We start from the raw sequence: 144,179 nt of genomic DNA, 5'->3' as shown, positions 1-144,179 counted from the left end.
GGAACGTAACTCTGATGCATATCGGTTTCCAATAGCTCTTTGGTTCATGACACCACCTTGATGTTGGAAACCAGTGCTAAGGGTTATGGAACAGAAAGATCTAGGTCCCTCATCACCTTGAGGCATTCCTATCAGCCTTGGTCTACCTACTTCTAGATTTATTTTACATCATAAATAAATCTCTATCTTGTTTAAGCCACTTCTTTTTGTTGTTGTTGTTGTTAAATGTGGCTGAGCCTAACCCTAAATAATAGAGAATCATATTATATATATCTTCCAAATTGAACATTTTGCTTAACATTATATTTTTGTTGCTCAGCATTCTGTCTGTTTTACAAGGCAGGTGTAATGTTTAAAGCACCAGTTTCTGGAGCCAGACTGAGTGGTTTACAGCCCAACTCTGCCACTGACAGCTTTGAGACCTTCGGATAACTACTTAAATTTCTCTGTACCTTACTTTCCTCACCTATAAAATGCAGATGCTAATAGTACCCACATCACAGGGTTGTCATGAGAATTATACAAGTTAATATTCACATGTAAACTGCTTATAGTAGTACCATCGGCAAAATAATAACAAACTCAATACGACTATATTAAGTACTATTTTGCAGTTTATTCATGAGATATAGTTCAATTTTAATTGCCATATTGTATTAGTCCATTTCTGTTGCTTATAACAAAATACCTGGAACTGGGTAATTTATAAAGAAAAATGAAATTTCTTGCTTACAGTTTGAGGCTGAAAAGTCCAAAGTCCATCTGGTGGTGGTGACAGTGACCCAGGGGTCTCGCATTGTGAGATGGTGGAAGGAGAGAGAGCTTTTCATTCACTCTCTTTTTAAAGCCCTCAGAACCACACCCCTGACCAACATTTTTAATCCTTCCTAAAAGCATGATCCTACAATCTAATCATCTCTTTGAGACTCCAGCTTTTGATTACTGTAATAGGATTTCCCACCCTCTTAACAGTCACAGTGGGGACCAAATTTCTAATACATAAAACTTGGGGGACACAATTAAAGCTTCAGTGAGTTTTGAGGGGACATAATTCAATCCACTGCACATAAATATTCCATTTTATAAATAAGCTACAATTTTTTTTATTCTACTATTTGATGCACATCTAAGTTGTTTCCATTTTTAACTTTTACTAAATGATGATGCAATGAACGTTTCTGAATATGTCTCTGTGCACACATGTGTAAGTTTCTTCAGGGTACCTACCTAGAATTGGAAATCCTGGGTCTAAGGTCATATACACTTTCAGCCTGACTTAATAAAGCTGAATTGTTTTCCAAAGGGGGTCACATGAAAGCACCCGTTGCATCTCATCTCTGCCAAATCTCAACTTAGACTTCTAATTTTTTGCCAATCTGATCGTGTAACAAAGTACCACTTCATTATCGTTTTAGTCTGCATGTCCCTAATTTCTAGTGAGGCTGGAAATAATTTTGCATGATTTAGAGCTATTTGGCTTTCCTCTTCTGTGAACAGCCTGTCCATTTCTTATTTTTCTATTGGGATGTTTATCTTTTTCTTTTTGAATTTGTACATGTAATAATGTTACAGACATCTTTCCCAGTCTGTGATTTGCCTTTCCATGTTGTTTAGGACACAGAAATTTTAGTGTCATCAAATTTATCAATTTTCAATTATTGCTGCCTATACATTAAGAGTTCCTTCCCTACCTCAAGATCATAGGAATATTATTTTATATTTGATTTTAAATCCCCCCTCTCCATAAGGGGGGGATTTAATGAACCTGAAATTTATTTTGTGCATTTGAAGTAAAAACTAGTTGTTGCTTTTGTTATATGGGTTATCAATGAACTCAGCACTATTTTTTGAGTAGTCCATCTGTCTGTACTAATTTGTAAGGCCATATCTACCACGTATCAAATCCTCATATGTACACAGATCTGTTGCCTGGCTGTCTAGTGAGTATCATTTCTAATTTTTAAATCAGACAGCAGAACCCCCACAACACCCTAAAAACATTTAAATGGCTGCAAACCCCCTGTGGCACTGGGAAATGTCAGTGTGTCTGCCTCAGAAGCCTCAATCAGAGTTCATTCAGACAGGAACATAAAAGCAATGCCCAGTGGTTGTTCTAAACGTCCATGATCTCTCGCCAACGACTGAGGTTTAATGAAGAGGGTAGTATTAGGCCTGAGAGACTAAGTCTTCAGAAGGGTTGTCCTTCCTGGAGTCATGTACAGCCCCAACCCCCACCGAGCAGCCGGCCAGGGAACATCACTCCAGCATTCTTCAAGCTGGTGGCTTGATTGATTTATCACTCTGCTGCTTCTGCATGTCTCCAAGGGCCTTTGCCATTTAAGCCAGAAAAGTATGTAAGTGGTGAAAACAGGCTTTCTGCTTTCTTCCTCTCTCTTTTTTTGTCTCTTTTCTTTCTTCTCTCCCATCTCTGGATTTGTGGGTTTGTGGTCTCCTCATAGGAAATTCTTACTCATCTTCTCCTTTACTATCCTATAGATCTTCTTCTACTCATCTGATATTAACAAACTTTTCTTTACTGTAGAAAATAAGCAGATCAACAAATGTGGTCTATTATTCTTCACAAAGTTGTACTTGGATCTGTGCACCTTATCTGGAAAATAAAATGTGCATATTGCAATAAAGGAAAGAGAGCGTGTGGTGTTGTCACATGCCAATGGAAAGTCTCTGTTCAGAAATTTGCCTGCTAGCAGTTTAATGAGTCTTATCACAATCAGAGAGCCCTTTCAGAGTCTCAAGTGAGTCAAGAAAATTGTGATTGGCTGTCATTGAGAGCCCAGGGCTCCTGCCCCAAAGAGCCAGGTCCCTTCCCAACCATACCAGCTCAGGGGTCCTAGATTCAAGGGCCCTACCATAGTGGAAGAGCTAGAAGTAGCATGGGTCACATCACAGTCACTTAGTATTGTTTCAGATAGGAATAAAGGAATATTAAAGTAAACCAATAGTCTACAAATCTTTGATCAATTGAGTCTCACGGAACCCTGAACCTGTCACTGTGACACTAGGGTCAGATGCTGCACTTTTCCTAATTTGATATGCTTTATAATTTAAGAAATTAAAAAATCACCCAGATGAAGTCCCAATAAAATATGTAGTTCAGTTCATTGTACTGTAGCAATGTTAATTTCTTAGTTTTGACAATTGAATCCTGATTATGGAAGATTAGGAGAATCCCAGGTGATGGCATTATCTTTGCAACTTTTCTGTAAAGGTAAAATTATTCAGAGTAAAAAGTTATTTTTAAACCAATAAAGCAGGGCGATCACAGATGTGTCAAGCTATAGAGGTAAACACAAGGGGAATTCTGGCTCACACTGAGGTAGAAAAACCAAGAGCCAAAGTATCCAGGCCGTGCAGTAGGGAACTGATTTTAACTCTTCTACTGCCTATCTTTGTGATCTCAAGTAAGCCACCTACCCTCTCTTCATTTTTATTGTTTATTATCAAAGTTATATGTATATTGTTATATTATATGTTAATTATTTTTTAGTCTATAATTATACTTTACATTTATTATTCCAGAAGAAAGGGCAATCAGATTTACCTGTAAAATATGAAAATTTGGAATTAACCACAGTCATACCCTCCAAGCAACAATGTCACCACATATGAAATCCCAGTATAAGCAAACTTACTTCTGTGGATCTTCTAGTTGATCCAGATGATTTCACTTGCAGTATATGTGAATATTAAGTTATTTATAAGAAAAGAGGGAACTAAAGGGTTAGAAATAGATAATGATGGCATATAGGAAATAAGGATTTGCATAAAATAATATTGAAAAATAAGGAATATTGAAAGCTGGTGAATTGTGATCTTAGAAGTGTGCCCTGGGTCTGTTGGGAAACTCTTCGCTGAGAGGTAAGAGACCATCCTGTTGCAAGTACTTTGGCCAGAAATCCTCCTGAGCAGAGTTAAGGACTCGTAATCCTGGGTAATGGGAAGGGAGGCACTGGGGAGTAGAGGGGTGACTGTTCCCAGGAGGCATTAGGGTAGAAGGTGACTGCTCCCAAGAAGCACTGGAGTAGAAGGGTGACTGACCTGTAGAAGCCCTCGATCCAGACGAGTACATAGGCTCAATATACAGAACTAAGTGCTAAAATAGAATAAAGACAGAATACTATGAAGCTCATGAGAAGCCCCTCGATCATGTTTCAGGGGTCAGGGGAGGCATTCCGGGGGAGATAACAACTAAGTCTTAAAGAATGAACAGAAATTAGCAGGACACTTGGGTAATAAGGAGTGGGGTACATAGTGCTAGTGGTGATAGTATAAGGATGAGAGAGAAAGATGGACACGAAAGAAAATAAAATAATTTCCTTATGACTGCCGTGTGAAAGAGAGATTAACAAAAGACGGGGTTGGAAAGAAAGGCTGCGTCTTGTTCATGGAGAGAAGGAATCATCAACTCTGTTGAAGTTTTGCTCCTTATCCCCTCTGAGGGAAATTGAAAGCCAGAGAGCATTTTAAGTAAGGTGATGGCACTAGTGGATTTACAGTTTGATAACGTCTTTTTTATTTCACTGTGGAAAAGAGATTGAAGGGGAGAAAAATTGGAAGCACGGGGACAAATTATGAAACTGTTCGAGCAATCAAGGCAAGAGATGAAAGTGGCCTGCACCAATGTGGCGGCAGTGGGCCCAGAGAAGAGTGGACAGACCCGACAGGTATTTATGGGTTAGAATCAACAGGACTGGTAATTGCTTGGACACATAAAATGAGAGAGGAATCAAAGGCTTGGTGACTGAAAGGGTAGCATTGCCATTCCATGTGATAGGAAATGGGGGCAACAGCAGAAGTAGAGGAAAAGATAATGAGTCTATTTGGAGGCAAACTGAGGTTGACGTTCTCAAGAGACATCCAAGTAGCTATGCCCAATAGAGAGCTGGCTCTTAAAATTCCTCCCTACTTTGGCACTAGAAGTTTGAAACATATGTAGGCTTTTTGAGAACCTTGTTATTATTATATTAATCTAATAAAAATAAGGGGAAATCATAGAAATGAGAGGGTTCATTTATTTCTTTGAAAGTGTGAGAATGTCCAACCCAAAGCACACATATGAGAAAGTAACTCAACCAAAACAGATGAATGAAAAAGTCTCCATTTCTGAAAAAAGAAAGAATCAATCACTTAGCAATTATGTTCTGTGAGATCACTTACCTTTTATGGAGAGTCAAGGCTGTCATCTGGGGAGGAAATAATCTGCCCTCTGAAAAGGTCTCTCTTTCCCTAGTCTTTACACATCAGGGTGAGAATTAAACCTGAGGTGGAAGTGTTAGAGACATATATGAGCCTTAACGATTACCTGTCCCAATTCCCTCATCTTACAAAGGAAGGAACCAGGGCCCAGAGAGAATAATGACTTGCCCATGCCCCCATAGCTGGTTAGTGAGATGTATAAGACAGACATCCTGGCTTGACTTACCCTGACCATTAAGAGCTAGATGAAATCAACTTGATCCCCCATCCCGTATCCAAAGGAAAACCCAATGCCACTTCCCACACACTTCCATGATTTCTATGGGACTTAAGTTTCTCCCAGTCTTCTCTAGTTCTGATTTCCAGCACTTGCTACATTTCTTATTCTTCACTCTTTCTTGTGGCTTTTCTTTTATCTCCCCCTTGGCATTGAGCCAAATATAGGGACAGCCCCTTCTTCTTGACTTCTAGACCCCTACCCCCAAGTGACACTTTTCATAGTCAGCAACTTTATGTTGTAAAGTTTTACTAACAATTTTAAAGTATCATGGAAGGACATTATGTCATATTACAATATTATATGTATTTTAAATGAATATTTAACCTTTTTTGAGGAAAAAAAAGTCCCTCTGCCCTTTTCTGCCAACACAGGCACCAGCATTCTACCATCTTAATCTCAATTTCTCATGCTTTTGCCAACTAGTTATTTCTTCCTTTTCCTTTTCCCCTTAATTCTTGTACCTTTGCCTTTCACCCCAAGTGCTGATCAGAGTACCATATATTTCTTCCCTGGGGAAACTGGAGGCAGCTCTCCTGATATCAGAGTGTTTTTTTGCTTTTTTTGTTTTTGTTTTTGTTTTTGTAGTTGTTGCTTATCCCACTTCACAGATCCGGTCCCACACTCTGCATTAAGCCCGGCATCTAGTCCCTTTGACCTTGAGAAAGCTCCTCCCAAATTTCCCAGGTCCTATTCCCTGCCTGCCCCACCTGTCTTTTCTGGGTGCATTAATGAGCCCGTGGCTCATGTACCATGTATGTTTGCTTGAAGTGAATTGAGCCAATCAGTGTGCACTCCTGTCTTTTAATTGTTTTCAGCCTTACGGACTTTGAACAACATTTTTCACCCTTCAGCTCAGCACTGATTTATTCAGCTTCTGTGGGCAATTTTTTCATTTTTAATTAGACCCAACTTAATTATCTTGTTGGTAAAACAAACCAAAAGAATCTATAAAACAACTTTTAAGTGAAATCACTTTTTCTGCCTGGAGGGATATTAAAAATGAAATTATGCATCTCGTTTTACCTGTCTCATATGAAGAAAAGATTGCCTGCTTTGTCTTTTTATTTCCCAAGATCTCTTGCCTTTCATTAGGAAGATACCTTAGAACCCAGGCTTGGAATAGAAGGGGAAAAGGGAGAAAAGGTAGCTCCAGTTTTCAATGGAGAAGACATGTGGGTGTATAAGGCACTGTTTCTCCAAGTTTGCTATTTGGCAACCCCTACTTTAGAATGACCTGAGAGCTGGTTAAGTGTATAGGTTTCCCACCCCCATCCTCAGAGCTTCTGATTCAGAGGGTCTGAGGTGGGGGTGAGAAGTGGAGCTTCTCACTTGCCTATTCTTGCACTTTTTGGACTCATGCCTTCTTCTGACTACCCAACTCTCTGATTCACTAATGACCACTTCTGTTTCTCTAAGAAGCTTGCCTTGTTCTTCTCAGTCATCCATATCTGCTTCCTGACAACTTCTAGTGTTTGCTGTCTGCCATCTATTCAGTTTCCCATTGATAGCGCATGCCATTACCTTTTCATGTTTATATGTCTCATCTCTCCAAACATTTTATTAGGTCAGGAGCTCTGTGTTACTGATCTGCCTCTCTGCACTTCACCTACTACCCTGATTTCAGTTCTGGGCTGCCTCTACTACACCAGAGTTTCCAGCCTTTCAGAGTCTAAAGATCCCTTTTGTTACCAAAGAATTCGCAACTGCTACCTGAGAGTCACTATAATTTTCGTATTCATGGATTGGGACAATATATATAATAGCAAATCCTACCATGAAATCAGAAATGCCTTTAAATTAATTTTTATACATCAATTGCAACAAACTTGCTACACTTAAAATAGCAGCTCACATAAGTATGAACCCTGTAATGTGTTCCATCTACAGATTATAGCAGACGCACATATGAATTCTCCATCTTGCCATCAGCAGCCTAGCTCAGGACAGTGTGTAGGGGCCAGAGTTTAGGGTCAACTCTCTTGCCATCAGATTTAGAGTATGACACCAAACAGAAGGGTGTCAGCATGTTTAGAAATTCTAGAATACCTTTCATCAGCTAACAAGGCAATACTGACAGGTCTGACCATATCCTGTTGCCATGCTGCCACCTGACTTCGGTAGACCTCACTGGATTGATCCTATACCCAATTCTCTGAAGAAATGTCATTTAATCTGAGACCTGGCAGAGATAGTCAGTGTTCCCTAAAGATTCTATGTCCTTCCAACATAACCCAGCCTCCTTTGAAGTCAAAATGAAGCCATGAGACTGGTTCTGGTCAATAGACTATGAGCAAATTGGTGTAGTTCACTTCTGGGTCCCTATTATGACTATATTTAAAGCCACATGTTGAGAAGGCAGGAGCCAGGGGCAGCCCCCACCACCAAGCAGAAAGCAGGAGCATGCCCAGGGTCCTAGACAGGAGCCATGGGCAGCAACCCTGCTGCCCAGCAAAAGCAGGAGCATGCTGAAAACACCACTTTCATGTGGGTGGTTGGTCCACCAAAGCTACTGCCACTGCAAAGGCAGCTCACCACCACAGTAGCAGCCACAGCCACTCGACAGGTAGCCTGCCATCCACTCAACTACATTGACACAAGAAGAGTCACCAGCAGAGACTAGAAAAAGAAGAGAAAGTCTCTCTCCTCAAAGCCCACTACAGAGTAATCAAAGAAGCAACTGCTATACCACATGACTAGACATCAACATAGAGATAGAAGAAATATGAGAAAAAAGAAAAAAAGAAGAAAAGGAAATATGATGACACCAAAGGAATACAGTCATTCTCAAGTACCAGACCCCATAGAGCAGGAAATCCTTGAAATGACTAAAAAGGAATTCCTAGCAATGATCTTAAGGAAACTCACTGAGATATGAGAAGACTGTCATATGATAGATGACAGAATGACATGAGGGGAAAAATCCAGGATATGAAGGAAGAAACTTACAAAGAGATTAATACCTTAAAAAGGAATGTAGCAGAACTTGTGGAACTGAAAGATTCATTCAATGAAATAAAAAAACACAAATTAGAGCTTAAGCACCAGGTTAGAGCAAGCAGAAGAAAGAATTTCTGATCTCAAAGATAGTCTTTTTGAAATAAACCAGCTGGACAAAAAAAGAAGAAAAGAATTTTTTAAAATAAAGGAAATCTGAGAGCTAGCAGAAAACTTTAAGTGCACAACATCCAAATAATAGTTGTTTCAGAACAGGAGGAGAAAGGAAAAGGCATTGAAAACCTATTCAACAAAATAGTGACAGAAAACTTCCCAGGTATATGGAAAGACTCAGACCTTCATATCCAGTATGTTTGAAGATCCCTAAACAGATTCAGATCCTCTCTGAGTTTGCCACCAAATTACCAGCTCTGCAAGAAATCCTCAAGCGGGTCCTGCATTTGGAATCTGAAAAACGATAATCACTACCACAAATACACAAGAAAAAACAGAACCCACTGTTAGAACAAAAGAACAAATGAAAAAGAGAAAGAAACTACATCTCTTTTTTTTTTTGCCTCTTTGAAAATATTAATAAAAATGAAAAAACCTAGCAAGATTAATCAAGGAAAAAACACATAAAACACAAATTACAAATATCACAAATGGCAAAGGAGATATCACCACAATTCTTATAAATATTAAAAGGGCAATGTGAATTTTTTTTATTATACTTGCTTTCATTTTATTGATTTATTTTGTAATTGAAACATAATTAATTGTACATATTTATGGGATACAGAGTTGACTATCAATATCTGTATATAATATGTGATGAACAAACCAATAATATTAGTACATTCATTATTACAAATCATAATTATTCTTTGTGTCCCTTACCCAATTTCTCCCTGGCCCCTCTCCCCAACCCCTTTCCCACACCTAGCAACCATAGGACTGCTCTCTCCTTCTGAAAGTTTAATGTATTATTGTGGCCTTTCTCCCTCCCCCCCCCTTCCTTCCTTCCTTCCTTCCTTCCTTCCTTCCTTTCTCCAACTTATGAGTGAGGACATTTGGTATTTCTCTTTCTGTGCCTGGTTATTTCACTTAACATAATTTTCTCCAAGCTCTTCCATGTTGCGGCATATGACAGAATTTCATTCTTTTTTATGGCTGAAGGTATTCCATTGTGTATATATACCACATTTTCCTTATCTAGTCATCCATCAGTGGACATTTAGGTTTGTTCCATGTCTTGGTTATTGTAAATAGAGCTGTGATGAACATGGAAGTGCATGTGCCCCTTCAACATGATAATTTCCATTCCTTTGGGTATATACCTAGAAGTGAGATTGCTGGATCATATGGTAGATCTATCTGTAGTTGTTTGAAAAACTTCCATAATGTTTCCCATAATAGGTATACTAATTTGCAGTCCCACCAACAGTGCAGGAGTGTTTCCCTTTCTCCACATCTTCACCAGAACTTGTTATCCTCAGTCTTTTTAATAATAGCCAGTCTAACTGGGGTAAGATTAGATCTCAATGTGTTTTTGTTTTGCATTTCCCTGATGCTGAGTGATGTTGGCATTTTTCATGTACCTGTTTGCCAGTTGTATGTCTTCCATTGAAAAATGTCTATTCAGCTCTTGTGCTCAGTTTTTAATTGGATTTTTTTTTTACTGTTAAGTTGTTTGAATTTCTTACATATTCTGGATACTAATCCCTTGTCAGATGCACAGTTTGCAAATATTTTTTTCCCATTCTATACATTGTCTTTCCACTCTGATGATTGTTTCTATTGCTGTGCAGAAGCTTTGTAGTTTTACATAATCAAATTTGTTAATTTCTTCTTTTGTTGTCTGTGCTTTTGGGGTCTTATTCATAAAATCTTTGCCCAGTCCCACTTCCTGAAGTGTTTCCCCTATGATTTATTTCAGGAGTTTTATAGTTTAAGGTCTTATATTTAAGTCTTTAATCCATTTTGAGTTGATTTTCGTACCAGTATGTATGTGGGCTGTATGTATGATTTTGGTACTGTATGTATGTGGGCTGATTTCTGAGTTCTCTAGTCTGTTCCATGGGTCTGTCTTTTTTTTTCTTTTCTTTCTTTCTTTTTTTTTTTTTTTTTTTTTTTTTTTGGTGACTGGCTGGTACAGGGATCCAAACCTGTGACGCTGATGTTATAAAGCTGTACTCTACCCAACTGAGCTAACCAGCCAGCCCATTTTATGACAGTACCATGCTGTTTTGGTCCCCACTCAAAAGACACAGACTGATTGGTTGGATTAAAAAACTAGACCAGTTGAAAGACAGCATATAAGACCACTATATAATGATAATGGGATCTATCCAGCAAGAAAACATAACAATCATAAATATATATGCACCCAACACCAGAGCACCCAGATATATAGAGCAAACATGATTAGGCCTAAAGAAATAAACAGACCCTAATATGATAATAGTGGGGGACTTGAACACCCCTCTCTCAGAACTGGACAGATCATTTAGGCAACAAGTCAACAGAGAAACATAGGATTTAAATTACACTTTAGGCCAATTGGACCTGATATACGTATACAGAACATTTCATCCAACAACTACAGAATATACATTCCTCTCATCAGCACATGGAACATTCTTCAGGATAGACCACATATGAGGTCACAAATCAAATCTCAACAAATTTTAAAAGACAAATAATTTCAAATATCTTTTCATACTACAACAGATTAAAACTAGATATCAAAATAAGCAAAACTATGGAAATTACACAAATACTTGGAAATTAAACAACATGCTCTTGAATGACTATGGGTCCGAGAAAAAATTTAACATGAAATAAAAATATTTCTTGAAGCTAATGAAAATAAAGATACATCATACTAAAACCTGTGGAATGCTGCAAAAGCAGTACTAAGAGGGATGTTTATTGCAATAAAGGCTTACATCAAAAGAATAGAAAGATTTCAAATAAACAATGCAATTATACCTTAAAGAACTATAAAAAACAACAGTCCAGACAGAAAGAAATAATTAAGATCAGAGCAAAACTAAATGATTCAGAGCCTCAGAAAATGATACAAAACTTCAATGAAACAAAGAGCTGTTTTTCTATAAGATAAACAAAATAGACAAACCACTAGCAAAGCTAACTAAAAAAAGAAAAGAGAAGACCCAAATAACAAAAATCAGAAGAGAAAAAGGAAACTCTACAGCCTATACCACAGAAATACAAAGAATTATTAGAGACTATTATAGACTACTATATGCCAACAAATTTGAAAACTGGGAGGAAACGGATAAATTTATGGATTCATACAAACTGCCAAGACTGAACCAAGAGACACAGAAAACCTGAAGAGACCAACAAGATTGAAGCAGTAATCTGCAGGTTCCCAACAAAGAAAAGCCCAGGACCAGGTGACTTTACTGCTGAATTCTACCAAACATTTAAAGAGGAATTAATATAAATTCTCTTCAAACTATTCCAAAAAACTGAAACAGAGGCCACTCTCCCAAACTCATTCTATGAGACCAACATCACCCTGATACCAAAACCAAACAAAGATACAACAACAAAAAAGAAAACTATAGGCCAATATCTTTGATGAAAATTGTTGCAAAATCCACAATAAAATATTATCAAATAGAATACAGCAACACATCAAAAAAATTATACACTATCAAGTGGGATTCATCCTAGGGATACAAGGATGGTTCAATATATAAGTCAACAAATTTGATACATTGCATCAACAAAATCAAGGCCAAAAACCATATGATTATCTCAATGGATGCAGAAAAAGCATTTGACAAAATTCAATATCACTTCATGATAAAGACTCTCAGCAAATTAGGTATAGAAGGAAAATAGCTCAACACAATAAAAGCCAAATACAACAAACCCACTACCAATATCATCCTGAATGGAACAAGGAACAGGAACAAAACAAGGATGCCTATTTTTACCACTCCTACTTAACCTAGTATGAAAAGTACTAGGCAGAAAATCAGGCAAGAGAAAGAAATAAAGGGTATCCATATTGGAAAAGACAAAGTGAAACTGTCACTGTTTGCAGATGATATGATTCTACATGTAGAAAAACGTAAAGTATATACCAAAAAACTCCTAAAGCTGATAAGTGATTTCAGTAAAAATCAACATGCAAAAATCAGTAATATTTTTATATTCCAATAATGAACTAGCAGAAAAAGAAATCAAGAAAGTAAGCCCATTTACAATAATCACACACACACAAAACTAGGAATCAATTTAACCAAGGAGGTGAAAGATCTCTATAATGAGAACTACAAATCACTGCTGAAAGAAATTAAAGAGGACACAAAAAGATTTTGTGACATTCATGCTCTTGGATTGGAAGAATTAACACCGTGAAAATGTTCATACTACCCAAAGCAATCTACATATTCAATGCAATCCCCATCAAAATACCAATGACATTCTTTACAGAAATAGAAAAATTAATCCTAACATTCATTGGTATAACAAAAGACCCCAAATAGCCAAAGCAATCCTGAGCAAAAAATAAGTAAATAAAGCTAGATGCATTACACTTCCTGACTTCAAGTTATATTACAAAGCTGTAGTAACCAAAACAGTATGGTAATGGCATAAAAACAGATACTCAGACCAAGAAAACAGCATCTAGAACACAGAAATCACTCCACATACTTACAGCCAAGTGATCTTTGACAAGGGCAACAGGAATATACATTGAGGAAGAGACTGCCTCTTCCTAGTGGTGCTGGGAAAACTGGATATCCATATGTAGAGGAATGAAACTACATGATGATCTGTACTTCTCACCATATACCAAAATCAAGTCAAAATGGATTAAAGACTTATATGAAACCTGAAACTATAAAACTACTTAAAGGAAACACAGGGGGAAAACTTCAGGAAGTAGGACTGGACAAAGACTTATGAATAAGACTCCAAAAGCAGAGGCAACAAAAGAAAAAATAAACAAACAGGATTATATCAAACTAAAAAGCTTCTGCACAGCAAAGGAAACAGTTAACAAAGCAAAAAGACAACCTACAGAATGGGAGAAAATATTCACAATCTATGCATCTGACAAGGGACTGACATCCAGAATATACAAAGATGTAGACAACTTAGTAAAAAACAAGTAACCTGATTAAAAAAAATAGGCAAAAGAGCTGAATAGGCATTTCTCAAAGGAAGACATACAAATGGCCAACAGACACATGAAAAAATGCTCAACATCACTAAGCATCAGGGAAATGCAAATCAAAACCACATTGAGATATCATCTGCCCGGTTAGACTGATCATTATCAAAAAGACAGAGAATAAAAAATGCTGGTGAGGATGCAGAGAAAAGGAAACCCTCCTACACTGTTGGTGGGAGTGTAAATTAGTGCAGCCCCTATGGAAAAATGTATGGAGTTTCCTCAAACAACTACAGATAGAACTGCCATATGATCCAGCAATCCCACTGCTGAGTGGATACCCAAAGGAATAGAAATCATCATGTTAAAGGGATGCATGCACTCCCATGTTTATTGTAGCTCTATTTACAGTAGCTAAGAGTTGGAACCAAATTGTCTATCAATGGACAACTGGATAAGGAAAATTTGGTATATATACAGAATGGAATACTAGTGTGCTATAAAAAGGAATGAAATTCTGCCATTCACAGCAACATGAATAAACTTAGAGAAAATTATGTTAAGTGAACTAAGCCAGGCACAGAAAGAGAAGTACCACATGTCCTCACTCATAAGTGGGAGCTAAATAAAATAAACGAATACACAAAAAAGGAAGAAAGAAAGATACAACAAACACAATAATTTATCAAACTTCAAAAAGAGAGAACAGAACTGAGGCCACCAGAGGTGGGAAAGGGGGAGGGTGGAGAGGAGTAGTGAGAAACTTGTAAAGGACCACAAAAATGATTACATTGTCTAATGATAAATGTCCTAATAAAAAATAAATAAATAAATAAAGCCACATGTTGAGATCACGAGGTGGAGAAAGCCTGAATCTCTTGAGTCACTGGGTGGAGGAGAGTCAACTGAACCTACATAGTTTTCATAGGTTGTTCTAAGCAACTGATATTTGGGTCTTTATTTGTTTCACAACCTAACCAAGCCTTGCTTAATGGATATGCTAAGCAAAGAGTGAAGAGCTTTCAAGAGAGAGGAACTATGAAATGCTTAGACACACACACACACACACACACACACACACACACACACACACACACACACACACACACACACACACACACACACACACACATGAGAGATAGACAGAGAGGCAGACAGAGAGACAGCAAGCAAGCTTGGAGCATTTGAGAATCTGGAGAATATTAACCAAAAGGAAAGAGGTAGGCAGGGGCTAGATCATATGGAGTAATGCAGGCCACAGTGAGAAGTCTGGACTTTATACAAAGGCAATGATAATCATGAAGAGCTTTAAGAAGAGGACTGACGTGGTCTGTTTTCCCCTTTAAAAAACTAAATCTGGCTGCTGTGTGAAGACTAAGTTGAAAAGGGAGAGAATGAGAATGCAGGAACCAGTCAGAAGTCTACTGCAACAGTGCAGGCAAGAGATAATAGTGCTTTTATTAGATTGGAAGCAGTAGAAACATTGAGAAGCAGATGAATTTGAAAAATATTTAGAAGGCAAAAATGGATGGAACTTACAAGTTGATTACAAGTTGATAAATGAGGGATAAGTCAAAGATAACTGTTAAGTCATTCAGGTAAATTGAGATGCTATTCATAGAAATGAGGACTACTGGAACTGAAGTGAATTTTGGAGTCCAAGAGTTTCAGAAATGTTAACGTTGCAATACGTAGAAAACAAGTAGAGTTGGCAAACAAGCAGTGGGATACTCTGATCTAAAGCTTATGAGAAAGGTCTGAGCTTGAAATATACCAAATGGGAGATCAGCTTGCCAGGTAACGGGTGACACCCTAAACGCTACTGAACTTGGGGGGTGATGAAGTGTAACGTGGCAAACTAGAAATATCTTCTTGTCTGTTTAAAAAATATTTGTCATTGAAAATCTGTTGGAGTAAGTCTGTTGGTGATGGAGGCTGAGCGGGGTCGGTTGATGATGCTTGAGTTATGGAAAGGTCTCTCCTTTGATCATTCCATCCCACAAAGGCCCATTCCATAGGATTTTATTAGTCGTTTATTTTAATTATTTCCTGCAGAATGGTATCCTTTGATTAATTTTATTTTAAATGGTTGCTATTTTTTTCTCACTCTCCCCTCCCCTTTCCCACTAGTTCTCACTCTCACCAACCAAAGACAGCAATCTCCATCCCACCCTGCACACATTTCTTATTCAATATTTTTTCCTCTCTAGAGGAAGTTGGCATCTGGCATCCTAATTAATGGACACGTTTTGTAGTCTTCGAATGAGGTACAGTCACAGTTCTTGCTCTTCCCATTGGGAAGGACAGAGCCCTTTCTGGTGCTTATAAAAACTGATTACATACAAGCAGCTATATGTAGACTCCTGTAGCTGAGAACAATGCAAATGAGGATTCGGAAGTTCAGCCTTCCCCTAGGCTTCTAGCCTATCCAACTCCACTGTAGAATAAGTTCCCCCTTTTGACTATTCCTTTCCCACTAAGGCCTTCCTGAACTTTCCTGGGCAGATCCCAGAACTAGGAAACTTACTGAAGGTCTTTCAAATGGTGCTTTCTGTTTTCTGGCTTATGTTTCTACAGCTAAGCATATTTTCTTGAATCTAAAATGCCACCGATTTAACAACACCTTGTGAGTGTAAAAAAATTAAATAAGCAAATAAACACAACCATATTAATAGTGGTACATAACCTAGGTTGAAAATATTAAAATGTGAAAAAGAGTAAATCTTGAAAAAAAAAGAGTAAATCTTGGATTGCAGTAAATACGTATAGCTTTTCCTGAAAAAAGTAGGAAAAAAATGATAGGTTCTAGAGGGAAATTACCCTATTTCTTTTACTTTCGTTTCTTCATCTGTAAATGGGTATGGGTAAAGTAGGTAAAAGGCGACATGAAAATTTTGGCCATTTCCTCAAGCAAAATCCAATCAAAATAAGTGGAAATTATAAAATAAATAAGAAATTGGTAATAAGATTGTTTTATTGCAAATCCTTTCTTGATCTACTAGAATGTTGGTGGAATAGATAGAAATTTGATTCACTGAATTTTTTATTTAATTCAGGGTTGATGAAAAGCCTGTTGTTGTTTTGACCCTTGGGGGGTGCAGGGAGAAAGAAACTTGTAAAGCACGTTAGCGGCCTTTCCTGCATCAGTAGGTAAACCTCAAATAATAAAAATGACTGATACTTTCTGAGTGATTGTTGGTGTTTCTGAACCTGGTGTCCGGAACAGCAAATAGAGATAGATATATAAAGTGTAATGTTGTAATAACAGTTTTTATTTTAGTAGAAGTAATTCATGTTAGTGCCTATTAAAAAAAATAACGAGTGTCAAATCCCTTAATTTCTAATATCAATGCTTTAGTACAAAGCCGAAGTCAATATTTAAGCTTTTAAGAAATGAGTTGACTTAAAGTGAAACATATTGCATTTAATAAAACAAATGATATCTGGGTGTGGTAAAAGTTGGGGAGGTGATTCAAGAATGATTGCAATTTGGGGAATATTGATATAATTGATTGATTTGAGCAGATGCTAACTACAGACCATTTCTTCTAAGATAGTTATTGTTTAGTAATGAGGTGTCTAATAGGAAATTTTTTTGTGAGATTTACACATTTTATCTCCAGAGTAGAGTGTTTTTAAAAAAGCTTCTGCACAGCAAAAGAAACAATTAACAGAGTTAAAAGACAACCAACAGAGTGGGAGAAAATATTTGCAAAATATACATCTGACAAAGGATTAATATCCAGAATATATAAGGAACTCAAACAACTTTACAAGAAAAAAACAAGCAACCCAATGAAAAAATGGGCAAAAGAGCTAAGTAGGCATTTCTCTAAGAAAGATATACAAATGGCCAACAGATATATGAAAAAATGCTCCACATCACTCAGCATCCGGGAAATGCAAATCAAAACCACACTGAGATACCATCTAACCCCAGTTAGGATGGCTAAAATCCAAAAGACTCTGAACGATAAATGCTGGCGAGGTTGTGGAGAAAAAGGAACTCTCATACATTGTTGGTAGGACTGCAAAATGGTGCAGCCTCTATGGAAAATGGTATGGAGGTTCCTCAAACAATTGAAGATAGATCTACCATACGACCCAGCTATCCCACTGTTGGGAATATACCCAGAGGAATGGAAATCATCAAGTCGAAGGTATACCTGTTCCCCAATGTTCATCGCAGCACTCTGTACAATAGCCAAGAGTTGGAACCAGCCCAAATGCCCATCATCAGATGAGTGGATACGGAAAATGTGGTACATCTACACAATGGAATACTACTCAGTTATAAAAACGAATGAAATACTGCCATTTGCAACAACATGGATGGACCTTGAGAGAATTATATTAAGTGAAACAAGTCAGGCACAGAAAGAAAAATACCACATGTTCTCACTTATTGGTGGGAGCTAAAAATTAATATATAATTCACACACACACACACACACACACACACACACAAAAAAAACCGAGGGGGGGGTGAGAAGATATAACAACCACAATTACTTGAAGTTGATACGACAAGCAAACAGAGGGTACATTGTTGGGGGGGAGGGTGGAGGGAGGAGGGAGGGAGGTTTTGGTGATGGGGAGCAATAATCAGCCACAATGTATATCGACAAAATAAAATAAAAAATAAAAAATAAAAATAAACTCATGTGGCTAACTGAAGGCCAAACTTTCTTAGATTCTAATTAATTCTAATATCAGGGTAATATACTACATTGGGGCCAAGGGAAATTTTCCCCTTTACCTTCTGAAGGTTCACTGAAAATCAGCTGACAAAAGGCAGATTAATAGGAGAAAAGGTACACAAAGTTTATTTTGATGTGCATAGCATGAGGAATCCACGTGAAAATGATTACTCAATCACCCAGTGGGGAACAGAAAATTACATACCCTTCTTCATAAGGGAGGGTGGAGATGGGGAATGCAGACAATTCTTCTGAGAAATATTAAATGATTATTAGGGAGAATGAACAAACCCAGGAGTCAGAAATTAACTCGTTAATGATTCACTTTGTAATGTGAATATTCTCTTGGGAAAGTCTGTCCACGTATGGTAACCTCCCAGTCTCTTCTTTTCTTCTGCTAATCTTTCCTCATTATTTGATGAGATTTTAGGGAGAGCATCTTGAGATTAATTACATTTCTTTTGGAAAGAAGCTTTCTTAGTCAGATGAGGAAATTCCAGAAAGACCCTGTTCCCTGCACTTTGAGGGAGGAGAAGGAACAAGACAACGTTGAAGGAATAATGATTCTGGGCTTATTTTTGAGGTTTTTCAATTTCCAAAGCACTCAGCATGCCAAAGCATCATATTTTAGGGAATCATTTTCTGTGCCCAACAATTCTTTATCAAGATTCTAAGTGTTGATTAAACTTAATTTTATGGAGTATTTCCCCCCCATGTTCCTGACCACCTGACCTACTTTTTAGAGAATTGTGCCTGAAGGGAAAACAACTCTCTAGTAGACACTTTTTCCTGCTTTCTAAGCTACTTGGGTCTTTCTTTTATTCTTTTTTATTTTTCACTCAGAAATTCTTTATTTTTTAAATTTATTAATTATTACTATTATTATTTTTTACATTCTAAGATGTTGCAGAGCAGTTGAGGTGAAGGGAGAAAGAGGAAACAGGAGGGGGCCAGGGTGGGAGGATTAGAAAGCAGGGAGGGCGTGTGGTTGAGGGCCCTGGCACCTCCTTCATTTCAGCACAGGAGCCCAGGGGGCTGGATGTGGATGTCAGGGGGATGTGGCTGAGGCCCTCATCTTTCCCACCCCAGCTCGAGAGCCCAGGGCACTTCCAGCAGCAGCCTGGTGATCGTGGCTGGGCTGTGTACATATGTCATGGGGGTATGGATGAGGCCCTCGGCCCCCCATCGCCCCAACTAGGGAGCCTGAGGCACTTCCAGCAGTGGCCTAGTGGTCATCACTGGGCTGGATGTAGACATTGGGAGGTATGGCTGAGACTCTCAGCTCCACCACCTTTCAGCTCTGGAGCCCAAGGAACTTCCGGCAGAGGCTTAGTGGTCATCACTGGGCTGCATGAAGATGTTGGGGGGCGTGGCTGAGGCCCTTGGCCCCCAACCACCCCCACTCAGGAGCCCAGGTAGCTTCTGGCAGCAGCCTGGTGGTTGTTGCTGGGCTGGATGTGTTTGTCAGGATGGAGTGGCTGAGTCCCTCAGCCCCCCAGACCCCAGTTTGGGAGCTCAGGGGACTTTGGTGGGGCCTTGATCATCACTGGGCTGGATGCAGACATCAGGGGGGTGTGGCTGAGGCCCTCGACCCTCTTCCCACCGAGTTTGGGAGTCCGGGGGGCTTCCAGTCCTTCTGGGTTTCATAGGTGTTCTTTGATGAAGTGAGACCTTTACTGGTTAATATTAAAATTTTGTCTCTGGTCTCTGGGTTTTTGTTTTTTCCTTCAGTTCTGTGTTGGATTATTTGCTGTTTCTACCACTTAAACTCTGCACTGGAACTAGTTTTTTGTCCTTTGCTTACTTCTAAAATGGGGGAACTTCCTGTGGAGACCAGCACTTTATCCCTGTGGTTAAGCTAAATTGCTGCTTTGCTGCTGATTCTCTGGGGAAGGTTTTTTGGGCAGCTCAAGTTTTAATTGTTGACCTTGTTAGCACTTCCAGGTCTTGTGAGTCTGGTACATCTTGGTTGTATGGAAACTGAGGTCTGGGCTTAAGTTCTTTCAGCAAACTGCACCCCTTGCAGTTCTATACTCTTGACTAGTCTGCATTGAGTGATCCTGCACTGACTGGAGACCAAATCAGCTGTCCATGCTGTGCCCCAATGTTCCCCTGGTGGGCCATCTCCCCCATCCCCACCCCCACTGCAAACACTTGCCATGGGATGAGCCATGCACCAGTCCCTTGCAATGATTCACCAGCTTCTGAGTGGCTCCTTTTTCCAGTTGTCTGTAGCCCCTTGCTTCTATGTGGGTCTAAAGGAATCCTGTTAGTGGTCTAGCTGGCCTGGGGGCCACCAAGGTCCTCCTCTCCCCTGCAGCCTCCAAACAACTTCATACAAAGGGCACAGCTGTGGCTTTTACCAGCTCTTGCTCTGTGTGCTCACCAGGGCCAACCTTGAAGTGGCTGGGGCTCAAAATGGTGGGAGCGATTCTTTCTTTCTCTCATTGCAGCTTCTTCCTCCTTCATGAACTCCACAGGTCTCTCCTCCTCTTCCTCTGAGCTCATAGAAGTCCCACTACTCAACACGTCAGTCCTGTTAGCCTCCAGAGTGTCCATTACCTGAGTCCACCACAGCCTCATGGAAGGAAACCGCAAACATATACTCCAAGCCCTCTTCATCACAATCTCCCTGGGCATTTACTTCACACCTCTCCAAGCCTCAGAATACTTTGAAACATCCTTCACCATTTCTGACAGTGTATACAGATCGACATTCTTCATGGCAACAAGCTTCCATGGCCTACACGTAATTATCAGTTCCACCTTTCTCACTATCTGCCTTCTACACCAACTAAAATTTCACTTCACATCCAAACACCACTTTGGCTTTGAAGCCGCAGCCTGATATTGACACTTTGTAGATGTAGTCTGACTATTCTTATGCATCTCCATCTATTAATGAGGGTCCTGTTCTTTCAGTATCAGCTAGTACAGTTGACTTCCAATCAATCAGATGTGGTCACAACCCAGAAAAGAGTAATTAAACTAATATTAACTCTCTTAACCAACATAACACTAGCACCCCTAGTCGCTATCGCCTTTTGACTCTCCCAACTGAACATCTATGCAGAAAAATCAAGTCCATATGAGAGTGGGTTTGACCCAGTAGGATCCGCCCGCCTACCATTCTCTATAAAATTCTTCTTGGTAGCCATCACATTCCTACTATTTGAACTAGAAATTACCCTACTGCTGCCTCTCCCACGAGCCACCCAAACAAATAACCTCAAACTAATACTTACCATGGCACTCATCCTAATCCTCATCCTAGCACTGGGCCTAGATTATGAATGAGCCCAAAAAGGCCTAGAATGAGCTGAATGTAGTAGTTAGTTTAACTAAAACGACTGGTTTCGACCCATTAAATTACGGTACTTCATAACTACTAAAATGCCCTCAATTTACATCAACATTATCCTAGCATATATCACATCCCTCGTAGGACTACTAATATATCGATCCCACCTCATGTCTTCTCTACTGTGCCTGGAAGGCTTAAGACTATCCCTGTTCGTCCTAACCTAAACCCACACTTCACCCTATCCCACGCTCTCCCCATCACCCTCCTGGTCTTTGCAGCCTGTGAAACTGCCGTAGGCTTGGCACTCCTAGCAGTGATCTCTAACACTTATGGCCTGGACCACGTACAAAACCTCAACCTCCTACAACGCTAAAACTCATTATCCCCACAATTATACTCATCCGCACTACATGATGCTCCAACCACAGCATAATCTGAATCAACTCAACAACCCACAGCCTGTTGATTAGTCTCATCACCCTTGTCTTCCTCAATTACAATAACGAAAACAGCATGACCACATCATCAAGCTTCTCAAACCCCCTCTCAACCCCCCTTTTGATACTAACGACCTGACTCCTTCCCCTAATAATCATGGCAAGCCAACACTGCCTCTCCAAAGAAACATTCACACGAAAAAAACTATGTATCCTTATACTAACCTCACTACAGATTTTCCTAATCATGACATTTACTGCCACAGAACTAATCATATTCTACATCCTATTCGAAGCAACACTAATCCCAACCCTGATTATTATCACCCGATGAGGCAGCCAACCAGAACGATTAAATGCTCTACTCTACTTCCTATTCTACACCCTTAGAAGCTCAGCTTGGCTATCATTGCTTTTTAATAGTTGTAAATTGGTTGATTGTGGGAGAGTGTCATGCTGGGGACCATCTATTCTGCCATATTGACCAGAAGTCCTTCTTTTTATTCAAGTCAACATGTTTTCTCTAACTATAGGAGGCTTGAGAATGTAACATCTTCTTTCTAGCATGCTCACTTATTTACACACACACACACACACACACACACACACACACACACACTACTCCATTCAGCTACCTCTCACTCATTTTCTAATCTCAGTTCAAGCCCCATCTCTTCAGGGACAAGGTCACATCCCTCTGTGATATGGTTTCACTGTCCCCTACTCTCCTTTGTGGCTCATCCCAGTTGGTGGATACACAATCTTTCTATGAAGTGCATGTTTAACATCTTTCAGCCACATCGCCTCTCAGCCTTTTGGCTAAGATCAAGTGTAGTATCTGTTCTTATCAGTTTAATATCTGATACATCCTCTATCCAAGGACAATATATTAAATGGATTTTTGGAGCAGGGACGTAGAACGGGAGCTTGCTCCATCCAGTCCATGCATCAGCCTGGTATTGCAGTGCCACTAGGCATGGTGCACCCCCTCGGGGACATTAAAAAAAAAAACCTTTCAGCCATATTAATGTAAGCTCAGGAGGGGAGGGTGTATGTGTAGGTTTTACTCACCTGGTACAAAACAAGGGTTCAATAAGTATTTGTTGATGCAATGAATGACTAGATAGTTGACCCTCTAACTATGCAAATGAAATTTGCCAAAAATGGAGCTTATTGGAGTTCATTAAAATGAAAAAGAAAGGAACTGGAGTCAATTGGAAATGTGAGCCAGACAGGATGGAGAAAGTTTAGTACGGAAAACCAGGATTCCTCAGAAAACTCTAGTAAACCCATTACATTGGGCTGTCTGCAACATAGGAATGTTTTCCTACCCTCTAGAGGACATTCTGCCCAGAGGAAAATAACGTTGGTGCTTGAGAAGATTACACTTCAAATCGGAGGTGATCTGGGTGTTATTGGGAAAATAGAATGGTTTAATCAGGCCCCCTCGCCTCAGGTCCAGTTGGGTGTGGTGCAGCACATTCTTTGTAAACAAATTGTGTGTGTGTGGATGGAATTAGTGTGCATGTGCACCAAAGTATCTTTTTAGTTTTATTGCTATTCTGGTGTGTTCTAGAGTTGTGTGGAGCAGCAGCCCTGAAATGCTGGTTGGCAGAGCACTCGCATCTAAAAATAGAGCTTGTTTACTTTGCCAGGCAACTGTTCAGCTTTTCTTTGGACTTTGCCAGTAGCAGTTGAGTTTTGAGTTTCTCTTTGGATGGCCTAGCTCCTAGATGTGTGTATGCAGAAATAAAGACTACTCTTTCTTCAACCAAGTCTCCAAGGACCTTTTCTCTGGTTACCTAGTTCATAGACCTGCAGGTAAAGGGTTGGTGACCCAGTCTGGACAACAGGATTGAGCTCCAGACCAAGTCCTAGCTCTACAAAACCCATTACCTTAGGCTGCCTGCCACATAGGAATGTTTTCCTACCATCTAGAGGACATTCTGCCCAGAGGAAAATAACGTTGGTGCTTGAGAAGATTACACTTCAAGCCAGAGGTGATCTGTGTGTGAATTAGCAAAACTGGATAATCCTCAAGTTTATTGGTAGTGGGAGGTGCCATTCAAAAAACTAGAATAAAAGACTTTACAACTGGAAGGACCTTGGGAATTGCTTCAGGCGTGCCCCTCCCTAAAATTTGTAAAAGCGGTAGTAAACCACACCTCAGATAAAAAAGATTACATACACAATCCCCCTTTGTTTCCTGTTCTACTGTTGGGCAAAAGCGCGGTATTTGGAGGAGAGAGGGGGCAGTGGGTTAGAGAGCTGCCTCTCTGCCCCCGGTCTTTGTCCCTCTAACCCATTCAAATGTGCTTGATCTGCCCCCAGTCTTTGTCCCTCTAACCCATTCAAATGTGCTTTGGCCAAAATAATGCTTGGAATCCACAGCTCACATCATGTCACTTCCCACCTAAAACTCTTCAGGATTCCCTTTTAACTCTCAGCATAATAGCCTTAACTAGCCATCTGACCCGGTCTATCTCTCCAGCCCCAATTTTTGTTTCTCTTTGTCCCCCAGTTCCATATAGGACACCCCTATGAACATCTTTCTGTTTCTGGCGCCAGGTCCTCCACCTGTAACACCACTCCCCCACCTCTCTACCTAGCTAACTCTTATATGTTTCTTTCGGTAACTGTTGAAATAAATGTTCCTTTTTCCAGGAAGCCTTCCCTGACTCTGCTACTGTGTACGTGTGTGTGTGTTTGTATACATATATACATATACACACATATATGCAAACATATACATTTTTTTCTGAACTATTGAGATATCTTGACCTTTTCCCTAAATACTTCAGGATGGATTTCCTAAGAATTAGAATTTCTATATATATGTAACCACCATATTATTATCAAAACCAGGAAACTTAACATTATTAAAATACCATTATCTAATCTGCAGTTCATATTCAAATTCCTCCTGCTGTCAAACAATGTCATACCTATTTTATCTTGCCCTTGTCCAGGATCCAAACCAGCATCACACACTACATTTAGTCTTTATATTTTTTTAGTTTTTTTTAATTGTAAACAGTTCCTTTGCCTTTCTTTGGCCTTTTGCACTTGAAAAACAGTCAATTATTTTGTAGAATAACTACCAATTTGAGGTTTCTTAATGTTTCTATACCAGAAGTGATGCCATATTCTCCTCAGTACATCATATCAGGAAGCACAGATGTCATCTTATCCCAATATTGGTTATACTTGCTTTGATCTCTTGGGTAAGGTGGTGCCTACCAAATTTCTCCACTAAAAAGTGATTCTTTTTGTCATTGTAATTAACAATACTGGGAGAGGATACTTTGAAAGTATGGAAATATCCAGTTTCTTATCAAACTTTCATGCACTAATTTGGCATCCATTTTCCATCTGCTTTATTTTTAAGGAAGTTTATTTTACATTGTTAAAAAATAAAAATAAAGAATATGATTATGATAAATGTACTTTTAAACTACCCCACCTAAAATACCTGCATCTCCTGTGTCAATCCAATCTCTTTATTTAAGATCTCACTATCTAAAAGTGAGAGGAGTCTCATATGTATGGCATTAGCCAAGGCAAGATTTCTCATTTGCATTTTTAACTCTATTCATGAATTATTTTTTCAATATCTTTTCCTTTGCAATAAAAAGAGAACCCATAAATGGGGCATATCTTTCATAATGAGAAAGAAGATATATAATATTATTTCTGGCCTGACAGATGTCATGAGACTAGTTTTGGTCACATTATGATAGGCATCCATAATTGCATTTATTTTTTTTCATGCTTGCTACAAGGGCTTACTGAGTCTCTGAAGCACATCCCACAGTTGGGGTCCATGGATTAAAAATCATTTCAATTGATTAAAGCCATGAGGAGAGTTATGATGAGTGTCAGATCACATCGGCATCAGAAAGGTAAAATATTACCATTTAAACCAGAAATGGAACTTTTTTCTTAGGTGATATTTTCAATGACAGGCTGGGATGTTCATTGTAAGATTATAATATCTGACATTCACTCATCCTCTTATTCAAAAGACAATCATCTGATGAGCCTACTAAGTAGAAAGGACCATTACATACAACTTCTTTTTTTTTTTTTTTAATTTTATTTTGTCGATATACATTGTAGCTGATTATTGCTCCCCATCACCAAGACCTCCCTCCCTTCTCCCTCCCCCCCTCCCCCCCAACAATGTCCTTTCTGTTTGCTTGTCGTATCAACTTCAAATAATTGTGGTTTTTATATCTTCTCCCCCCCCCCGGTTTTTGTGTGTGTGTGTGTGTGTGTGTGTGTGTGTGTGTGTGTGTGTGTGTGTGTGTGTGTGTGTGAATTTATATATTAATTTTTAGCTCCCACCAATAAGTAAGAACATGTGGTATTTCTCTTTCTGTGCCTGACTTGTTTCACTTAATATAATTCTCTCAAGGTCCATCCATGTTGTTGCAAATGGCAGTATTTCATTCGTTTTTATAGCTGAGTAGTATTCCATTGTGTAGATGTACCACATTTTCCGTATCCACTCATCTGATGATGGGCATTTGGGCTGGTTCCAACTCTTGGCTATTGTAAAGAGTGGTGCGATGAACATTGGGGAACAGGTATACCTTCGACTTGATGATTTCCATTCCTCTGGGTATATTCCCAACAGTGGGATAGCTGGGTCGTATGGTAGATCTATCTGCAATTGTTTGAGGAACCTCCATACCATTTTCCATAGAGGCTGCACCATTTTGCAGTCCCACCAACAATGTATGAGAGTTCCTTTTTCTCCGCAGCCTCACCAGCATTTATCGTTCAGAGTCTTTTGGATTTTAGCCATCCTAACTGGGGTTAGATGGTATCTCAATGTGGTTTTGATTTGCATTTCCCGGATGCTGAGTGATGTGGAGCATTTTTTCATATGTCTGTTGGCCATTTGTATATCTTCCTTAGAGAAATGCCTGCTTAGCTCTTTTGCCCATTTTTTCATTGGGTTGCTTGTTTTCTTCTTGTAAAGTTGTTTGAGTTCCTTATATATTCTGCATATTAATCCTTTGTCAGATGTATATTTTGCAAATATTTTCTCCCACTCTGTTGGTTGTCTTTTAACTCTTTTAATTGTTTCTTTTGCTGTGCAGAAGCTTTTTAGTTTGATATAATCCCATTTGTTTATTTTTCCTTTGGTTGCCCGTGCTTTTGGGGTCGTATTCATGAAGTCTGTGCCCAGTCCTATTTCCTGAAGTGTTTCTCCTATGTTTTCTTTAAGAAGTTTTATTGTTTCAGGGTGTATATTTAAATCCTTAATCCATTTTGAGTTGATTTTAGTATACGGTGAGAGGTATGGATCTAGTTTCATTCTCCTGCATATGGATATCCAGTTATCCCAGCACCATTTGCTGAAGAGGCAGTCCCTTCCCCAGTGAATAGGCTTGGTGCCTTTGTCAAAGATCAGATGGCAGTAAGTGTGTGGGTTGATTTCTGGATTCTCTATTCTATTCCATTGGTCAGTGTGTCTGTTTTTATGCCAGTACCATACTGTTTTGGTTATTATAGCTTTGTAGTATAGCTTAAAATCAGGTAGTGTTATGCCTCCAGCTTTATTTTTTTGCTCAGCATTGCTTTGGCTATGTGTGGTCTTTTATTGTTCCATATAAATGTCTGAATAGTTTTTTCCATTTCTGAGAAAAATGTCTTTGGAATTTTCATGGGGATTGCATTGAATTTGTATATCACTTTGGGTAGTATGGACATTTTCACTATGTTGATTCTTCCAATCCAAGAGCATGGGATATCTTTCCATCTTCTTGTATCCTCTCTAATTTCTCTCAGCAGTGGTTTGTAGTTCTCATTGTAGAGATTTTTCACCTCCTTGGTTAACTCAATTCCTAAGTATTTTATTTTTTTGGTGGCTATTGTAAATGGGCAGGCTTTCTTGATTTCTCCTTCTGCATGTTCACTACTGGAGAAAAGAAATGCTACTGATTTTTGTGTGTTGATTTTGTATCCTGCTACTCTGCTGAAATCATTTATCAATTCCAAGAGTTTTTTTGTAGAGGTTTTAGGCTCTTCGATATATAGGATCATGTCATCTGCAAACAGGGACAGTTTGACTTCATCTTTTCCGATCTGGATGCCCTTTATTTCCTTCTCTTCTCTGATTGCTCTGGCTAGTACTTCCAACACTATGTTGAATAGGAGTGGTGAGAGTGGGCATCCTTGTCTAGTTCCTGTTCTTAAAGGAAAAGCTTTCAGCTTTTCCCCATTCAGGATGATATTGGCAGTGGGTTTGTCATATATGGCTTTAATTATGTTGAGATACTTTCCCTCTATACCTAACTTATAGAGGGTCTTTGTCATGAATGAGTGCTGAATTTTATCAAATGCTTTTTCAGCATCTATAGAGATGATCATATGGTCCTTGTGTTTGAGTTTATTAATATGGTGTATCACATTTATTGATTTGCATATGTTGAACCAACCTTGCATCCCTGGGATGAATCCCACTTGATCGTGATGAATAATTTTACGTATGTGTTGCTGTATTCTGTTTGCTAGTATTTTAGTGAGGATTTTTGCATCTATATTCATCAAGGATATCAGCTTGTAGTTTTCTTTTTTGGTTGTATCTTTACCTGGTTTTGGTATCAGGATGATGTTTGCTTCATAGAATGAGTTTGGGAGATTTGCGTCCGTTTCAATCTTTTGGAATAGTTTGTAAAGAATCGGTGTCAATTCCTCTTTGAATGTTTGGTAAAATTCTGCTGTGAATCCATCTGGTCCTGGGCTTTTCTTTGTTGGGAGCCTTCTGATAACAGCTTCAATCTCCTTTATTGTTATTGGTCTGTTCAAATTTTCTACGTCTTCACAGTTCAGTTTTGGGAGCTTGTGTGTGTCCAGAAATTTATCCATTTCCTCCAGATTTTCAAATTTGTTGGCGTATAGTTGTTTATAGTAGTCTCGAATGATTCCTTGTATTTCAGATGAATCAGTTGTAATATCACCTTTTTCATTTCTAATTTTTGTTATTTGAGTCTTCTCTCTTCTTTTTTTTTGTTAGCCATGCTAATGGTTTGTCAATTTTATTTATCTTTTCAAAAAACCAACTTTTTGATTCGTTGATCTTTTGAATTGTTTTTTGGTTTTCAATTTCATTCAGTTCTGCTCTGATCTTAATGATTTCTTTCTGTCTGCTAACTTTAGGTTTGGATTATTCTTGTTTTTCTAGTTCTTTAAGGCGAAGTGTTAGGTTGTTCACTTGCCATCTTTCCATTCTTCTGAAGTGAGTGTTTAATGAAATAAATTTCCCCCTCAATACTGCTTTTGCAGTATCCCACAGGTTTTGGTATGATGTATCATTGGTTTCATTAGTCTCAATAAATTTTTTGATTTCCTGCTTGATTTCTTCTTGGACCCATATGTCATTAAGTAGAATGCTGTTTAATTTCCATGTGTTTGTATAGTTTCCAGAGTTTCGTTTGTTATTAATTTCTAGTTTTAATCCATTGTGGTCTGAGAAGATACATGGGATAATTCCAATTTTTTTGAATTTATTGAGGCTTGATTTGTGACCTAATATGTGATCTATCCTGGAGAATGATCCATGTGCTGTTGAGAAGAATGAATATTCTGAGGTTGTTGGGTGGAATGTTCTGTAGATATCTGCCAATTCCAATTAGTCTAGAGGCTTGTTTAGATCTTGTGTTTCTCTACTGATTCTTTGCCTAGATGATCTGTCTAATATTGACAGTGGGGTGTTCAGGTCCCCTGCTATTACGGTATTAGTGTCTATTTCCTTCTTTAGGTCTAATAGAGTTTCTTTTATAAATCTGGCTGCTCCAACATTGGGTGCATACATATTTATGATTGTTATGTCTTCTTGATGGATCAGACCTTTTATCATTAAGTAGTGTCCCTCATTGTCTCTTCTTATGGTTTTTAGTTTAAAGTCTATTTTGTCAGATATAAGAATAGCCACTCCAGCTCGTTTTTCTTTTCTGTTTGCATGGTAAATCTTTTTCCATCCTTTCACTCTTAGTCTGTGTGAGTCTTTATGGGTGAGGTGGGTCTCTTGTAGGCAGCATATAGTTGGGTCTTGCTTTTTGATCCAGTCAGCCAGTCTGTGTCTTTTAATTGGGGAATTTAAGCCTTTTACATTAAGAGTTGTTATTGAAAGGTGTTGATTTATTCCTAGCATTTTATTGGATGTTTGGTTGTCTTAGGTTTCTTTTGTTCCTTGCTTTCTGATTTACTGTTTGCTTTCTTTGTTTGGTGGTTCCTTAGGTTGTAGATAGTGTTTTTGTTAGCTTGTTTTCTCTTCATGAATGCCATTTTTATTATACTAGTGGGTTTAGATTTTTCTTGGGTTTTTATGGCAGTGGTAGTTATTTTTCAGGAACCAAACCCAGTACTCCCTTGAGGATTTCTTGTCAGGGTGGTCGTGTGGTAGTGAACTCCCGCAGTTTTTGTTTGTCTGAGAAATATACTATTTGCCCCTCATTTCGGAAGGATAGCCTTGCAGGGTAGAGTATTCTTGGCTGGCAATCTTTGTCTTTTAGTATTTTGAAAATATCATCCCATTCCTTTCTAGCTTTTAGGGTTTGTGATGAAAAGTCTGATGTTAATCTGATTGGGGCTCCCTTATAGGTGATTTGACGCTTCTCTCTTGCAGCTTTTAAGATTCTCTCTTTGTCTCTGAGTTTTGCCAATTTGACTATGACATGTCTTGGAGAAAGCCTTTTTGGGTTGAATACGTTTGGAGATCGTTGAGCTTCCTGGATCTGAAGATCTGTGATTTTTCCTATACCTGGGAAGTTTTCTGCCACTATTTTGTTGAATATGTTTTCAATGGAATCTCCATTTTCCTCCCCTTCTGGAATACCCATGACTCGGATATTTGAGCGCTTGAGGTTGTCTGATATCTCTCTCAGATTTTCTTCCATGTCCTTGATTCTTTTTTCTTTCTTTTTGTCTGCTTGTGCTATTTCAAACAGCCCATCTTCAAGTTCAGAGGTTCTCTCTTCAACTTCGACAAGCCTGCTGGTTAAACTCTCCGTTGTGTTTTTTATTTTGCTGAATAACTTCTTCAGTTCAGCAAGTTCTGCTACATTTTTTTTCAAGACATTGATTTCCTTGTACATTTCCTCTTTCAGATCCTGTATACTTTTCCTCATTTCATCATGATGTCTGGCTGAGTTTTCTTGTATCTCATTCAGTTTCCTTAGAATTATCACTCGAAATTCCTTGTCAGTCATTTCAAGGGCTTCTTGTTCTATAGGATCTAGAGTATGAGATTTATTAACTTTTGGTGGTGTACTTTCTTGATTTTTTGTATTTCTGGTATCTTTTTTTTGGTGTTTATTCATTGTGGCAGGGGGTTGCACAGACCACCGGTTTGAGACTAATGACTAACTAGGATGTTGCTGTGGTTGCTAATTTGGTATGGCTCCCTCCGTGACTGCTCAGTTGGCCTCTAGTGCCTTGTGTGTGTGGTTGCCTCGGGTCTTGGGCTTCTCCGGGGAGCCACCTTTCTGGTCAGGTTGGACTCTGCTGGGCTGGTGGATCACGTACCACAGGGTGTGTGATCTCTGTTGAGCTTTCACTTCCTGTGCAGGACTTCTCCCCGTTCTGTGTGCTCTGGCCCAGGCTGTTAGATCATGCAGTGGCCACCCCACCGGGTGTGTGGTTTCTGTCGAGTCTCCGCCTCCCAGGCCGCACGTCTCCCCCCTCTGTGCGCACTGTGCTGGGCTGGGGCGTGTCTTCTGCACCCCTCGTCTATCAGCTGGGCCTTCAAGACCCTGCTCGGCACCGCCTCGCCCAGGAAGTCTACCAGGTTTCTGCTAGGCACAGACAACCGGTCGCTCTGGGTGCCTTTGTAGCACTGTGTAGATCTTTCTCGGGTCTTGTTCACCTTTGTATCCTCCCGGTATAAACCGAGCCTAGCGCCCGCCTGCAGCCTGCTCTCCAGCAGGTTCAAGCGGACCTGGGAACTCTCCTACCACACTATTCCCAACCAGTAATTCGTTAGGCTTTTTTCCAAACTGGTGGCCGCAGAGATGGTATCTGCCTCCTAGTAACAGGAAGCTTACCGGGGGCCGGAGTCCAGGGTGTGGTGGAGTGACAGTCGGCCCGCCCTACTTCCTTGCCCTCCCAACACTGGCCGGGTATGCCCAACGCCACCAGCCCCGCCAGAGAACCGCGGAGGGAGTGGGAGAGGAGGCCGGTCTGCAGGCTCCGGAAAGCAAGTGGGAGGGCTCAGTGATGGCCGAGCAGGGCGGAGCTGCCCGCACCTGGGAAAATGGAGGCAGCACCAGGGCGGTGAGTGGGCTGGTGGTGCAGGCGGGAGCCGCGTGGGCATCCGCCCCCCAAACAGAGCTGGACCAGGGGGTCACTCACAGTGCTGTGCCAGGTCGGGTGCTCGCTCTCTGTCTCTGGTTTGTCGCCTTCCGTGTTCTCGGCTGCTGCCGCCTCGGGCTGTTCAGTCACGGCACGGCTCGGGCGCTCCCAGGAATCTTCTTTAATGCCGGCCTGACACCTCGAATCCTGAATAGGGCCACTGGCCGCCTTCAGCGCGGCCCCGGCCTCCGGGATGCTGGCTGCATCCACAGCAGCCCTGGCGCCGTGTTCCCTGTTTCGAGACTCGCTTTTGCAGCTAAGAAACAGTTCTTTTCCTGCTCCACACTTCAAAGCTGTTGCCTGTAAATGAGGCAGCCTCTCCTGCCAGGGGCAAAGTGGCGGTCACCCCCCACGACCGGCCAGCAGCAGCGGTCCTCCCTTAAGAGATGGCAAGAGGAAGGACCACAAGTTTCCCGGCTGCCTGAGGCCTAGTGGCCGCCTTTTCCACCTCAGCTACTCCGCGCCAGCCGCCGCAGCCGGCGCCATCTTGAAAACCGACCATACAACTTCTAACTTTACAAAATGTATCTTTGAATAACAGCCTACTGAGTCTTTAACAAAATTTGGCTGAATAGAAACTTGAGGGTTTACTTGTAGGTTCCATTAAAAGAGCTCAGAAACGGTAAAATACTAGACAAAGCAGCATTCCTCTGTCATCTAGGAACAGCATCTGCTTGACCAAGTTCTCAATTTCAGAAACCACTAAATAAGTGGGAAGGAAGGAAGGAATCCTTCTCACCCCCACCTGCAGGGAACCAGATCAGAAAAGGCCAGCCGATGTTCACGGGACAACAGTCAGCACAGCCCAGTCACCTCATATCCAAACTTCATAGGAAAGAACTGTCTCCTCTCTTCCACTTACCATTCTCATTTGAGGTTCTGACCATAGATGGGTTTCTCCAAATGGCTTCAGTATCACAAAATTTTAGAGCCAACAAAAACCTAAAGAATCAATACCATTCCCTTTGTTTTAGGATATGTCCCAACATACTTTTATGTACTGTCCAATTTGTTCGTCACAAAAATCTTGTGAAAAAAGTATAGTAAGAATAGTTTTCCTCATTTTTACAGTGAGAAGACTGGAGACCAGCAAGGTTGTGTGTTAGGAATGAACCAGGGCTAGAATGCTAACCTCCATGGTTGTATCCCACCAGGCCATACTTATGTTCTTCTCTGATAGCCCCAACTAGGTCATCAACGCTTCCCACCCTCTTCAGTGCTTACATGGCCCTATCACAGTGTCACTTGTGTATTATTTATGTAATTATTTGTTTAATGTCTCTCACCCTAGAACATATGAATCGTAGGGACTGAACCTGTTTTTCTCACATTGTACCCCAGTGTCAACCTTGCATGGATGAGTGGATGAGTGAACAGGCTATGTCACATGTTTCTCCTAATCATAGTGACTTCATGTGTTGACATGAAACATTTCTCCTAATCACAGAGACTTCATCTATCTGTTTTCAGACCTCAGCCTGTTGCCAAAAATGGCCCTCTCAGTGGACTCATCTTGGCACCGGTGGCAGTGGCGAGTTAGAGATGGTGTTCCCTGGTCTCCGTCAGAAACCACACCACTACTCTCCCCAGATAAGAGAAGGCAGAGCTACAACCTAAAACACAACCTGACACAGCAGCGGGTTGTGTTCCCCAACAACAGCGCATTCCACCCAGATTGCGAGAAGGTCTCCAAGAGATACTCCAGCAACAGAATCTGCACAACCAAATACACCCTCTTCACCTTCCTCCCCCAGAATCTCTTTGAGCAGTTTCACAGGTACGCATCCACTTGTCCAAACAATATACATTTTAACTAAGTATTCGCCACTTAGATCAACTCAGAGATGCCACCTTTCTTTTAATATCCAGATGCGTGTACTTTAAGTTTTTGTCATTCATTCAATAAGTTATTTATCAGGTCTATTCTGTCTCAGGCCAGGTGCTGGATGCTACATGAGAAAATGGTACATGAGAGAAAAAGAGAGAGACTATTCTCACTGAATGCATTGTCTAGTGATAGAGAGAGACATTAATATTTTAACTATATCAATTATAACCGGAATAGGTACTTCCAAGAAGGGGTAGATGGTGCTATTAAAGTGAATAATAGAGAATTCTGGCCTAGTTAAAGAAGTTGGGGAAGACCTACCTAAGGAAGTAACAAATGAAATATAACCTAAAAGAAGAGAATGTGAGAGGGGCAGAGAGAAGTCAGAGAAGGGAGCCAGGCGAACGTTCCTGTGGACAGACCTGCATGTGCAAAGGCACCATGGCAAAAGGAAACAAGATAAACTTGGAAAACTTGACAACGTAAGCCACTCTTTTGAGGTCATACATGAGAAATTATTTTTAATTATAAATCAAAATACATACTTATACATCATTCTAAATTTTGCAATTATTATTATAAGCTGCCATTTATTGAGTAACCACTTTGCTCCAGAACCCTCTACTATGTACCTATCATATATTATACCATGTAATATTTATAATAACCTTTTAAAGTAGGTATTACTCTCTCCATTTTACACAAGAGGAAGCAGCTCAGGAAGGTCACTCAACTGGTAAACAATAGGAATGGAATTTAAATCTAGATCACTTTGGCTATAAAGCCTATTGTCCCTATTTCTCTCTGGTTCTCACTCACCCCTTGCTTGCTCCTTCTAGATGGGCTAACCTCTATTTCCTGTTTCTGGTGATTCTGAACTGGATGCCCTCCATGGAAGTCTTTCATAGGGAAATCACCATGTTACCATTGGCCATTGTGCTGTTTATCATCATGGTCAAGGACGGCATGGAGGACTTCAGGAGATACCGCTTTGATAGAGAGATAAACTTCTCCAGCATTCAAATATATGAAAGGTAAGGGAAATCATGCCTCTATGTTCTCCTGTGCTAGTAGGTTATGCACATTCATTGACATGTTCAAAGGGTGGTCTCTTTGCTTATATTACATTTTCTTAAATTACATTTAATTCAGTGATTCTCAACTGGGAGCAGTTTTGACCCCTAGTGGGCATTTAGTAAGATCTGAAGACATTTTTGGTTGTCACGGTGGGAAGGGGAGTGCTACTGGCATCTAGTGGGCAGAGGCCAAGGGTGCTGCTAAATATCCTACTATACACAGGATGGCATACCCAATGAAGAATTGTTATCCAGTCCAAAATATCAATATTGATCAGTGCTAAGGCTGAGAAATGCTGATTTAACTCACATAAACATTCGTATTATGAAGCACAAGAATGTTATTTTATTAAAGGTGGGTTGAAAGCTCAAGAATTAAACTCTAAATTTAACTGGATCATCTCAGGAAACAAAGTTCAGGAGAAATTCTTTGGAGGGTGTCAGGCAATATCTCCCAGACAAGAAAATGTATGCCATTTCTAAAGCCTCTGAGATTCTTGGCCAATTAACCAGGTAGGTTTTAGGACCCAGAGTTAGCGCACCTGTTCTTGACTGCAGGGGTGGAAAAGAAAGATACCTGCGGGTGACGTCTACATTCCAACAGGTGGAGTTTTCAACAAGCAGCAGGAAGTGGCCTGGAGTAGACACACCCATTCTCTGCAAGCTCTTTCCCCGTCATATTTCTCCCCTGGCGTTTGTACACTGGCCTTTCATTTTTAGTTTTGCTTTTGAAAGAAGAGAGAGAAATCTGTAGCAGAAAAAGCAAGTAAAAGATGAGAAGGAAGTTATGAGAATTAAAGAGACAGGGCTGAGCAGCGATGAGAACGGACGGGAGGAAAAGGCGGAAAAAGAAAGAAGACATCAAACGAGTGGTGGTCTCCAACCTGCCCTTTGAAGGGCAGTCCCAAAAAGAGAACCCCAACAGACACTGCCGTGGGAATCAAATTAAGACTAGCAAGTACACAGTGTTGTCCTTCATACCCAAGAACATCTTCGAGCAGCTACACCGGTTTGCCAATTCCTATTTTGTGGGCATTGCGATTCTGAATTTTATCCCCGTGGTCAATGCTTTCCAGCCTGAGGCAAGCATGATACCCATCTGTGTGATCCTGACAGTCACGGCCATCAAGGATGCTTGGGAAGACCTCCGGAGGTACAAATCCGATAAAGTCATCAATAACCGAGAGTGCCTCGTCTATAGCAGGTAAAGCAAACACCTCCTGGAAGTCTGGCTGGCCCAGCTCTCATTTTTCTGTGGCTGCCACCACCACAGCTACTGCTTATGGAAGGGATGGAGTAGGGAGATATTATTTTGTCCCAGTGAAACCGTTCAATTGTCTGCAGTATAGATTATAGTCTAAAATTTAAAAAAAAAAAAAAATAGAAGATTGAGTCAGTCACTTGAAATTAAGTCTTTGTTACACAGCATTTTCTTTGCTGTTTCAAATTTATCTAATATTTAAGAATTTTGCATAAGTTCTCATCCCTTCTTAGTCCAGTGTGGCCATGAACAACTTCAAGCATGGTTGGGGACCCTGGGAGGGAGGAGGCATCACGGTTTTTCAGGGACACAGTGGAGGGCTGGGTTAGAAGAACTGGGACAGGAGACACGCTGCCTGGGTTGAACATTGTCTCCAACACTTACTATGTGACCTCAAGCAAGTGACATAATCTCTCTGAGCCTCATTTTATCATTCATTAAATTGAAACAATTCTGGAGGTCATCGTAAGAATTACATGAGATGATTATTAGAAAATCCTTAGCTTTACACCTGACATAGAATAAATGCGTGGTAAGTGCAGACAGCAATTGCTTCATTGTTAGTATATAAAACTTGTATGAGCTCCATCGTTAAGGCTTCCTCTCTGTGTTGAGCTCGTTCTTGAGCTTCCTCTCTGTGTTGTCCCAACCAAAGCAAAGACGGCAGACATCCTGGCTCACCACATTATTTGACGCCATTTTGTATATTTTGTTGTTTTACAAAGCTATCATTGAACAGATGGTCAAAGTGGGTTGTTAAAAGGGATAGAACATGCTCTCATCTGGTAAGGATCAGACAGAGTTAGAGTGTCCCAACTTTGTGACAAGCCACAAAGCCCCAAAAGAAGCAAGGGAGTTGAGTCTGGGTTTATGGAGAGACTATACAGTGACAAAATGTTTACTGTGGTAGCAGATAGCAGCTTTAGATGATTGAAATGCTAAGCAGGTGAAGGCTTGATTTCTTGCCAAATAGGAAAACATCTATCTTGCTCAAGGAACACCATAGGCCTGTCTTATTCCCTCTGACTTTATCAACCCCAGTTCTGCAGAAGTTTCATTCTGGTCATTGTTGGAAGGAAAGGGGCTTGATTCAAAGTGTGCACAGCAATCAGTTAGGAACTGCTTACTTCTAAGGAGGGGTTCTCTTTCCCAGGAAAATAAAAGTTGACCTATTTGGAGCGGGCTGATGAAAGGGTTTATAAACCAAAGTCCACTTGGAAAGTTGTAGCCATGGGAAGCCTCCAGGGAGACTCACATAAGGACATACTTGTCTCCAAAGAACCCCTCAGAGAAACTCGGTGCTTGTCCCTCAGCAGCAAATGCTCCTGGCCTCTTTGCTTGGAGGACCACAATTGCATGTCTGGAAAAATTAATCTGAAGTGATTTTTTCTTTTTTTCCAACTAGATCTAATTGTCTTGAATGCTGTGAGCACTCTGGACACCTAGAATTGAGATTTAGTTGTTCCTCACCTTTGAGTAAGGAAATTATAAAGAGAGGACAACAACAACAACAAAAAATACTGGGGTGTGATGTCTTTCTAGGAAGAGGCAGTTTTTAAGAAAGCAAATTTTTTCTTTTGGCACTAATCTGTCGGTTTTTGTTTTCCACCTTTGTCCTTTCTTATGTTTTTCATAGAAGATGCACAGTGGTGACCAGGGAGCTGGTTCCTTGGGGAGGAATGTGTGTGGACCACAGCGAGCCTGGTCCTGTTCTCCCTGCTCTGCCAGAACGTCCCAGATTAATGCGCCTATTCTTGGGGATGAGCTCAGACTCACCTGTGCTAAGAGCTGGCCCAACCTAGGGCAGGCTGTTGTTTTGTTCTCAAAATAGCTTTCAGGGAATATCAGAAAATGGAGATGATAACAATCTAGAAAAAAGAGACATTAGTCTACCAGCTCACTGGCAGGGAGGGACATAAAGGGTTTTCACGGCAGTATTTCCCAAAGTGGATTCAGTGGAATAACAATGACAAAGAGATGGTCTCTGAAAAAAAGATATCTATGGCCAAAAACTGTATGCTGGTCCTACTGACCCATGGCTCATGAAGGACTAAGAAAAGATACACAGTAAAGAAACCTGTTCATCTTCAATTAACTCAGCGTTGCTCCAAACTTATTAGATCTTGGAAATATTTTTTAATACCTAACTTTGGGAAATTTTACTTTTTCAAGTATAGCAAAATAATTGGTGACAGGAACCAAGAGTTAATTAAATAAAATGGACTGGATCTAAAAAGAAAAGCAGTATTACTCTGTACTGATAAGTGGCAAGTGATCCTTGGCATCAGCATTAGGATGTGATAGGGAATGGTGGGGACGGTGGCAAACCGGGAAGGCCATGCCTTAATCCCAGGAGGCAGAGCTGGCCACTCAGTTCCTCGTGGTTGTTACCATGTGAAAGTAGAGGAATGTTGTTGCTAGACTGAGTTTTGTTAGGGGATCTAGAAAGTAAAATTTTTGTTTGAAATAACCTGATTTTTAAGTGTTGCCAACTGATATAATTTTTTTAAATACTTCAGATCTATTTTATTTCACCTAAAGTTTTATTTTGCCTGTGAGCCCCCTAATTTGCAAAGTTTGCTTTATAACATCCTAGGAATACAGTGCATCTGTGAAAGAGTAACTAGATCATTCTTTTGAGGTTCATCCTCTTAGACAGAGAGGGGGTATGACCTTGAGCTGAGAATGCAGACCTGAGAGGCAGAGACCTGTACTCTAGGCCCAGATCTGCAACTAACTATTAATAGCTTAAGAAAGTCATTTAAATCTCTGGATCTCAGTATCCACTTATGTAAAACTTGGGACTGAGACTAGATCTTGTCCTGTGACATGCGCTTTGAAAAAAAAGAACCCACAGCCAAATAAGTGTGGGAAACAGTATATGCATGATGCTTCTCTTGAGTCTAGCAATGCACATTAATATAGTGAGGTTCTTGGACAACCCACAGTAAATAACCTATTCAGTTTTGTTTAACTCAGCTGTATCAGTTGAGATGTTCACCACTGCAGGTAGCAAAACCTTCAACTCAAACAGGTTTAAACAATAAAAGGACTTTGTTGTCATAAGTCACTACAAATGTCCTGAGGTGGGCAGGTGACCAGCATGGTGATGTGATCAGCATTGTAGATTCAGCTATCATCAATCCTTTTCATTCAGCTCCCTTTCTGTATCACCATAACCCTCAGACAGATTTTCCTCATGGCAATTATGGCTGCAGAAGCTCCAGCCCTCACATCTACATGTGATAATCCACAACAGAAAAAGGAAAGACACTTCTGGTAGCCCTATTTGAAGCTCATGGAAGCTTACTCCCTAGACCCTCCTTACATCCTAGTGGCCCCCAGAGGGTCACATGCCCATCCCTAGGGGCAGGAGATGGGATTATGCTAATTAGGTTATACCTGAGACACAATCCCCTAGTATGAAGTCAGCTTCCTTGAAAGCACATGGGCTATTCAGGGAAGATATAAAACCCAAATGAAAAAAATGAGATGGTTTCCAAAAAAAGAAAAACAGATGTTGGAGAGGCCACTTCCAATGTCCTCAACACTATCATTTTAAAATTTGTTTGAAACTTGACTCTGTAAATTACTTTCCATGTATTAGCAGAACTGCACACACTTTGGAACATTCTGTACTATATGTCTGATGGAGTTTGGATGTGTTGTCCCCTCCAAAACTCATGTGGAAATTTGATCTCCAATGTGGCAGTGTTGGAAACCGATTGAGTCATGGGGGCGGATCCCTCACGAATGGATTAGTGCTCTCCCTGGGGGAGGGGGAATAATGAGTGAGTTCTTGCTCTATTAGTTCCTGTGAGAGCTCCTTGCTTAAAAAGACCTTGGCACTTTCTCTCTCTGTCTTGCTTCCTCTCTCTTGCTTCCTCTCGCCATGTGATCTGCTTGTACCCGCTGGCTGCCTGCCACTTTCCACCATGAGTAGAAGCAGCCTGAGGCCCATGCCAGATGCAGCTGTCCCAGAATCGTAAGCGAAATAAACCTCTTTTTCTTATAAATTACCCAGTCTCAGGTATTTCTGTTATAGCAACACAAAACGGACTAAAATAATGTCCCTAAGGTTCTTCTAACTCTGATGTGGATTGATTCTATGAAAGACCCCAGAATAGGAAGCTAGGAAATGCTAGATAAATGTTAGCTATTATCTTAACTGATGGATGCTAAAGGGAATATCCTTTTGTCAAATATCAATGACACATAAGGGCTGTCAGGAGAAGAATAGAAGATCTGAGAATTTTTTTTTTTCTGAGAAACAACATAAATGCGTATATCTTATACATGGGCTATATCCATTCTATCCATTTCAGATTTACACATTTGAGAAACTGATGCCCCTTTTTAATTTTATTTTTGTGTGATTGAATAGTAGGGCCCTTAGAATTTTGCTCACAACCTAATCACATGCATTATTCAGCCAAGACTTATATATATTGTGAAAAAAATGTCTTTTTGCAAATAGCAGAAGGCTTGTTAACAGTATTACAATCCTGTTAGAGCATTTTCTTTTAATATAGCAACTGTGCTTGTGGTCTAAAGGTGACCCATTAATCAGATTTATGGAATGACTTCAAGGAGAAATTAGCTTCAGAATTATATTAGCTTAGTTTCTCCCAGGTCTCAGTTTAATGAATCTAGAAGCTATACCCAGCAAGAGATTTGTATTTTTCCATCCAGCTTAGTGAATTTTTATTTGTATTCAGAAAACATGCAGTTTGAAAGGAGGAATGGGAACCAAGGGAATCCAGAGTAGTTTTGCCCTTACATTGTAATGAAACAAAGACTTTCCAGAATTTCAGCAGTCGCAGTCAGTCACTTATTTATCTGTTTAGCACATATGAATTCAGGACTCAGTGTGTGTGCACCACTGCAGGAGGTCCTGTGTGACTTCAGGGGGCTCTCAGTCCAGGGGCCACACACTTGTAAATAACTACAGTGACCGTGTGCTTTGGTATCCTATGGACAAAGGGACACAGTAGTGAAAAGGATGTGGTGACTCATCTGCATGCAAAGAAACATCAAAGCTGAGGGAAGCCTTCCTGAAGAGGTGACATTTTGGGAGGACTTTGAAGGAAAAGCAACATTGAGCCAGGCAGAGGGCACACATTTCAGCTCACAGTCTGCTCATGTGCCAACTAAAAGTTGTATGTGTGGCTGACACTGGTATCAGAAAGACCAGGACCAAGAAACGCCAGAAACTTAGGGGAAGAATTACATAGATTCGAATTTTTTAAAATCTGACTTTTTACAAAGACTTGGAGAGTCTCTCTTCTGTAGGTCAGATGGCTGTTATAACAAAAATAATTCTGTGTACTACAGAAGAATGGCCAGTCCTCCGATAGCACAGCACTGAGCATCCAGTCTGGCCTGCAACCTGTTTTTATTTGTCTGTCAGATGCTTTCATGCCTGTGTCCCCACTGGAAAATCTATGAAAGAGGAAACTAGAGGTTCTGATCCTGGTTATGTCATTAATTAACTGTATGACCTAAATGAAGCCACGTAAGCAGTCCGGGCCCCATTTGTCTCATTTCTAAATAGTGACCATGATCTCTCTAGGGTCTGTTTTGTGAAAAGATGTGCAGATGACATGTAAGAGGGCTGAACATGACACTACTGTAGAAACAAACTAGAGAATGCAGTGCCACAGGAGGGAAGGAAAGCAGTTTCAACAATGATCTTTCTGGATGATTCCAACAATGATCTTTCTGGATGCTTCCATCAAGGGTTTTGGCATCAAACCTGGGCTTGTCTCACAGCTGCCACTTACCAAATGTATGGACATAGACAGTTAGTTAATCACTTGAGCCTCCATTTCAACATCTGTACAATGGGGAAAGTACTAGCAAATGAGATAACCCTCATAAACCATGTAACCCAGAGCCTGCACCATACGTAGCACTAAGTAGTGTTTTTGTTTTTCATTTCTAATCACTTCAACTCTGATTTTTTCAGTGCTAGTCCCAGGCTCAGCCTTCAACTTCCTTATTATGTTCCCCACACAGAAAAGGGAGGAGTTTCTAATTTTGTTGGTAAAAGCTGAGGACACTCACTGAGTCACATTTACCAGTGGGCAGGGTTAAAATGTTTTAAAAGCAAAAATCTATGCTCTGCTTTCTCGTTTTTTCTCCTATCCTATGTGGAAGGATTTTAAAATATGAATTCAGGAAACCCCTCTGGAGTCTGATCCTCTTTCTCCCTTTCCTATCCATAGCATACCCAAGCACATCCATACCAAGATTTAGATTCAGGGAAGGGGTGTAGGTAGCCTCATCTAGCCAAGAGCCTAAGCCACTTGGTCCAACCCAACTTCTAACATAGAGTATGCATTAGAATATTGTATTTGTGCAGCTGTTAATAAAGCAATTATTTGGTCCCCATTCTACTATTATTTCCTCTGGATAACAGTTCTCTGGGAAACCCCCAAAAGAAGATAAGGTGATTGATAGTGCAGAATGTAAACTTTGTCAGGGCCATCCTACCATCAAAATAGTCATAAACCCACCTTCACCCTAAAACTACACACTGGGATTGCTGCAAGTATTAAAGGAGATACTGCATGTAAAATGCTCAACATAGTGCCTGGCATTCAGGAGCACTCAGAAAATAGCTGAGATATTGCTAAGGGGAGTTCTATACCCCAATAGCAAGAAGTCACCATGAGCTTGACCCAAGCAGAGTGAGAAAGACCATTGACTGAAGTCTGGAACTGCATGAGAGAAGACAAAAATTTTTCACCATAGAACTTGACTCCAAACGGGCCTTGGGGAAGACTGAAAAATGAGAAAAACAGAGCAACATCCAGTGTCATTTGAAGTATGACAAAGAAAAGAGACACTGGCTGAAGTGTACAGACCTACAGCCCGCTGCCTCCAGCCTCAGGTCTTTGCTGTGCATTTGGCACCAGCAAACCAAAGCACCAGTTTTGCAAGTGCCCACACTACTCCCACTGCCTCGCTCTGGGCTCACAGAGCCATAAACCACTGGGGCCAAGTCTGCTTGACATTTCAGGAGAGAAAACGTTAGGTCTTCTCCAAAATTCAATGGTGGGAGAGTCACAAAACAAGAATTCAGGTGTCCCTGAAGCTCTGCACTCTCGTCACCAGGCATGATTTGTATTTTGGTGGGTGGTGATTTATAGCTAAGGAGTTCAGAATTCCAAAAGGGAGGCTCCTGTTCTCAACCCAGCCTCTGCTGGGTTTATGTAACCTTCTCCTGAGATTTCATCTGCTTTGTACTTCATTCAAACAGAGCCACAAATTCCCATGGCTGTTACTCATGTGTCCTGGTAGACACATCTGGGTGACCTTATGCAAGTTAGATAAGCTTTCTGGGTCTCAGTTTCCTCATCTATGAAAGAGAGATAATAGTAATAATGAATGTGATTTCACTCTTAGGTGGCTAAATGGTAGTGTAGGTTAAGTGCTGGGTTTATTACAGGCACTCAATACGTGTAAGCTTATGATATATCATTATTATGGACTTCACTGGAGAGTCCATAACAATGATAATAATAAAAAAATAGATTGGATGTTAAAATGGCGAAAGGTTATCAAAAACTTCTACTGCCTCATGTTCAAGACAAACCTACAAAGAATCAATTAATAAATATTTACTCAACACTCCCCATGTGCTAGACACCTTTCCCGACCCTATGTAGGTAACAAAATCTAAGACTCGGGATCATCCCAGCTCTCAGCCAACTTATCACATAGTTAAAAACAGGAAATGCATGAAATGATTAGGAAAACAGGACCATAATATGCAAGGAAGTGTGGCAATAAGACGTGCACCAGTGGTGTTTAGTACCCAGGAGTGAAAAGAGAAAGGTAGTGTTTGGATCTGCAGAGGTTAGAAGAAGGGCATTGGGGTAGCATTCATGCCCTTGAATACTCCCAGCTGTGGTATTCATAACTGTGGCCGTGACATTGCCAGACAGCACCGGTGACTCCCCTCTCCTCTGAAGCACGGTGTTTCTGTGGCCATCACTCCATCACTGCTTGGTGACATTCTGTGCTCAGTTCTACTCTCTGTGTATAGGTTAGCCTCAGACCAGGGGATTCAACATCCAAAGAACTTTACGCTATACAAACATGACCCAAATGTGCCAGGCCTAACCAACCTTGGGGTGAGAATTAAGTCACATTAATAGAAATGCCCCAATTTCAGTCATCATCCCCAACCTGCTAATTTGGAACTTTAGTACTCATTCCTAATCCTCAAGCCTCCTCAGATAAATCTGGGCATTGTCAGGTATGGCGAATGTCACTCATGTCCTCCAATATTTTCAGGCAAGCCGGGGGTCCTGGTCTCTTAGTGCTCCTCTGGCCTGAGCTGTTCCTTTCTGGTGCTTTCCAAAGCCCTGCAAGTCTACCTCTGCCCATTGTGGTCTGTAGCAGACCGGCAGGTGCAGGGGCAAAGACCAGTGAGGTGAAGAGAACACAGTTGCCCTCACTGTGTCCAGGCCCCAGACTCAGGCTGCCTTTCATGTAACTCCCTCAGCTTCTGGTCCACATCCTGGGGCCAGGTCGGGGTCTGAGGCCTCATGCCCTTTCACCCTTTTCAATTTCTACTCCCTCTTGCTTGGCGCCTCCACTAGCCTGAAAGCACCACACCTCATTAATATTGGCTCGTGAAAATAGACAACTACAGCAGTCTCCAGTCTACTGTCTCCATAGCCATGATCCTGTCTGCTGCAAGCTAATCATAAGCATAATGATAATAATAGCAGCAGTAAATGCCATTTGCTACGAGGTTATTAGGCACTTTTTATATACTATCTTAACTTTCGCTACAACATGGGGAACAGGTTTGTCCCATTTGATAGATGAATAAACTGAAGGCCAGAAAGTTGAGTAGCAGGTTCAAGGCCACACTGCATGTAACAGGTGGTTCCAAGCTTGAAATCCAGGTCACCTGACTCCAAAGCTCTTAACCACTGTACAATACTGCCTCTGCCTCAACGTACAACTGCCTAAACAATTGGGCATTACCAGCATTTCTGAATTAGCCACAGAGTCCTTGGTTCTCCCCCTTGGAGCCATGGGAAGAGCAGAGGTTTCAGCCTGATCTTTGTCAATGTGCATCTTGGCCGGGTCACTCCCCTTCTTCCAGCCTGTTTCTTCATCCAAACAGTGGAGGTTGAATTGAAGATCTAGCAAATTCCCTCCAGCCCAGATTCTAAGAATAAAAATTTCTTGGAATTTGTCCTCATAGCTATGCTCCAAATCCCTAATCATTCAATCTGCTGAGCTTGGGTCCCTCTTTTCTGGGTTTGGGAGAAAGGTATGTTTGCAGGGTTTCGTGTGCTTGGGCCCAAGGCAGGAAATGTAATCATGAGCATAAAGTGGATGTCCAAATAGCATGAAGAAGAAAATGCAGGGGCCTGCAGAGGTGTGGTTAGCCCTCAGTATAACAATAACAATCATTGTCATCATCATCATCACCATTAACATCATCATAAAGGAAGCTGGTATTTATTGAGCTCTTACTAACTGAAAAGCCCTGAGCTCAGTCCCTCATGTGGGTCATGTCATCAATTCTTCCAACAGCCTTAGAGGCAAGAGCACATATTACCTCCAATTGACAGATGAAGAAACAGAGATGTTAAGCAACTTGCCCAAAGTCACACAGATCATAAGCAGTGAAGCTGGGATTCAACCCTGCTCTCAATCCCTACGCTGCACTCATTCCCCCTGGCATTCCCCTTTCACCCCACAGTAGCAACACCAAGCATTCTGGACTGGGCATTTAAGCTTCCTGAAAGACAGCCCATGTCTGCCCATCACGCTACTTTGAATAGGAAGTTCCACAAAACAACTAATTCTCGTGACAAATTCCCTCTACTCCAGTTCCCTGAAACTTTTTATAAAGCCTAGATACTTCAGAAATGAGCCTTAAGCATTTTCCCCTTTCTCCTGCTCCCCCATGGCATCCAGTTGGTTCCAAACCTCTTTTGCTGTTTAACTACCTCTTAATAAGCCCATTTAGTGTTGCACCACTTAATTTCTCCTTGAGGCAGAATCTGCCAGATGGAGTCTTTGTCCCAAGCCACGTTGACTTGTCTTATTTTAAAACAGCAATGAACATCATATGAAACTAAAATAGCAGTCAGTTCCCAGGTGTGGCCTTACTGAGCAGGGGGATGATCAAGAGTGTATGGACGCGTCCACCTGGGGCAACTGCTCCAAACAGGCTGGGTTAATGAGGGGATGACTTCCAACAGGCGGCTCCCAGCAGCTGCAGGTCACGTCCCAGTGTCACTCAGTGCAGGAGCACACAGCTTTTCTGCTTCAGCCGGATTCAGACATTCATCACCTCCCCTGTCTGGACCCCCTCGGGCTGTGCATCCCTGGCTTTTCCACAAACATGCTCCCAGCAAGTTGAGGAGACAAAGTAGACCCCAGGGAGTTGGGAGACCAGCACGAAGAGGCCCAGTGCAAGAAGGAAATGTCCCTGATGTTTCATTTTTTTATTCCTAGAATCCTATACAGTTTGCCTCTGGTTCCATAACATAACTATGTTTAAGTTACTATAAATGTAATTCTTCAAATTACGTACCAGGCAAATTACTAAACTATGCTCTCCCCCGCAAAATAAATATTTTTTAAAATAAACACCCTCAAATTATGTTGAACCCATAGCTTTAGGACTCCTGGACACCCAACAGGGTATCCTTGAGGTATGAATGCCTGTATCTGAGAAGCACAACCCCAGAGATGGACAATCTCTGTCTTGGAGAGGGAAGAATTTCAGCAATAACTGAAAACGTTTCATCACCATCGCATATCTGCGCATCGTCCTAAGGAAGAGAGGATTACATCTAAAGGAAAGACAGAGGCGATTATTACAGTTCAACAGTGACCGCCTTGGGATCCAAGGAGTAATATAAGGAAGACAGAGACTGGTCTGAACAACAGCTTGTGGGTGGCTCCATTGACCTTTTGATACCTACATCACAATGGGAATTGACAAGAGAACACTTCAGCCCAGATCACAGACCTCACTATTCATAAAAATGTATATGCAGTAAGCTCATCTGCATAGTTCACCATCTTCCATTACCTTAGTAACCCACATCCCATTCTAAGCAGTGGAGTCCTTTTTAAGAAAGGAGAAGAATGAGATTCCACATTCCTAAGTGGATGTGTGATGGCCTTGCCTTTGATACACCTCTGTATGCAGCAATCCCAAATAGCATTTGCCAAAACCTTTGGAACCTGTGTGCTCTGGAAGTGTTAGCAATCAAGATGTAGCTCAAAGTCAAAGGTGTTCTCCCTAAATCCAATCCCGAATACCAGGAGGAGTGCCGAGATTATAGCAGTCAACTGATATCCCACATCCCCAAAGGCACTGTCTATTAGGACACGGAAGCCAAAGAGGAATGCAGACAATCAGAGTGATAATCTTTTGTTCCTGGAGCAATTTTGCTGTAATATTTAACCCCCCCCCCTTTTTTTAAATCAATCTCTCAAAATGAAAAAAAAAAAAAATCAATAGAAAACCAGTTCCTCCTTCATGCTATGAAATTCCTTTTCTCATACGGAATACAACACATTCTAATGCCTTTAAGTAGCCTTATACTTGGGTATTTAACAGGTATTCCCAGAATGGCTTTGAGGAAAAAAAATATCATCCCCTGATTCAGCAGAAAGATCGCAAGTGTTTGACAGTTATGATGGTACTCTTGGCAGGAGAGTGCCCACCCTGACTGGATAAATAAACAAACAGGTTGTTAAATAAACAAATTCATTTCCAAAATGACACAGGGAAACAAGCATAAGGTTACTGCCCCTATCCTCCATAGGAAAAAAAGTGATATGGAGCAGAGCAGAAGCATAGAGGCTAAAGAAAAGTGCTCAGAAACCTTTCAGATGCTTTTGCAGGTGAGGAAGAATTATTACTAAAATGCTACATACACATTGCCCTTGAAATACTCAGAAGTGATCTCAATAGTCATTTGGATGATGCGTATGGCCAACAGATTGGTTGAACTGCTACAGAACTCCGTGGTTCTTTCGAGTTACAAGGCTGCTCCCCAATTCTAATGTCCCTCATGATTTTATAGACTCTGATCAGATCTTTCTTTGGCTTTCCAAATGAAAGCACCTTCATTTCAGGGGGTTGGGGGAGTCCTCTGGAAGGATCTTTTATGACCAGGAAGATGGGATCTTAGCAGGACTTGTCTGGGTTTTCCAGAGAGCCCCCCAAAAGAAAGGAAGACACCAAACCCCTCATCCTCCTCAGGGAGTTTTGTGAAGTCCAAGAAGAAAAGTGGATTCCATTTATGTCTTTTTCTCCATGGAAGAGTGTACCCGTCATGCCCAAGACAGCTCAGATTCCAACAGAAACAGAAGCAGTAACATGCCCAGAGGGGCTCAGGACCACAGCAAGAGCCAGCCTCTGCAGGCCTGGGCACCCAGCTCCAAGCCAGCAGGGCTCATTTCAAAAGACCCCATGGGGAATATTGGTTTGGTTCCAAATCTCCCATTTGAAGAGATTTCCAAACACAGCCTTAGAAGAACCCACACCTCCAGGACACCTCTAGAAACTTATGTTACACAAGGAATAATTGAGGACACTTGGAAAGTTAAACTTGACTTGACATGTCCAAAAGGCTTCATGAAACACCTGACGAGTGCTGTGAAATATTTAAAGAATGGTGAAAGATGAATACACCCCACTACCTGGAAGAGCAAAACCGGTTAAATATTTGGCTCGGCAGAAGGAAGTCTTTCAGAAATGAGAGCTCTTTGAAAATGGAATGTACTGCCTGGGGGAGCAGGAAGTTCTTTCACTGGAGGTGCAAAAGCCAAGGCTACACAGAGAGGGGAATGTTTTGGAGCAGGTAGTATATCTGAGCAGTGAAAACGGTGGGCTTTGGCATGTAGTTGGACTTAGACTCAAGTTCCAGCTCAGTTTTTGTAAGACTAAGACATTTTTCTTCGAACCTCACTCTCCTCATTTGTGAAATGGGTATGATAATATCTACTCCAGTGAGTTACAATGCAAGTAAATGAACTAGTAATTAACACCAGTGCCTGGCACATTAGAAATGCTAAATTTGCCATTATTACTGCCACTGTTATCTGAGCTTAACAAATTGGATAGGAAGGTAAAGTGCATAACTTTGTCAGATGTCCCATCCTATAGAAGTTCCTGGTGCCTTCTTCCTAATTTCCCAACTGCCCAGAGTTTTCCATTTCAGCACTGCTCCAGATCTTCCTAGACAATTTCTTCATCTTTCCTACCGCCACTCTCCTACTGATAATCAAGAACAGCCTTTTCTGTATCGTAGTGCCTTGAAACCCTGGTTTCTTGGTGATAACTGGCTATTCTCATAAAGAATGTATATTAAGAGTACCCCATTAAAACAACAGTATAGTTACCTTCTCCTTTAAATTTTTTTTCCCTCTGGGAAGCCAGGGCTGACCACAGTACCCCTGGTCAAGGCCCAGCAGTCAATCAAAATTCTAAATGATCATGAGGACAGATCTTTTACTAGAGGGATCCTATAGATCATGCCCAGCTGTTCTAGAGAGATTATGATGGTGGTCATTTGAGGAAAATTAGAATACAGAGTAATGTCATGACAGGCTGACTTGGGACAGACTTAAGTACAGGGGAAACCTTCCTCTATTCACCCATTAATTTTCTGAGGAAACTTAAAACTCACTCAGACCCCTTCTTTCTCCCACCCAAGAAAAGAGCAGAAATACGTGCAGAGGCGCTGGAAGGATGTGCATGTGGGAGACTTTATCCAAATGAAATGCAATGAGATCATCCCAGCAGACATACTCCTCCTCTTTTCCTCGAACCCCAGCGGGATCTGCCACCTGGAAACCGCCAACTTGGATGGAGAGACAAACCTCAAACAAAGGCGTGTTGTGAAGGGCTTCTCACAGCAGGTAGGGCTCTTCTCAGACCTTCGGTGGTAAGGACAGAGGGAGGAAGCAAGCCCACTCTACCGGGAAATCAAACAGCCTGGTGGGTGGGTGGAGGGGAAAGTAATGGATGCCTCCTTTTCATAAGCGCTTCAGATACACTTAATCCTCCCAACAACCTCTCAGACGGGTATAAGCCCCATATCACAGATGACTAAATTGAGGTTTAGAAAACTTAAATAGCTTGCTGAGGGCCTCAGAGTTACTAAATGGGGACCCACTCTCTCCAACTAAAGAAACTGCTGTCTGCTCAAACCCAAGGAATCTAACGTCTGTTCATTCACCCTTGGGACCAACCCACTCTTCTGTGCTCATCCAGTCCTCTCATTCTGCCCAGCTCAGCACCAGCAATCTTTCTCTTCATGAATCTTTTCTCACCTTCCTCTGACCCTCCTGAACTGCAGCAAGGAATTATTAACTATTTTTCCATTTGCATACACCTTACCTTCTTGGTAGTACTAAAACCTCTTTGAAGACAGGGAGCAATCACTGACACTTTTGTTGAATCCCCACATATGCATAAGTGGTACCTCGGGCATCATGGAGAAATGATTACTGTTTGCTGGTTAAGAGCTCAGGCTGTGGGGTCTGACAGAGCCGGGTTCAAGGCCCAAGTCCTACCACCTATTAGCCGTCTCACCTGAGGCAGGTTATTACCCTCTCACATCTTAGTTCCCTCACGTGGAAAATGAAGACAAAAATAGTATCCTCTCTATAAGGTAATTCTGAAGACTAAATGATAGGTACACGAATTACTTAGCATAGTAAATAATTAGTATTAAAATCGATAACTTTCAAACAATGTGTGTTAACTGACTGAAACTAGGTATGATATTCCTGATCTCCAATATGGTACCTTTCTCTATCTATAGAAAAAGAATAAAATTCTGATCTTTCCTTCACTCTGCCAGCCTTTGGCTGGGGAGAAACTGCATGAGTCAGGGGATTTAGGAGAAAGAACACAGATGCTTCACTCCTCAGAGAGCCTCATAAGCTGGAGTTCAGTTTTGTAGATGAAACTTCTGAAAAGGAGACAGCTCATCATACCTCACCTTGCCTCTCTCCAAGTACTTGATAAACAGTTCTTATAAAAGCCTTTGTGCATGATTGATTCAGTCCTCAGAAGTCTGCTTTCTCATCCTTACAATGGGAATAATAATAGCTATCCCATAGTTTTACTGTGAGATTCAAATGGGATAAGGAAAGTAAAGAATGAAATATCAGGTTTGGTACCTAGCAGATGCACAATAAATGGTAACTATTGCTGCTGCTGGGGCTGCAGTTGCCACCACTAGAAATGGAAACCACACTGCCATCAGCAGCCCACCCGCTGGTCTCCAGGCTCTGAGTCAATCACTAAATTGGGGCTTGGTCTCTGTGTTTTCTCTCCTTGGCTTGTCCCTGCCACATTCATGAATCAGCCCAGTGTTCACAAAAAGGCAAGGTGAGATCTGGTCTGCCATGGATTGAATGTCCTCCCCAGACTCACTGGAGCCTGATCCCCATTGTAACCATGTTAGGAGGGTGAGAAACCTGACTATGATATTTGAAAGGTGAGAACTTTAAGAGGAGATTGGATCGTGAGGACCATGCTCTCATGAGTGGATTAATCTAGTCATGGAGGAATAAGTTAATGGTTTAGTGGGTTGTCATAGGAAGAGCACTGATGGTTTTATAGGGAGAGCAAGTGAGCAAATTAGAGAGCTCTTGCCATCCTTGTCATGTGATTGCCTGCATCACCATGGGACCTTGTAGAGAGTTCCTACCCAGAAGAAGTCTCTCTCACCAGATGCGCCCCTGGACCATGGGCTTCCTGGTGTCCGAAACTTTGAGAAATAAATTTCATTTCTTTGCAAATTATCTAGTTTCAGATATTCTGTTATAAGCATCAGAAAACAAAGTAATACATGTCTATGTTCACAATGTCATTCTAAATAAGCAATAACAATCTATTTCTGGGCTCAGGGCCCTGTGACCTGCCCTCTTAACCAGAGGCTTTCCAACCTTTTTAACCATAACTCACAATAAGAAGTACATATTATGCACACACACATGCACATGCACATGTGAAGGTGTGTGTGTGTGTGTGTGCGCGACCTTAGCCTGACTACAAGCAAGGCACTCTGCGACTTTCTACTGTATTCCATTTCTTTCTTTCTTTCTTTTTTTCTTCTTTTTCTCTTTTTCTTTTCTTTTTGTATTTTTTAAAAATTCTGGGAGCTGTAAACTCATATTTGTTTACAAATCTCCCCTTTAGCTTCCTCGCTCCAACATCCTCTTCACAATTCTCAAGTTGTTTTACTCTCGCTTGGGCAGTCATTTCAGTGTTGTTGTGTTTCAACCAGTGATTTTTCTTTTTGTGTTTGGCAGCAGCTCCCAAACTGTTTGTTGCGTATTAATTAGTCAGATAGTTTAAGATTTAACTAGGTAGAAGAGTCAGGTGAAAGGGTCATTCACACTCTAGTGCTAAATTTAATAATGTCTCTCAAACTGTAACCCTGAATTCTAACAGGGTAATTGTGAGATGACTTACAAAAAAAAAAAAAAAAAAAAAAGAGGTAAATTCATATGTGAAAGGAAGGAGAGTTTTATGAGCTTGAAATTTTCCAGGGTTCTGCATTCTCTCTCTCACTTTGCTTGTGAGGTTTTTTTCACTTCAATAACAATAATAATAATAATAAACTTATCTTGAGCCCTTCCTAAGGGCTTTGCATGATTATCTCATCTATCCTCACAACAACCCAATGAGATAGGTACTATTATTGTCTCTGCTTTACACATAAGGAAACTGGGGCACAGAGAGGTCATGTAACCTGCCCAATGTCACTGAGCCAGGTTTAAAGCCAGGTTTGCCCAGAGCCTCGGCTCTTACAGTCTGCAGCAGCGCCTCTCCTGGTCCTTTGCCTGCCACCTTGAGTGTACCCAAAGGTGTGTACTTGAAAGCATGCATTTATCATGTCAATATTCTTTCCACATATAAGTAGCAGGTGGCAGGAAGAATAAAATAGGTTCAGCCCACTCCCTGGGGAAGAGGAATTTTGGCTGCTCTTTGCTACCTTGCTGCTCCCTGATATCTTCAGTGCAAAAGGCTTTCAGAATATGGATAGAACTCACTTCTAGCTAACTCTGTACTATTGTATTTCTCAAAAGTGTCGAAAAAAGATGTTGAGTTGCAAGAAAAACAAATGTTGCAAGGCCAAATAAGATCAGAAGTCAATAGGTTACAAGTTTTCAAATACCATGTACTACAGAAATTATCTGATACTTTCATAAGCCCCAAGCAGGAGAAGGGCCAGGTACTAGCCTGTAGCATTTCTAAACATTTAACGACAGAAAGCTTTTAATTCTGAGGAATATATCCCAGAACCACTGCAGGAGGGGTGGGATCTCCACTCAGGGATTTGCAGCAAATTACAGGTGTTCAGGATGTATCATAATCACCACAGAGGAAGCTTCTAAAAACACACATGCATCCTACCCTATTACTGCCACTAACTGACAATTCACCAGGACGAGTAGGGGCCTGAGGATACATATTTTGAAAATGTTCCCCCAGAAGATTTTGATATGAACCTACCACCATATACCTGAAAATCTGTAGAACAAAAAGAAGGCACCACCCACCTCAAGTACTTCCAAAAAATACCATCACGATAATGAGAACAAAACTGCCATCTATGTGCTTCTTACTATGTGCTGGTTCTTTGCGTGCATTGTTTCTTCTAGCACGTGCAACAACCCTGTTAGGTGGCCATTACTGTGCCCATTTTATAGATAAAAACTCTGAGGCTCAGAAAGGGCAAATCTCACCAATTATCTCAGAAAAGATTTTGAACACCTACAAATATGGTTTGTTTGGAATTTTAACATCTTTAATAATAAGTATTAACAGCTTTTGTTCGTTTTCCCTCTAGACCTCTATTGTCTGTGAGATCTTCACCTTGCCAAAAGTGTTTTTACTAATCACAGAGATTTCTAGAACCTCTCCACTCACACATATACCCACACCCATTTTCACCTTCTTGTGGATGATGAGAGATTACTATATTCTGTTAATTCAAAGCCAGTACGACATACTTTGTCCCAGCTCCCCTAGACAAGCATTTCCCAAGGCAGAATCTGCCAGACATTTATAGCAGGAGACAGTTCTTGAAAAACATGATCGGGCCGAGCCCGTGGCGCACTTGGTAGAGTGCTGCGCTGGCAGCGCGGCGACGCTCCCGCCGCAGGTTCGGATCCTATATAGGACTGACCGGTGCACTCACTGGCTGAGTGCCGGTCACGAAAAAACGACAAAAAAAAAAAAAAAAGAAAAAGAAAAACATGATCCATGGTCAAGTCAGACTGGGAAGCTTGTGTCCTTTTTACCCCTCTTGGAGTTCTAAGGTACGTTAGCATATTCCTGTCTCTGAGATGACCTGGAATCAACAGGCCTATTAAACTTCCTTTTAACCCTGAGCTCACCAAACTTATTTAACCTCAGAACCAGTTTTCAGCAAAAATACTTGTTAACATTTCTATGGAATTTTTGGAAAATATTAACCTGGATTGTGGTGCAGATATGATCACAACAGGTGAAGAGTGATAGCCAAGCTGACAACCCTCATAGCTTAGGCAAATCATTCTTCCCTTTCCTGTCTAAGGTCAAATTAGATTATAAATATGAAAGACCCTCTCCTCCCATGAAACTGCATTCTCAAGGTTGCTAAAGAGTTAGTTTCAAATTTTTTTCTCAGAATTCAACTTGCACCAAGCTGATTTTTTTTTTTCAGTTGGAAACATTATCATGATGGGCCATCTTTGAATTCACAAAAGTATTGACCTGTTTTTAAAATATTTATTCCCACTTCCATTGCTGGAAATAAAGGGGGAAAGAGAAGGAAGACAAAATTAACTATGCTAAGGTCTGCCCAGCAGGCAAGAGAACTCTATTAGAAAATTAAATCATTCATTTTTCTCTTTGACGACATTCTGATACCTGAAACCTCTTTTTTAAAAGGGTTTTAGCCTAGGAATTTAACACCTGAAAATGAACATGTGTTTCATTTGGTTAATGAAACAGTTACCAAAGCCAAAGAATTGAAAATAAATTCTTCCAATTAGTATTTCAGATTAAATATGTTTCTGGCTATCTATTACCCAAATCCTTGAAGCCTCAGTCCTACCGAAGCACGTGTCAGATCATTTCTCAGTGTCAACTGGGAACTTGCTACACCAAGTATGATCCATGGACTAGCTGCTTCAGCCTCCCCTGAGAGCTAGTCAGAGAAGCAAAATCTCAAGCCCCAACCCAGACTGAACCACTATCTGCATTTTAACAAAATCCCCAGGTGATTCATGTGCACATTAAAGTTTGAAAGGCACTGGCCTAGGACATCATTGATTAATGTAATCATCGTGCTTATTTGTTTATTGCTCAAGTTAAAAATTCTTCACTGAGTTTCACTTTTAACCAGCTTGCATTCCACCTACGGTTAGTGCTTTTAAGCCATTTGCTCAATTAGGAAAAAATGCTGTAGCTTGGATTCTCTGCAGTGAAAGTGTGCACTGATTTTAACATATTTAGATAGAGGATCATTTTGCTGACAAAGAGTGGAGGTCTGGTAGGGAGAAATTTATCACCATCCCAGTTCAGTGATTACAAACCTCGAGTGTAGTGAAAAGAAGCTGCCTTGCCTGCCCTGAGAACCAGAGAAAAGTCCTCTGTATTAGTCCATTTTTTGTTGCTTATGATAAAATACACGGGACTGGGTAATTTAAAAAGAAAAACGATGTTTATTGATTACAGTTTCTGAGGCTGGGAAGTCCAAAGTCCATCTGGCGGTGGCCACAGTGCCCCAGGGGTCTCACATTGCAAGATAGTGGAAGCAGAGAGAACAAGAGAGAGACAGACTCTCTTCTTTTAAAGCCCTCAGAACCATGCCCCAACCACCATTTTCAATCCATTTGCTACAGTATGGTCCTACAATCCAATCACCTCCTCAAGGCTCTACCTTACAATTACCATAATAGGATTTCCCACCCTCTAAACAGTCACAGTGGGGGCTAAGTGTCTAATATATAAAACTTGGGGGACACAGTGCAAGTTCCAGTGAGTTTGGGGAGGATATAATTCAATCCACTACATCCTCTTTCCTGGTGGATTTTGTAATAGGACCTGCTCCTGACAGATTGTTCCAAACTTCCTTTAAGAATGATACTTAGTGCTTTCTACCTGTGGATCACTGCTTAAATGTTGAGCACAGATCGCATTCACTAGGATTCTTTTAAAATGGTACTACATAACAATATATAATAACGACAAGTGATATCAATAAATAACTTGATTGAGCACACACTGTGTGCCATGGTCAGTTCTTCTGAGTGTTCTATACCTGTTATTTCTTTCTACTCCTCACAAATAACCCTATGAGATAGGTCCTTTTATCATCCCATTTGACAAATGAGACGAGCAGTGAAGTAACCCTGCTAGCAATTCACTGAGTTCAGATTTAAACTCAGGCAAAGTTTTGTTTTGTTTTGTTTTTTAACTTTTTATTATGGAAACTTTCAAGTATAAACAAAACTAGAGAAAATAATATGATACATTTTTACGTAATGATCACCTAATCTCATTAATCAAGTCATGACTAGTCTTGTTTTATCTATATTCCCACCCTCAACTCTGCAAATTATTTTGAAGCAGATCTTCAACATCACATTTCATCTGTAAACTTCAATATGTGTCGCTAAAGGATAGGATTTTGTAAATATATTACTATACTATTTATTGTACAAAAAAAATTAGCAATAATTCCGAGATAACAACTTTCAAATCGGGGGTCAATTTTTTCAGTTTGTTTGTTTGAATCAGGATCCAAATAAAGCCAAATATTGAGATTAATTTCTTCAATTCCTTTTTTTATGCATATTTAGTTTTTATTGCTTAATAAAACAGGTGGTTTGTCCTGCAAAATTTCCCATAGTTTGGATTTCCTTGACTGCATTGTCTCCCTGTGGTACTATTTTACATGTTTCCCTGTCCTCTATATTTTCTATAAAGTGGTAGTTGGATCTAGTGCCTAAATCAGATTCAGGTTAGATTTTGTGTTTGTGCATGTGTATGTCAATGTTACCTCATAGGAAATGCAATATGCTACCATCTTTAGGCACAAAAATATCTGGTTGTCTTTTTTTGATATTAATAGTCATTGATGACGGTTGCTTAGATCCATTAATTCAATAGAATTTGCAAAACGGTGATATTCTAATTAATTTATAAAGAAAAAATTCTTCTTGTCAGGTGTTTGGTTACTCTGAGGTGTTCTCTGTAGAGGAAATGCAGGATACATGTTTGAATCTTTCCTTTTGTTTTACCATTTTTCAAAATAATGAATCAGTTCCTTAGCATCCTCCGAAGTTATCCAATGAGTTTTTCTTTTTTTTAGCATCTATATGACCTCATGAATTTAGACATATGTGAGGTGTGTCAAATCGGTCAGTTGCTATCTTTACTGATTGACCCATCTTTAGCCATAGGAACTTCTTAAAATGAGGAAGTGGTCCCTGAGTTCTTCTGACATGATGTCAGTGGTCGTTGATAGACCTGGTTCCTTTCCATAGAAAACAGCATTTAGAAACCACAATAAGTACATGCTACAGGTGCTTATTGCTATTGGGTTGAATATTGTTTCTATGTCACTTAAATGGACAGAACTAGGACTTTTTAAAAGATTAAATACATCAGGATTCAAGCTGATACTTCAATTCAAATTCAGGACTAGAGGTTTTTACTCTACTTTATCAATATTAAATATGTAAATCCTTCCATGACAGGTGAAGTCTTTAACTACCGTGCTCCACCAGCCCCTTTTGATATTTGACAGTCACAGAAACCCTTTGAGGTAGAAAAGGAAAAAATTAGCAACATTTTAGAAATAAGAAAATTTAATTTCAAAGATTGTCAAAGATTACCCAGCTAATAAAGTGTTCATCCAGAACTAAAACTCAATTCTCATATACCTGATTATTCTTCCCATTGCTTAAGTAATTCTTAGATCCCTTCATATGTATTTTTTATTTCTCAGGTGAATATAACTTGCACATATAGAATAGATTGTAATTATTTACAACAATAATAATAAGTTTATGGTGACAGAACAACCCTATGAAAAACTGTCACTTTTATTTTTTACAGGCCTCTGGTCTTCTTTTGGTGACCTTCTCCAATCTTCTACTAGGGTGTGGGCACACACACGTCACACATGCACACAGACGTGGAGGTCCCCTCTTCCCAGTGTTCAGCATTATTTGTACACATCTATTAAAAAGTCTTTTTCCATTTTTATCTCTTCAGGGCCCTATGAGGAAGCTCTGCTAGGTTATGTGAAAGATGTAATCACACTGAGGTGCGAATGGATGATGCCTTGACGTTTCTCTCCTTCCCACTCCCTCCATATCCCAAGATAATATATTTACACTTTAATATTGGCCTTCTCTGCCCTAACCACTAAGGGTAATTGTGGGTGTTTAAGGTCAAGGTGGAAAATATCTGGTGTTTCATGTGCGAACCATACCAATCTAATACATGGATTAATCAAGACTCTTGGTTGTATGTGATAGAACCCTGTTTGAAAGTAGCTTGGACAAAAAGAGAACTTATTGGAAAATACAGAGTGAAGTGGGATCTTAGGGTCATGTGGAACCAGGAATTCAGAATCCATCAGTACAATCTTCATCTCTTGTCTATGTTTCTCTCTGTGTTTGGCTTCAATCTCTCAAACCAGCTTCCTCCATGTAGAAGGAAACTTGTGTTTACAGTTTCACTCCAGAGGGTGACTAGGAATCTTCCCTGATGTCTAGATTGGAAAGCATCCCAGGCAAGAGGCTGATTGTCCTGATCAACTAATTGTGGCCAGAGGAGAAGAATTCTGTGATTGACATTCTCCACTTGAACTTCATAGTTGAAACTGGTCTGTGGAGAGGGAGAGTTCTGAGCAGCACAGCAGTAATTATCCATTACATCTATTACACATCAGGGCTATATAAGCCTCACCTACATGTAGCCAACGTCATCCATTCTGAAAGAGAGGGGTTCAATATCCTCTGTCTCTCTCCTATAGCCCCGAGTGCTATTTTCTCTTCCCAAAAAGCCCTTCCCTGCCTGACCTTTCTCTGCCTAGGCAACATACTGTACAGTGTACCCAGTTAGTCATTCCCTGATCCATGCTCCCATAGACATTGCTCTTGCCATTGTCAACTACTGTAGTTCATTCAATAAATTCACTCACTCAACCACTATCTGAGGATACCCTCCTGCTGCCAGATACCGTGCTAGGATTTTTGTTGTCATTTATCAGCAGAGATGACACATTAAGATCATATCTTCTGTGAACAACTTAATATAGTTTTTCAAACTATAATTCATACTCTCTTCTTTGTGACCTCTTTTGCCAAATACTTTGGATCTCATTATTTTCTTGGCTCTCAATTATCCACAGTAAGAAAAAATTGCACAGAAAAGGTTTGTCTGTGCAGTACTCCCTTACGGTGCCCCTGCCCATCTGGTATCAGCTGTGCATATTTCAGGCTTCAGGCCATTCACTCATTCATTCACCAAATATTGACTGAAGGCCTTCTATGTGCCAGATGCTGTAGCGTGCTCTGGGGTCCCAGGAGTAAACCAGAGAGATACAGACAGTGACTTTATACTCTAACGGGGAATTACACAGACAATTGTTAACAAACAATTCCACCAACAATTAAGTCCTTTTTCCAGTATTTGCTTGGCATGCCAAACCCATGCCTTACGTGTTAGGGAAATGCCATCACTAGTACTCAAGATTACAGTTAGTCAGTCCCAAATTAGAAAAGAATATTTGTCCATTTGAAAAAATGGAATTCAGACAGCAAAGAATTCTTAAAATAGAGTCTTCCTTCCAGAACCCTCCAGCCCAATCTGTGTGCTTTTGTATGAGAACCACTGGGGCAGACTGGACGCCAGGGCAATTGACCATGCAGACCATTTCCTCATGGAGAGCCACAGGAAAGTACCTGCCAGTCACTCTGCTATGGGTTATCTTGAAAAGAGCTCCCATAGACCAAGAAGCAGAAAGGATATCAAGCGCTGAACTGTCATTAGTTTTCAGATAGGATTCCCAGAAATTAGGGAGTTGTCTAATTTGTATGCTGGGAAGAAAACCTCAGTCACCTAGCTGCTGGGGTGTGAAGAACATTTGCATTCACCATTTAGACAAACTAATAAACTAAACTAAACAAACAAACAAACAAACCTGTAATAAGTATCCTTCCTAGGTTGCAACATACCTCCCATGTAGCTGCCCTGGTTGGCATGGTTTGCCAGCCCTGGAACCCCATCTACTAGGTGCAGTCCACAAATGCGGGCGACTGCTGCTGCTCTGTCATCCCCAGCCCGGGTGGTGGTGTTTCTTTGTAGTCCTCTAGCCTCAGGATTATGTTGAAACAGACTCAGAGCTGCCCAGAAGCTTGGAAATCCCTGGTCCGATTTTTCTTTTTCACAAATGTTCTTGGCTCGTACTAAATACCCAACAAGTAAATGTATTCTGCGGTTTAAGGAGAGAATTTGGCAGGTTTCTGTTTCTTCAATCAACAAAATATTTCTCAAATGATATTTTCTCATGGCCATAGAGGGATATTAACGTGGTCTAGAACACACTTCCTGTCCTCTAAGAACTTATGACTATGGGTCCGTTGTTTTTTTTTAACATAAAGACCCTTTAATGACTATCAAAAAAGGAGTTGTCTGTCCTTTCAGTGTCCATTATTTAAGAAAACACATTAAAACAACAAGCTACTATGAATTCAGTGACCTTTTTTAATGAATTTGTAATTTATTAAGCTCAAGAATTCCTACAGAAATTTGAAAATCAGTGGTATACATATGCGTGAGACTTATTTTTACTCTGTCTACAGACAGCATTTTGGTGCATGTAGGGGATATGTGGACAAGCTGCAATAGCTTAATCTACCAATTGGGAACCACTGGCTTACAGAAACAGCTTGGTATTCAACAGTTAAAAGGGTAAGGCAACACAAGTTCTAAGTGGTATATACATTAAGAATTGTCAAAGTTCAGGGAAGAAGAGATTGCTATGATCTGTGGTGGACAGAAATGGGTCTTTAAGAGGCATAACCCTGGAGCTTGGAAACAATAGTTTAAGAGGGTTGCCAACATATAAAACTTGGAAAGAAAGCATGACAAAGGCCCAGAGGGTCAGCTCTGTGGGCCTACGGCACGAAATGCCTACACCAAGCAAAGAACAAGTGCAGGCTTTAGAATTAGACAAACCTGAGTTACTTCGTGTAATCTGCACTCAGTTTTCACTTCAATAAAATGGGCCTCACCTGTCCTGAACACTTCACAAGAGGGTTGGGAAAATCAAATAAGATAAAGTTAGTAAGGGGCTGCATTTTGTGAGCTGTAATTTTACCCAATAAACAAACAAAGTGTTTGATATGCCCATGGGACTGAGTAAGCCACTGTGTTGATTAGGATTTTATGTTTGCATGCAACAGAAATGATGCTGGCTAACTGAAGCAAAACAGAACTATTGCAAGAATGTAGTAGTGGAAATTAGGGAGGGGAGAAGCAAAAAATATGACTCACAGAATCAAAGGAAAGCTGAAGATTCAGGCTCAGAAACACAACTAGGCGTGGTGGAGGAGCGTTGGTAACAGGAATTATTTGACGGTCTTATTTTTTCTTTTCCTTCCTTAAGTCATTCCACTCAAGTCAAGGTCCCACAATGGGACAGTCTAATGGGCAGGGCATCTTGACTTACAGTTCCATCAAGATTATGAACCTGAGAGGAAAGGTAATTTCCCAGAAGGAAGTCAAACTGTTGTTATGCAAAAAGTGTGACACAGCAGGTGGGTAGCCAGAAAACAATGATCTACTTCAAATAATTTCAAAAGATCGTCCGTACATTTATTTAATCACATTTACTGATTAACTTGAAATTCAGTTGTGAAGAATCATGGAAAGTAAGTCCAGAAAACTAAAACTTGAGACTAGTGCAAGGGAAATGGCCTTATCTATCCATTGAAATATATTTTAGCAGGATTGCTTCACCTTGGCCTCCCCAGTAGCCATGGGGGTTGCAGTCTTGCTGTATCTGGGACTCGGGTCAGTGAGTGTACCTCAGCCCCAGACAGTTATCACACTGGACTTTGGCCCACCTTCCTTTGCTTTCCCTTACTGCCATTGACACACCTGAGCTAGACTGGGAAATGTGAGTTGTTTATGGCCGCAATAATTGATTTGTTTCAATAATCTCTTCCTTTCTTCTGATTCTCTCACTTTTCCTTTTGGCTCATATATCACGGTTATTCAACAAATGCTTGGATGCATGAATAAATGGATGGGAGACTCACCAGTCCCAAGGTGGGATCTAGGACTTTGACTACATTTTTTTATTAGCTGAGCCAAAGAATTCCAATAAAAGAAGTGATCCTATTGCTACTAATCAAAGTTATGATTGTATCTGGAGCTTTTCCTAATTGTGTGGGTCAGTCAGTCTTTACAGCAAGGTCTGCTTTGTATCTCCTCATTCATCACCTTCCAATATATACATTCCTAATATCACCCTCTCCAGTACCAACCTTGCCTTGACAAATATTTATGGTGTACCTGTTAAAACAAAGTCTCCTGGGAGATGCCCCAGAGGAAGCTGACAGTCTACTAGAAGATGCATAGGCGTAGACACATTAGTGTTAAACAGAGGCACAAGCAGTGGGAGGTGGAAACACACAAAAAGGAGCATTTAATTCTGATTGGCTGTGGTGAAGGGTCTGCAGGAATTAGACTGGGCTTCACAGAGGTGGTGGCAAAAAAAAAAAAATCTCTTAAATGCTAGAAAATAAAATAAAAACCCTCAAGAGACTATTCTCTAGGCTATTTAATGCCTTAACTTTTATCCTTACCCTTTGTAGTTACCTCACTTTAAAATGCAAATACACTCGGAAGAGGTAACACTTCACTTACTAGTTGTACTAATTTTTATGTATTTTCTACTACGTATTAGAGACTAAATGCACTTATTATATCAGGTGCTTCATTCATAGGAAGTGGGAAGTGAAAATAGAAAGAAAATGGGGCCCAGAGGACAGCTTAAACACTAATCTTTCCCCTGTGCACACAAATGACGCTGTAGTTAAGAGAGAACACTTACGGAGGCAGAGTCCTGAGGTTAAAGCCTGTCTTCCTGTTTTGCTAGCCATATGGCACTGGGGAAATTGTGGATTCTCCCTATGCCTTAGTAACTTCCTCTGTAACATAAGGGTAGTAATGGTACCTACCTGATAGAGTTATAAGAATTAAAGACGATGGCATGAATAAAATACTTAGTTGGTTCTCAGTGTATAATTAGCATTCAATAGTGCTGCAGAAACACTAATACCAACAGGAGGAGGAAGAGAAATAAAGGTGATGCTGGTGCCGACGGCGATGATAATGATGGTGGTAATGATGAGGATAGGGTGATGATGGCAGTGGTGGTGATGATGACGATAACAATGATGATGACTGGCTTTGGCTTCCGATAGTGTCAGTTGCAGTCCTGGCTCTGTTACTTACCAACCACGAGATAATTAGTTGCTTTACCTCATTCCCCATTTGCACATCTGTCCAAATCTCTTAAAGTTACTGTGAGAACTTAATGACAGGTGCCTGGCACATAGTAAGTGCCCAAGATAGGTGGGTCTGGCCTAAAAAACTGCAGAGACACATTTCCTTCTCTGGAAAGGGTTCACCTTTTCCTGTGCCTTGATGGCTCCCCAGGCATTTTTTTTAGTTAGTGGGACTTTTGTCAAAGGGCAGTGCCTTAGATAAAAGGCTGGGTCAAAAAGAAAAAGTGGGTTAGACTTTTCTATAAGGTAAGAAAAACTGTAGGGTGGTAAGGGGAGCCCTACCCCGTCTTAGAAGAGAATCAGAAATTCCCGGACAAGGTTAAAATAAGGACCCTGACAGATTTGGAACGTTTGGGTATCCCCCGCTGTCCTGGGGCTGTCCCAGCAACTTCCCCACATTGAGCTACAGCAAATCCTTGAAAGCAAGCAGGGCCTGAGTTGTTGTCATTGGAGAAATCAGCCCTTCTTAGGGAGGAAGAGAAGGAGCCCGGGGGACAGGCAGCTAGAGAAAGCAAGATCACCTCTCCATGAAGAGAGGAAAGCAGACAGAGGTCTCAAGGCCAATACCTGAAAGGCAAGAGGACACAGAGCCAGGGAAGGACACTTCAGCGGGGAGGTTGCTGGGAAGCCCCCACAGAGGAACAAGAGACTCAAATTTCACCATTGCTGGGGGGTCTGCTGAGGATGATTAAACAGATAACCGGGACTCAGTCACCGCAGAAGGATCATTAGCTGTCAGACCCCACTGCCACTCACATCTGAAATGAGTTTGGATTTAGAAACCCGGCAATGAGCTAAGTGCTATGGATCGGAGTAAAGTGCACGACTTAATCAGGGACATGGGAGCTGCTGACAAATTACAGTGTAATTTGTCATCATCTCAGAACTCGGCGAGTGTTTGTCCCTGAAAGAATCGATACCTGGAGGGAAAAGGGTTGTATTTTTAGAAACTCCGGGATGAGTAATTTATTTCAAGTGAGTAGAGAGTTTATTTATGTTGGCACCCCCACAGATTCGATGGACAGTATATTTACACGAAGTCAGAACACGCTATAATTTCTTCAAATCAATTTGCCCCTTTGAACAGCTGTACTTTGAAGCTTTCAGTGATAAATCCACTCACCATGCTAAAAGCAGGAAACCATTTCCAACCCCACCTTTAGCACTACTACCTTCTATTTGCATAGCAGGTTACACGTTTCAAAACTTTTCCACATAGAGTCTATCTCCTGAGGAACAAATGAGATGGGCAGGCAGGTGGAGTTAGCCCCATTCTACAGATGAAGAAACTGAGGCTCAGGAGTTGAACACAGAATTAGTCAATGTGAAGTAGAGTTAGAAAGCAAGAAGATCTCCCCACCACTAGCTGCGTTTTACCCCTGTTGGACTCTAAGAGCTTGTACAACTGAAATACCTTAAAAAAAAAAAAAAAAAAAAAAAGAATAAAGGATGTGTTTAAAATACTTAGCTACAAGATTGTTCACCAGGAGGCAATGTGCTGTGCAAGCAAGGAAGAGAGGGTTTGCAGATAGAATTGGATTCGAATCCCAGAACTGATGTGACCCTGGGAAGCCTGCTGTACCTTTCTTTTTGTTTGTTTGTTTTTGTTTTTGTTTTATCGGAGGCTGGCCTTTACAGGAATCTGAACCCTTGACCTTGGTATTATATCACCACACTCTAACCACTTGAGAAACCAGCCAGCCCTACTGTACCTTTCTGGGACACAGATTTGCTGTCTCTAAAGAGGGGATAATTAAAGCTCCTACTTCATAGAATAATTGTAAGCTTGAAAATGATTAATATGTGTAAACTTCTCATCGTAGTATGGTAGAAATAAGAGTCCAGTGAAAGCTATTTATTTTATTAGCTACTATTTTCACAGCATTTTTACAACAGCAAAACAAATTGAAACAATGTAAATATTCAGTAGTGATATGGTTAAAGGAAATACAGTGCTCTCATACAATAGATTTCTATGCAGGTATTAATAAAGATGTAGAAAAATTTAATAATATAAAAATGTTCAAGATACATGAACACTAAATTTCATTTTTGAAATGCATAAATGTCTATGTATACACTTACATAAATATATGTGTGTATGAATATATATTTTTAAAACTGGAAGTATTATACACACAAGCATGTTAGCTGTGGCTATCTCTAGGTGGTGTGATTAATAGGTTCTTCTTTTTTATAATCTGTTTATGTGCTGTCCAGTGTGGTAGCCACTAGCTGCATCTAGCTATTTAACTTTAAATTAAATTAGATTAAACTAAATTAAATTAAAAAACCAATTCCTTGGTCAAACTACCACACTTTAAGTGCTCAATAGCCACAAATGATTCATGGCTTCCATATTGGACAATACAGACTTGGAACATCCCCGTTACTGCAGAAGTTTCTATTGGACAGACCTGGGCTACAGACTGAATCCAAGGCCTGCAAGAGAAATGTGGTCAGGGCAGCAACCTCCCTCTGCCCTGCATCTAACTTTTCATTTGCATCTACTTTCTCCTCCTTAATGAGGATTAAACTCTTTTCTTCTGACACACTGCAACTGTCACAGGTGGACAAAGCAGGGATTACCTTATTTGCAATGGTTCTAACAGTGATTAGCTCTCCCGATGATCCTATTAAGACCAGATTCCTCTGACTTAATAACCTTATAGGAGTCCTCTCTCTCTCTCACAGGAGGGACAGTTTGAACCAGAACATTTCTGCAATACCATCGTGTGTGAGAAACCCAACAACCACCTCAACAAATTTAAGGGTTATATGTAAGTATCTAATGCCTGTAAATACCTCCTCTGCAGCTAGAAAATATACTTTCTTAAAATGACCAAACAGATAAGCATCCAGACCCTGACGAAGTTTATTTCTTTTTATCATAAAGAACTAGAGAAGCCTAAGCAGGGAAATTTTTCCTTTCTTTTTTTTTTCTTTTTTTTTTTTTTTTTGCTGAGTGGCAGTTTATTATCTTGCAGGATTAAATTCACTGGTGGCTTTTTTTAGAACCATGGTGAAATAGCATCAAAATCAAAATCATGCTCTGATTCAGGGGAAGCAAATATAATTTAATTAAGATCAATTTTCTAAAAGAGCCTAGATTGCATTGTAGGTAAGAACAGGGACTTTGGAGTTTGACAAACCTGGGTATGAATCAGGGTTCCACCAATTATAAGCTGTGTGACCTTGGGTAAATTAACCAACCTCTCTGGGCTCTGGTTTCCACATCTGTAAAGTAAAGATTATAATATCTAACATCAAGAGTTGCTTTCCTAAGAGTTAAGTTAGTTAGCATATGCAAAGCCCTTAGCACAACAACTGACAAAGAGTAAATACTCAATGTGGTAGACTGAATTATGTTCCCCCCGCAAACTCCCTGATGCTTGAATTGTGTCCCCCAAGTTTAATGTATTAGAAACTTAGCTCTCATGGTGATGGTTAAGAGGGTGGGAAAACCTATGGTAATTGAAAGGTGGAGCCTCGAAGAGGTGATTGGATTGTAGGACCATGCATAGTGAATGGATTAAAAATGGTGCTCAGCGACATGGTTCTGAGGACTATAAAAGGAGAGGAGAGTCTGTCTTTTTCTCTCTCTGTTCTCTCTGCTTCCACCATCTTGCGATGTGAGACCCCTGGGACTCTCACCAGATATGTTCCCAGAGGACTTCCTGGCCTCTGAAACTAAAAGCAATAAATTTCATTTTCTTTATAAATGACCCATTTCCAAGTATTCTGTTATAAGCAACAAAAACAGACTAATACACTCAGTTACTGGTAGCTGCTGCTGTGGCCATTATTGTTATTGTTATTCTAATTCTTATTCCTCTACTTTGGCTCAGCCTAAGACACTTACTATAATGTTGCTCCCACATCAGACCACTGGTCTGCCTGCAAAATAAGAGCAGTGGTGTCAGATGTGAGTGAATGCCCTCATCCAACACTTGAACAGTTTTTAGAGTACTTTTCCAAAACATCATCCTGTGTGATCTCCACAACAACCAAGGAAGGGAGTACCATGATCCTCTGTTTTCAGTGGGAAAATCTGATGATCTAAGACTTTTCAAGATTGACCTGAAGTCACACAGCAGGTACAAGACAAAGCCAGGACTTACATGTGGGTCTTTTGACTCCATCCCCAGTGCGTTTTCCATTGTCATGCACGAGGGAGCTCAGCCAGGCTATGCCAGCTGCTCTACAGGCTCAAGAAGACTGCTTGGGATGCAGATGTCTATGCTTTCCTCCACTCACATTTCCTCGGGCCATAGGAGATGTCCTGAAAAGAAATACCAAAGAAGAAAGAAAAACAACAATACAAGAGAAGCAGTAGCTTTTAAAGACAAATTGCTTTTAACAGGCACAGAGAGAGCAGATGGAAATGGGTAGAAAACGACATGAGCTCCTGGGGAAGAGGAGGACTTGGTTGCACATCTGGCGAGGTCGAGTTTTCACCTGCCCTGGCAAGGAGTGCACCCCTCATGCCCGCGGCTTGTGGATCTGGTTCATCCCGAGTCACCCATGCCTTGAGTCATTCTTCTTATCCTCTTATAGAACAGCCTCCTTGCTGGTTTCTGCTCATGATCTTTCCCCTCCCCCAAAACAGCTCTCCCAGCAGCCAGCCCCTCTCAGCTTTCAACCTGGGCTCCCACGCACCTGTCTTAGACAGATTTCAGGACAGAACTTTCCCAGTTCCACTCAATCAGCGCCTCCTATTTTTGGTTGCTGCTCCTAGAGACCTGTCTTTCCCCTACCTGCCTGGGTCTCATGGATAAGCCCTCAAAATTCAGTTGGTCAGCTCAGTAGCCAGCCCATGGAATGACTGAGAATCCTTCTCTGTGGTCCTGCATCCGTGTCATGCTCGGCAGAGAGAATGCCCTCAAGCCCACCCACAGGTGGTCTGCACCCTCTTCCTGAGCAAACTCACTGGTCTCATGCTGCTTGCTGGGTCTCCCAGAATCTGTGGGTCACCTTAATTTAGGAGTGTCCTTTGACCGCACAAGCCAGCTAGAAGATGAACACCTTTTAATCATCTCTTTGAATATCAGGGATGTCAAATTTGAAAATACAACTTTTAAACAAAAGGGTTTCTATACAGCAGTGATTCTCAACCAGGGGCAATCGCTCCCCTGCCCCAACTAAGGAATTTGATGATGTCTGGAGACATTTTTGATTGTCATAACTGGGAGGGGTGCTGCTGGCATCTAGTGGGTGCAGACCAAGGATGCTGGTAAACATGCCACAAAGCACAGGGCAGCCTCCACAACAAAGAATTGCCCAGTCCAAAATGTTAATAGTGCCATGGTTGATGGATGCTGTTAAAAAGAGCATCCCTTTAAACAAAGAACACTAAAAAGAGCAGAAGCTATGAGATAGCTAATCCTTTTCTACACTCCATTGAAAAAGGAACATTATGACTGGGAGAAGTGAAGCCTCTTTCATATGTTATCACCTCAGAGCATCATAAAAATGTTTTTTAAACCACAAGCTACTGGCAATGACACATTCAAGATTCATTAGTCCAAAATTCAATTCAGAGAAGCCTCCCCTTTGGTAAAGAGAGTGCATTAGTCCATTTTCTGTCACTTATAAGAGACTACCTAAAACTGGGTAATTTATAAAGAAACAGAATTTGTTTCTTACAGTTTTGCAGGCTGGGAAGCCCTAGGTCCAGGAGGCACATCTGGTGAGGGCCTTCTTCTTGGTGGGAACTCAAGAGTCGCAGGGTCACCAGGGTATCTCATGGTGAGCATGGCAAGAGCTCATCTTTAAGTGATCACTTGCTCTCTTTATAAAACCCGTGGTCTATTCCCTGCTAACCCATTAATCCATTAACCCATTACTCCATCAATGGATTAATCCATTTATGAGGACAGACTCCTCATGATCCAGTTGCCTCTGAAAGGCCCCACCTTTGAGATATCATAGTCTAATTTCCCACCCTGTAAACACTGTTACAGTGGGGCTCAAGCTTCAGTAAATTTTGGGGGGGACATTCACACCAAAACATAAAGGGAGGAGTGGTGGGTCCTAAACTTCTGTCATTCTTGGTCCTAAACTTCTATCATTCCACTTTTATGATTTTTATCATTCATAAAAATTTATACTTGTATGTACCAATATTTTTTGGTATTTTATTCTTTTTGTAGCTATTTTTTAAATTAAAACATAATAGATTATACATATTTATGGGGCCCAGAGTTGTCTATGAGTATTTGTTATATATCAAATTTTAAATTGCTTTATTTTTTTCTTAAATTTATTTCAAAAGGAAAAAAATTTATATCACTAGCCCTATGTGAAGCCAGTATTGCTTGCTATACATAGAAGGTAACAGTAAAAATTAATGCAATGAAATCAAAACAGTTATCATTATATTCTAACTACAGACTATTAGTTGCCAATGCCTCCTCTGTGTTAACAAGTAAGACAAGTGTTAGAAAAGAGTTAACAATATACCAGCATAAAACAGAGACATTCTCCTTAATCAATTCAGCAGAATTGAAAATGGGAATGACTCTCTGATTCAGTGTAAGTGACTCTGATGCAGTGTAAGTTAATGGGGTAGTCCTTTGGGAACCCTAGTGTAGTGAAAATCACAATAGGGTTGGTGTCTGTGACTTGGATTCCTGAGTCTAGGATGTCCCATGTACTAGGTGTGTGGCCTTGGAAAAATCTCTCAGCTTCTCTGAGCTTCATCTTTTTCATGAGTAAGGATAGTCACCCTGCTAAATTCCCAGAGCCATGAAGAGTCAAATAAAATCGTAAGTAAATGTAGCCTATAAACACACTGAGGAGTTACTAGCAGTAAAAGGCATATTGAGTGTCAGTACAGCACTCTGAGGCCAGACTTCCTAGGTCTGAAACCCCACTCTACCACTTACTACTCTGTGAACTTGCCTCAGTTTTCCTATCTATACAGTGCGTATGATAACATGATCTATCTCATAAGGGTGTCATGAGGCTTGAGTTAACATGTGGGAAAGACTTATAGCCAGACATAGAGAAATGAAGTATTGAAGAACTATAAGGAGAAAAACTCTAAGGGCTGGGATTATTTTTTTCTATTCTCCCCAGTGTGTGGGGAGGGTTATATTTAAACTTGCTGAAAATCCCAAAGGATAGAATAAGGCCAGACCCCAGGTAATAACGGGAGTTGATTGGACTCAGAAGTTTGCAGCATGAGGTGGAAAACTGCAGAGCTCCCTGAGGCTGCAGGAAGGAGAAACTTTATCTCTGCTGTGAAGCTGCCTCCCAGTCAATTGGGCAAAGAGCCACTATCTACCTCCTGTGAGATCTGCTTGTTTTATGAAAGACTGAGCAAGTGCAGGATAGTACAGGAGAGAGGCCAAGTGATGTGACTCAGAAGGAGAGAGGCCCACACGACCTGCCCTTCCTTGCCTGACCTTACTTTCCTCACCTGTCTCACGGGCATGAAAGGCAGGACCATCTGGTGTCTTCTAGGACACGGATATTCAGCTTGTGCAGTTCCAGGCCCAGCAGCTGGGCGAGGATGAGCCTGTGCACACTGAGAAAGGGAACACATTCCAGTCCCGCATGGGGAGCCAGTTCCCCGCACATGCCCCTAAAACTATTTTGGAGTGTGAGAATTAAAGCTGAGGCTTTTTCAGCACAGAGGTCTGCCTTTTACGGAGGGAAATGGTGATTTTCTCAAGGTGGGCAATTCCCTTCTAATTGTTTAGCCCCCATCTTAGCTGTTAGGTTCGGCAAGAAGAAGAAAAGGGAGAGACCTGAGCCAGGAGCCATTTCAGCTAAAAGGTTTATTCCACTAACGTGGAGGGGAGGCTAAACCAGAACAGTTCCCCTGAGCTAAGGAAAGCAGGGGGTTATAAGAATTTTAGGGAGAGTTCAGAGTAATGGGCAATTTTGAAATCAGTGGTATGCAGGTGACATAGTCCTTGTGGTCCGATAACATCTGGTAGCTTAAATCATAGGTTCCCGATTAGCCACTGTCTCAGTACAAAGCATTCCAGCCCAAAGCCTGCTAGACACAACTCACAAGACATTCCCTTGATGATAACAGTAATGTTAACTGTTTGCCAGGAGAAGAATCTCAGTTCCTGGAGCAGAAAAGGGAAAGGGGAGGGGGTGAAGGGGGAAAGTTGCTTAACCTGGCTGTGCTGATGTTCAGCTAGCCCTGAGGCCTAACACGGGCCTCCTGGGAGCAATAAAGAGATGCACTTGAACACGAAGGAGATTAGATTCTGAGTTACTATCACTGTTCCAACAAAGAGGGAGGACAGGGACAGCGTTCACTCACCACTTCTAGTTCTGGAACACTGACCAGTGACAGCACGGAGAGGTCACCAAACCACCCTCTGTCTTCCAATTGTCATCCTCAGGGAGCATCCTGACCAGACCAGGACTGGCTTTGGCAGTGAGAGCCTTCTGCTTCGAGGCTGCACCATCAGAAACACTGAGGTGGCGGTTGGCATTGTCATCTATGCAGGTCATTGTCCCTGGACAGTTTCTTTTGTCCAAACTTTCCTTTATCCTCCCTGCTCCATTCCTTCCTCCAAATCCATCTGCAGTCAATGGGAGCTCACAACAGGGCAAAGGGGTAGAGTCATGTAACTTCTCATTTCTCAACTAAGGCTGGAAATCACAGCAGTTCACTCAGTCCACGGGAAACATAATGAGATTCCAAGTTAATATCACTCATCGGAACAGGACAAGAAGAGGGATTCACAGTCATTCACCCCAGTGGTTTCACAACACTAACTAAAGTCAGTGTAAAGACTATCTTCTTGAGCCTGCACAATAACCTCCTCACCAGACTTAACAACTTCACACCTTTTGTGCCTTACTTTCCTCATGTGTACAATGGGGAAAATGTTTGCATCTCAATACATGAAGAGCAGCTAGCACTGCCTCTTGCAAAGTGAAGACTCAATGAGTTTTAGTTGTTGTTTTTGCAGTTATGATTTTACTACTGTCTTTATTCATTTTATGGCTCCAGATATGAGGGATTGTCTCTCCTTTCCACTTTGATTCTGCTTCCCAGTGAAGAAAAGGCAGCAACAGCACTCCTCACAATGCAATCTAAAGCCTTGGAGGGCAGCCTTGTGACTGCTATATCCCCAATGCCTAATGCCCAGCAATTAGTAGGTGCTTAGTAGGTATTTCTCTGAGTCTTCCACTTGCTGGGACACTTTGTAATATTTTGCTTATCTGTTTTTTCATTTGGATTGTTTTGTTTTGGTCTGAGTAGAACCCCATTTTTGATGGACATAGAAGAGCATTAAAATACCCATCAAGATTGACTTTTTGGGATTATCAAAGAAAAACAGGTCTTTTAAAAAATAATGTCACAATCTAGCTAGCTTTTCCTAATTTAAGAGAGAAGGGTTGTATTTGTCAGTTCAGGTGACTTCGTTCAAGGGTCTTTAGCAATGGAGTTCAATGCCATCTGTAGACCTACTAAAAATGAACTCTCCAGCAAAATCTGCCCCACCCCACCTTAAGGGAAAGAAAAAAATCCACACAGGTTTAGAGCTTTGCTTTTCTGTCTGAACAGAAACCAAAAAGCAGCCTGAGTGGGTAATAGGAGCAGTATATGAGGAGACAGATTTGGAGAGAGTGTTAACCAGTCTCTGGGTAGTCAGGCTGCCTGGGGGTAAAATCCATTCATATTCTGCATGTTCCTGAGTTAGTTCGTTGAAATTTTAACACAGGAAGGATAGTTCTTACCTTGTAGGGTTATAAGGTTCAAATGAGTTTAATCTATTGAAAGGGCCCAACACAATACCTGGAATGTGGTAGGCTTTCAAAAAATGTGAGCAAAATGGTACAAATTGTTTTTAGTGTTATTATCTAGAGCTGGGGTTCTCCACCTTGTCCCTATTGACATTTTGGTCCAGACTATTCTTTGCAGTGGTGGCTGTTCTGTAGGATGCTTAGTAGCATCCCTGGCTGTACCCACTGGATGCTTTAGTTCCAGCCCCCCAATTTCTGATAACTGAAAGTTTCTTGAGACTTTGCCAATGTCCCCTGGGGAGTAAAATTATCCCTTGTTGAGAACAGCTGGTCCGCAGTTGTCTTCTCTTCCTTGATATTATCAATGGACCAAATAGGAGGACCTCAGAGTCAAAGACCCAAAAAGGCCAATTGAGCTTTCCAGAAGGAAGAGATTCAGTGCAGAGGTGTGTGCCCCTCATGGCAAACATTTATGGAGCCCCTACTGTGTACAGGAACTAATTTAGGAACTTTGTGTATGTTGATCACTTCACATGCCCCAAACACACACACACAACTGTTATTCCCATTCCCCATTTACCAATGAGGAATTGAGGTACGAGGAGATTCATTCACTCACGGGCACATGTCATCTGAGATTAACTCTCTGTAGTCCAAGATCGAGTATCTGCAGAGCTGAGCTCTGACTGACTTTAGAGCCCATGCTGTAACCATCAAGAGAAAGCTGCCTTTCTCTTGAACCCAGCTCTTTCCAAAAGAACACAGAGAGGTCCTCAGCAGGTGAGCAGCAGGTGGGTGAAGGGGGTGGTCCCAGGACCCCTTATGTGAGGTGAGCCTGTGGTAGGCAGAAAGGGGACTGTCCCATCAGTGCAACTAGCTCATTGTGTTACTGAAACCCCTTCACAACTGCAGCGACTCGAGTCTAATTTAATAAGCCCGGAGTTTGTTCACTCCTACTGTTTTGTTGCTACTTTAAATCCACAAGGCAACCAGCTAAACAGCATTAAAGCTATTTGCTTTTGGAGCTGATGCTTTGGTTTTCTTTAATTTTGCACAGAAAATGTGTGACTGGAGTTTTTTAATTTGACTGCTGAGGAGCAGAGCACAGTAGTCAAAAACCAGCAGCCCTAAAGGAGAGCCTCTGTCTGAAGACAAAGTATCAGTTTGACTCCTAGTTCTTAGAGGCATGTCCTTGGGCACCATGTGTGGGTGAAAGGAGAAATAGTCCGGGAATCAGAATCCTGGGTTTCCGCTGTGACTCTGATGTTAATTTATTCTTCCTCTTTGGGTGCTCCGTTTCCCCAACTGAAAAAGGGGTGACTAAAAGAAATTGGTAGTTTTCAAACTTTGTCTCCTTTCTGTTGAGCAAAATTTTATGCAGAACTCCAACATAGGAGTGGAGCTGCTTAGAGTTAATGCTGGAGTGGAGGCCTTTGGTGCCTACTGCTATCGTACAGGTAACACCAACACCTTAGGTGTGACCAAGCAAATAAGTATGGAAACTACTGGCCACATGCACTGTTCAACACCATATATACTTGCACATATAACACAAAGGTGATGGGTTCAGATCCCCGTACCAGCCAGCCCTAAAACACATACACTTAGTGGCCTTTGCACATGCAGTTCCCCCAGCCTAAAACTCTCTTCTCCCAATTCTTCTCTTTCTCTCCAGGTCTCCCTTAAATGTCGCCCCCTCTGAGAAGCTTTCCATACCATGCTCTCTAACACCATCTCTTACCTGCTTTAGCCTCTTGCCTACTGTTTATTATTTATTTCATGGGACTTATTAATAACTGTCATTATCTTATTTATTTGCTTCCTTGTGTACCTTCACCAGAATGTGAGCCATCTGCCTTATCATTGTATCCCACCATAACAGCCAAAACAGCCCCTTTGTGAAAATTGGAAAAAGATAGTCCTTCCTTCCTCAAGGCAACTTGCTATCATGTGCCAGAAATTTGTCATGATAAACTTACAAATCTATGATGACTACAAAATGAGAGGTAACCTCTAGAGTTGTGCAGTGTACAACCAGTGGGTGGTGACTTTGTCAGTGCCCAACACAGTGTCTGGTATGTAGGGGACACTCAATGAATACCTGATGACAAACTACGTGAGGCCTCTACAGCTGTTCTCAGCAACCTCCCTGAGGCAAGACAGGTTCAGATTAGAGAACAAAACCTCCCTTTTATTATAAGCTCCTGTGAGAAGAGCCAAGGGTATGGTCCAGGGCAGACGCAAACAGGGGCCCAGTGACTGATGTCCTCATTTTCTCTCAAAGGCCATGAGACGAAAGCCATGTTGAACAACAGCGGTCCCCGGTACAAACGCAGCAAGATTGAGCGGCGCATAAACACAGACATCTTCTCCTGCATCGGGCTCCTCTTCCTCATGTGCCTTATTGGAGCTGTAGGTATGGAATGTTCTGGAAAGAACAACATAACGCACCATCTTCTATTTCTTTGGGAAAGTTGCTTCAATCCTCTGAGCCTCAGCTTCCTTATCTGTAAAGCTAATAAAAAGTCAAGCCTATCCTGCCTACTTAAACGGGATGCCAATGAAATGAAAACACAAGGGAAAAATCTCCTGAAAGAAGTATGTGCTCTTTAAATGTTAAGAATGTTGTCTATCATTTATTTGTTTAATAAATACTTACTGAACCCACCAGGCACTGTCTTGGTGTGGGAGGAAAACAAGATGAATCAGTCACAGGACTGGTCCTCACAGAGCTCATGGTCTAGAGATAGAAAGAGTCGAGCATGTAAACAGAATCGGTAATAGAATCTGTCCCACTCAGTGACAGGCTGCACACGGGGGCTGTATTAGCTTCCTATTGCTGCTGTAAAGAATTAAACCACGTGGGCTGGCCAGTTAGTTCAGTTGGGTAGAGCACAGCCATGTAACACCAAGGTAATGGGTTCAGATCCCCATACCAGCCAGCCAAAAGAAACATACACTTAGTGGCTGAAAACAAGACAAGTTTATTCTGTTACACCTCTGGAGGTCAGAAGTCTAAAGTCAGTTTCACTGGGTAAAACTCAAGATATAAGGCAAGTCTGGTTCCTTCTGGAGGCTCTGAGGAGAGAATCCATTCCTTGTCTTTTTCAGCTTCTAGTGGCTGCTTATATTTCTTGGTTCGTGGCCCCTTTCTCCATCTTCAAAGAGCACCACTTCAATCTCTACTCACATTTTCTCCTCTGTTGCGGCGGTACCCCTCCCCACCTCTCCTTCATAAGGACACTTGTCATTACATCACTGAGCCCACCTGGATAACCCAGGATACTCTCCCCATCTCAGGATCTATGACTTAACCACATGTGCAAACTCATTTTTGCCATATAAGATAGCATATTCACAGAGCCTGGGAATTAGGATGTATCTTGTAAGGGAGCATTATTCAGCCTTCTACAGATATTATGGGAACACCGATGAGGGAAGTCTTTCCTGAAGACGTAGCTGCTAGAGCGACGCCCAAATGGAGTAGGCATTCGCCGGAGGAGGTAGGTGGCAGAGGAAAGTTTAGGGGCAGGCAATTGTGAGGGGAAACAGAGAGGCCACTCTCAGCCCCAAGGGCAGCACAGAGATAGGAAGAGAATCACCTTATGCAGAGGAGTTGGCTGTTTGGTGTGGCAAGAGAAGGCCAGAAAGGGAGGCCTAATCAGAACCAGGCTGCGGCCCGAGTTCTACAGCTGCTGGAGTATGGAGTGTGGAGCATGGCCAGTGGTATAGACAGAAGTGCGGGGAGCCGCTTAAGTTGATCCTCAAAGTGTAGGCAAAGAGGGGCCTTCACTGAAGCTCCTACCCACTCTGCATGCTAAAGGAGACTCCCCAAAAGAACCAAGGACAATCAAGAAGAGGAACTGCCATGCTGAGTCCAGAACCCCCTGCTGACCCCAGACCAATGAGCAGCAGTGACTTGCCTTAGCCAGAAATTTTAACCATCACTCTTTTTAAAAAGATAGTGTCTGAAAGACTAAAGCCTTCCTCGGGCTCAGAGAGGTTGGGGGCACACCACAGTGAAGATGATGGGATTTAGTCTTGTGGTGGCCTGGAGTTTTAAGTTAATACACTTCCCAGGTGTGTCTAATAGCACCCCACATGAGGGCAGTGCACAGCTGGGGAAGGAAGCAGGCAAACGAGAAAACCAGAAAACCATCTCCCACCCAACTCTGTAATCCCCACCCCAGCCCACGTGGCCGCTTCTGCGCCCTCAGAAACACAGCAGGAACTTTAGTCTCTGCTTCAGGACTTTTCAGGGCCTGGCAGAGCTGAAAGAACATTTGAGATCATCTTACTGTGTCTCCAGAGAAAGTCACCCAGTGAGGTAAGGCACAGGCAAGCCAGAATCGGCTCTGCAGATTCCCCCAGATAATAAACAAACAAAGTCAACAGGAGGAGCAGAATTCTATTCCATCTGAGAATAATGACCGATACATCCAACAGGACTCTGTTGGTGCCTAATTAAAGCACAGCCCTGTGGGAGGTGAACGCTGTCAAATGAGGTTGAGTGCCACTCCAGGGTTCTTTACCACATGTTTTCTTTGATTTCCTAAAGGTGATGTTTCTTCTTTCTTTGCCCAGAATGCACTCCCTGGCCTTTCTGACCACCCAGCACCTGCCTGGGCTCCAGGACCCCTCAAGTCCTTCTCCTCCATGCAGCCTTCTCTGGCTTCTCCTGTGCTCTCACCTGGCTCCTCTGAAGGCCAATGGCTATTCTGCCATGTGTCAGCCCTTGGTCATTTGCTCTTTGATATTATCTTCAAATAACCCCATATCTCCCACATATAACGGCATCTGGTCCAACCTCCTGGGCAAGGAAGTACCTTCAAGCAGGGCAGCATTCCTTATGCATTTTATTTCCTACAGTTTCTTCTCTGGATCTGAGAGTCTTATACACATTAGGTTATTCTATTCTCACAATAACCCTGTGGGGGAAGCATTATTACTAATTGGCAGATGAGGACACTGAGGTTCAGAGAGCTCTGCAGCGGGTGCTGGATCTAAAGTGTATTATCTTACATAATCCTCAGATTATGGGTGCTGTTATCCCCATTTGCAGATAAGGGAACAGAGTTCAGTCTGTATCTGGTGCTGTTACTATGGACCTTCATAGCACTCCAAACTCTGGCATAGCACCTCTCACACTGTATGTGATTTTTCCTTTTATGTCTGCTCCCTACATTGGTAGGGAAATCCTCGAGGACAGGAACTAAGACTGATTCTCTCTTGGGTTAATAAATGTTCAATAGAGAGAGAGATGAATGGGTAAACAGAGAAATGGATGGGTGGATGGATGATGGATGGATGGATGGGTAGATGGGTGGGTGGGTAGGTGGATGATGTATATGTGGGTGAATGAATAGGTGAATGGATGGATACGTGAATGAGTGCATGAGTAGATAAGTATTGGATGGGGGAAGAAGAGGAATTAGGGGACAAGTCTGTCAACATTCCCCATGACGCACTTTCCATCTCACAACCAAAAAGAACATGTGTCCCTTTCTCTTTCCAACCCCTGTATAACTGGACTTCATCAAAAGGTAAGTACATAGTCTTCTCTGATGAACAGACTTAATGCCTATTAAGGGATTGAAATGTGGGATGTATGAAAGACCACTCTAGTCCTCGATGAATACAGAAAGAGAGAGGGAAAGCTGTGTTGTATAGAATAAGAATGGGCCCCTTCAAAGCACACCCATTTCTAGGAATGAGTCAAAGGCTGATGTAATTGACCAACTTTAAGACTAAGTGGAGATTCTGCCTCATCCCTGATTTCGCTCCTCTCAGGTCACAGCCTCTGGAATGGGACCTTTGAAGAACACCCTCCCTTTGATGTGCCAGATGACAACGGCAACTACACTTCCGTGGCCCTTGAGAGCTTCTATGTGTTCCTCATAATGATTATCCTGCTGCAGGTAGAAAGCCCTTCCTAACTAGGGGCCCAAGAAGACCTATGGCCAATACCCCCACAATTTTCCAAAATAAAGAAAAATCAGTGCTGGCCCTCAAGAAAGAACTAACTGAACTGAGATTAGGAGATGGTTGTTGCTTTTTTGTGGGTCTTTGGAAGTACACATTTGGGGTCATGTCAGGACCATCCCTGCCTTGTGGAGAGGACCCTGCTCCCCAGATAATAGCTGGAGGAAAATATTTATCAGGCTTTTTTATCTAAGAGTAGGATTACAGCAGTGACCATGTGTGCCTGTCCCTTTGCCAGACACAGAACAGGTGTAACACTAATGACCTGGGAACAAAAGATGATAAAATAGCTACAGTGGGCTACAGAGAACTTGCAAGCCCACCAAGCATTGGAGAAAAATAAACTATGAGTTAGTGGTTTACCATTTGATAAATTGAGATGGAAAAGAACAGAATTGTCCTTACATAGGAGAAAAAAAAAAAAATAGAACCTACAAATGAGAGACAATAAGGGACAAAGAGATCAATTTTTAAAAATCTTCATGTTCTCTAAGAGAATACAGTCTACAAAAAGACAAGGGAAGTTGTAGTTTTGCTTTGGAGAAGCTTCATCTACGTTAGATTTCTTGTAGTACTTGAGGGTGTTTTATTGCCCTTTTATTGGTGAATATTTTTAATCATTCATTCATTCATTCAGCCAGCAGAGTAATCTTTTTAAATGTGAATCAGATCACACCCCCATCCTGTCCCCTGCATAGAATCCTCCAATGGTTTCACACCCACTCAAAGTAAAATCCAAAGTCCTTTCCATGGCCAACAAGGCCCTAAATGATCTGGACCTTGACTCCCTCCCTGACCCTGTCTCCTACCTCTCTCCTCCCCCTCACTCACGTACAAGGCCTGTTCACCATCACTCCCCAAGCACCCCAGCCCGCCCCTGCTGCCCGCCTGGCCTGGGCTTTCTTTCTGCCCGGAACGCTCCTCCCACAGATAACCTCAGGACTCACACCCTCAGTTCTTCAGGTATCTGCTCAAAGGTCGCAGTTTATAAAAGAGTCCCTCCCAGCCATCACTCTGTACCCTCTTTTCTCTTCTTTACTCTTTTTCATGAGACTTGCCACCACCTGATATATATTTGTTTACTGTTGCTGGAATGTGAGTTCTTCAAGGCCAGGGATTTTATTCTCTTGACTCTCATTTCTAGGACTTACAACAGGGTCTGACACACAGCAGCGGTTCATGAAAATTAGCTATTGAATCAGTGGACCGTCATCAGCAGTGGGTCTGAGTACCTATAAAAGTGGGTGGCAGCCCTCGGTGGCACAGATATCTGAGCGAGGTCAGGGGACTTTGGACAGAGGTTCTAAAGCTCCTTCCCCCACTAATAGCTCAGTCATTAAACAAGCAGTGGTTGTACCTCGTACCAGACATCCTGTTCGAATCTTCTTCAAATTCCCCTAAGAATTCCAAGCGGGGATGTGAAGTCATTGACCTTTAATTTCTCAGAGCAAGTCCATCCTGAGAGTTGACCTCAGCTCTCCATTAGATGCCTTTGCCGCCCACCAGTGAGGGTCCTGGGACAGGGAGCACACCTGGTTTCCGACACCGTGGTAATCTATCTCCCCTCAGGTGCTGATCCCGATCTCTCTGTATGTGTCCATCGAGCTGGTGAAGCTAGGGCAAGTGTTCTTCCTGAACAACGACCTTGACCTGTATGATGAAGAGACAGATTCATCCATTCAGTGTCGAGCCCTCAACATCACTGAAGACCTGGGCCAGATCCAGTACATCTTCTCCGACAAGACGGGGACCCTGACAGAGAACAAGATGGTGTTCCGGCGTTGCACTATCATGGGCAGCGAGTACTCTCACCAAGAAAATGGTACGAGGACTCCCAAGGGCCTTCATCCCTTTTTCTGAAAGGAAATGCCCTGCTCTCCCAAGAGGAGATAAAAGACATTAACCCGGCTCCCCACACGGTCTGGGTGGCATTTTGGCAAGTTACTTTCTGTATCCCTGTGGTCTTCCTTGTCACAGATCAGTGTGTTCTTATTACCTGTAAACTCTCATTTGTTCCCAAAGGCTATAAGTGATCGCATATGGGGTATCCCTCCAGTCAATCTTTGTCTGGTACCATTTACAACACAGGATTTTTATCCATCAGGAATGGCTTGGGGACATGTCTCAGTCGTGTGCCAGTCATATAGCCAAGGTTTAGGAATTTCTCAAGTCACCTTACCTGACATGTCAGGACAGGTCTAGGTCTAGGCTCAGGGTCAGATTTGAAACATCCAGAAAATGCCTTCAGTGCTAACTGATCTTTTTGATTTTTACTGAGGTTTTAATTTAGGAGACAGGGCTATGAGATGCCTGGATGTTATCTTGTGCGGACTGAGGGTGGTCTATAAAACTGACTAGATTTCTTCAACCACCTCCTCCATAAATATGCACACTTTCTAACTTAGAAAAGAAACTCTCAAGAGAGCAACATTCACTCTCTCAGGTGGGAGGGATGGAGAAAGAGAAAAAGGGGACATTATAGGCAGCCCCTTTACCATGGTGATAGTTAACCATTTACATGAGAGTTTCTGATCTCTTTTAATAATAGTAACAGCTACCATTACTAATATTTAGAATATGCTAATCACTGTAACACATTATATCACTATATTTTCAAAACAACTCTATGGGTCAGGTACTTTTTAAAAAATTCCTAATTGAAGAAAAAGAGACAAGGGTTAAATCAAAGCTCAAGGTCACAGAACCAGTATGTAGCAAAGCCAGGATTTGAACCTGTGGGACTTAGTTGCACCCCTCTTTCTCCAGTCTCAGTAGCCCAGTTGCCAATTTTTCAGGGCAGCAATAGCCCTTCCTGTGCTCTTACCCTCATCCCCCAAGGTCCAGGATCCCCTCGACCATAGCCTGGTCAAGGTATGATTGGTACAACAACAGGACTCCTTTCTTGCAGCCAAGCGACTAGAGACCCCAAAGGAACTGGACTCAGACAGTGAAGAGTGGACCCAATACCAATGCCTGACCTTCCCAGCCAGATGGGCCCAGGGTCCAGCAACAGTGAGAAGCCAAGGAGGTGCCCAGCCTCTGAGGAGGTCCCAGAGTGCCCGGGTGCCCATCCAGGGCCACTCCCGACAAAGGTCCATGGGGTGCTGTGAAAGCTCACCGCCCCCTGTGGCCTTCAGCAGCTCCATAGTAAGTCTCTGCCTTTTTCCCTTTGAATTCCAGGGGTCCAATGGTGGGAAGAGATGAGAAAGGGCTCTGGGATGTGAAAGAGAAAAGACTATATAAACCATAAAGAGCTCTCAAAAAGGTAGCCCTTGGTCTTGTATGCAGTCCACATATGTTCTGTTGGCATATGCAATTCTTGTTCATTTGGAATGTTCAAAGTTTAGAATCTGGAGATTTCATATGAACATACAGACTTCTGGCTTCTCTTTAAAAAACGGAATTGGAAAAATTCTCCAGACCAGGCCAGCATTTCTCATGGTAATAATTGGCTTGGGTTAAGCAGTATATACCACTGAGACTGGGCATGCAGTCATCAGTTCATCACAGCCCTTCCCATTCTGTATGTATCCCCACCACTGAGCTGAGAGCCAGCAGCATGCTCGTGATGCGTGTTTTTCCAATGATACAGTTAAGAGAAACGAGAAATATTTGTTATGCCATGTTTCTATAAAATGCAAAAAAACAAAAGATAGTCTGTAGGTTCATGTGGTTGAAGAAAAAAAATGGGAGAATATACTTTTTGGTAATAATCAGAAATAAATCTTAAATGGTTATGAAGCAAAGAACATCTGTGTCAAAATTACCCAGCCTACTTCATTCCGTTGGGTTAACTTCCCGGCCCCTGTGGGCATTTGAATTTGCAACTTGGTTCCGAGGCTTTTGGCATATGGTTCCTGCACATTTGATCCATTAGGACAACCATCAATAAACATCCAGAACAAGTGAAGAAATTGAGTTCCTCCCCCAAGATTCCACGCATTCCCAAGGCCAGAACTGGTGCCTTCTGACTCCTGTCCTATTTCTCTTTCCTCTACACATGCTCTTTCTCCAGGGAACAAAAAAACACATCATCTGGAATCTTCTGTGCCTGTAGAAAAGGCCATAAGGGGCCTTGGTTACCTTGAACAAGAGACACATACTAACAGAAGGAACCTAAAGTGCTATTATCCCACTATAAGAAAATTAAATTTCAAAAATGACTCTTTTGGTCAATTTCTTCCCAGTCTTTCATTTCCCCATGAATACACACACACACTACATTTATTTAACATTGTTTGCAATCATAGTATGTATTTATTGTAGGTGCCAGGGTTTTCTCAACTAAGATGATATCAAAATGTTTTCCATATTGCCACCTATTATTCAAAATTCAGGACTGCATTTTCTGACTGTGATAAAGGAGAAATGTTGTGTTCTAGATCATTACTCATCTAACTGTGGGTGAGTACAAAGTTGAGTTAACTCTCTTGCATCATTGTCATGCACAGAAATGCAACATTGGCAAGGACAAAACAAGAGCAGTGTGTTAAGACACATGACCCTCATAAACACACAGGAGAAATGGTGCATAGATGCCTTTGGGAAGATTTTTACAATTGTTTTTTAAATTTTCCCAAGTGAGATAACAACAGAACATGCATATTGTCAAATCTTTCTCTTCTTTAATTCTGTCCCCTCTGAATGGAACACTCTTCCCCCAGCTCTTTACCTACATATTTGTAAAATGACTAGTGAATTTTCATTAGGCATAGATTCTTCTACTTCTAGATACCCTGGGCATCCCATGTGCTTGAGAATGTCTCCCCTAGGACACAGAGGGAAAAATAGGAAGCTGTTTTTTGTGGATCTCAGTTGGAAAACACAAATTTACTGCCCTTTGTTCAGCCTGACAAATCTCAGTAGCCCAGAAAAAACTGCAGCCTTGAACAGGCCAGTGTAACTTTTACACAGGACCCTTAGTAGATGGTCAGCGAGAGGGACACACTAACCCAAGCTATCTCCAGATCTTGGTTGTCATCGTTCTGCCCCAGCTGGCAGTTTCAAAGGCCAGTTCTAAGTTCATTCAGTAGTAATAAGGACATTGACATGTGGATAAAGTCCCCATTCTTGTTGCCTGGGCAGGTGAGGATGGTGACAGGTTCTGTTTATGAACACCTAGGTGTGCTATTCTATAGTCAGGTTGCTTAAAAATCTGTGGTTAGTGGGAAAACAGCATCCGTGGGTAGTTTTTAGGGAGGGCACTAGGCTAAGAGTCAGGAAATGTAGGCTCTGATTTTAGCTCCGCTACTGGCTTGCTGGGTAAGCTTTAAGCAACATGTTAAACCTCATTCTATCTTCTTTGATCACCTGAAAATACTTTACTTTCAATTCTCATCAGGTTGTTCTCAAAATGAAATAACGTTCTGTTTGTGCTGACCTAGAAGATCCCTTCCAGCTATGAATTAGGCACATTTGGGTCCAACACTCCAGGTTTTCCTCTCAGTTCCACCATGTATTATTAGCTCCATGACTCTGATCAATTTACTGAGCTCAAAGCCTCAATTTCCCCATCATTAGAATGGGGATGATTGTTCTGGCTCATGAGTTTATTTTGAAGATTTAATTCTTAAAATCATGTGTTTTAGACAGACAGATAACTAATGGAAGTTTTAAATGATCTTTCTAATGAGAAGCTGTCTGCCTTGGACAAATATTCACATATCTGATGTCAGGGAGGGGAAACAAGGAGTTTGATAAAATGCAGTGGTTGATCTCTCTCCCATTATATCCCCATTTCTGGTATATTTGGTCTAGGGTAGGGCTTGAGCATTTGTATTTTTATTTCTGATGATTCTAGTGCGTGGCTAAGATTAAGAACCTCTCTAAGAAGATTACCACCCCTCCAGGAAATAGTCTTCAGTTGGCTCAAATGGGCACCTTCTACAGCTTGGGAGTAGACGCTGAAGGGGGTGATTTATGGTGCCTTAAAGGACTTTTATGCTAACACGCAAACTATCTCTGGCTGAGTCAGATCCTTGTAGTAGACCCTCGAGAGCTTCTGTGGCAGTCCAGGTCGACCACCTCTTCTGCCCACCCACCTGTCCTTGGTAGGCTCTCTGAGCTTGCCCCTCTCCCACCTGCCTTCTGTGCCCTCCTCCACCTGCTCACCTGGCATCTGGTCTGGTCTGATATCTCTTGGAACCACCAGTTCTTTACCTTCCCTTTATGATCTCAGCCAGAACTTGCCTCTGAAACCCCCAGGGTACCGAGTCTTGGCAGAGCATTCCACCAGATTCTAAAAAAGCCGGTTGCTGGTCTCCTTGGCTCTTTGCTTTAAACCAAAAATAAAACAAGAATCAACTATAGGAATAGCAGCAAAAGCTGGTGTGGTTTTTTGTTTTGGTTCGGTTTTTGGTTTTTTTCTTTCACTACAAGTAGCAAGGAAGCATCAGTGAGTTTCACCTAATTGACTGCTATAAAATCTTTGGCTTTAAGGTGGGGGAGCGGGTAACATACTTATGAAAATAGTGAGTTTGGAGCCAATGTTTAATAATACTGGCAGATGGAAAATGAAATGCCTTTTTTTCTCTGGTCTGTAAGCAGCCAAGATTTGAGCAGAGTCTTTGTTTAGAAGTGCCACTTGCAGAATGTTTTCCGGAACCATCAGACCAAAAAATATCTTCCTAATCATAAAATTCTCACTGGGGCCAGCTAGGCTCCTCCAAACTTCACCACCACTCCCCTCTGTGGGCGCACCCCACCCCTCCAGAAAGAACACAACGGAGAGGAGCGGAGGAGGTGTCATTGGCCTTCTGGCTCCTTTCCCTAACCTTGGCCTTCCTTTCTTTGGAAGAGATTTATGCAGCACTCCCAGTCTGCTCCAGATTGGCAGGACAGCCCACATACACACACTCCCACGGTAAACTTAGAAAAGAGTCCTGACTGAATTAGCCAAGCACACACCATCTTTCTGGAAGTGATGTGACCACACAGAACAGGAACAGGTAAAGCCTGTCTTAGCTGTGCTTCCCTCAGTCCTCAGGCTCCCAAATGGGTGCGAGGGCACACAGAGCTGCAGTGACACTGTTCACAAGAGGTGGGGTCTGGCAGGATCTGGAAAAGTCCCTTCATGCATAACCTCTGAGGTTTTTTTGGGGGGGAGGGGTTTATGTCCCATTTTTGGAAAAGCTTACCCTAACAATCCATGTGCTTCTATTACAGAGAACATTTACTAACATTGGGTTTTCCTGGCTTTTCATCCAGACTAAATAACATCAAGGTCACAACCTCAGCCATGGCAAAAGCATCACTGCCCTAAGCAATATTTCAGCCTCCAGCTCCCCAGCAACTGGGAAGCTCTGTTTCCACAGTAGTGATACGCCCACATGGTTAAGTAGTCAAAAGGAACCAAAGGGAGACAGTGGAAATAAGTGTCCCTCCCGCCCTTGCTCCCCACCACCTCAGAGACACCAATATTAGTAGCTTCTTGCATATCCTTCTCAAAGGTGCTTTACCTATGCAGAAGCACACAAGTGTGGCCTACACACGAGCCCATCTTCTACCACAGGTGGAAGCTACAAGACATACTGCTTTGGACTTCGCTTTTTTTTTTTTTTTTTTTACCTAGTGAATCTCAGAGAATATTTCCTGTGTATTGATAGACAGATGGATAGATACTCAATAGAGATCTGCCTCAGCTACTTTTAATGGCTGTTAAAATTTGTTGGATGGTTGAGCCAACATGTTTTTACATGTGTGAGTTTTTCTTACAGTATTAATTCTTAGAGCATAATTGCTAAATTGGGCAATATGTGCATTTTTTATTTTGATTGATTCTTCCCAAGAGGTTGTACAAGTTGAGACACTCACCAAAAACAAACAGAAGGATCTGTTTCCTCCCACCTATACCAATTCTCCCACCACTGCCAATATGATCAGTCTACAATTTTTAGAATAACCCTTCATTTCTTTGGTTCGTCAGCCAACAAACAACTCTATGGCACATATTGTGCTAAGCAAGGGATGTAAAGTCTAGTAGGGCATTACCCTTGATTTCAGGATCTTACAGCCCAATGAAGGGGCAAGAACACCACTGGCCACAGGACAGTGCTCTCTTACTGGAACAATGGGTGCAGAGGGGCCATGGGAGCCCAACAGAGGTACAGCTACATCATACTGGGGCATCAGGGAGGCTTCCTGGAAGTGTTAGCACCTGAGCCAATTTTTGAGACAAGATTAAAGGTGAACAAGAGAAATGAGAAGAGCATCTAGTGGGGAGGGGTAAGGAGTGCAGGTTGTTGCAAGAAGAGACAATCTGTGCAAGCAAGATGGAGAACTGGGGTTCTTAGGAGCAGCTAGGATGAAACATCAAGTCAGGGGAAAGTAAAGGAGGAAATGCAGACATAGAAGGAACCATGCCATGAAAGGTTTTCTTCCAGGCCTAGGCACCAGGGTTTCTGTTTATTTCCACAGCTGGCTCTATTGATTCCTATAGAACAAACTGCTGCACTCAGTCAGTGATAGTCACCAATGTGAACTGGGGTGAGTTATCATTAAAACTGAGGATAATAGTAGAATGGAGCTTGGCCGACTTCTTTCAGCCTTCAGTGTGGGAACGCATCCCAGACAGAAAGGAAATGGGAGCAATACGGTGGCCACGTAGCATAGACCGTTGCTACTCAAGCTGTGGTCCTCGGACCAGCAGCACGAGCACCACCTGGGAGCTTGTTGGAAATGCAGATGTTCATGTCCACTCCAGACCTACTGAATTTCTGCATTTTAAGAGTCTCATGCTCTACCGACTGAGCTAGCCGGGCAACTGGTCTGAATTTCTGCATTTTAGAAGGTCCCAGGTTGATTTGTGCGCATATTAAAGTCTGAGAAGTACTGGTATAGTGTTTAAGGGTTCGGGCTTCAGCATCAGACAGACTGGATTCAAGTCCCAGCAAATTATTTGTGACTTTGTGACCTGGGACAAGTTATCTATCTTCAATGAGCCTCATTTGCCTCGTAATTAAAATGTCAGAATGCTGCTGGCTATCTCAATGCTGTTATGATGATTAGATAATGTACATGAAAGCACTTAGCAAAGTGCCTGACTTTGCTATACATTCTCAAAAAATGTAGTCTAATGATAATAATAGGACCCTCAAGGGTATAGTTTAGCTCAGAGAGCACCTTCATCAAAGAGGGTTTGTATGAGTTTTAGGTATTCTGTAATAGAAAGAAATTCAACCAGTTGAGTAACTGGCTGCCACAAAGCTCTAATTTGAAAAACTGGTAGCTGAGACTACAGAGGGATCCTAAGATGGCGGTGGCTGCGGCTGTTGGCGTGGAGTAGCTGAGGTGGAAAAGGCAGCCACTGGTCCTTAGGCAGCCGAGAAACTTGTGGACCTTCCTCTTGCCGTCTCTTAAGGGAGGACCGCTGCTGGTGGCTGGTCGTGGGGGCTGACTGCCACTTTGCCCTTGGCAGGAGAGGCTGCCTCATTTACAGGCAACAGTTTTGAAGTGTGGAGCAGGAAAAGAACTGTTTCTTAGCTGCAAAAGCGAGTCTCTAAACAGGGAACACAGCGCCAGGGCTGCTGTTGATGCTACCAGGATCCCGGAGGCCGGGGCCGCGCTGAAGGCGGCCAGCTGCCCTATTCGGGATTCGAGGTTTCAGGCCGGCATAAAAGAAGATTCCTGGGAGTGCCTGAGCCACGCCGCGGGACCGAGTGAGCAGCCCGAGGCGGCAGCGGCCGAGAACGGGACGGCGACGACGCAGAGGCAGAGAGGGAGCCGCCCAACCCGGCACAGCCCTGTGAGTGACCCCTGGCCTGGCCCTGCTCGGGGGGCAGACGCACGCCCGGCTTCCGCCTGCCCCAACGGGCCACTCACCAGCCCCAGGGCTGCCTCCATTTTCTTAGGTGGTGGCGGCTCTGGCCCGGCTCAGCCAAGCCTGTCCTCCTCGCCTGGCTCGGCTCCTCACTGAGCCTTCCTACTTGCTTGCCCCAGCGCGGGGCTTCCCGGGGCCTGCGGCCGGCCTCCCCTCCCACTCCCTCCATGGTTCTCTGGCAGGGCTGGTGGTGTGGGGCATCCCTGGCCAGTGACGGGAGGGCAGGGAAGTATGGGCTGGGCCGACTGTCACTCCACCGCACCCTGGGCTCCGGCCGCGGGTAAACTTCCTGTTAGCGGGAGGCAGATACCATCTCTGCGGCCACCAGTTCGGAAAAACGCCTAACCGATTTCTAGTTAGGAATAGTGTGGTTGGAGAGTTCCCGAGTTCGCTTGAACCTGCCGGAGAGCTGACTGCGGGCGGGCACCGGACTCAGTCCACGCCGGGGGATTCAAAGGTGAACTGTGTGCTGTGGGCTTCTCCCCGGAGGAGCTCACACTCTGGTGTGGGAGATAAGACAAGTACACAAATAACCATGATACCAGGAGGAAGGTGATAAGTCCTGAGAAAGATCTATACAGTGCTACAAAGGCACCCAGAGCGACCGGTCATCTGCGCGTGGCAGAAACCTGGTAGACTTTCTGGGCGAGGCGGTGTCGAGCAGGGTCTTGAAGGCCCGGCTGATAGACGAGGGTTGGAGAAGACACGTCCCAGCCCAGCCCAGTGCGCACAGGGTGGGGAGACATCCGGCTAGGGAGGAGGAGACTCAACAGAAACGACACACCCTGTGGGGTCACCACTGCGTGATCCAACAGCCCGGGCGAGAGTGCACAGAACACGGAGAAGTCCTGCATGGGAATTGGAAGCTCAGCAGAGACCACACACCCTGCGGTACCACCCCATGATCCAGCAGCCCAGCAGAGTCCAAGCTGACCAAAGAGGTGGCTCCCCAGAGAGGCCCAAGACATGAGGCAACCACACACACAAGGCACTAGAGGCCAACGGAGCAGTCACAGAGGTAGCCATACCAAATTGGCAACCACAGCAACATCTTAGTTAGTCAATAGTCTCAAACCGGTGGACTGTGAAACGCCCTGCCACAATGAATAAACATCAAAAAAAAGATACCAGAAATACAAAAAAATCAAGAAAGTACACCTCCAAAAGTTAATAAATCTCAAACTCTAGATCCTATAGAACAAGAAGCCCTTGAAATGACGGACAAGGAATTTCGAGTAATAATTCTAAGGAAACTATATGAGATACAAGAAAACTCAGCTAGACATCATGATGAAATGAGGAAAAGTATACAGGACCTTAAAGAGGAAATGTACAAGGAAATCAATGTCCTGAAAAAACATGTAGCAGAACTTGCTGAACTGAAGAAGTTATTCAGCGAAATAAAAAACACAACGGAGAGTTTAACCAGCAGGCTTGTCGAAGTTGAAGAGAGAACCTCTGAACTTGAAGATGGGCTGTTTGAAATAACACAAGCAGACAAAAAAAAAGAAAACAGAATCAAAGACATTGAAGAAAATCTGAGAGAGATATCAGACAACCTTAAGCACTCAAATATCTGAGTCATGGGTATCCCAGAAGGGGAGGAAAATGGAGATTGCATTGAAAACATATTCAACAAAATAGTGGCAGAAAACTTCCCAGGTATAGGAAAAATCACAGATCTTCAGATCCAGGAAGCTCAATGATCTCCAAATGTATTCAACCCAAAAAGGTCTTCTCCAAGACATGTTATAGTCAAATTGGCAAAACTCAGAGACAAAGAGAGAATCTTAAAAGCTGCAAGAGAGAAGCGTCAAATCACCTATAAAGGAGCCCCAATCAGGCTAACATCAGACTTTTCATCACAAACCCTAAAAGCTAGAAAGGAATGGGATGATATTTTCAAAATACTAAAAGACAAAGATTGCCAGCCAAGAATACTCTACCCTGCAAGGCTATCCTTCCGAAATGAAGGGCAAATAGTATATTTCTCAGACAAACAAAAACTGCAGGAGTTCACTACCACACGACCACCCTTACAAGAAATCCTCAAGGGAGTACTGGGTTTGGTTCCTGAAAAATAACTACCATTGCCATAAAAACCCAAGAAAAACCAAAACCCAGTAGTATAATAAAAAAGGCATTCATGAAGAGAAAACAAAAAAACAAAAACGCTATCTAAAACCTAAGGAACCAACAAACACAGAAACCAAACAGTAAATCAGAAGGCAAGGAACAAAAGACACCTAAGACAACCAAACAACCAATAAAATGCTAGGAATAAATCAACACCTTTCAATAACAACTCTTAATGTAAAAGGCTTAAATTCCCCAATCAAAAGACACAGACTGGCTGACTGGATTAAAAAGGAGGACCCAACTATATGCTGCCTACAAGAGACCCACCTCTCCCATAAAGACTCACATAGACTAAGAGTGAAAGGATGGAAAAAGATGGATTCACAGCAGAATTTTACCAAACATTCAAACAGGAATTGACACCGATTCTTTACAAACTATTACAAAAGATTGAAACAGACGAAAATCTCCCAAACTCATTCTATGAAGCAAACATCATCCTGATACCAAAACCAGGTAAAGATATAACCAAATAGAAAACTACAGGCCGAATCCTTGATGAACATAGATGCAAAAATCCTCACTAAAATACTAGCAAACAGAATACGGCAACACATACATAAAATTATTCACCACGATCAAGTGGGATTCATCCCAGGGATGCAAGGTTGGTTCAACATATGCAAATCAATAAATGTGATACACCATATTAATAAACTCAAACACAAGGACCATATGATCATCTCTATAGATGCTGAAAAAGCATTTGATAAAATTCAGCACTCATTCATGACAAAGACCCTCTATAAGTTAGGTATAGACGGAAAGTATCTCAACATAATTAAAGCCATATATGACAAACTCACTGCCAATATCATCCTGAATGGGGAAAAGCTGAAAGCTTTTCCTTTAAGAACAGGAACTAGACAAGGATGCCCACTCTCACCACTCCTATTCAACATAGTGTTGGAAGTACTAGCCAGAGCAATCAGAGAAGAGAAGGAAATAAAGGGCATCCAGATTGGAAAAGATGAAGTCAAACTGTCCCTGTTTGCAGATGACATGATCCTATATATCGAACAGCCTAAAACCTCTACAAAAAAACTGTTGGAATCAATAAATGATTTCAGCACAGTAGCAGGATACAAAATCAACACACAAAAATCAGTAGCATTTCTTTTCTCCAATAGTGAACATGCAGAACGAGAAATCAAGAAAGCCTGCCCATTTACAATAGCCACCAAAAAAATAAAATACTTAGGAATTGAGTTAACCAAGGAGGTCAAAAATCTCTATAATGAGAACTACAAACCACTGCTGAGAGAAATTAGAGAGGATACAAGAAAATTGAAAGATATCCCATGCTCTTGGATTGGAAGAATCAACATAGTGAAAATGTCCATACTACCCAAAGTGATATACAAATTCAATGCAATCCCCATCAAAATTCCAAAGACATTTTTCTCAGTAATGGAAAGAACTATCCAGACATTTATATGGAATAATAAAGGACCACGCGTAGCCAAAGCAACGCTGAGCAAAAAAAATAAAGCTGGAGGCATAACACTACCTGACTTTAAGCTATACTACAAAGCTATAATAACCAAAACAGTATGTTGCTGGCATAAAAACAGACACACTGATCAATGGAATAGAATAGAGAATCCAGAAATCAACCCACACACTTACTGCCATCTGATCTTTGACAAAGGCACCAAGCCTATTCACTGGGGAAGGGACTGCCTCTTCAGCAAATGGTGCTGGAATAACTGGATATCCATATGCAGGAGAATGAAACTAGACCCATACCTTCTCACTGTATACTAAAGTCAACTCAAAATGGATTAAGGATTTAAATATACACCCTGAAACAATAAAACTTCTTAAAGAAAACATAGGAGAAACACTTCAGGAAATAGGACTGGACACAGACTTCACGAATACGACCCCAAAAGCACGGGCAACCAAAGGAAAAATAAACAAATGGGATTATATCAAACTAAAAAGCTTCTGCACAGCAAAAGGAACAACAGAGTTAAAAGACAACCAACAGAGTGGGAGAAAATATTTGCAAAATATACATCTGACAAAGGATTAATATCCAGAATATACAAGGAGCTCAAACCACTTTACAATAAAAAACAAGCAACCCAATTAAAAAATGGGCAAAAGAGCTAAGTAGGCATTTCTCTAAGGAAGATATACAAATGGCCAACAGATATATGAAAAAATGCTCCACATCACTCAGCATCCGGGAAATGCAAATCAAAACCACACTGTGATACCATCTCACCCCAGTTAGGATGGCTAAAATCCAAAAGACGCGATAAATGCTGGCAAGGTTGCAGAGAAAAAGGAACTCTCATACATTGTTGGTGGGACTGCAAAATGGTGCAGCCTCTATGGAAAATGGTATGGAGGTTCCTCAAACAATTGCAGATAGATCTGCCATATGACCCAGCTATCCCACTGCTAGGAATATACCCAGAGGAATGGAAATCATCAAGTCGAAGGTATACCTTTTCCCCAATGTTCATTGCAGCACTCTTTACAATAGCCAAGAGTTGGAACCAGCCCAAATGTCCATCATCGGATGAGTGGATATGGAAAATGTGGTACATCTACACAATGGAATATTACTCAGCTATAAAAACGAATGAAATACTGCCATTTGCAACAACATGGATGGACCTTGAGAGAATTATATTAAGTGAAACAAGTCAGGCACAGAAAGAGAAATACCACATGTTCTCACTTACTGGTGGGAGCTAAAAATTAATATATAAATTCACACACACACACAAAAAAAAAAACCGGGGGTGGGGGAGAAGATATAACAACCACAATTACTTGAAGTTGATACGACAAGCAAACAGAAAGGACATTGTTGGGGGTGAGGGAGGAGAGGGAGGAGGGAGGGAGATTTTGGTAAGGGGCAACAATAATCAACCACAATGTATATCGACAAAATAAAAATTTTAAAAAAACAAAAAAAAATGAAAAACTGGTAGCTGCACAAATTTTTATTTCTTTTCCCTCAGAGAAACAGACTGGCCTCAGGGCCAGCAGTGCTCAGGGATGCTTTCTTCTTTCTAAGTTCTCTAAGTGCCAACTTCCTGCCTCAATGTTCATGGAGCACACAGGAGACCAGTGGGCTGGAGCAAAAGGAACCATGAAGAGCCTTGCCCTGCAGAGACAGGTCTGTGGTGACTGCAGAAACATTACAAAACTGAAACCTGCCCAGGCACCTGCAGGCTAGGCCTGCTGCAATGCCAGACAGAGGTGGGCCCTTTGTGGAGGAGACTTATTTTTTAACGCACTGTTATGTGATTGGATAGAAATATATTAAAGTATTTAAGTTTTAAGTTTTCACAAAGAGATGCCAAAAGTTAATCAGTCGTAAGGTAACGTGGTATCATAGGAAGGAGTCAGTCAACAAATGCTTTGAGTGTCTGCAATCTGGGACGCACAGGGGACACGAGAGAAACAGTCTCTGTCCTCATAGACTAGAGGGTAAATGGACACAGAGTAAATAACTATTAAATCATTTTAACCATACATAATGCCATGTAAGGGCTAGCAGCAACCAAAAGAAAAGGAATGTACAGTTGTCCCTCAATATCCTCGAGGACCTCAGGTCCCCCATGGATACCAACATCTGTGGATGTTCAAGTCCCTGATATAAAATGGCATAGTACTCGTATATAGCCAACACACATCCTCTGATATACTTTAAATCATCTCTAGAATACTTATAATGTGTAATACACTGTAAATGCTATGTAAATAGTTGTTATAGTATATTTTTATTATTTTTTATTGTTTTTTATTTGATTTTTTTTTTTAATATTTTCAATTTGCAGTTGATTGAATCCATAGATGCTGAACCTGTGGATATGGAGGACATACTGAAATTTTTTTATTCTTCAGTTTATTATAAAATAGGCTTAGTGTTAGATGATTTTGCCCAACTGTAGTCTAACATAAGTGTTCTGACCACGTTTAAGACAGGCTAGGCTAAGCTATGGTGTTTGGTAGACTAGATGCATTAAATGCATTTTCAACTTAAGATCTATATTTTTAACTTATGATGGGTACATTGCAACATAACTTCAAGGAGCATTGCATGATATTTCAGGCATACTGTAATTTTAAAAAAAGGAAGATCCACATAATTCCCTTTATAATCTCATGGACTGTGTGCTGAGCCTTAAGGATTAGATATACAGCCCATCCGTTGTGTTTGGGATGCCAGACACTAAAGACGCTGGCTGTCAGCAAGTCTCAAAGTTCATTTCCTTCTCATGGAGGATTTTGCCTAGTATGCAGTTAAGAGCATAAATTCTAAAGTCAGACTATCTGGAGTCAGCTGAAGGAATCCCTCCCACTTACTGTGTGATGTTGGGCAAGATACTTAATTTCTCTGGGCCTCAGTTTCTTCATCTGAAATACAGAGGTAATTGGAGAATAATGGCACTCTACAGATGATGTTGCTGCCAGTATGCAATGAGATCATTGACGTACCCAGAACATAAGAAACACTATGTGAACATGAGCACTCATGATTATGAGAAACAGGGTTCAGAGTTCCTTGAATGGTGTTAGTGAATGGATGACAAGTACTGGATGGAACCTGGAATCTGGTTAAAGCAGTTTGCAGAGGCATATTAATAAGTAAATACAACTACTTTACCATGACCACAGGAAGGAAAAACCCTAGACTAGCAGTCCAGGGGTCTGAGCTCTGATTCTGGCTTTTTACTGATTTAGGGGTGACATTAGTCAAATCAGCCCATCCCTCTGGGTTTCAGTTATGCTGGGATTAGTTTCACCTCAGTTTGGGACTGTGAAAATCTGATGAGATTGCATAAGTGACATCACTTGGGAAGGTAGGAAGAGTTTCATGAAAGTGAGCTCCTATTATGAAGACTGCACTCAGAGGCAGAGAGGATGGATCATGCATTTTTCCTTCCCAAGATTTCTGAAAATAATGTCACCACATGGCATAGATGACTCACTATTGCTTACAGGGCAATGGAAGTAAATGCAGATTTGATGCAGTTTTACAAGCACTCTTCCTTTTGACAAGTAGACTTTCTCTGGAAGTTGTCTTCTTAAGATGATATGAATAAGTTGTGGTGTGAGTGTTGACTCTTGCAGAGCATCCTAAATGAACAGTGGAAATCTTGAAGTGTGTGGGCTCCACACTTGAGAAGTGTACCTGGATTTCTTCCCCTGAGGCTCTCACCTGTGTCGAGCCCTAGGGAGGACCGAATGGGACTTATGGAATCATTGCCCTCTATCTTCAACCTGCACAAATCAATCAAGATTCTCTCAGTCTATCTTTTTTCAGCCATTGACTCTCTTCTAAACTTTATCCATGAACTCTGAACACTGATAGAAATGGTCTTATGTGGAACCTTCTTTGCAAATGGCTTTTGTCTTATCTAATTATTGAGAGTCAGTGTTTCTTGAGCTTTGGCTTCAAACAAAGCTGTGGTATCTAGAAGATACAACCTCAAGAAAAACTCAATATCTCTATCTTTGAGACTCTTACCTTATCTCTAGAGAGATTAAACACAGATACAAGAAAGGTGAATTTTAAAGGTAGGTCAGGTCAAGAGGGTGGTGCAGAGGTAGACAGCACAGGACGCTGCTGCTACTGCTGCCCCCACCACCTCCACTGTGGTTCTGCATGTTTTCACCCAGAAGGAGCTTGCCTGGCATCAGACTCTGGGAGGTTGGGGGAGGAGGGTTATGGTGGAGCCAGGACAAGAGAAAATACATACATTCATACATACATGCATACATACATACGACATAGGTCAGTATGTAATGAATTCCAGAGAGGTGGTTCAAGTGGCAGCTTCTACAAAGATGTGAAAAATTCGAAGCCCTTGAGTCAGCTCCAGCCCATAAGAAAGAGAGAGAGGGAGAGAGGGAGGAAGGGAGGGAGGGAGGGAGGAAGGAAGGGAGGGAGGGAGGGAGGGACAGAGGGAGGGAGGGAGGGAGGAAGGAAGGGAGGGAGGGAGGGAGGGAGGGAGGAAGGAAGGAAGGAAGGAAGGAAGGAAGGAAGGAAGGAAGGAAGGAAGGAAGGAAGGGAGGGAGGGAGGGAGGGAGGGAGGGAGGGAGGGAGGGAGGGAGGGAGGGAGGGAGGGAGGGAGGGAGGAAGGGAGGAAGGGAGGAAGGGAGGAAGGGAGGGAGGGAGGGAGGGAGGGAGGGAGGGAGGGAGGGAGGGAGGGAGGGAGGGAGGAAGGAAGGAAGGAAGGGAGGGAGGGAGGGAGGAAGGAAGGAAGGAAGGAAGGAAGGAAGGAAGGAAGGAAGGAAGAGAGGGAGGGAGGGAGGGAGGGAGGGAGGAAGGGGTCATGCGTCATCTCTGCTTTGTCTTGAAAATCAGGAGATCTGGCAAACTGACGTAGCATTGGAGCATTCACTAGTCAGGGCAGTCGCCACCCTTTAGACAGTGTAGGACTTGCCAGACCTCACAGCTCCCACCATCCCATAAAATCCTCGGCTGTACTGTGGCCCACTTCCCTCGTTCATCTCATATCATTACTCCCATGGACACTCTGAATTCAAGAACCTGCCACTGTGGCTCAGAAGCAAGAGGATTCATTGAGACTGGATGAGATCTCCTGGACAGTTGGAACTTCTTATGGGATTGAAGTCTAGATAGGATCTTGGTAGATAGGAGAGGATTTTTCAAACCAAGTGTGATCAGAGGCACAGAAGTAGAGTACACTTCCAGAAGTGGTGAGAGTAAAGAATAGAAATGCAAACTGTGGAAGAATCTAGATGCCAGATGAATTGATCAGTTTAATGGTGAAGATCTCCTGAAGGTTTTTTGAAGTCATGAGTACCGTGAGGAAAATGGAGTTTTACGAATGCTGCCCTGGTGATACATAGAAAAGAAAAGAGGTGAGAGGCAGCAGCATCAATTTAGCAGCTGGCGCAGTGATCCAGGATGAGAACTAGAGGGTTTAAGCAAGGCTGGAAGCAGCAGGAATGGAATCAAGTGGTGGGGAGACACTGGGAGGAAAGAACTGCCAAGCCTGGTAGCTGATGCACACACACACAGGGAGGAATCAAATAATAGGCAATGACCAGGCCTGTGGGAGAGAGAGATGTGCTGTTTGCAAGATCACAGCGAAGACTGTATCATTCTTTCCCCAGGCATGCAAAGAAGCAGCTGGAGGTGTCCTTCCTTCTCAGCCCCTTCAGGAAAGACTCTCACTCAGGTTTTTCTCTTACAGGAAAAAGATGTGACTCCAGATAGAAACCTACTGCCCAAGGTGCGAGACGCTGCCCTGTGGCTGGAGACCTTGTCAGACACCAGACCTGCCAAGCCTTCCCTCTCCACCACCTCCTCCATTGCTGACTTCTTCCTGGCCTTGACCATCTGCAACTCTGTCATGGTGTCCACAACCACAGAGCCCAGGCAGAGGGTAAGGACTGGTGATGGTTGGGAGTGGGGTGGAGAAGAGGTAGGTAAGTACAAGGCAGGGTAGGGGCAAGGACAGAAGCCCTGATCAGGGAGACAGGACACTTGGGTCCTGGCCACGGTGTCACTGTTTATCACCGTGAGACCTTGAACAGGTGTCTTATCCTCTCTGGGTCTGTTTCCTCATTTAAAATAAAATGGAAAAAATTACACATGAGCTCTCTGTGTAGCTTTCAAACTTTATCTACCTGTCTGCAGGGTAAATATTAAGAGTTAATGTTTACTGAGCACTTGGCTATGTGCCAGGGTTTATGTCAAACATTTTACCTGCATTATCATTTAATCCTCACAACCCAACAACTCTAAGTGGTATGTCCTTGGATTTAACAAGTGAAGAAATGGTGGCCTCAGGTAACTTAAGTAACTCGGTGAAGGATGGATGATTAATGCATGACAGAGTCATCTGTATGACTCCAGAATGGCTCCTAGTAATATTACGTCATATTGGTCTCTGCTGTTATGCAGCAGTTAAAAATAATTAATTCTGCATGTGATTTCATCCCCTGGAAATAATGCAGCAGGATGGTTATTTATGTAAAGTTATACTTTGAAATCTACTGAAGGTAGATTTGTCTTCAATTATCCACAATTCTCAGCCAAGCTCCCTTGTGAATCACTGATGAGAACAGTTAGGTGGTACAACTTGTGGCTACGAAACCCAGAAAAGAGTGTTCACCGAGGCACTAAGCCATAACCTCCCCTTATTATGCCCGGATTCCGAACCACCCTGAAAAGTCACCTCAGCCACTGAAAAGCCACTACATTACCAGAAAGCTCCAGGAAGCTCTTGAAGGCAGAAAGCATTATCTGAAAAACTCACCCTATTTTTGAGAGGGGAAGAAGTGCCATTTGTGGAAGAGTAGTGTCCAACTCCCAATTTTCACATTAATGAGGGGGCATTAGCTGGAAGAGAGCTTAAGAGCCCAGTCTCTGGAGTCAGGCAGACCCAGGTTTGAGTCCCAGCTCCACAACCTACACACTGGGTGACCATGGCCAACTTATGTAACCTCTGTGTGTCTCAGCTTTCTCACCCTTAAGTCGGGATAATGATAGTATCCCACAGAGTTGGCAGGAGAATGAAATGAGATACTGCACACAAAGATAAAGCAGATAGGATTATGGCAAGGGTTTGGGGGAATATGAGCTACCACGAGTATCTGATGTTTATCTCCCTTTCTTTCTTTTTTCACTATCGGAGTAGGATGATCAAAAGATAGAGGACAATGATCACAGTCAGACCCTAGAACGTCAGGGCTGGAAGGAAACATCTGACCTAACTCCCTCATTTTGCGCATGGGTAAACTGAGGCCCGTAGAGGAGAGGAGACTTTCCCAAGATCCCAGAAAGCCACATAATCCACTGATACTTCGTATTCTGAATAAGATAGCTTGATATTATTTCCAACATTGAATAATGTTCTGCTTTCCTCCTTTAACATCAAGGTCACCATCCCACCCTCAAACAAGGCTCTGGGGATGTCCTTAGAGAAGATTCAGCAGCTCTTCCAGAGGCTGAAGCTATCAAGCCTCAGCCAGTCATTCTCATCCACTGTGCCCTCTGACACAGACCTAGGGGAGAGTTTGGGGGCAAACATGCCCACCACAGACTCGGATGAGAGGGACGATGCATCTGTGTGCAGTGGCAGCTCCTCCACCGATGGCGGCTACAGGAGCAGCACGTGGGACCAGGGCAACATCCTGGGGTCTGGGTCGGGCACTTCCATGGAGGACGTGCTGGAGGCCCCAGTGGCAGGCCTGGCCAGCCCCGAGCTCTGTTATGAGGCCGAGAGCCCTGACGAGGCAGCCCTGGTACATGCTGCCCATGCCTACAGCTTCACCCTGGTGTCCCGGACGCCCGAGCAGGTGACTGTGCGCCTGCCCCAGGGCACCTGCCTCACCTTCAACGTCCTGTGCACTCTGGGCTTTGACTCTGTCAGGAAGAGAATGTCCGTGGTTGTGAGGCACCCACTGACTGATGAGATCATTGTCTACACCAAGGGAGCCGACTCAATTATCATGGACCTGCTGGAAGACACAGCCTGTGGTGAGTCCTGCCTCACCAGGGCTCCAGAAACAGAGAGTTTCATAGTTCCAGAGGCAGTGTGGAGTGGGAATGAGGAGCTCAGGTGACAGTGTCACCTAGACCAGCAGGTCCCACCTGGAAACCAGGTCCCCAAGATGCTCTCCTCAAAGCAGGATCCTTAAGTCACACTGCATTTTACATCTCGTTGTCCTGGAGACTAGAGAGCTCATTAACATATTAAAGACTACATTTTTATAGCAGAGAAACCTCTTTAACTTTATTCCAGTTTCCAGTTTTCTAAATTCATCTAAATATGGATTATCTACACACATCTTTTTGCACCAGAACATCCATTAACATACCCTAGAACACCTCATGGTCCTAACTCTTCACTTTGGAGAGAAAACAACTCAACCCAGAAAGAGAAGTGACTTAGGAGAGGTGATGCAGCTAACTAGTGGTAAATACCAGGCCCACGTATCCTGCATCCCAGTTCAGAGCTCTTTCCGTGCTGTCAGAATTCTGCACTGGGCTCAGCTCACTCTGGGAAGCCTCAAGTGTTCCTCTTCATCATCCTTTTCCCCAGCCTTCCCCAAGATGGATTTTCATAGATTTGCTCTGAGCCAGAAAAATGTTCCAAAGTCCCTACATATCCGTGTCCAATTTTGGAGCAGTATGAATTAGTATGCAGCCACTTCCTGATTGCTAACAAGGAGAAGACAGTTATGGGGCTGCGATTTTCCCAGGATAGTAGATTCTGGCCAAGCTTTAGAATTGCCCAGGCAGCCCGGTGCCTCCTGCATTATCAGCTGTGGATCAGAGCCAAGAGGTTCATGGAGATTGATTAGTGTTTAGAATAGGAAGGGAGCTAATTACTTCTCTTCATCCCCAGATTCTGGCAGGCAAGTGAATTCAGTGCTTCTGAGTCAAGGGAGCCATGGCATTCTATCCCTGGGCAACACATATCCAAGCTGCCCCAGAGATGTTTTTTTATTTGTTCCTCACCTGATTGCAAAATGGCTTAGAGATGCTTCCTGTGAAAGACAAATATACAGTGTTACCATAAAAATTGAGAAGCAAAAATCTGAAAGACAGGGGGAAAATAACTCCAGGTTTAATATATTTGTGGTGTTTGAACATTCAATTTGACTCCGAGGTTCCCAGCAGCCTGAGCAGAAAGGTAAACTCAAAGGCTCACAAGTGGAAGACAAAAGGGTTTCATCTCAGGAGATGGTGTCCTTGAAAATAAAATATTGTAAATCGTGCTCAATAAGAGAATGCATACATGACGACTGCTTAAGGCACCAGGAAAATAGTAGCACCTGAAAAAATGAGAACATAATCTTTGAAAGGATTTTTATGTTGTATAAAAACAGCATTAGAGTAGCATCATGGAAAAAAATCAGACCTTTGTTGGACATCCTTACTTATACTTATTTCACTGTTAAGAATTCCATTTTTAATCTTGGATTATATGGGTGACATGCACAGTTTCTGTTCACTACTGAAACCTCTAAAAATCTCAGTGCAGCCTTGGTAATGGATTGTGAAGTCTTTTTCAAGTTAAGGTTTACAAAGTGCTGTGATTGACAAGTGCTATCTGTGACAGCTTAGATAAAGGAAGTGGGGATGGCATCAATCCTACCCCACGTCAGCAAACCCAGGCTTAAAAATTCTAATTATCTGATGGATAAGAGTACTGGAATTTCAGGAGAAAAGGACAAATTACTTCTGACAGAAACTTACTATGTAGAACTTCACAAAATGCACTTTAAGCAACACATTGAAGTATTTTTCACACTGGATTTATAGGAAATGCAAAAAACGTTTTTCTTAGATCATTTCTTATATGGAAAGAAAGCCTAACTCAGCAAACCCAATGTGGTGAAGAACTTAGCTAATGAGACCCAGGTTTGTAGCTGTCTTAGGACCTGTCTTGATGACAGAGAGGACGACGAATACCCTAAGACTTAGAGAACAGTTTCCAAAGTCAGTAGGCCATCCAGGCCTAAGCTGGCTCTGTGAAAAACACCTTAGATAACTATAAAGATTCTGGTCTCCTGATTTAGCAGGGCTTTCGGGTGTTTGGGAACAATATCTTAGACCACCTACCTTCTTCAAATAGCACTTTTCTCAGACAGGCTTTTGATGAGAAAATGTAGACAGCAGACAATTTAAGGACTCCTGGAGTTATCACCTTCCAGAGCAACCTGACAGCCAGGAGAGCTCTTCTGTGTTTCCAAGGTGGGCTGGAAGGGGATTCCTCCTCTAAAGCATTTGTAGTCCACTGGAAATATCCCAGGGTGTTGGGGACAGGGATCCCTAATAATTTGTACATGACCTCATGGGAGATAATGATTATTTGACAGTGGCTGACATTGCTATGGAAAAGAAGCTGAAGAAAATCCGAGCCCGAACCCAGAAACATCTAGACTTGTATGCAAGAGATGGTCTGCGTACACTGTGCATCGCCAAGAAGGTAAGAACGCATTCCTCCAAGCACGCCTTGAATATCGTCAAGTAGCTGGACGGCCTTAAGTCTGCTTCTGTCTTTTCTTTTTCTTAATAAAAGACCCTTAGTGTTGATTGTTTTAATACTTTCAAGATTAGCTATTATGACTCACCACAAAACCCCATGATTTTGACAATTTTGCTGAAGCAGAAATCTAAATAGCAAGGTCACATATCAGTGTGGCTTTGTCATTCCTACTTTTCATTGTATGTGTAATGGGTAACCCATAACTTATAAAATAATTTTTTATTTAATTTTTATTGAATCAAAATTGATTATACATATTTGGGGGGTTCAACATTGAGATATGTTGATCAAATCAATATTCCTATCATATATATTGTTACAAATCATAATTATTCTTTATGCCCCTTGTCCAATCCCTCCTCATTCCTTTTTCTCTCCCCCCTCCCCTCTCTAATTACCCTAGATTTCTTCTCTCCTTCTGAAAGAATAATGGTTACTCTGTTGATTTGCTGCCCAAATGATCTGTCCAATGCTGAGAGGCATGATCAGGTCCCCCAATACAATCATAGAGCAGATGCCTCTTCTGTCACTCTGAAATGGGCTCTGTGGGGAGAGACATCCTCCTTTCTTTATCTCTGCTGGTAACTCTTCTTGTGTCAATGCACTCCTCCAGTGGCTGGTGGGCCATCTGCATGGTGGTTGTAGCGTTGAGCCGCCTTCGCAGCAGCCATGGATATCGTGGTAGCTGTGGTGGGCCACCCACATGAAGGAGATGATTTTGGCATGCTACTTGGTGCTGGCACTGTGCCTGGTTGTGGAGAGTATCCAATCCCCGCCTTCACACCCTGAGTCCCGGGTGGGCCCCAAGGCACTGGCACAGTGAGCCTGGTTGCAGGAGGGGGGGTCTGGTCCCTTTCTTCATGCCCCAGGACCCTGGGCAGGTCCCGAGGCACTGGTGAGGTGTGCCTGGTTGCGGGAGAGAGGTCCAGTCTCCTCCATGCCCCGGGGCCCTGGGCCAGCCCCGAAGTGCTGGCAAGGTGTGCCTGGTTATGGGAGGGGGGGTCTGGTCCCCTTCTCCATACCCCAGGTCCCTGGGCAGGCCCCAAGGCTCTGGCAAGATGTGCCTGGTTGAGGGAAGGGGGTCTGGTCCCCTTCTCCATGTCTTGGGCCACTGGGTGGGGTCCTGAGGCACTGTCATGGTGTGCCTGGGTCTGGGAAGGGGGTCTGGTTCCCAGCTGCTAGCTCCAGTTCCCCGGGTGAGACCTGAAGCATTGGTGGTGTGCCTGGATGTCGGAGTGGGGTCTGGTCTCGGCTCTAATCCTCGGGTTCCTGGGCAGGGCCCCAAGATGCTGGTGGTGTGAGTGGTTGTGGGCAGGAGTCCCACCCCTGGCCTCATGCCTCATGTCCAATGGTGGGCCCCAAGGCATTGCTGGTGTGCCTGGGCCAGAACCAACTTTTCGTCCTATGCTTACTTCTAACATGGAGGTACTTCCTGTGGGAACCAGTACTTGAACTGTGTGGTTGAGTAAATTGCTGCTTTGCTACTGTTTCCCTAGGGAAGGCTTTTTGTGCAGCTCAGGGTTTAATGGTTGACGTTATAGGTACTTCTGGCTCTCCAGGTACTCAGTGCACCTGGGTTGTGTAGAAACTCCAATCTGGGCCTGAGTCTTTTCATCAAATTGCACCCCGTGCAATTCTGCATTCCCGACCAGTCTCCTCTGAGTGGTCCTGCGCTGACTGAGGCTGGATCTGCTGTCCGTGCTGTGTCCCGGTGTTCTCCCAGTGGGCCTGTCTCCCCCACCGCCCGTGCTCCAAACATTTCCCATGGGACGGGCCCTGCACCGGTTCCTTGGGATGACTCACCGGCTTCTGAATGGCTCCCCTTTCTCAGCTGTTCTGGCTCCTCGCTCCTGCGTGAGTCCACAGGAACCCTATCAGCGGTCATGCTGTCCTGGGAGCCACCAAAGTCCTCGTCTCCCCTTCTGCCTCCAAGTGACTCCATCTAAAGGGCACAGCTGCGGCTTCTACCGGCTCCTGCTCCATGCACTCCAGCATTAAAGCGGCCACATCCCAAAACGCTGAAAGCAGTTTTTTCTTTTGCTCATTGTGGTTTCTCCTGCCTTCATGAGTGCCATAGGTCTCTCCTCTTCCCCTGAGCTCCAGCAGCCCCAGCTTGGCTGATGTTACATTTTTATAGTTGTAAATTCGTTGATTTGTAGGAGAGAGTGACACTGGGGACCGTCTATTCTGCCACCTTGACTGGAAACCTAAAATAATTTTTTAATGTTACAATTTTGCTTTCAAAGTATCCTTTTAAAATTTGCATTATTTGCCTAGGTTTAAATTTGGGGGGCTTTTATGTGATCAGATAAAAATCTAGACTTCTTGTTTTTCTTGAAAGTTTAGAGAATCTGGCAAACTGGGTCTCCATTCTTGAATGGCAGCAATCAGCTACAACACATAGCAGTTGATTCTCCTGATGTGGGGTACATTCAGCTGTGTTCTTCAGTTGGCCACAGTCCCTACCATTCCCCACTGAATTGCCCTTGGCCCAGCTATAGTCATGTAGATTACTCACCTCATGCTCTACAGATCTTTGACTTTGCAAACCCCTGCAAGAGAGGCAGGCAAAGACAGCTGTGAATCGCAGAGCAGGGGCATCTAAGGAGGCACCTAGAAGGGGGTGCTATGATGGGCATACATTTCTAGATAGCTGGAAATGATTTCTCCTCCATAAATCCCCAGACTTTTCATCTCCTTTATGGTATCTAGTGCAGCATAGAGATTAAAAGCACCTACTTTTAAGACAGATCTTCCCAGGTACAAGTCCCAATCTCACCACTTTTAAATGTGTGACCTGGAGCAAGTTTCTTTACCTCTCTGAGTTTTATCTGTAAAATGGTGCTAATGCTTCCTACCTCATATAGTTGTCATGAAGATTAACTCAGGTAACACATGTACACAGCTCAGGGCAACAAATGCTTACTACTGTATGAATTGTAATTATACCCTTACCACTTTATATTTTCTACTGAAATTATTTGTATGTAGTTTGCCTCCCCAGATAGAATATGCATTCCTCAAAAGCAAAAGGCCTACCTGTGTCCCTTGGCTTTCTCTATAGTGCCATGCAGAAGCACTCAAGGAAATTTGTCACTTGGACAAAAGAATTATTCATTGCTCTTAAGAGACAGTATGCATGTAATGCCAAGAGAAGGGTCTAAAAGTGCTGTGGGACTCCAAGATGTGGCCTCTAGTTGGATTCTGCCAGCTGTTGGGCACCTCCACGTGCACGACACCATGCCTGGTGGAGTGGTCCACAGGCTTTGTAAGACCTGACTGCTGCTTTCCTTTCCGGACTCATTTCTGGTCCCTCCCCACATTGCCTTCCATGCTTCCACCAACTGACATAGTCAAGGAACAGAAAAAAGGCCAAGTTCACTGCTGTCTCACAGCCTTTGCACTTGCTCTTCTCATGGGTAACTCTTTCTTGTCACTGGGTCTTGGCTTGCATGCCACCTTGTAGAAGAAACCTGAACATCCAACAAAAAGCATCCCCTCTGCCTCGTTATCTCCCTACCCTGTCATACCCCATCATATCACCCTTTTTATTTTCTGCATAGCACTCCTTGAAATGATCTATTCTTTTAAATTATTTACTTGAATAATGTCTCTTGCCCTCCACTAGCACATAAGCCCAGGCATACAAGGACCTTGTCTTTCTTGATAATCTCCAGTGCTGAGCATAGTAGGGGCTCAACAAATGTTTGGTGATAGTGGAACATGAGGATCAATCCTTCGTTGATTCATTCATTGAGAAAAAATATCATTGAGGAGAAAGCCCCATCTAATTATGTAGTGGAGTTCAAACAGGCCCATGGGAGGCCCAGAAGATGGGGAAGTGGGAGGGATTCTGCTTGCTGACCTACCCAAGGTTGTTAATGAGCCTCTTCCTGTCCCGTAGGTTGTAAGTGAAGAGGACTTCCAGAGATGGGCCAGTTTCAGATGTGAGGCCGAGGCATCCCTCGACAACCGAGATGAGCTTCTAATGGAGACAGCACAGCATCTGGAGAATCAACTCACCTTACTCGGTAGTGAAAAATAAGTCATTGTACAAGAAAAGGAATGCAGCAAGTTGTGGGGAGGGAGTTCTTGGCCCAGATTCTGAGAGTGCTACGAATATGTCCCAATAAGCAGCCTTCCCTGGGGTGCTCTTCCAGGTATTTGGCATAAATGTGCCATGCCAATACCCAACCCAGACTCCATACACAGCTTCCTGAGGATGCCCTGGGAACATTCCTGCACTCCCTGCTGGAAGAAGCCTATGAGCTAGCTCCTTCTCCAACAGCACACTCCTCTGTTCATGCAAATGTTTGTTGAGCACCTACTATGGGCCAAGTAGTATGCCAGGCATTGGGGCTACAACAAGATACAGGAGCCACAGACTCTGCCCTCCCAGAGCTCAGAGTCTAGCAAGGACACTGGATGATTAAGCAAGTAATTTCAATAGAGTGTGATGAGAACTGGGCTGGAAGATGTACCAGGTGGGATGGAAACAAAAGTAGAAATGCCAACCTAGCCCCAGGGCCAGAGACGGCCTAGGGAGGCCTTTTACTAAAAGGGAGAAGAGGTCAGACAAAGGGGCAGAGTGTTCCAGGCAGAAAGAGGCCCAAATGAAGGCCCAGAGGTGAGATCCTGGGCCAGCTGGAAACCCAGAGGTCTGCTGTAGCCGAACCACAGAGTGTGGGGGAGAAATGAGGTGAGGTAAGAGAAATGATGAAGGGCTGTGTAAATCATATGCTAAAAGCCTGGAGAGGGGAAGGGGGTGAAAGCACGGACAGATCTGTGCTTTACAAAAATTACTCTGGCTGCCGCCGTACAGAAGTTAAGTTGGTTATGCCAGAGGAAAGGTGAGAAGCGCAGAGACTAGTCAAGAGACAGGTTGTATTTCTGTCGGAGGAAAAGCATCACCAAGCGGAAGGAAGAGGCTTTAGTTATCAGGATTAATCTCTTCACACCTCAGGAGCAAGATCTAGGTAAGACAATGCCTAAACAGCATGCACTGACCCCACGTGGCAAAAAGCCTTCTTTCCTCTTGGTGGGAGATGCTGACCTGGAGATGAGGACCATGTCCCAGCCCTGGCATGGCCTCGCACCCCTCCAGCTGCCCAGCCAGCAGGGGCCCAAGGGATGAGATGAGGATGGATTCCATATGAAAGGGAGCAGCAGCATTTAGTAGAGAGCTGGCAAGCAGAGAGGAGAACTTTGCCTCCACCTCCTTCAGCCTTTTCTTTCCCGTGACTTGGCTGCTGCGGCCTTTGCCTGCTTCCTCCTTAGCTGGACACCAGGGCTCATTTTAACAAGAACCAAAGGGAGGCCAGGCCAGACAACTCTGTCCCCCGCATGAGGCCACCAGAAAGTAATCCCATCAGGGCGGCTGACCCCTTGTCGCCTCTGGAGGCTGCTTTTGTTTGTGCATGTCACTCTGGTCTCCACCGCTGAGAAGTCATCTGCTGTTCTGCGTGGAAGAGAACACACTTGTCAGAACCTGTCGGCTCCCCTGGCTGGGAAAGGCTCTCACCACCTTCCTGTTTCATTTTCTCTTTCACACAAATAAATGTGTTTTTCCTCCCCTCGCCTTCAGTCTGCCTCACCAGAATATAAATCAGATTGAGAATCTCACCTCCCAGGCTAACACTGGGAGGGAAAGACGAGGCTCGAGCCATCACTTTTCATGGGGTTGTTTACCTGTGCATTTGGACCTGAAATACAAAACAGGCACGTTTCAGGATTAGAGAGGTTCTTTTTCTCCCCTCAAGGTGGCTTCGAAAGGAGAGGACTGGACTGAGAAGAGATTTCATCCTGCCACCAAGAAACTGGCATGCCATTAAAAAGCCGCATTGCCTTCATGCTATCTCAAAATATGAAATGATCTTTTCAATATGCATCCAGTGTAACTGCTTTGCCAACCTATTATCACTCCAGATTATTAAAAGAAACAAAATGCCTTGCTCTTGCCCAGAGTGAAATGTGTAGCCATTAGTCTGTGGTCTGAAATGAATCTCAATTTAAGTGCAGATTTATTTTTGCTTAATCACTTAGCGACTATTCAATATTTGGGTATATATTAATCAGGGTTGGTGCGATGCTTGAGATCATTCAAAAATTATGGAATCTGCATGTTTAATTCCCTCCATGGATATTAACAAAAACATGAGTCCCTATTAATTCTGCTGTGATCAGTTGCAGAACAAATATTTCATCCTCTCCACTTTGCTCTATTCCTGTTGTCGCTGTGCTGGTCCAGGGCACCGTCAGCTCTCTTCGACAATCCTGCTCAGCCTCCCTGAATCTCATTCTTCTTCCTCCGATCTCCTATCCATTCTCTAGAATGATCTTCTTAAAGCTCAAAACTGATCCTGTCTCTCCAACTTAATGCCCTTGAATAGCTTTCTTTGCTAACAGATAAATTGCAAATTCCTTAAATAAATGAATTCAAATAACAAATTGCAACTCCTGACCAGGCTCTGCATGATCCAGCAGCCCTCACCCCACTCTGCCTCCCTTTCTGTGACTTCTTCTACTCTGACCTCTAGGCCTTCACACATGCTTATTCCTCCACCTGAAATTCTCCTCCTGCCCTACCTCTTTGCTTTAACTTCCAGGTCTGAGCTTAAATGACCCTTCCTCAGCAAGGCCCTCCCTGACACTCTAGGTGAAGTTTGGGTAACCTGGTATACTTTCGCATGGCACCCTGACCTTGACTCATGTATCTCAGTTATAAGTCTTTATCCAGTGACCTTTGAGCTCTGAGAAGGTAGAGACAAGCTCTGTCTAGTTTGCTGTTGTATCCTGGGTGCCTAGCACAGCCTGGCGCATGGGAGATATCTAATAAACATTGCCTGGCTTCATAGAGCTTTGGGGAAATTAAACAGGCTATTCTTGCACCATCAATGTGAGCTCTGGTGTCTTTGATTATTCCAGGAGCTACTGGGGTTGAAGATCGGCTGCAGGAAGGAGTTCCAGATACAATCGCTGCTCTGCGAGAGGCTGGGATCAAGCTCTGGGTCTTGACCGGAGATAAGCAGGAGACAGCCGTCAATATCGCCTATTCCTGCAGACTGTTAGATCAGACTGACACTGTTTACTCCATTATTACCGAGAGTCAGGTGAGGCCAAACTAGGGAACAGACGTCCAAGTACAGAGTGGTCCCTCGGCCAACAGGAGACGGGCCTGTGAGTGGGATTTGAGTACACAGAGGTAGCACCCCTACCCCCAAATTACCACCAAATCTTGGAACTTGGAGGGCCCTGGAAATCATCCAGCCCAATATCCTCTACCTCATCTCCATACATGGTTGACTGGTCTCTTTTATATTACTTCTAGCTCTACTTATTAGAAAGTTCTGCCTCTCCCAAATTCACCCCTTGGTCCAATCTCCACATTTTACAGATGAGGAAACTGGAGACCCCTGGGGCTAAGTCGCTCACCCAGGTTCACTCTGCTAGTTTCTGATAGACTGAACTAAGCCTAGAACTCTGTTCTCCTGCCAAGCTAGTGCTGTTTACATTCTGTGACACTGTTTGCATACAGAAACTTGATTGTCAGTTTCTTACTATTTAAGATTAACTCACCCATTGAAAAAGTCCCAATTAAATTGAAATTATTCTTAGTTTAAAATTTCAGCACCAATTTCTATGTCAAATTGGTCTGCCACAGAGTAGAAATCTGAAGATAATGATACATGAAGCCAGTATGTTTTGATGGGATGGGAGAGAGAAAAAAGAAGCAAAGTCCTAAAATTGCATTTTCAACCAGAACAGGTTGTGGGTGCACAGGGACTGAGGTTTGCAGAGAGGGCTATGGAAAGTCTGAAGAAGCATATTCAAAACTATAATACAATCTTGTATTTAGGAGGAAAAATATACTTTCACAATGCAAATTGCAGAAAATAAAATTCCACCCTCTTCTTGGCTAATGATTATAAGAGGTGGACATTGAGATGTATGCTCCTATCAGAAGGAAGCAGGGATTGGGTTCGATGGAGGATATTAACAAGGAAGCACTGTGGTTTGGGGACAGTGGGCAGAGTACACCTGGAGACATAGGACACACCATGGGGAGAAGGACGGAGAAGGCGGGAAAGACAAGGAAAATGAAAACAGCCAGAAAAGGAGGCAGGGAGGAAACTGGAATCTCTCACTTCTCTTTCAGTTTTACCTGAGGCTGATCTAGACCCAGAATAAAAGTTTGAGAAGGCTTATGTTTGGTTTTTATTCCATAAAGAGATCATATAAACATATTTTAAAAATAAATGTAGTGTAGACTATGAAAAATGCCTGAGGCCCTTTAGATGAATTTTTAAAATCATTTACTGTCCTGTCAGTTGCACAGATTGTGCTATGATGACATTAAATCCCAATGAATTTTCAAAATGAAGACAGTCTTGGGGAAAACGTGGGCTTTAATATTATGCTTAGGAAAGAAAGTAATTTACAGCTTGGTTGAGTGTTTGGCCCCTGTAATAGCACTGATGCCTGCCCATCCGGCTGGCAATAGAAATTCAGTTTGCAACGATTCTTTCATTCCAAGTAATTCTGGAAGGAAGACATCTGCAAACCTGTGAGGCAGCCTGCCCAAAGGGGATGGAGTGGGCTTCTGTGGGTTCTGTTAAATGCAATGCATTCCTGTAGCAAACAGAAGATGTCTGTCAATTAACTAGCCAAAGTTACTCAGGAAGAGTCAACCATACTCCCTTCTTAATTCAGCCGCTCTCAATTCTTTTAAACCTGTTCAGGACCCTCCAAGACAGTGCCTGAATCTTTGGCTGGCCCTGCCTACACCCCTGGGCCCACTAAACCTGTAAGATTAGTCTTTCTCATCCCATTGCCTGGGAATAAGTAGTAGGTGCATATGTTAAGCCAGAAATAAGGGAAATACATTCTAAACCTTAGATTTATGTAAACCCCAGTTTAATGAAAATACATATTCAGTGGATATTTCTTCCAAGGGCTTTAATTGGTCTAATTCACCATAAATTGATTTAAGGCTACTATCTCTTTGTTACATATCCTAAAGCAATAAGCAAGTTATGAGACCTATCTTGACCTCAGTGTGCTCATCCATAAGATGAAGTAATTACTAATCCAACACTAGAAGTGTTGATCTGTTAAGGAATTTTAAAAGGTGTTGCTTTGCCCCCACAGATTTGTCACCCCACTTCCCCTGGGTGATGGAGCTGCAAAGGATTACTCAAAGCCCATCTCTTCTGAGCAGTGAGAAATCCCGAAGTGGTTAACTTCCCTGGAACCCTCAAGTGAGAGGCATTCCTTCCTTGGGAAACTAACCACAAATTGGGGTTCTCTTCCTGCATTTATTCTCCAGACCAAGAAGTTACAGGAGGAGACATAGGTGGGGGCTTTGCTAAGCACTGTTTAACAAGTTTAACAATAGAAGCTGGTAACATTCAGTAAAAACAAGTCAGATGGCATTCCCTTAGACAATTAAGTGATCCACCAACAAAAGCTTGATCTAGCAAACATTCCTTCTCTCTCCAGCAGCTTCCCAGTAACTTTACATATCAATCAGTAACTAGTCTGTCTTTGAGCCAGCAACCTTGCTGTGTTACAAATCTTTATCTTACACCAGAGACTTTATAGCCTGAGGAAAATTTCTTGTCCTTTGCAAGGTCAATATTTGAAACTGCAAGGCTTTGGAAAACCAGGCCCTGTGGAGTACATTTGCTTTATGAATCCTCTACAAAAAGGGACTAACGTATTAGATAGGAACTAAGAACAACCACTATTATTGTTATTTTTAACAACATATATTGAAGGCTTGATATGGTTCAGATACTGTACTTTTTGAACTTCATTCTACTCATCTATAAAATAGGGATTAAAAATTTTTACTTCAAAAACTACTGGGAAAATTAAAATCATAGAAGAAAAGTACATACTTATTACAGTACCTGTGTTAGTTATCTATTGCTGCATAGCAAATTACCCCAAAGCTTAGCAGCTGAAACAGTAGACATTTATCATCCCATAATTTCTGTGGGTTAGGAGCTCAGGAGCATCTTAGCTGGGTGCCGCTGGTTCAAGGTCTTTGTTGAGGCTGTAGTCAAACTGTCAGTCAGGGCTGTGGGCTCATCTGAAGGCTCAACTAAGTGGGTGGTTTGGGGGTGGGAAGGAATCTTGCTTCCAAGTTTACCCACACAATCATTGACAGCCCTCAGTTCCTCACCCTGTGGGCTGCTACACAACATGACAACTCGTTTCCCCCAGGGCAAGCTATCCAGGAGAGAGTCAGAAAAGCTCCAGATTCAAGCCATAGTCTTTATAATCAAATCTGGGAAGTGACATCCCATTACTCTGTGGAATTCTCTTTATCAGAAAGGAGTCACTAGGTCTAGCCCAAACTTAATGGAAGGAGGTTACACAAGGGAATGAATAACAGGAAGTGGAGATCATTGGGAACCATCGTAGAGGCTGCCTACCACAGTACCTGACATATACCAAGTGTTCAATGAATGGTAGTTATTGTGATTATCACCTAAAAAAGTTGGAATTAAGTAAATTCAGAGGTTTAAATTTGAGGTTTACATTCCCCATGACTTGCCATAGTTATATATCAGAGGAATTTATATAGTTGGCTCAACCCCAACTTCCAGCAAGGACCACCTTAATCTCTTTCCTAGACAAGTGCCTCTGGTATAACCATTGCCTCCTGGAACCACTTCCTGTGGCCCCTCTGTGCACATCAACTCAATTTAGCATACCCTAAAGGAAGACTCAGGAATAATAAACTAAGTCTCTATTGACTTCCAAAGAAATTATTCCAAATGTTCTCAGGCTGAAATCACTAGATTAATGTACCCCAAACCTGTCACTTCAGAACTACCTTTACGATTTTTGCCAAAATCCACAGATGATCTGTACTGTTTTTAACTTAATAATTTTATTTAAATTGACTCACACTGAACACTATTTTCAGAAGAAATTTTTAGCCCCTCAATAAAGGAAAAATTATCATTCCTTGCCATGGATAAAAGAACACTGTAAAATCAAGACCATATGAATAAGAATAAACAAGTGCTGTTAACATTGATAATACATTCTTCTCTGTCTTTATTAAAAAGTAATGCTTACAGAAGTTAGAGATATTAATATAATTAGAATGAAAATCTGACTTTATCTTTGATGTAACCAAAACTAAATGGAAGAGAATAAATAAAAGGAAATAACTTCCTCGCTATGTTTCAAGGTAAACACCAGGAAAAAAATCAATAAGGAGTTTCTTTTAATTAATAAGACTTTCACATTCATCATCACTTTGAACCAATATGACCAACACATAGTTCTTAGTACCAACCAGGGGACAGAACGACAAATAAACACAGGGCCGATGTATTTTTTTTTTATTTAGGAAGCCACAGTTCAAGCAGTAATCATTACTCCACTGCTAAGTTTGCATGACCTTGGGTGTGTTCCTAAAGATCTCATTGTTTCAATTTCCTCATCTAAATTAAGGTTGGTATTACACACCTTATTAGTAGGAAGGAATGTTCTGAGGAACGAAAGAGAACTGAAATGACCTGCGAGAAATAGAAAGCACCATAACAGCATGACATATTGTCATTATTTACCACCATATTGTTAGTATTTATTATCTTATGCCATCCTTGTGTCAATCCCCATCTTGCTGAGCTATTTCAACTCCCATTCCGAAGCAGTGTCTCCTATTGTGGGCATTAGTTTGGTTCCAAATTAATATTGCTTTGATGCCATTTCAAATACTGCAGAGAGATGTAAAAATTGGGGAATAATTCCTAAGGAATCTCTATGGTAGTAGAGTTTTATAATTATCTCAGTAAAGAATAAAGTGAAATTTTCAGCATACATTTCTAAGTTTGCTTATTAATACTGTATTATTATGACTCTGTAGGAAACCTGTGAGTCCATCCTCAATTGTGCATTGGAAGAGGTAAAGCAGTTCCATCAACCACAGAAGCCAGACCGCATGCTCTTTGGGTTCCGCCTACCTTCCAAGACACCATTCACTGCCTCAGGAGCTACAACTCCGGAAGTTGGACTGGTCATCAATGGGAAGACATTGAATGCCATTATCCAGGGAAAGCTGGAGAAAAAGTTTCTGGAGTTGACCCAGTACTGCCGTTCTGTCCTATGCTGCCTCTCCACGCCACTCCAGAAGAGTATGATAGTCAAGCTGGTGCGAGACAAGTTGAAAGTCATGACCCTTTCCATAGGTACCCGTCATGCTGAGGTGTGGGTGGCAGCTGGGCAGGGATGATCAAAGATGATGAGATGTAAGCTTAGGCTAAGGGTCATTGTCTTAGAGAGAGAGAGTTCAAAATGACCCTGGAGATGTGGCAACTAGGAGCTGAAGCATAGGCTAACTACAGTGGGAGAGTGAATCAAGTTCCTGGAACTAGCAAGTCAGCTAAAGAAAAATCAGGACTTAAATGGAAGTTCAAACCACAGGGGACTTGAATTCAATTCAGAACATCCAGGTAGCTCGAGAAATGTTACCACCACCAAGACACACTCAAGCCACATCAATTCTGGGATGCAGGTTATTTCCTCTTCATACTTTACACGTGGCACAACCTCAGGTGTTTATAGATTTGATATTGTTCTGAGTTGTAAAAATTGTGTTAAAAATTGGGACTGTCTCATGTTTAAGTTTGTATATTCATTCCTAAGTACAAGGCCAGCATAAAGCACATCCTCAATAAATGCTGGCTAGTTGGATGATGAAGAATTACTCAGAGGGGACTAAGCTTTAATCACATTGCGGCAGAGAAATAAAAATCGTATTTACTTAGCACCTTCCCAGAGCAACCAAACCTTGGGTACAAGAATCTTCATGAGCTGGTCTCCAATAACCCTCCAGCCACATCTCTTATCATGGCCACCTTTCTCTCCCCAGTATTTGGCTGTCCATGTTCCAAACAAATGAAAGTACTTAGCATTCTCCATGGGTACTGACTTCTCTCACTTCCAGGACTTTGAAAAGTTATTTCCTCTGTAAAGAATTCCTTCTTCCAACCCCACCTATCTTTGCTTTCCACTAGGGGCTCCCACAGCACCCAGTACTCATAGCTCTGTTATACCTTCCATGTGGCCTCCTTAGCAGAGTTCCTTCAGTAGAGGGACAATGTTGGCATTATTCACTGATTGATCCCACCACGTACTAAGCACATAGTAAATATTGCATTCACTTAGGGACATTCTTACAGATGGTGCCAGCCTCTTTTCCTCCTACACAGGCATGGAAAGAGATCTTCTTTCCCAGCATTTCAAACAAGAGGCCTATTAAACATTAAGAGTTTTTTCCTGCTCTTCAGGTAGAAGCAGTTCAGAACAACAACAGCAAAAGACCAGGAAGAATAAAGGGAGCAGACCTTTAACAACTGCATCCTACTTTTATACCCTGAATTGTCCTCTTCAGAAATTCAGACACACACAAAGCAAAAGCCCAGGACTGATTCCCTGAGGCCGGAGATTGGCTTCACTCCCATAGCAACAGAAACAAACCCAGTGGGGCGAGAAATAGCATGGTTTTACACCCTGCTTCTGGTTCACTAACAGAAGAGGTTAAAAGTTAGATGTGTTCTGCCTTGGGGAAGATTGAAATTATGCACTTCCATGCTGTCAAGAAAAAAAGGAATCGTTATAAGAATAAAGGCTACCTATAATCAAAATTTTTAAGATCAATAAATTTGTTGCCAAATAATTAGGGGAAGAATTATTTTTCCTTCCCCCAATTCTAATATTCTCCATGATGAGTAATATAAATTTAATCACAGCATATTCTGAGAAGCTACTGGAAAAAGAGAGGGAGCCAGGAAGAAAATGAAGGCGATGTAATTTACAACGTGGGTTGGCAAACTATGGCCTGCAGGCTGAATCTAGCCCACTCCATATTTTTGTATGGATGTTAAGACTGGCTTTATGTATTTAAATATAAAATTTATAAAAGACTAGAGACTTTTATCAAAAACAGTTGTTCAATTTTGCTTCTAGGCTCACAGAGCCTAAAATATTTACTATCTGACCCTTGACAGAAAAAAGCTAAAGCATCAGAAAGAGTCAGGCTTCTGGGGAAGGCCTCACTCTATAGCTGTGTTTGGAACTGCATACAGAACTGTATGCAACTACTTAAATGTAATTAAAGTTAAATAGAATTTCACCAGCCACATTTCAATAGCTACAGGTGGCTGGTGGTTTCTGTATTGGACAGTACAGATACAGAACATTTTCATCATCATAGAAAGATCTACTTGACAGTCCTCGTACAGAGGGAGGCCATGCCTGTGTGTGCATACTTGTATGTGTGTGGGTTTGTGTATGTGTATTTCTATGACTGGACCTCCAGTTTCCTAAAACAACTCAGTTCATTGAAAGGGAAATCAACATGACTAAATGTCATTCAACAAAAAAAATTAGTCCATCTCATTTTCCTATATTCAGAAACAAAACTGAATGCTGCCCCTCTCCTTGAACACCATTAAAAATATCTGATGATTTGGCTGCCCAAACATTCCAGTTGTCTTGATGTGATCAGTATTTCAAGTTAGACTGAGTTGGGGAAGCATATTGGCCCTGGAAAGATCTCAGTTCCAATATTCGTGGGCCCCCTTCACTAGCTGGATTACCCTTCATAAGTCCCTAAGTTGCTCAGATTTCCCATTTGCTCATCAGTAAGTCCATTGTAACATCTGTGAAGGCCTTTTATACAAACTGTAAAGCACTGCCCAATCTCTCTTGATCACCATTGTATCCCCTATGTCTAACATTGTGCTTAGAAAAAGAAGACATTTAAGTATTTGCTGAATGATAAAGAAAAAAGTAGGGCTTCTTGTCCAATAAGAAAAGACATCTCTCAGGCCAAATACTGTAGCAATAACTTTCTATAGGACTATTCAGAGCAAGGCTAAAAGGATTCAATTATGTACAAATAGGGACACTTTAGAGCCATCTCATTGTCACTGAGCAGTGGGACCAGGAATAAAGACATCTCATGACTTCTCTTCTTTCAGGTGATGGAGCAAATGATGTAAGCATGATTCAAGCTGCTGATGTTGGAATTGGAATATCTGGACAGGAAGGCATGCAGGTATTGTTTCCTTCAACCATTCTGCTTTCTTCCTTACTCTCCTTTATCCTTACTGGAGATTTAAGGAATTTTCCTCAGTGGGAGGAACTTCTCCCTGCGAACTTTGCAGAATTACCAACTGAAAGTCAGGGGTCTTATATGCTTATACGTGACTTCCATCACCATATGCCTACTGCCCAGCCCTTTGAAAACAGGGAGGTCAAAGGATGCTTGGCTTTTTATAGACAGCCAGTAATATCTGTATCCTAAAGGCAAATAGCACCCAACCATTCAGGGAGATAGAAGCCTTCCTCTACTACCACGTTTCCTCCCTGTATCCTCCACCCACATCCAAAATGGCAATGCCTTCCATAAGCAATGACAAACATAAAGACATTTGAAAACATTTTTTGATTGCCATTTTAGTCTTTATGTCTAGACTGACCCATAAAATGCTTGGTACACTTTCATGGTGTACCTAATTTAAATTCGCCTTGGAACGAGCATACTAACTTGAGCTGCTAAATTTTCCCATTTAAACAGACCCCATTTTGTGGATTTTGAACCAATATAATTGTATTTCCAACCACCAGTGCAGATGTTTGGCATTGCTTAAATTTGTTGAAGAGAATGAAAGTGCACTGACCAAAAGCCACAGAATATATGAGTGTTACCCTTCGATTATCTATCACATGCAAGCACTCTGTCAGGAACTTCACATTTATTATCTTGTTTTATTTTGATCATCACCACAACCCTGTATGTTAGGGGTTGTTGTTCCATTTTTTCAGTTGGGGAAACTGAGGCTCGGGGAGTTTAAATAGCCTGACCAAGATTCACACCAGGATTTATAACGAGGTATGGCCAAACCTCATACCCTTAAAAGAGTAGTGTAAACTGTGTCTTGTTCTGAGTATCCCAAGGGCAGAAGATACATTTCAGCTCCACATAAGGAAAGAGCTATCCAACCATCAGCTTCCTCTATGAATGGAACCAGTGGATGCCTCCGGAGGTGGTGAAGGACATTTAAAGGTTTAAGAATTAGTTGAATGGAAGTCCCTACTCTCTGGTTAACCATCACGTCCCTGTCATGGTGCCTGATACATACTGGGCCACAACAAATGCTTGTTGCATAAATGGATGGAGATGAAGGGCCAGACCAGAACACTGGTCCCTTCTGGTCTGCCCTTCTTAGATTCTAGTGACGTTTGGATTTCCCAGTAGACAGAGTGGGGTGTCAGGGTCCAAAGAGCCACCTGAGTGACCACATAGGACAAGGGGATTTTCAAACCCTGCCAGCTACAAACCTAGAACAAAGCATCACCTTCGAGGGAGCCGCTTTTTCTTTTCCAGGATATATTTGTTTATTTTATTGATTATGCATATTCATGGGGCACAAAGATGACCATCACCACCTGTGAGCTGGCAAAAAGTCTACAAGATGTGATGATCATATCAATACTATTAGCATTACCACAAATTGCAACTTTCCCTGTGTCCCCCATCCAACCTCTCCCCAACCTCTCTCCCCCTCCACCCTTCTACCCCTGATAACCCTTGGTCTGTTCTCTACCTCTACAAGTCCACCACACCACTGTGGTCTTTCTTTCTTTCCTTCTTGCTCTCTTTTCTTCCACTTATGCATGAGAATATGTGGTATTTTTTCCTCTGTGCCTAGCTTATTTCACTTGACATAACTTTCTCCAAGCTCATCCATGTTGCTGTGAATGGCAAAATTTCACTCTTTTTTATATCTAAGTAGCATTCCATTGTGTATAGATACCACCTTTTCCTTATCCAGTCATCTGTTGATGGACATTTAAATTGGTTCTATATCTTAGCTATTGTAAATAGAGCTACAATGAACATGGGAGTGCACATATCCCTACAACATGATGATTTCCATTCATTTGGGTATATACCCAGAAATGGGATTGCTGGATCGTGTGGTAGATCTATCTGTAGTTGTTTAAGAAAGCTCCACACTGTTTTCCGTAGTGGATGTGCTAATATACAGTCCCACCAACAGTGCAGAAGAACAACAGTATAGAAGTCCCCCTTCTCCACATCCTCACCAGCATTTGTTATTCTCGGTCTTTTTTATTACAGCCAGTCTAACTGGGGTAAGATGATATCTCAGTGTGGTTTTAATTTGCATTTCCCTGATAATTAGTGATGTTGAGCATTTTTTCATGTACCTGTTGGCCATTTGAATGTCTTCCTTTGAAAAATGACTATTGAGCTCCTTTGCCCGTTCTTTAATTAGATTATTTGGTTTTTTACTGTGTGGTTGTTTCAGTTCTATGTATATTCTGGATATTAATCCCTTGTCAGATGTATAGTTTGCAAATATTTTCTCCCTTTCTGTAGGTTGTCTTTCCACTCTGACGATTGTTTCCTTTGCTGTGCAGAAGCTTTTTAGTTTGATATAGTCCCATTTATTCATTTTTTCTTTTGTTCCTTGTGCTTTGGGGCTCTTACTCACAAAGTCTTTGCCCAGTCCTACTTCCTGAAGTGTTTCCCCTGTGTTTTCCTTTAGTAAGTTTATAGTTTCAGGTCTTATACTTAAGTCTTTAATGCATTTTGAGTTGATTTTGGTATATGGTGAGAGGTGCAGGTCTAGTTTCATTTTTCTGCGTATAGATGTCCAGTTTTCCCAGAACCATTTATTGAAAAGGCGGTCTTTTCCCCAATGTATGTGCTTGTTGCCTTTGTCAAAGATCAGTTGGTTGCTCTTTGGAGCATCGATGGCCATGGATGGGAGCTGATATCTCCATTCTCCTCTCTCAGGCTGTCATGTCCAGTGACTTTGCCATCACCCGCTTCAGATACCTCAAGAAGCTGCTGCTTGTGCATGGCCACTGGTGTTACTCCCGCCTGGCCAGGATGGTGGTTTACTCCTTCTACAAGAATGTGGTGAGTAGCCCCGTGGTGACCTCCCACCCAGGCTTGCGAGTCCTCGCTGCAGGGCCACCAGATCTCCCCACAGTGGTGGACACTGCATCTCAGCATAAGGGAATGTACCAGGCTGACATGGATTTTGTATCCTAAAACTGCCCCTTAGTAGCTCTTTGATCTTGAGCAAGACTATTCACCTCTCTGGGCCTCAATTTTCTCCTTGGTAAAATAGGACTAATACTTTCTATTTCTGTGAAGTTATTGTGAAAATTGGCAATATTGTACAGAAGGCACCTGGCACGTAGTGGGCAGCATGAATGGCTTATGAGCATAGACTCTGGAATCAGACACACTGGATTCAAATCCAGACTCCTATATTTAGTAATGTCCCTAAACTTCAGTTTCATCATCTGTAAAAGGAGGTGGTAATAATACCTTTCTCAAATATTTGTATTAACCTAAAGGAAGAAACAGGGGTAAAAATATATAAAACAAAGAGTTTATTTGGGCCAAGGTTGAGGACTGCAGCCCAGGAAATATAAACCCAAGTTGCCTTTGATGTGTGCTCCCCTGTGTAGCAGTTGTAAACAGTTTTTTAAGGGAGAAAAGAAGTTAGGGGACAGTTTCAAAATTGCCAAGACTTTATGTTGGTTCACTGAAATAACATGAGCTACTGGCTGGCTACACATTGCTCATTACATCACAGCTTTTATGAACTCTGCAACAAAAAAAGAATGAGGGTTACATTGTACAACTAGTGATGACATTTGAGTAATCTATACCCATTGGTAGTGGCAGCTAGCCTAGAAATTGTTGCCACAAAGTGTCTTTTAGCAATTATTCTGGACATGGGTGAGGGAGACGTGACTAAAACTCTGTGCTCCTATTTCCCTGGGCCCAATAAGTTCAGCAGACCTCACATTTCTCAGATTGTTCTGAGCTACTTTCTTTCTCATTTGCTATAAAGATGAAATGAGAGCTTGTATAGAAAGTGAGTGGCATGTAGTAACCACTCTATAAAGTTATCCATTATTTTTTATTATATTGTCGTTGCTGTCATTACTCTTAGAGTTAAACCTCATAAGTGAGATTTATTTTCTGATTGCAAGGAAGAAGGTGCAGGTTCCTCACAGAATGCGAGACTGAAGCCCATGGCTTCATCTGAGACCTGCACATTACTTCCTCACCACCATTCTTCCTTACAGGGAGTTCCTGGAGATCATCTGGGCTGTAATCTTGCCTCCCTCTAGCATGCTGTGTGACCTTGGAAAGGTCTCTTAACCTCTCTGAGCCTCAGTTTCCTCATCAATAATGTGTGGAGACTCTGACTTTCTCTGTCCCTAGAAATATTATCAAGAGGCTTTATTGTCAGAGCTTTGGAAAGCACACAGCACTATATAAGCACAAACAATGTTATGAAGATAATGTTGGGTCTCCTAAAAAATATGTTGGTTTCTGTCTCATTGATAAGGGCCCAAGGTAAACTCACACCAGCTGAGGTTCTAAAATTGTCAGAGGGTCTTGTTTGAAAGCCCTTGATTAACAATGGGTATAGGAAGAAGTCAGAGCATCGCTGTATGTACTAAGGGAGGGAACAAGTCCTGAGTTTTTCATTGTCAAGTTCAAGGACCTTTGAAAAATTCACAAGAGTCTCCACACAGAATCTAGTTCCTCTTTGCATAAGGAAAAAGGGAGGATTAAAACCAGGGTAATGGAAGAGAAACACATGAGCCAAATAGTGCCTACAAAATTGCATTTTTTCCTCTTGTTCCATTTGCCCAGTCTTCTCATCTGGCTCTGACACAGTCACCCTCGCTTAGGAGTGAGACTTTCTGTGAAAAGTTTAATGTATATGTAAATAAATGGCATGACAAAACATAATGTAAATTCAATCAAATGGACAGTAATATTATCTCAGCAAGTCTATGCAAACAAGTCACTCCATTTGACTTGAATCTCACTCTGAGCATGAAAGACTGTTTACTTAGAATTCAAAATGCCCGTTTAATTTTTTTTTTTTTTTTTTTGGCATCCAAAGGCATCGTTCTTTTGAATAAGCACAGCCTCTTCTCTGCATTAAATTTGTAAAATAGAAAAGGAAACGTTTCCAGCCAGCCATGCTTTGAAAGCTTAAATGATATTTATTTCCAGCCCAATGCTGTGCTCGAAATTGCGATACTGATGCTGCATTATCTCCCCGTTGCAATTAGAGGGTGGAGAACTATGACTTCCACATCCGAAACCAATTTCAGAGGGGATTAAAACCCTGCCTGCTCTGGAATTTGAACAATGAATTAATTACTGCACTGTAGCTTCTTGGGAAAAGAGCAGGCATCTAATCTCAGCGATGCTGCCATGGGGTGGGACACACTCCCTGCAAGGTGCAAAGACTCCAGCGAGGCCCAGGAAGTGGCAAACAAGCAAAATCCTACCCCGGCCTCAGGAGAAAGTCAGCACTCTGTAATACTAAAACTCCAGGATGAGTGCTGGAACTATAGAACAACTAAGATTTACTTCATTTATTTAAATCACTATTGAACGTCCGCTGTGTGTCCAGAACAGAGTCGGGCAGTGGGTCCAGGGCAGGGATCCAAGCCAGCCACGGTCCCCACTCTGGTGAAGCTTGCAGTCTACATCAGGACTCAGCAAGCTTTTTCTGCGAAGGGCCAGATAACAAATATTGTCAGCTTTGCAGGCCATACATGTCTAGAAGCATCTCATTGTGTAAGCCGAAGAAAGGACTGAGAAAGGTTGGGTGTGGTTAAAGAGAAAGGACTTTGAGAATTCAGATGCTATCTGTACCACTTTCTAGCTCTGAACTTGTGCAAGGGGTAACTGAGTACCTCAGAGCCTCAGATTCCTCATCTGCAGAGCAGGGCTAATAACATGCATATTATTGTTAATATTATTATCAATATATAGTATATTAATGTAACATATTAATATAATACTATTAATATTATTAGCATAATATTATCTTGCAAGGCTGTGAGGACAAATTTATAGTGTGTATTGCACATCTAATAATGTACTATGCACTAATATACTGATATACTACAGTGTATGTCACACACCTGGCACAATAGAAGCTCAAATATTATAATTGGTGTTTTTACTAATAACAATATTAACATGTTAATATAATTATTATTAATAATAATAAATAGAGAGCCTCTTCAAAATAACACTTAGCCTAGCAGTTAGGAAATGAGAATTCTACTCTGAACCCAAACTTGCTGAATGATTTCTTGCAAGACCCTTCACCTGTCAGCCCCACAGAACGTAGAAGTTCTAGTCCTGACTCCAGGACCAGCTGCTTATGTGACCTTAGTCAAGCCACCACACCACATCACAATATGGTTGACAACACTAGTGACCCAGCCCATCCACAGGTGGGGAGATCCTGAGTGGGAAAGAACATTAGAAAAAATGAAGGAGTATTTAGGCAGGAGATGTTCTTACTCTCCCTTCTGAGGTGCGTGACCATGAGGGAGGTACTGTGAGGTGACCCTTCCTGGGAGGTCATCTCCCCACCAGCTTTTGTGCTTGTGGCTCAGTCTTCCTACCATCTGTCCTCAGTGATGTCCCTTTCTATTACCACACTGCTGCCATTCGTGTACCATGTGCCATGGTCTAGGCACTACTATTCCCATCTGACAGATGACAAAATGATGTTCAGAAAGGTTAAGCAGTTTGCCCAAGGTCACACAGCTAGTAAGTGACAGAACAGGGGATTCAAAACCAGGCCTCTCTGCCTCTACGACCTGTACTCTTAACCGCCATAGTATACTTACTGTCACAAGTCGGCGGGGTCCCATTCAGGTCCTGAAGAGCACTGATAACAGTGGTGGTAGTCATCACAGCAGCTGCTGCTGATCTAAGGATCAGAACCATCTCTAATCCTGACACACCCCTGCATGTCACAAATGAGGACACCGAAGCTGCAGGAGCGCAGGTGGCTTGGCGCTCGTGCACAGCACTGGATGACCGGTGACCCATGGGGCCTCACTCACGAGGCCACGCTCTCTGCCCACAGTGCTACGTCAACGTGCTTTTCTGGTATCAGTTATTCTGTGGGTTCTCCGGTACCGCCATGATCGATTATTGGCAGATGATGTTCTTCAACCTCATCACCCCCTTGCCTTCTCTCATCTTCGGAGTTCTCGACAGGGATGTCTCTGCAGAAACACTCCTGGCACTGCCTGAGCTGTACAAGAGTGGCCAGAACTCTGAGGTAAGGGGCTGGGGCAGCCAGGAGGAGGTGACCTCAGCTTCTGGCTGGAGGTGTCAGAAAGAGCACTGGGCTGGGGCCTGGGAGCCCCAAGTCTGGCTGCTTACCTCCGTGGGACATTGAGTACCTCCTCTCCCCACTCCTGGCCTATTTCTCGTTTGCTGTTGTGGATGCTGAACCAAACCAGTGGGTATTTTTCTTTTTAGTTATTTCTTAATTATGTCACATGGTAATATGGGCCTGCCCTATTAAAGAGGGAGAGGGCATGCGGAAAGATCCCATCCCTCCCAGTGGGCCCCTCCAGGCCTTTTGGTGCATCAGCAGAACACCTAAGCCCCTGTTTGGGAGCCCCTGGGACTAACAGCCGGTTTGCTCATCACTGGGTAAGATACTCATTAACAAGTTCTTCCACTTCATGTCAGGGAAGGCATAACTTAGAACCCAAGACTGCATATGATCTGGAACTTGCTGCTATCAAGTAGACTACAGATGGCCTGAGAAGCCTTCAGGTGGCTTCATAGAAGTCCCGGAGAGGCCACACTGTAGCCACAAAGGATGTGGAGAAGTCGGACAGCAGCACTCCAGGTGGTCAGACTAGCACAGGCCCCAGCAAGGAGGCTGGACAGAGAAGGAGACACCAGGGAGGGCTGGCTCTGAGAAGAGGGACTTCCAAATGCCTGAGGGTAACTTTGCACCTGGGGAAAGGATGACAGAGCCAGATGTGGTGCTGGAGAGCTGACCAACAAAGAACCAAGGCCAGTCATAAGCCAAAGACCAGAGGCGAGAGACACAGGAGGCAAGAGACACAGCAGTGCGAGGTGTTCAGACAAGGGGCATGGCGGTGGACGTGCCCATCTCACGCGCTTCTCATTTTACTTGCCTATGGGTGTGCCAGCTGCATAACGCACTCCTGAGCATCCGCCATGAAAAGAAGCTAGTGTAGCAAAAACATAGACTGCAAAGGTTTCACTTGTCCCAGGGCAGGCACAAAGAGGCAAGCACGAAATGAGAAACGTCTAGCTCTGTCCCTGGGGAGCCCATGATCCTGGGCTGTGACTGAGATCTCCCTTTCAGTTGCCACGTACAAATTTTAGAATCTCTATGCTTACCAAGCTTGTAGTAGCACACGCAATAGAGCTAATGCATGATAGTAATTAATAACTAAGTACTTACTAGGTACTAAGGCACAATTGTATTTAGTTCTCTTTGAACCCCTGGAAGTAGGTGGTGTTATTTTTATCCACATTTTATGGAAAAAGAAACCAGTTCTCAGAGCAGTTCAGTAATTTTGACAAGGTCACATAGTGGCAAAGCTGGGACTTGAACTGAGGGTCTGTTACCCACAAGTCCATTCTCTTAATCACTCCATTCTATTACCGCATTATAAGTGCCATATTGTCTGCCCCAGCCACACACAAGAAAGTTGCTGGCAAAGAATAGAGGCTTGCTTTGATGGCGGTAACTGTTGGTGTCTTCTTTCCTGGCAGTGCTATAACCTGTCGATCTTCTGGATTTCCATGCTAGATGCATTCTACCAGAGCCTCGTCTGTTTCTTTTTCCCTTACCTGGTAAGTCATAGAGTCCCATTCTCACCATATAAACCACAGTGTGCAACTTGTCCTGTTTACATGAAGTTCCAGACCCGTAGTGTCTTTCTGGACACTTCAGAGCAGAGGCTCCAAATAAGTGGCCTACAGACTACATCTGAATCAAGGTGTTTGAAAAGTCAGAACACTTTACCCAAACATCTTGATATCCAGTGTCTCTTGAAAGACAGAAAGCTGTCATTACACTGGATCATTTTTCCCTTATGGCAAAAATCCAGAATTGACTTAGAGCCCTGACTACATGGGAGCATGTTCCTCAGTTTGCCAGAGGTCCCACCACTCCCCTTTGTCTTACAACTGGCCTTGTTCACTCACTCACTGTTTGCTACTTCACCACTGAAGGTATTTGAATTTACAGTCCTCGATTTATTTATTGATTTGTGCTTCCATCATCCAAGCAGTAAGTGTTCAGGCAGCAAGTTCTGATAATAAGAATACTACTTTATCTGAAAAAAATAGCAAAAATACAGACAGCAAGGGATACCAGCCCCATCTCAATTTGCCTCCCCAGTTTAAACAGTAAGAATTGAGATAGCAAAGGATACCTGTATTTCTTCTGGATTGGGAGCCAGGATGTGAGGTCATTGCCAGCAGGTAAACAGCAGTGCTTCCCCAGCCTCTGGGCTCATATTCTTTTGTAATTAGCAACTTGATGGGGGTAGGGGAGGCAGGCAACCTGCACTTTGAATTTTTGGCTTACCGTACCCTCCCTGGCCAAGTCTCTGTTTGCCTTTCCTGTTTTATTTTTTGTCCTTCCAGGTGCTTGACAGACCTACCCTAGAGGACTCTTTGGAGTTCTACAAACCCACGTGTTCATCCTCAGTTCTGACCTTTGCCTGGACTGCATTTCCCCTCTCCTTTCGAGTGATTTGCTCCTTTTATTCTGGTCTCAGCTGATGTATTCTCTCTTCTGTGTTCCTAGGTGCCTCACGTTTGCCTCTATTCTAGTACTTACCCCTTAAATTGTACCACATCCTCCCTGCCTAACAGAATGTAAACTCTTTGAAGGCGCACACAGAAGTATTCTTAGCAATTAGCACAGTACCTGGTGGGCACCCAATAAATTCTTTATTCATTTCACAATCGTGGCTTCCTCTGGCAAACATGTTTCTAAATCATTTTGTCCTGTCAACTCACTTCTCATCTTGGTCTGTTCCTCGGGTCAGTTCCACCAGGGTGGCAGCTGGAAACCTTTTTCTCTACCTGTTCCTCTTCCTCCCTTGACGCCTGCCTTCGCTGACACTTTAAGATCATTGTGTCAAAGCCAAAGCCTGAAGTCCACAGGCGCCTCTGACAAATGCCTGTTTGCTCCTCCTCTGCAGACCTACAAGGGCTCTGATATCGATGTCTTTACCTTTGGGATACTGATCAACACCATCTTGATTGTCACCCTCCTCTTGCACCAGGCGATGGAAATGAAGACGTGGGTAAGGGACCCAAAACCTTTTTGGCTTAAAAATTGTGTTCCTGTCCACTGACTACATTTGGATTACATTTGTTTCACTCCATATTACTGATGCATTCAGTACATACACCCTGAGCCCCTACCTGTGTCCCACCTGTATAGGGATGAAAAGAGGTGAGGAAGATAAAATTCCTGGCCTCACCTTGCTTATCATCTAGCCAGGATGGTAAAATCAACACATAGAAAACAATGAAACCATTAGTTGCAAAGTTAGGTAATATTAATAAAAAGTTTAGGGGTGTTTCAGAGATAAGAAAAACATTACATTGACCGTACCTGAGGCTTTGTTAGGGAGAAATGTTTCCCATTTAATTTAGAGGTGAAAGATTAGAAAACTGCCTTCAGGTAAATACATCTCAAGGGTGTTCAAATATCACATTCTGATACCTAAAAAGTCAATGCCAACTTTCTCGTTGAATTTTTCTAGTCAATGATAACTATAAAAACACAGAGCTCAAAATTATGTGCCTCATACCTTTCTACATATTTATACACATTATCTAATTTAACCTCCCAGAGCCCTTTATGTTAGATGTTTTTATATTCCCATTTTACAGATTTTGAAAACAGGTGCAGTAAGGGTGAGAAACTTGTCCTAAGCAGTTCAGGACAGAAGCAAGTTTTGAATCTTGGCAGTCTGATGCAAGCTTTTAACCACTATGCTAATAATGTGAGGAGATAAGATTGAATGGTACAAAGAGACCACTTTATAGAAAGATTATGGCTCTTCCTGAAAGCACATGTATTAAAAATTCAGAAAACTGCCCCAGGTAGGCTCAACATGTTCCTACATTCTGCAATAGAACTTCTCCCTCACCTCCCACCACCCCCATCATAAGCTAAACCAGACCCTGACCAGCTGGCCACTGGCTGATAAGAGCTGCCCAAGGGAACTTCTGGATCACAGAGTTCCCATTTTGAAAATGCCCTTTGCTCCAATGCATGCGAGTGACAGATAGAACAAAGTGATGACAGTGACAGATAGAACAAAGTGATGAAACCAAAAAGGCATAGCCAGGTTGAAGTATAGAATGAATTTCTCCTTGGGCCACCAGCACCAGAATAGGCTGCAGTGTGATGGGGCAGAGGGAGGGGGAGAGGATATGGAGCAGACTCTCAAACCGCAGGCTTTCTTGGAGCCAGGATGGGACACAGACCATGGCGGTGGGGAGTCTGGCTCCTGTGAGGTAGGGCACACTGGAACCCCATTTACTGCTGGGTCCAAGTTCTCCACTCAAGAAAGAATGCTGAAGAAAAGATGACAATGACAAGATGTTTGGAGTTACAGTTTTAGCAAAAGCTCTGTGAGCAAGAGAGGCAAGATTCAGAGACATAACAATGTTTTTGTTTCTGTTTATTGAAACATAATTGATTGTATATATCTTGCTGAATATCAATACTTGTGTTCAATATGTGATGCTCAAATTAGGATAAGTAGTGTATTCAACATTACACACTGTAACAATGTTTTGTGGCCCTCTATCAATTTCTCACTATCAATTCTTTTGGGTATATACCCAGCAATGCATATGGCAGTTCTATCTGTAGTTGTTTGAGGAACCTTCGTACTGTTTTCCATAAAGGCTACACTAATTCACGGTCCCACTTTGGTACTAGGAACTGAGCCGAGCTAAGAACACATTTAGATCTCTAGAAAATGAAAAATTGTCATTGGAATTAAAAATGCAGCCTTTATGGAAAATGGTATGGAGGTTCCTCAAACAATTACAGATAGATCTACCATATGAACCAGTTATTCCACTGCTGGGTATATACCTAGAGGAATGGAAACCATCATGTCGAAGGGATACCTGTACTCCCATGTTTATTACAGCACTATTTACAATACCCAAGAGTTGGAAACAGCCCAAATGTCCATCATCAGATGAATAGATAAGGAAAATGTGGTATATCTACACAATGGAATACTACTGTGCTACAAAAAAAAAAATGAAACACTACCATTTGTAACAACATGGATGGACTTAGAGAAAATTATATTAAGTGAAACAGGTCAGACACAGAAAGAGAAATACCACATATTCTCACTTATTTGTGGGAGCTAAAAATAAATAAATAAATAAATATACAAACAAACTGGAGGAGGGGGAAGGGGAATGGGGGAAAAAAGAATTGGTAAAGGGACATGAAAATCAACTACATTGCATATTGATAAATGAAAAATTTTTTTAAAATGCAATTTGTGGGATCCACTCTACATCAGACACTGGCAGAAAATAAACTACCAAATTGGAAGTACTGAGAACTTCATCCAGAATGGCACACAAATATGAAAAAGTAATTAAGATGAGTGGTGGCTGGAACAAATGGCTTCAGCATCCACATAATAAGAGTCACAGGAGAAGAAGACAGGAAAGAAAGGTAGAGAAGCAATATTTGAAGAAACAGTCAGTAAGAATGAAAATTAACCAAAATAAATCTGGATATATCACCTGGAGATATCATAATGAACTGTACAGTGTAAAAGACACAGAGACAACCTTTAAGTCTACTGGCGACTGTGGACAAATTATGAAAAACTATGGAAAAGGAATATCATTTACTGTGACGAAAAACAGCAGAAGCCAGAAAACAATGGAATGATTATCTTCAAAGACCCAAAAGGAAAAAACTGGAACACCTATGCTATCATTTAAGAGTAGGGCAAAATAAATGACATTTTCAGATTAAAAAAATGAAACAACTCTGTAAGGTTTACCACTCATAGGCCCTCACTAAAAGAAGGAATGTACTTCTGCAAGAGCATGAAAGAACAAAAAAGCTAAAGTGATAAGAAACAACATGATAATGAGGAAGGGCTGCTCAGTAGGTCATAAATTTATGCTAAGAAAGAGACGAAAAAGAATAAGTTGAACTTTCAGAAGGAGAGACCAGTACTGTTGTTTAGGAAAGGGGGTGCAGGAGGGGGGATAGTGGGAGGTTGGTTAATGAACACACAGCAGCTAGATAGGAAAAATACATTCTTTGGTATACAGTCAAGCCAGACATCTATAATTAACAATAATTTACTGCATGTTATCAAATGGCTAGAAGAGAGGAGATCAGATGTCCTCATCACAAAGAAATGATGACATTTTAGAATGATGAATATGCTAATTACCCGGATTTGATCATCACACATTGTACACATGTACTGTACCCTACAAATATGTATAATCAATATTTTTCAATAAAATAAAATTTTATTTTATTTTAAAGCCTTCACCATGACTAGGAGGAGAACAGAAATAGACGTTTAACTATACATTTTTCCATAAAAGTTCAAATTTATTTAGTATTTTAAAAACTTAAGGTTAACCACTGAAGGAATGAAAAGAAAAAAGAGGAACATAGAAAACTATCCATTCTGCAGGATATAGGAAAGATGAAACGATAAGAACAAAGAAAATGATGGCAAACAAAAAATACAAAATAATATGTTCAAAATAAATCCTAACATACCAGTACTCATAATAAATGTAAATAGATTAAATTCACCTTTTAGAAGCAAAAATTATCAGATTGGATTTTTTTGTCGACCAAATATAAGGAGAAATGGACAAATTCATAATCATACTGTGAGATTTCAATACAACTGTTTCAGAAACTGACACACATCAAATAGACCGAAAGAAATGGAAAGGATAAAAAAGCTTTGAATAAATTATCACATTTGATCTAATATAAAAAACCTACTCTAAATAGCAAAAATACATTTTTTTCAAGCACACACAGACCATTTACCAAAAAGAAAAAGATGAAATTCTGAATCACAAAGAAATTTGAAAGAATGAGAATCTTAAAGACCATGTTCTGTAACAACAAGACATTTAAATTAGAAAGAAGCAATAAAAAGGTAGCCAAACAAAACCCAATGTACTTGAAAATTTCAAAATGCACTTTTTTTTTTAATAACCGGTAAGGGGGTCTTAACCCTTGACTTGGTGTTGTCAGCACCACGCCTAGCCAGTGAGCTAAATGGCCATCCCTATATAGGATCCAAACATGTGGCCTTGGTGTTATCAGCAGTGCACTCTCCCGAGTGAGCCACGGGCCAGCCCTCAAAATGCACTTTTAAATAGCTCATGAGGTAAAAAGTAATCATGATGAAAATTATAACATATTTCTTGCTGAATGACTATAAAAATACTATATGTGCAAACTTGTGGGGTACAGCTAAAGCTTTTATTATTAAGAACAAAAAGATAAAAAATAAACAAGCTGAGAACTCAACTCAAGGAACTTTAAACATTACCATGTAAATCTAAAGAAAATAGAAGGAAAAAATAAAAATACGAGAAAAAAATCAAGAACAATAAAAAAGATCAGTAAAAACAAAAGTGAGCTCCTCGAAAAGCTAATGAAAACTAATCTCTTGGCAAAACTGGTCCGGGGGAAAACACAAAAAGAGAAGACAAAAATAATACTAGAAATGGAAATGACTAAAATTGTAAATATCATCAATTTTTATTGATTAAAATATTTTTTTGAAAATTTAAACCAAGTTTATCATTCTTTAAACGTAAAATTTACAAAAACACAGTCAAGATCACTTGGCAAACTTGAATAAGCCAAATCCTGTCCCAAAAAACAACAGACCCAAAGGATCATTGAGGGGAGTTTGACCAATTTTAAAAGTGACAGATAATCTCTACTTTATACCAGTTTTTTCGTGGAATTAAAAAAATAGAAAAAGATAGGTGTTTTAGTCCATTTATACTGCTATAACAAAATACCTGTGACTGGGTAATTTATAAAGAATAGAAATTTGTTTCTCACAGTTCTGAAGGCTGAGAAGTCCAAAATCAAGTCACTGGTTCAGTGTCTGGTGAGGGCTACTCTCTGCTTCCATGATGGCACCTTCTTGCTGTGTCCTCTGGAGAGGAAGGGAGCAATGAGGGATGAATGTTGTATCCTCACGTGGCAGAAGAGATGGAAGGGACCAACCCTGTGTGCCCACGTGGTGAGAGGGCAAACAGGCACCAGGGTGTTTCCTTCAGCTTCTTTTATAAGAGCATGAATGCTTTCATGAGGCTCTCCCCTCATGACTTAATCACTTCCCAAAAGGCCCACCTCTTAATACTGTCACATTAGGTATTAGATTCCAACATATGAATTTTGCAGGGACACATGCATTCAAACCCATAGCAATAAGTACTTCATTTTTCAGGGCTAGACTAACTCTGATACCAAAATGGGCATGAGCAATTCAAGGAAAGAAAATTATACATTAATCTCACTAATTAACATAGACATAAAAAATTCTAAATAAAATATTGGCAAATCAATTCAGCAGTGTGTTAAAGACAATAAAGCACAGCGAAAGAACTTTCATGTCCTGTTAGCAAACTATACGCTGATACCAGCCCTCTAGAGAGCGATCTGAAAATAGCTTAGAGGAGTTTAAAGTAGTCTTACACCATGATACAATTCCACTTCTGAGTACGTACCCTGGAAATAGTCTTGCATATGTATGTAAGGAGACAGGTACAAGAATGTGTGTTACAGCTTTGTTCTTAATAGCCAAAGAAGAGCTGGAAGGAGCTTAAATGTTCATCCACAGGAAAATAAATAAATTGCAGCACATTCATACAATAGAAGAGTTAAAATGAATAAACTAGAGCTATATCTATCAACATAGATAAAACTCCCAAGTATATGTGAAGTGAAAAGAGCAGCAGAAGTGTCTTAGTCTGCCCTGGCTGTCATAACAAATACCATAGGCTTGGGTGGTTTAAACAACAGGAATTTATTTCTCACAGTTCTGGAGGCTGGAAGTCAATGATCGGTGTGCTGGCCCATTCAGTGTCTGGTTAGGGCCCTCTTTCTGGCTTGTAGACACCTGCCTTCTGGCTATATTCTCACATGGCTGAGAGAGAGAGAGATGTCTCTTCTTGTAAGGACACTAATCCCATTTCTATCCCCATGACCTAATTACCTCCTTGATGTCCCACCTCCAAATACTATCATATTGGGGATTAGGACTCCAAAATATGGATTTGAGGGGGACATGAACATTTAGTCTATATCCAAAAGGGTACATATACATGATAAAGTAAAAAAAAAATCTATAAACATGGATACATAAACATACATGTATAAAACATACATAATAAGGATAAACACTGAATTTATGTTCAAGATTAAAGAGAAGTGATTTGCAAGAGATATATAGGTGTTTTAATTGTATTCATAAGATTTAATATTTGCATAAAACCTGAAGCAAATACTGCATATGGTTAAAATTGATGAAGCCAGATATTGGGTGTATGAGGTTTATTGTCTGTATGCTTGATATATCTCATAGTGATTTAATTACATTTTTAAAAAATTAACCCAAGATATTTCCCAAAAGGAACTCTGCTCTCTATGACCCTCTTAACCATTAGATATTTTTTAACCTTTCAAAATGCCCTGCAAAGTTTAATCAGGCCTCAATTGTATATTAAAAGGGTGGTAACACTAAAAATTCTGTATCCTCTCTGTATCCACTCAGCCCTCTTTCTCAAAGCACTGCATCCATCTGCTTCAAAAGAGAGAGTAAAGCTGTGGTTTTTGGAACTGGGAAGAGGAGAGGGAAGGGAGATAGGGAGAGGTTGGTTAATGGCCACAAAATTACAGCTGGATAAGAAAAGTAAGCTCTGGGGGTCTACAGTAGTGATAGACATCTATAATTAACAATAATTTATTGTGTGTTCTCAAAAGGCTAGAAGAGAGGAGCTCAAATGTTCTCATCACAAAGAAACAATAAAGTTTGGCAATGATGAATTTGCTAACTATCCTGATTTGATCACTACACATTGTATACATGTATTGAAATATAACTCTGTACTCCATAAATATGTACAATCAATAAGTTTCAATTAAAAAATAAATTTCTTAAAAATATAAAAAATTAAATTAAATTTTAAAAAGAGGGAAATACTCTCTTAGCATTATTAATCTACCTCATACATCTCTAGACCTGGTACCCCAGTAGTTACTGGTGATTTCTGATGCCCTTGGGAAAGGAGTCAGCTACTAAAATCATCATGAAAAATACATTTCCTCTCTGAAAGTACTTAAAACAGGGGGAGAGTCTGTATCTTCCCTGGAGAGAAATATAATAACAATTTTAATAGCTATGTCGGTTTTCACCGTCCGCACCAAAGCATTGAAAAAGTGAGCTACCTGCTTTCTTCTTCAGGAACAGGAGCTGGGTTACTCAGAATTGCTTCTCCCGCTGAAAACAACTAAAAATTTTGGATTAAAAAAAAGTTTTTTAAAACTTTTTTCATTGCTTAAAACCATGAAAGAATTGACAAGATAGTAAAAAAACAAAACCTCAGGGAAAGGGGAATTCAAGAGAAGCAAGCTGAGCCAACACCTCTTTTTCCTTCAGGGTGTTTGCAACTTTGCCCAAAATGAACTTCGTTTTTGGCAGACTTGGTTGAGCAAAAGGTTCAGAAATCAAAGCCCAAGCTCCCAAGGTGGAAATCTAATAAGAGACCAAATTAATTAGGATCCCAAAGGCTATACCCAGAAGTGCATCTATCTGTACCCCTCTCCCCAGTAGGGACTGCAGGGATTTCTCTGCTGAACAGAGCAGAGAAAATCAGCATAAAAGACCTGCCCTTCGAGATTGTGACCATGGGCTGGCTTCACATACATTTGCAGTCCAGGTTCATATCACCTTGGTGAGCCACACTTTGATCTATAAATTCAGTTCAAAATGACTCAAGACTGGCAGTACCCAAAGGCATTGCAAAACACACACATACACGCACACAGATCTTTTCTGGAGAAAGGTACCATTATCCTAATGTTCAAATTTTTCCTACTAACTTTTCAAGAACAATAAGCATCACACATTCAAAAATAATGAAGCTAACAAGGAAACAAGAACCCATGGGTGAGAACCAATAAAACAAACACCAGAAACAAATATTTCAGATATTGGAATTATCAGATACCAATTACAGAAAAGCAATGTTTATTGTGTCTAAAGAATTAAGAACAAAATTGAAAATATCTGCAGAGATTGGTAAACTTTACAAAGATACCTAGAAGATTTTAAAAGAGTCCAAATAGAACATTTAGAAATAAAAACTATAATAACTATAATTTAAGCTTCAATGGTTGGTTTAATAGCAAATTAGACACAGCTAAGGGGAGAAGTAGTGAATTGGTCAAAATAAATCATTTGGAATATAAAATAATTGAAATTATGGGAGAGGTATTAAGAAATATAGAAGACAGAGTAATGACTGAAAGCTCTACCATATATTCATTGATCAGAATCTCAGAAAGAAAAGAGAAAGAAAATGAAATAGAGACAGTATTTGAAAAGACTGTGACAGGAATTTTGCAGAAGTGATAAAAGATATCAACCCACAAAGTCAAGGTCAGCAAAACCCAAGCAAAATAAGTGAAAAGAAATCCACACTTATTCTTTCATAAGGAAACTATAAAACAAAAAAAGGCAAAATACAAATCACAAAAGCAGGCAGATTTTAAGAGGTAAAGAGTTCCTTCTAAGGAACAACAGATAAAGAGACTGCTAACTTCTCAACGGCAACAATGGAAGCTAAAAGACTATAGAATGCTATTGTAAATACACTGGAAGAAAATACCTGCCAAACAAGAATTTCATATCCATCAAAAATATCTTTCAAGAATGAGAATGAAATAAAGTAACACAGAGTATATCACCAACAGATTTTTATCAAAGGAAATCCTAAAAGACGTACTTAAAGCAAAAGGAAAGATATCACAGATGGAGGGTCCAAGATACAAGAAAAAACAAAGGCATGGAAAGTGGTAAATCGGAAAGTAAATCTTAATGAGCATTGACTGTATTAAACAATAATAATAATGACTGTGTGGTGTTCAAAGATAATGAAATTAGGCAGACAGCAGCAATAATATAAGTCAGGAGGGAGGTAAACAGAGCTAAAGTGCTCTAAAGCTCTGGTGTAACTCAGGAGGAGGGGAAAGTAGTTATAAACTATAGACTGTAGTAAGGTAAGATTGCTTGTTATCATTTACTGAGTAATCACTAAAAGAATAGAAATGAAGAATATAACTTCCAAACTGGTAAAGAGGGAAAATGAAATTATACAAAATAGTCAATATGTTTAAAAGAAGACAAGAGACACAAAACAGGCAGGACAAAAGATCAGACAGCAGGACGCTGCACTGCTTTGAAAGTAAATGAACTACTGCCACAGAAGTCATAAATGGACTCATCACACAAACATAATATTGAAGGAAAAAAGACAAAAAATTACACAAAATATAATTCTTTTTATCCAACATTTATTTATTTATTTATTTTTAAAGATGACCGGTAAGGGGATCTCAACCCTTGACTTGGTGTTGTCAGCACCACGCTCTCCCAAGTGAGCTAACTGGCCATCCCTATATAGGCATCCAAACCTGTGGCCTTGGTGTTATCAGTACCACATTCTCCCAAGTGAGCCACAGGCCAGCCTTGTTTATCCAACATTTAAAAGTGTTGAGAATGTAGGGAAACCTAGATACATGGTAAAGCTACAAAGGATAGTATGGAAATTATCACCAAAGTCAAGGGTGAGACAGAAGATTCAGGAGTTTCTGGGGTATGTATGTTCAAATTCTAGGTGGCAGCAACATGGGCGTTTGTTTTATAAATGGCCCGTTAAACTGCTCACTTTTTTGAATTGTTTTAGACATGTGTTGCATTTCAGAAAAAAAAAGAAAAGTTTAAAACAAAGTTAGCCAGGTAGTGTGACTGCACTGTCCCCGAATCTAAGCTAAACCATCAACAGCTTTTACTTCTTTCCCTCCACAGACTGTCATCCACGGGCTGGTCCTCCTAGGCAGCTTCCTACTGTACTTTGCAGTATCCCTCCTGTACAACGCCACCTGCATCACCTGCAACAGTCCCTACAATCCCTACTGGGTGATGGAAAGGCAGCTCTCAGATCCCACTGTCTACCTCGTCTGCTTCCTCACACCAGTCATGGCTCTTCTCCCAAGGTTTGAGCACTGGGGCTGTTTTCTTCCTATAACTACTAATCTCCCCCTTCTAAGCCATTTTCCTAAGCCAACAGTCAGGATTTGGCTCCTGATGGGATCCTTGCAGCTATTGTTCCAGAAACAGGGCACTAGAACAGAAAGAACAATGAACCAGAAGGCGTGGACTCGGGTCCCAGGTCAGCGACAGAGTAGAAAGTTACGAAATCTGGTGTGGCCTCTATTGTGACATCTGTAAAATAGGAGTAATAATTCCTACTCTGCTGCTTTACAACTTCTGTTGTGTGATAAGGAATCATTTTGAAAGCTCTGTGATCTTTATTATTAGCCCAGGAGCCTCACACTCCAATGCCTGCAGGGACAGGCAAGTGGCTGCAGCAAGCCAGGCAAAGTGCAGACATTGGAAGAAAGAACTTCTCAGCTTCTTCCTACTATCGCCACAAGGAAAGATCAAGTGAAGCGTCCTAGAGCTTCAGTTTTCTCCCAGAAATTTAAATTTTGCATGACATAGCCAACTTTTTAACAATTGTTAAATTTGTTTAAAGGGCACAGATACACACATAACATACAAAACCCATATTAGCCAAATAAATCATCCATGGCCAGGGACTATTTCTGACATTTGCCACCTAAACCTTCTGCATTCACCTTTTCTAGAAACAGCAACAGCGACAACAGTGCCTTGCCTTTCCTTGATACACGCTCTCCTATCTAGCCTCTCATTTTGCTTTCCCTATCAGCTAAGGATTAGACGGCACTAGGGTTCTAGTTCTACCTGCTCATGGGACAGTTCAAGTCCCAAGAGAAACCAGTACATATCCACAGTCCCACCACAAATCATTGTGGGTGTTGGATTCTCCCAACTCAGAGGCCAGTGTTCTATTCTCCAGCCCACTCTCTCTAGTCAGAGCAATTGATGACCTTGACAACAATGTACTAATAAGGGAGACTTAGCCTGTCTCCATCCTCAGGGTCCCGTTGCTCTGAACATCAAAATTCAGCCACTTTGTCATTCTAAGCTGTAGTCAACAGGCAACTGTAACATTGTATAGAATTTTTTGCTCCCGAGATTAGGCAGAGAGCCATTAACAGGCCTTGCTTCTTGCTTAATCTACTTTGGTCTCCATTTTCTCTTTCAAAGCCACCTCAAAACCTTGACCTTGCTGCAGGGTTGGAGGATGAAAATACCAAGATGAAGAATACCATTGCAGTTGGTGAACTTCATCAAGATTGGTTTAGTTCTGAGTATTTGCTGTGTTCAGACTTCCCTGCTCAGCCCCTTCTGGTCCCTATAGCCTCTCCCCCCACTCCCTGCTTCAAACTTTGGGCTCCACACCCCCATGCTGCTTGTACCTCCCTACAGGCCCCAGGCCCTCTCACCTCTTTGCCTTTGCTCATGTTGTCCCTTCTATTTGGAATGCCCTTCTCATAGCCAAACCTCCTCATCTTTGACATCATGGCAGGTGTGACCAATTCTAGAAGTTCTGTGACTTCACCTGCCTTCTTCAGGCTGAAAAAGTTTTCTCTGTAATATGTCCCCATCAGCTGGGTGTATCTCTGTCACTATCTTTTTCTCATTAATTATAAATTATCTGTCTGTCTCTGTCTGATCATCAGCTCCTAGAGAGAAGGTGTCCTCCTTATCTTTATTTAACCATCAACTAGCACAGTTCCTGTCACGTAGGCTGCTCTCAGAGATGAATAAGCGATGGACACTGGAGGAACAGAAAGATGAGTAAAAGAGGACCTGGCTTTTAAGAGATCTGCCACCCAGTGGGAGATCTGGACATAAGTCTGACCATAACATGGGCAAAAGTGACTAGCATCAATAAAGGGCCCTGAGAGTACAGAGTGGGAAGCAATTAAGAACAAGCACAAGCCTCAGGGGACATATTTCCCACCACTGCCCCTTCTTCAGCCCAGCTTCTGGGGAGGGACCATGAGGATCATGACCTCATTGGAAAGGGGCATCAAATCTGTGGGTTAAATCTTTTTGTCCCAACTTTTGAGGTCAAACATGGCTGTGATCACCACCGAGCTCATCTATTCTGTATTTTATTTGGGTTATGGAAAGAGAAATTTACGATCCCCTTGTTCTTTATCTGTGTCTTGACTAGAAAATATACTTGGAACCAGAGTCTACAAGGCTGAAGCAGCAGTTTGACATGAATCCTGGAAAAGCATGCAAAGACTATTGTCACATGTGTTCCAAAAAGACAAGCACTCTGCCTTACTACTTGTAAAACCGATGAGGGACAAGTTACGAAAAAGTCAGCAAATATTTACTTGCTAGTTACCATAAGGCATAAGTTAAGTCTTTGCTTATTCTGTATTATAATAAAGTTGAACTTCTGTTTAATTCTGTTTACTAAGAAAGGTAAAGAGATTTCCTCTGATAGTGAAAGGATTATTTTAATAGTTCTAAGGACTGCTGACCTATAACCTTGGAACAAATTACTGTGTATAGAAATCCACGTGATGGAATGTTTGCTATAGAAAACTGTATCTGTTCACTTGAAAATGTAAGCTGTATTTATCATAACAGAGACTGATTTTACTCATCAGGCTTGTGATAATTAGCCTGCACTAACCATGTCCTCACTAACCTTGGTCTAATTAATTCACCAGTATAAAAGGACAGTACAAATTGTCTTAAACTAGAAACACAGATTCAGGTAAATTATTTTACAAATTAAACAAAAGTAACTAACATACTGACCTTAAAACCCAGTGCAGCTCTTAATTAGCTAGTTTCCTCATCTGTACACAGAGTACAAAAGTACTAACCACGTGGGATTGTTGGTAGCATTAAAGGAGTTAGTAACATGTAGAGCACTTGGAATTGTCCTAGTACATAATAAACGTTAGCTACTATATTTTGTTGTTGTTGCTGCTGCTGCCATTGTTATCAGGCTTCCCAATACAAGGGGTGCCCAGGCATGGATTTGATAACCGTCAGGAGTACATTAAAATGATCTTGCCCTGGGTAGAGAGTTAGATTCTAAGATCCCTTTCAATGCTGAAGTCAACAAAAATCAGGGAAAAAAATCTTTATTCTATTATTTCCCACCAGGTACTTTTTCCTGTCTCTACAAGGGACCTATGGGAAGTCTCTGATCTCAAAAGCTCAGAAAATTGACCAACTACCCACAGACAAAAGAGACCTGGAAATCCAGAGTTGGAGAAGCAGACAGAGGCCTGCCCCCATCCCTGGAGTGACTCAACCTACCCACCAACCAGTGCCATCTATCCCAAAACAGGACGTCAGAGCCAGCACCCCAAAGAGCTCTGGCCCTCCCAAGCAGAAGCACATTGAGGACTGGGTGCTCCACGGACAGAGATGTAGCAGAGAGCACATGAGAGATGATCCGTGCTTGGGGGACTCCTCAGCCAAACTCTCATCTGGGGAGCACCTTCTGGGGCCTCATGGGACAATGGCTCCTGAAGCCAACTCAGGTGGACAGACCATTGTGTCTCGGCACTTAAGCAGGGGCAATCACCGCCGATCCCAGAGTTCACTGACTGTATGAGGGTGCTGCAGAAATCCGCACAAACTCAGAAGAGGCCACCTGATCACTGGCCCCAGTAATCTATGACCCTTCCTCTTCATAGGGGAAAGAATGTGCCAGTCTTATTCTTTTCTCCCCACCTGGCTTGACTTCCTTAAAGGAAGTGCTGGCCCACAGGGGTTGACAAAAAGGACTGGAAAATCAGTCGACCTCTAGTTTTCTCCTGCTGCCAGGCAGCACATCTTGAAAACAATGGTTTTTATAAGGAGGCTATGTTTCTGTTGCATTGAGTTCTCAAATTTTTTAGCCCAAAGACATTCTTCTGACCTTCTAGATAAATACAACCTACAACCCAGTGCACTGGGCCATAGGTTTCCAAGATTCCAAGAAGTGTATCCACTCACGCAGTATCTCAGGATATGGAAATTTTGGGGCTTGTCAAACCATCACCTCACCCCTCAAGGCCAAGAGCTAAAGTTTCAGAAGAGGCCCACGCACAAGGGCTTCATCTCAAGTGTATTGCAGTGATGACCAAGTCAGGGTTAACATCCTTTCCTTCACAGAGAGTTGGGTCTGCTTTTTGTCTCTAAGCCAAAGACAAACCACATCTAAAGATGAAAACTCATTCTGAACTCAGTGCCACAGACACTTCTGAGGGTTGTAGGGTCACCACTAGTGTAAGAGGCACCAGCTCTCTTCAGGCAAGCTAAAGAGACCCCTGTTTTAGCTAATGGACGATATGCCCCATCGTCTGGGAAATCTGCCAAGAGGACATAGGCAGTACTCTTTTTTTTTAAGCTATTCATTTTATTTATTCTTAAATAAAACTGCCTATCCTCATTCAGCTCTCATAACAGGAAAACTCTAAGATCAGGCGATCTTAGCACATCTCCACACAGAATAGACCCATATGACAGAGCAGCCCTGAACCCAAACCATGACATCTTAAAGGGTAGGGCTAGAGTTAACCCCATTTGTTCAGCTTCTCCCAGAATACCACCACCTGGAAGACACTGGTACATGCTTCAGTTAAATTAAGGAGAGTTAAAGGAAGTTTCACTTCACAGAGAACAAAAAGAATTACATAGACTTCTTATCCCTAAAGGTCATAAATGTCAAAAATCTAAAAGAGCTCAAAATAGTGTTTAAATAAAAGAATGGATGATAGAATTCTAACAGGCTGTCAAGGGAAGCTAGGTCTACTGTGGACAGTGACGGTTTATCCCCTAGACTTTTAAGATAAGTGAGGGAGGGTTACTGAGCCCTCCCTCCTTAAGCTGGTGCCTGTATATTAGGCAAAAAGTACAGGGATGGATACGTCAAGTATGGCAAGTTTTTGAGCCTAAGAGTCATAGCCACCAGCCATGAGGCGGGCTGTCACTCAAGTAACACCTCAGCAAAGATGCCCCAAAAGAACTCAACAATCAAGTTGGCACATGGCAGACTGAGCTGGCCCTCTGACCATCTTCCTGGCAAGTGGACTGGAGGGGCCATTTGGAGCATCATACTGAAGTCAATACGCTGTATCTCCCTCCCTGCCTCTGCCACACAATGCCAGCACTGGGCAGCTGGTGGGTATTCAGAGGAAT

The 144,179-nt window shown here is 41.9% G+C and overlaps 1 protein-coding gene and 1 non-coding gene across 2 annotated transcripts; both read left to right on the top strand.

The window, feature by feature from the left end:
- Positions 1-22,832: 22,832 nt before the first annotated feature.
- Positions 22,833-23,023, top strand: LOC134371434 (U2 spliceosomal RNA). Its single transcript, XR_010022852.1, has one exon. It is a non-coding gene; the product is annotated as a U2 spliceosomal RNA (small nuclear RNA).
- Positions 23,024-33,885: 10,862 nt separating this feature from the next.
- On the top strand, positions 33,886-142,611 carry ATP10B (ATPase phospholipid transporting 10B (putative)). The gene is made up of 22 exons (XM_063088043.1): positions 33,886-34,172; positions 35,063-35,257; positions 50,276-50,480; positions 66,858-66,943; positions 72,530-72,636; positions 76,168-76,299; positions 79,674-79,801; positions 81,435-81,687; positions 82,774-83,012; positions 99,015-99,206; positions 100,705-101,305; positions 103,654-103,763; positions 107,728-107,854; positions 110,748-110,932; positions 115,711-116,032; positions 118,829-118,905; positions 121,675-121,800; positions 125,819-126,016; positions 127,501-127,581; positions 128,943-129,047; positions 138,897-139,084; positions 142,155-142,611. Exons 1-22 carry the CDS (start codon positions 33,886-33,888, stop codon positions 142,609-142,611), a joined length of 4,401 nt encoding a protein of 1,466 aa, XP_062944113.1.
- The last annotated feature ends 1,568 nt before the right edge of the window (positions 142,612-144,179 follow it).

The sequence above is a fragment of the Cynocephalus volans genome, chromosome 2 (genome assembly GCF_027409185.1).
Source record: "Cynocephalus volans isolate mCynVol1 chromosome 2, mCynVol1.pri, whole genome shotgun sequence".
Classification (NCBI taxonomy): domain Eukaryota; kingdom Metazoa; phylum Chordata; class Mammalia; order Dermoptera; family Cynocephalidae; genus Cynocephalus; species Cynocephalus volans.
Note: the sequence above shows the minus strand (reverse complement) of the source record. Positions and strands in the feature narration are given on the sequence as shown.

Coding starts and splice junctions, on each gene's coding strand:
- ATP10B (XM_063088043.1), top strand. CDS start 33,886: ATGGCCCTCTCAGTGGACTCATCTTGGCACCGGTGGCAGTGGCGAGTT. Junction 103,764..107,727: donor CACTGTGCATCGCCAAGAAG/GTAAGAACGCAT, acceptor CCTGTCCCGTAG/GTTGTAAGTGAAGAGGACTT. Junction 118,906..121,674: donor CTGGACAGGAAGGCATGCAG/GTATTGTTTCCT, acceptor CTCCTCTCTCAG/GCTGTCATGTCCAGTGACTT.